The 117,881-nt window shown below is 42.1% G+C and overlaps 1 protein-coding gene across 1 annotated transcript; it reads left to right on the forward strand.

The window, feature by feature from the left end:
* The first annotated feature begins 24,318 nt into the window (after nt 1-24,318).
* On the forward strand, nt 24,319-83,472 carry LOC112260235 (collagen alpha-3(IV) chain-like). Its single transcript, XM_024435175.2, has 52 exons — nt 24,319-24,711; nt 50,165-50,218; nt 50,437-50,526; nt 50,852-50,896; nt 50,992-51,036; nt 51,119-51,181; nt 51,808-51,861; nt 51,960-51,986; nt 52,087-52,146; nt 52,578-52,640; nt 52,843-52,878; nt 52,983-53,030; nt 53,824-53,898; nt 54,541-54,585; nt 55,106-55,168; nt 55,470-55,514; nt 56,423-56,476; nt 57,801-57,842; nt 58,040-58,139; nt 58,290-58,325; nt 58,420-58,593; nt 58,761-58,853; nt 59,047-59,136; nt 59,762-59,832; nt 60,838-61,026; nt 62,533-62,707; nt 66,421-66,513; nt 66,773-66,880; nt 67,021-67,115; nt 67,285-67,435; nt 67,689-67,805; nt 70,501-70,665; nt 73,223-73,309; nt 73,473-73,607; nt 73,873-73,971; nt 76,070-76,165; nt 76,378-76,517; nt 76,707-76,833; nt 76,927-77,007; nt 77,138-77,236; nt 77,354-77,401; nt 77,592-77,765; nt 78,203-78,333; nt 78,485-78,557; nt 79,149-79,223; nt 79,426-79,551; nt 79,793-79,888; nt 79,983-80,192; nt 80,984-81,161; nt 81,388-81,502; nt 82,115-82,287; nt 82,757-83,472. The coding sequence occupies exons 1-52, from the start codon at nt 24,646-24,648 to the stop codon at nt 82,836-82,838; spliced, it is 4,977 nt and encodes a 1,658-aa protein (XP_024290943.2). The 5' UTR covers nt 24,319-24,645; the 3' UTR covers nt 82,839-83,472.
* The last annotated feature ends 34,409 nt before the right edge of the window (nt 83,473-117,881 follow it).

A 117,881-nucleotide genomic window follows, 5' to 3' on the forward strand; every position in this document is an offset into this window, starting at 1 on the left:
GCCCGCTCAGCGAGGAAGAAGCCACTGCTCCAAAACCTCCATAAAAAAGCCAGACTACGGTTTGCAACGGCACATGGGGACGAAGATCATACTTTTTGGAGAAATGTCCTCTGGTCTGGTCTGATGAAACAAAAATAGAAGTTTGGCCATAATGACCATCGTTATGTTTGGAGGAAAAAGGGGAATGCTTGCAAGCTGAAGTACACCATCCCAACCGTGAAGCACGGGGGTGGCAGCATCATGTTGTGGGGGTGCTTTGCTGCAGGAGGGGCTTGTGCACTTCACAAAATAGATGGCATCATGAGGCAGGAAAATTATGTGGATATATTGAAGCAACATCTTGGTCGCAAATGGGTCTTCCAAATGGACAATGACCCCAAGCATACTTCCAAAGTTGTGGCAAAATGGCTTAAGGACAACAAAGTGGCCATCACACAGCCCTGACCTCAATCCCATAGAAAATTTGTGGGCAGAACTGAAAAAGCGTGTGGGAGAAAGGAGGCCTGCAAACCTGACTCAGTTAAACCAGCTCTGTCAGGAGGAATGGGCCAAAATTCACCCAATTTATTGTGGGAAGCTTGTGGGAGGCTACCTGAAACATTTGACCCAAGATAAACCATTTAAAGGCAGTGCTACCAAATACTAATTGAGTGTATGTCATTTTCTGACCCACTGGGAATGTGATGAAAGAAATAAAAGCTGAAATAAATGATTCTCTCTACTTTTATTCTGTTATTTCACATTCTTAAAATAAAGTGGTGATCCTAACTGACCTAAGACAGGGAATTTTTACTCAGATTAAATGTCAGGAACTGTGGAAAAACTGAGTTTAAATGTATTTGGCAAAGTTGTATGAAAACTTCCGACTTCAACTGTGTATATATATTCTTTTAAACGTTGCATCTCTGCCCAGTCTGGCAAGAGTGGCCCGAAGGGTGTTTAGCATCCCCAGTGGCTCTGCAAGCGAGGAGAGGATATTCTCCACTGCTGGCCTGCTCTCCAGGCACCATCGTGTGAGACTGAAGCCACAGATTCTTGCCAAACTCGACTTTCTAAAAATGAATTCAAAGGCACTGTAGACTGAGCCTAATAAGTAAGCCACAGACTATATACTATAATGATTTAATACAATTAAATGTTGTTTAAATGCTGAGCACTTTATGTCCCTACCAACGTAGTGTCACACTCGCAAATGCTTCACAATGTTTTTCTTTGTAGGCTATAGCCTTGAAATAATAGAAATAAATATAGCCTAAATAATTCATTTTCTTCCCTTCTTAGGCTCCCTGTCTGGCTCCTAACCTTTTTAGAGTGTTTATATGCTGTTTAATACGACATGTATTTGAGGCGCTTCCTACATTCACCTTTTCATGTTTATTAAAATACTTTTTTATTCAAATCAGATGGTTTGGTTTCAATACTTCAAAATCAAATTATGGGTCCAGGTCGTCACAAAAACACATGGGTGTTGATTGAAATTTTGATTTTAATGAATAGAGCGAATTCGGAGCGACTGTTCTTTTTCTCCCTGTGAGCGCTGAGCAGTTTTTAGCGGAGCTGTTGGAAAGGATGTGGAGTGCCATGCTCCATGAGCCATGAGCGGGATTTCTGACCAATAAACTCCGATCACATATTCTGCTGTGCACTCTTTCTCTTACAAACAGACAGAGACAGACACACACACGCACCTGGAGGTCCATGAATGCCTTCGTATCATGAGCCTGTTGGTCTTCTAAGTATAGTCTTGATTAAAGACTAGTTGATTGGAATCAGGTGACTTTTCTGGGGGTCCTGAGTGACATCACACATTAAATCAACCATACAGGAGTTATATAGTAGCTAACATCGTGATGTATTGTTGTCTCTACCTTCTTGCCCTTTGTGCAGTCTGTGCCCAATAATTTTTGTACCATGTTTTGTGCTGCTACCATGTTGTGTTGCTACCATGCTGTGTTGTCATGTGTTGCTGCCTTGCTATGTTGTTGTCTTAAGTCTCTTTATGTAGTGTCGTGTTGTCTCTCTTGTTGTGATGTGTGTTCTGTCCTATATGTATATGCTATACATTTTTTTATTGTTTTATTTTATTTTTAATTAATTAATTATTATTTTTTTAAATCCCAGCCCCGGTCCCCGCAGGAGGTCTTTTGCCTTTTGGTAGGCCGTCATTGTAAATAAGAATTTGTTCTTAACTGACTTACCAAGTTAAATAAAGGTTGAATTCTAAAATAAAAAAATAAAAAACAACCGAACCACTTTAAAAAGCAATTCCATGTGCAACAGTATTGCTACCGTCCTTCTCCTCGCCTCGAACCAGGGACCCTCTGCACACATAAACATCTGACACCCTCGAAGCAACATTACTTATCACTCCACAAAAGCTGTGGCCCTTGCAGAGCAAGGGAAACAACTACTTCAAGGTCTCCGAGCGAGTGACGTCACTGATTGAAACACCATTAGCGCGCAACCTGCTAACTAGCTAGCCAATTTACACCAGTTATACTCACCCCCTTTTGACCTCTTCCTTTTCCGCAGCAACCAGTGACAGGGTCACGGCACCAATGTATTACTTCCGTCCCTGTCTTTGCCCCTACCTGGGCTCGAACCAGGGACCCTCAACAACTGACACCCTCAAAGCATTATTACCTATAGTTCCACAAAAGCCGCGGCTCTTGCAGAGCATTGGGAGAAAACTACTTCAAGGTGTCAGAGCGAGTGACGCCACCGACTGAAACGCTATTGGTGCGCACCCTGCTAACTAGCTAGCCATTTCACACAGGTTACACATGCAATGCTCATTTGTACACCACCGCACCAGGGAACTACACAGAGCCATTTTATATACAGTGGGGCAAGAAAGTATTCAGTCAGCCACCAATTGTGTAAGTTCTCTCACTTAAAAAGATGAGAGAGGCCTGTAATTTTCATCATAGGTACACTTCAACTATGACAGACAAAATGAGAAAAAAAATCCAGAAAATCACATTGTAGGATTTTTAATGAATTTATTTGCAAATTATGGTGGAAAATAAGGTACAGGTATAGGTATAAGTACCCATGGGATAATGGGGAAGATGGGCGACACCTGGAGGGGGTGGAGACAAGCACAAGGACATGTGAAACAGATCAGGGTGTGAAAATGCAAGGGTCAACTGCACAAATGTATACTGGTACAGAAGACAAAAGAGATATAGGTTACAATGTAATATGTAAGTTACGAGGTGGCACGTAGGTTGGGTCTTAGTACCTGTGGGAAGGTCCGCTCCACGACTACCCTTAAGGCCTTGACCTCTGAGAGGTCCTCCGGGAAGCCCTGGGGGTCCTGGATGACCTGGCGGACCTGAGGGACCAGGGAAACCTGCACACACACAAAGTTGCAACGTCATTTAATAGAAGGAGAGGCCTTCGGACTTCTCCAGTGATTCTTTGAAACTACATCTAGATGCCTTAAGAAGACATACAGTACGGGGACTGTAGGGGTCCATTACAGTGCGCCTGGAGCTCCGTAGACGCCAGGGTGTCCAAATGCTTCTGGTGGTCTTCTGGGTCACCTGGATCTCCTTGGTCCCATAGTGAGGCTATAGAGAGAAGAGGACCAATTAAAGTTGCACATTTCTATGAACTTTCCCCAAATTCCCAGGTTTTCCAGAATTTCAAAGCTGGAAGGTTTGAAGAATCAGCAGGAAATTAGAAGGAAATATGAATCCTGAACCAGGACCTCTGGGAATTTTGGGAAAGTTGCCAGAATTGTACAACCCTAGGACCAATCGCACCTGCTCACATCATCTAGAAGTGTGACTCACTCCCTCAACACAAATTTTACATTTCGGAGTGAACACATATATTTTGGATCTAGATACTATACAGCAATAATAGCCCAACTGGAGGCGGCAGCCAGAAAGACCAGGCCAAAACAGAGAGGACTTGTTTTCACCCACTTTGTCAGGAGTGGCTTACTGGAAACAGCAGCGGACTGAGAATGGTAGCGGCCTGGAACTGATCTGGAAACAGCAGCGGACTGGAAACAGTAGCGGACGGGGAGTTAAGAGTGAAGCTGGAAACAGCAGCGGACAGGAAACAACAGCGGACTGGGAGTTAAGAGCTGAGAACAGCAGTGGACTAGGAACAGCAGCATTCTGGGAAGAGCAGAGGACTGGGAACAACAGCAGACTGGGAACAAACTGGGAACAGCAGCTGACTGGGAACAGCAGCGGACTGGGAACAGAAGCGGACTGGAATCGGACTGGGAACAGCAGCGGACTGAGACTTGGAACAACAGCTGACTGGGAACAGCAGCAGACTGAGACCGAGAACCACAGCTGACTGGTAACGGACTGGGAACTGACCTAGGAAGGCGCCTCATCAATCCCTAGGACATTGTCAGCACAACATTCAGACCAGATCAATGCTCCCTCTAAGTCGTGCACCTCCTTCAGGACTTCCACTCAGAAGAAATGCCATGCAGAGACGCAAGAGATTGAACTTCACTGAGTTCGCCTCATTAATTTACACTAAAAAGATCAAGGTTTTTCCTGTGATCGAATCAACATCAACATCAGCCTATTTTCAATGCAACAAACCAAAACAAATCAAACTTTGCAAGATTGAGTCTGTGATTTTGTTGACTGAGTAGAATTATATTGGTGGGATTGCCCACCAGCAATGGGGTCTTTCAATCACTCAGAGTGAATGCGCTTTTCAGATCCATTCAGATCAGAGTGCGGAGCCGCGCATGTGCACATTTTGTTTAAATCCAATTCAATCAGTGTAGATGAAGGGGAGGAGATTGAGACATGGATTGTCTGTCTGTGCCATTCAGAGGGTGAATTTGAAAGACAAAAGATTTAAGTGCCTTTGAACGAGGTATGGTAGTAGGTGCCAGGCACAGCGGTTTGAGTGTGTCAAGAACTGCAATGCTCCTGGGTTTTTCACGCTCAACAGTTTCCCGTGTGTAATCAAGAATGATCCACCACTCAAAGGACATCCAGCCAACTTGACACAACTGTGGGAAACATTTTAGTCAACATCGGCCAGCATCCCTATGGAACGCTTTTGACACCTTGTAGAGTCCATGCCCCGACAAATTGAGGCTGTTCTGAGGGCAAAAGGGGAGGAGTGCAACTCAATATTAGGAAGTTGTTCCTAATGTTTGGTATACTCGGTGTATATCTACTATATTATATTTATTTAACAATAGAAGTGTGATTCGTTTTTTTGCCTTTTGTTATTTTAATCCTTTTTGAGTTTTTTAAAATAACATTTAGAAGGAATCATTATGATCTCTTCATTCATAATATTTGAAAGTAATATTTTAAGTTTTCCTTTTATCATTTCACCTTGAGGGGGGAAAGAACAATACTGTATTGTAGTTTTAGAAGGTAAGACTTTTTTTCTTGTTATTAAAATATCAGTTCCAGTTTTTAGGCAGAAAACATACTCATTCTGTCTATATATGCCTTTTGTTTGGGAGTGAAAATGCCTGTATCTACGAGCCATGGTAATATGCATGCGAGCAAGCATTTCATGAACACTTTATAGACAGAGGGTTTATTTCCTCAATATAGTTATTAGTGAAGTCAGTGCTTGTAGGAAAAGACAGACAATGGCAGTTTTTTTAAGAGGAACAAGTGCATTTTTGTACAAGTCTGTTTCAATTTATAAAAAAGAAAAATGTGGAATTGTTGTGTAGTTCTTTACACGGTTTCGCTGGCTTAAGAGATAACCTTTTGGTTCTAACTTAATGTACTTCATGCGCATAACCACTAGATGGCCTAATATTCCAGTATTGGTCACAATACTGGTTCTGTGAACTCTAAAATGAGTCTCTCCCTCTCCAAACCATTTGTTGATCCTTATAATCAATTGATTCTGATATGTTATATGTTACAAGCCATATAACATGATATTATACGAGCTCATAAACAGTTAGAACAAGTAATAAAGCATTATAACAGTTGGCTGTTTGATAAAGTGTTCACAGTTTCTATCACAAATAGCACAATGTATGATCGTATTGGGGGTAAAAGTAATATTGCACCATGGAGGACTAAAGCTATGGTGGTTTGGCCAAGACATACAAACGAGCACACACACACACACACACACACTCACCCTATCCCCTTCATGCCCCTCTAGCCCAGGTGGTCCCTCGTCACCCCTTCTTCCCTTCTCACCCCGTGAGGCCCTGCAAGGCCCCTATGACCTGCTTCAGCCTCCTCCCTGGTGCCCCCTGGAGAGGAAATGACAGCTAAAGTAGGAGCAATGCGATTTACACATCAAATGTGTCTGATGTAGGTGTAGTGGTCCTCGAGAACATATTAGCCTATTGAGCTAAAGCCTAGGCATGAGTTATGGGAGCTAGCATGAGTATTCAGGTCTGGAAAACATGGATATGTATGAGTTGAAAGCATGTGATGAATCGCTGCTACTGCATGGAGCACAATATGAACCCTTTTGTCATTCCACCATGTACATCTATCAATAAGTCTGCAGCTTCGGCTCAGTCTTTTTTCCAAACGTTGTGCAGACATCACTTTCTTATTAAGTTTCTTATCAAACGTATATACCAAATACATGATAAGTAACACAATCTTTAAAAAATAAAAATAAATAAAAATAAGCTATATCAAGAACCTTAAAGGGTGCTTTGGCTGTCCCAAAAAGATAACCCTTTTGGTTCCAGTTAGAACCTTTTTGTGTTCCATGTAGAACCCTCTGTAGAAAGGGTTCTCTACATGGAACCAAAAATGTATATAAAATGTTATCCTATTGGGACAGCCAAAAGCACCCTTTTGGAAACGTTTTTACTAAGAGTGCAGGATACTGTTTATGTTTGAGCACTAGCTCATGGTGGAGCTAGTGAAAAAAACAACACATACTGTATCACACACACACACAGACCAATGAGATGCTGACAGACATGAAAATCGACCACTGATGCACTGAACAGATTAGTTAGTTGGAGAAACTGTACTGTGTGAACTAGTGGTGGGCATCAATATCAATAAGATATCGATAAAAAAAGCATACATGACTATTCCTGCTGGCATAAAACCCTCTCACTGGCTCTCAACCAAGCCTACTGATTGGTAAGATGGGATTTCAAATCAAATCAAATTGTAAGTCAGTTAAGAACAAATTCTTATTTTCAATGACGGCCTAGGAACAGTGGGTTAACTGCCTGTTCAGGGGCAGAACGACAGATTTGTACCTTGTCAGCTCGGGGATTTGAACTTGCAACCTTCCGGTTACTAGTCAAACGCTCTAACCACTAGGGAACCCTGCCGCCCCATGGTGTCACCTTACAGAGAAATGCTTACTTACAAACCCTTAACCAACAATATAGTTTTAATAAAATACCTAAAAAAATTCAACACAAAAAATAAATAGAGTCAATGTGCGGGGGCAGCAGTGTCAAGGTAATTGAGGCATTATGTACATGTAGGTAGAGCTATTAAAGTGACTATGCATAGATAATAACAGAGACTAGCAGCAGCGTAGAAGGGGGGGCAATACAAATAGTCTGGGTAGCCATTTCATTAGCTGTTCAGGAGTCTTATGGCTTGGGGGTAGAAGCTGTTCAGGAGCTTCTTGGACCAAGACTTGGCGCTCCGGTAGTGCATGCCGTGCGGTAGCAGAGAGAACAGTCTATGACTAGGGTGGCTGGAGTCTTTGATGATTTTTAGGGCCTTCCTCTGACACCACCAGGTATAGATGTCCTGGATGGCAGCAAGCTTGGACCCCGTGATGTACTGGGCCATACACACTACCCACTGTAGTGCCTTGAGGTAGGAGGCCGAGCAGTTGCCATGCCAGGCAGTGATGCAACCCGTCAGGATTTTCCTGTAGTCCACAATCACCTCCTTTGTCTTGATCACGTTGAGGGAGAGGTTGTTGTCCTTGCACCACACGGTCAGGTCTCTGACCTCCCTGTAGGCTGTCTCATCGTTGTCGGTGATCAGGCCTACCACTGTTGTGTCATCACCAAACTTAATGATGACGTTGGAGTCGTGCCTGGCCGTACAGTCACTTAAACTGGTTGGGTAAGTTTAAGGCCCCCAGAACATTCACACCTGGCCTAATGGGCAACCAGTTGTCTGGACTGTAAGAGAGAAATTTAACATTGGCACAGTTTCAATATTGTTGTTATCAAACATTGCAACTGGGGTAAACTGGGGTAAAAAGTGTTTCTGATATACAGTATTCCATTATGATATCGATATCAAGTGGAAAGATTCAACAAAATCTGTGCCCATCACGAGGGTGAAATGTGAAACTTTGCATGCATGTTTTATGACAGAAGATTCTAAAGATGATGCGGAATTTCTTTGATTCCTTTTAATATTTTCAGCCGTAGTGTCAACCATAGAGTTCAAGTTGTACGGGTCCCACACAGTCGTGGTCATTACACTAGGCTGTCCGTCATAGACCCCCTTGAAAGTGTATGTGTGTTTGTGTGTGACAAATGTATTTCACAGCTTGTGCTTTTTTTAATCAACTAAAGCTATCTGTCTCCTCTCCATATCTTGTGTTGAAAGTTAGTTTCACAAACATGGAGCAACATTTACTTATGTTTCCTAAATATTTGGATATGTGGGGGATTTATTTTGTAAGACAGGATAACTCCCACTACACATCTGGCAATAAAACTGGCCTACTTTCAGTTTCCAAATGAGTTGAGTTTCCAATCCTTGTGTGAACTCTTAAACCAGACTTGCATTTAACAGTTTCTTAATGCCTTAATGATTTTATCGTAGATGTGTAGCTGTTAATATAATGTAAGCATTAATGCAAGTGCTGAGGGCGTAGGGCAATTCCATTGGGATCCTATTGCTCTAGATCACTACAAACCTTGGACAGTACCATGGGGTTTCACAATGTGTAACACTGAACATGGACACAGACAGACAAACCTAATGACACTGCATAATCAACTCTTAATGAAACAGGTGGAGTTAAGGTCAACACAGAAATTCCCCAGGTGATGGATTTAAGTTTATCCTAGCTCTAAACAACCCACATTTCACCAGTGAAGCCAAAACACATTACCGGCTAATACAGCAATAATTCCCAGAATACTATTCCTTGCCAGAAAGAGGCTCCTGCCAATGTTTACAAGCGAAGGTATGAAGGAGAGAGATGCATGTTCAACCAATAAGGTCAGGTTAGTTTAGCGAGGTTAAGCTGACACTAAATCTGTCTCTGTACGTGCAGATGCAATCTTTTGGTGTGTGTGGATCATGGCACAGAATTATGGAGGGTTAAAGGCCAATTCCAAAATGCAATGCTTGAATGCTAAATTGAAATGCTAGAATTATAAATGCAACGTTTATGCTAAATTAGAATGGCAAACTGATAAATGCAATTAAAAAAAGCTAAATTAAATGATACATGCAATGATTAAAAAGTGTTAGTTCATATGCCTTGCAACCGTGATATATAGACCTAAGGCCAAGACAATAAGAAGACAGTGGCAGAATAAATTCAACCACACCTTTGTTTCATCACAAAACCGGAACGCAATCTCTGACCGGTGAAGTCGACAAAGCATTTTGCATGTAACAAACAGTTACATGACATACAGCATGGTCAAGCAAGTTAATGTTTTTGAGATTTCGAGATTTTCGGACTCTTAAACAACTACTGATTTAGATCCACAGAGAGTTACCGCAAGTCACAAAGAAAACAGGAGCTGCCTCCAATATTCCAGCACCATTTCAACATCATCGAATCACCTATAACATCATCAAATCACCTGTATTAGACCTGCTTAGTCTAATACAGTGAAAACTAAAATACAATAAAAACAATATAGTTCAATCCTCGTCAGCTAAATATGAAGTCTGTCTTTGGTTCTGATTTTTGTGTGAGTGTGCGCGTTCGTGGAAGTAGAAAAAGCTCACCCTACTTGTAAAGAAACTTGTAGACATCCTCCTCTCTTTCATGTTGATGAAACGGTTTATGACTCTGTGATAGAGTACATGCTTTTATTTATTTTTTGTCCTAGGCTACCTGGCTAAAATGCTTGCTCGCTAGCCTAACTTCCTTTCATGGGCAACATTAGCTAGTTAACATTAGCCTTCTACATCTAGCTACATAGTGAACTTCCATCCTCTCAGTCCAAGGGCACAATGTATGAGTTCATGGTTGGATCAGAATCTCTATTATAATCATTGGCCAGTAAGGAGAATTAAGTGAAACCACTTGTCCAAATCCCTATCTCCATCCATGGCTAATTTAGGAAAGGGACAATTTTAGCTAGTTAGCTAGCCACCGGAGGACAACAACACAACAAGATGCAACAATTCAAGTTGTTTCTGTCAATGATGTATTCCTGTCAATGATGTGATAGGAGTGAAGTCAAATCCAAACTGGCTTCCCTTGATACTTTTTTTTGTGTGCACCAGGACCATTCACAGATGAGCTCACTCAGTTTAGCTCAACACTGATTGGCTATTCAAATTTGCACTTTATTCTTTTTTATCAAGTGAGGCCAAGTGCTCGCTGGCTTCCTTTGCATTCAATGCTACAGGCGGCAACAATGTCATACACCTTTTGACCAGACAGCATCAGATAGATGGCCTACACATACAGAGACAGGGGGACACTGTTTCACTCGCTTGGATGCTTTCACTGTTGAGATGCATTCAGTCTCTTGGTGATCATAACAACATAACAACATACAGGAACTCAAGTCCTTCTGTTCACCTGACTTAGAATTCCTCACAATCAAATGTCGACCGCATTATCTACCAAGGGAATTCTCTTCGATTATAATCACAGCCGTATATATTCCTCCCCAAGCAGGCACATCGATGGCCCTGAACAAACTTTATTTGACTCTATGTAAACTGGAAACCACATATCCTGAGGCTGCATTCATTGTAGCTGGGGATTTTAACAAGGCTAATCTGAAAACAAGACTCCCTAAATTCTATCAGCATATCAATTGCGCAACCAGGGCTGGTAAAACCCTGGATCATTGTTATTCTAACTTCCGCGATGCATATAAGGCCCTCCCCCGCCCTCCTTTCGGGAAAAGCTGACCATGACTCCATTTTGTTGCTTCCAGCCTACAGACAGAGACTAAAACAAGAAGCTCCCGCGCTCAGGTCAGTTCAAATCTGGTCCGACCAATCTGATTCCAAGCTTCAAGACTGCTTCGATCACGTGGACTGGGATATGTTCCGCATTGCGTCCAACAACAACATTGACGAATACGCTGATTCGGTGAGCGAGTTCATTAGAAAGTGCATTGACGATGTTATACCCACAGCAATGATTAAAACATTCCCAAACCAGAAACCGTGGATTGATTCCAGCATTCGCACGAAACTGAAAGTGCGAACCACTGTTTTTAACCAGGGCAAGGTGACCGGAAACATGACTGAATACAAACAGTGTAGCTATTCCCTCCGCAAGGCAATCAAACAAGCTAAGCGTCAGTATATAGACAAAGTAGAGTCGCAATTCAATGGCTCAGACACAAGAGGTATGTGGCAGGGTCTACAGTCAATCACGGATTACAAAAAGAAAACCAGCCCCGTCATGGACCAGGATGTCTTGCTCCCAGACAGACTAAATAACTTTTTTGCTCGCTTTGAGGACAATACAGTGCCACTGACACGGCCCACTACCAAAACCTATGGACTCTCCTTCACTGCAGCTGACGTGACTAAAACATTTAAACGTGTTAACCCTCGCAAGGCTGCCGGCCCAGACGGCATCCCCAGCCGTGTCCTCAGAGCATGCGCAGACCAGCTGGCTGGTGTGTATACGGACATATTCAATCAATCCTTATCCCAGTCTGCTGTTCCCACATGCTTCAAGAGGGCCACCATTGTTCCTGTTCCCAAGAAAGATAAGGTAACTGAGCTACACGACTACCGCCCGTAGCACTCACTTCCGTCATCATGAAGTGCTTTGAGAGACTAGTCAAGGACCATATCACCTCCTTCCTGACACCCTAGACCCACTCCAATTTGCTTACCGCCCCAATAGGTCCACAGACGACGCAATCGCACACTGCCTTAACCCATCTGAACAAGAGGAGACCCTGGGTCTCGACCCCGCTCTGTGCAACTGGGTACTGGACTTCCTGACGGGCCGCCCCCAGGTGGTGAGGGTAGGTAACAACATCTCCACCCCACTGATCCTCAACACTGGGGCCCCACAAGGGTGCGTTCTGAGCCCTCTCCTGTACAACCTGTTCACCCACGACTGCGTGGCCATGCACGCCTCCAACTCAATCATCAAGTTTGCGGACGACACTACAGTGGTAGGCTTGATCACCAAGACGGCCTACAGGGAGGAGGTGAGGGCCCTCGGAGTGTGGTGTCAGGAAAATAAACTCACCATCAACAAAACAAAGGAGATGATTGTAGACTTCAGGAAACAGCAGAGGGAGCACCCCCCTATCCACATCAACGGGACAGTAGTGGAGAGGGTAGTAAGTTTTAAGTTCCTCTGCGTACACATCACGGACAAACTGAATTTGTTCACCCACACAGACAGGCGCAGCAGCGCCTCTTCAACCTCAGGAGGCTGAAGAAATTTGGCTTGTCACCAAAAGCACTCAAACTTCTACAGATGCACAATCGAGAGCATCCTATGGGGCTGTATCACCCCCTGGTACGGCAACTGCTCCGCCCACAACCGTAAGGCTCTCCAGAGGGTAGTGAGGTCTGCACAACGCATCACCGGGGGCAAACTACCTGCCCTCCAGGACACCTACACCACCCGATGTCACAGGAAGGCCATAAAGATCATCAAGGACAACAACCACCCGAGCCACTACCTGTTCACCCCGCTATCATCCAGAAGGCGAGGTCAGTACAGGTGCATCAAAGCAGGGACCGAGAGACTGAAAAACACCTTCTATCTCAAGGCCATCAGACTGTTAAACAGCCACCACTAACATTGGGTGGCTGCTGCCAACATACTGACTCAACTCCAGCCACTTTAATAATGGAAATGGATGGAAATTGATGTAAAAATGTATCACTAGCCACTTTAACCTCTTGATGCTACCCATCCCGGATCCGGGATCGTGACTACGGCTCAAGCTCATTAGCATAACACAAAATGTGAAAAAATATTCTTAGACATATTTAACCTCCACACCTACACAAGTCCAATAGCTCAAATGAAAGATAAACACCTTGTTCATCTACCCAGCAAGTCAGATTTCTAAAATGTTTTACGGCGAAAACATAGCACACATTTATATTAGACCACCACCGAAACAAAAGGCAAACGGCGGCCATTTTGTCCCAGAAAATATAAAATTTAAAAGTAGGATTAAAAAAATAAATAATTCACTAACCTTTTGAAAATCTTCATCAGATGACAGTAATATTACATGTTACACAGTACATTTTTTTTTTTTTTCAATAATATGCCATTAATATCCATAAATCTCTGTTTACAATGACGACATTTCAAAAAATGCTACTCAAAATGTCCGGAGAAATTATGATAGCTCGGACAGATAACGTCAGATAACAAGCAATAAACATGACTAAATATACATGTTCTACATATAGTTACAAAGATACACTTCTTCTTAATACAACCGCTGTGTTACATTTATTTTTAACGTTACAGAATTCGTTCACTAGTCTATGCTATGAGTCGGCGCTCAGATATTAGCAGTGTCTCCTCTACGTTTGGAGTCCACAGAAACCCAAAATAACCACATAAATATTCCCTTACCTTTGATGTTCTTCGATCAGAAGACGTAGAAGGAGTCATACTTACCCAATACATCGTTTGGTTTCAAGTTGTGCGTCTTTGTATTAGCATATGCTAACAGCTTCAGCTGAAATGCACCCAAAATAACTTCTGCTCCTTCTGGTCCCGCACTCTTGCGCAATCAAACTTCAAAATTACATATTATATGTCGACTAAACTGGTCAAACTAAGTGCAGAATCGAGCAAAATGATGTTTTTATCATGTAAAACAATGATAATCGCAAACAAACGAACCGGCTTCAACTGGTGTCTATTGGAAAAGAACGTTCCCCAAATCGGCCGCGCGCAATAGAGTGCATGTATGTGAGAGTGAACCGGGCATTTTCGCCCGCCAAAGGATGAGGGAGCGCGAAATTCAAACAATGAACGTGCCAATTGAAAGCAGACATCGCGCTGAACAAATACATACTGTTCCCAGATCGGTAGCTGCCTGGGAAGGGTGGGGGCGATGACGTCAAAGTTGACCCAACTTTTCTCTTGACAAGAGAGAGTTTGGGAGAAAGGCTGCCCTGAGAGTTCTGCTTTACATACAGACATAATTTAAACGGTTTTAGAAACTTTAGAGTGTTTTCTATTCAATAATTATTATTATATGCATATATTAGCAATTTTGGAAAAAAATATTTTCAGTTTACTATGGGCACGCACTTCCTCCAACGGGGGCAGTATTGAGCCATAAGCTCAAGAGGTTAAACAATGCCACTTAATATAATATAATGTTTCAATACCCTACATTACTCATCTCATATGTATATGTATATACTGTACTCTGTATTATCTACTGCATCTTTATGTAATACATGTATCACTAGCCACTTTAAACTATGCCACTTTGTTTACATACCCTACATTACTCATCTTATATGTATATACTGTACTCAATACCATCTACTGCATCTTGCCTATGCCGTTCTGCACCATCACTCATTCATATATCTTTATTGTCATATTCTTTATCCCTTTTACACTTGTGTGTATAAGGTAATAGTTGTAGAATTGTTAGGTTAGATTACTCGTTGGTTATTACTGCATTGTTGGAACTAGAAGCACAAGCATTTCGCTAGACTCGCATTAACATCTGCTAACCATGTGTAGGTGACAAATAAAATTTGATTTGATTTTGTTTGAATTGAAGGACAATTATGAAAACTACAGTAGGTCTACTTACTTACAGTGGTAGCACAACACACTTCAATGCAGAAAATCACCTGTCTGTTCACCTTTTAAATTCTACAGTATGTTATAAACCGCGCTCCCAGTTTGGCCGGGTGGTCCGATATATCCTACTCCTCCTCAGAAGAGGAAGACGACAACCGTTACAGTCTTGGCTGTCTGCTTAGGGTTGTTATCTTGTTGGAAGGTGAATCTTCGCCCCAGTCTGAGGTCTTGAGCTCTCTGGAGCAGGTTTTTATCAAGGATCTCTCCGTACTTGGCTCTGTTTATCTTTGCCTCGATCCTGACTAGTCACCCAGCCCCTGCCCCTGAAAAACATCCCCACCGCATGATGCTGCCACCACCATGCTTCACCATAGGGATGGTGCCAAGTTCAATCTTGTTTTCTTCAGACTAAAGAATCTTGTTTCTCATGGTCAGCGTCCTTTAGTTGCTTTTTGGCAAACTCCAAGCGGGCTGTCATGTGCCCTTTACTGAGGAGTGGCTTCCGTCTGTCCACTCTACCATAAAGGGCTGATTGGTGGAGTTCTGCAGAGATGGTTGTCGTTCTGGAAGGTTCTTCCATCTCCACAGGGGAACTGGAGCTCTGTCAGAGTGACCATGGGGTTCTTGGTCACCTCCCCCGAATGCTCAGTTTGGCCGGGTGGCCAGCTCTAGGAATAGTCTTGGTGGTTCCAAACTTTCTTCCATTTAAGAATGATGGAGGCCACTGTGTTCTTGGGGACCTTCAATGCCGCATAAATGTTTTGGTACCCTTCCCCAGATATGTGCACCGACACAATCCTGTCTTAGAGCTCTACGGACAATTCCTTTGACCTCATGACTTGGTCTTTGCTCTGACAAGCATTTTCAATTGCGAGACCTTATGTAGACAGGTGTGTACCTTTCCAAATCATGTCCAATCAATTGAATTTACCACAGGTGGACTCCAATCAAGTTGGATAAACATCTCAAGGATGATCAAATGGAAACAGGATGTACCTGGGCTCAATTTTGGGTCTCATAGCAACATGTCTGAATACTTATGTAAATAAGATATTTTTGTTTTTTATGGGGTAGATTCAACCACAAAGACCAGGGAGGTTTTCCAATGCCTCACAAAGAAGGGCACCTAATAGTAGATGGGTAAAAATAAGACATGGAATATCCCTTTGATTCAATCTTAATCCTGTGTTGGCGCTTTGCTTGTTCGATGGTTCGTCTGAGGGCATAGCAGGATTTCTTATAAGCGTCTGGATTAGTGTCCGCCATGTTCTTCGGCGCAATCTTGACCGTGTTGCCCCCGTGATAGGTCAGAGTCACTTCAAAACACCCCACCCCTTTCAGCTAATGTTGGCAATACCTGCCAAGCACAGATAACACTGTATACAGATGAATATGAATACACACAAAAAATACAAATGTAGAGTTCACACATTTACCATTCAATAATAAGCCTACAGGTTTGAACCAGTTTTTTAAATATTGTGTCTACCCCTATGTTACAAGACGGTAGTAGGTCTATCACACTGAGCTATAATAAGTACTAGAGACAGCCTCCAAGATGGCCAACCATTGTTTTCAACGCAACCTAGTCATGGTTGCATTGGCCGATTCATGGGGGCTGACATCTTGCTAGTTCCGGCTTCAGGAGACCAGTAATACATACGCACCAGATTTTGAGCCCAGCATATACAGGAGCGTGGACAGCATTCCAGCTCGAGCTAGAGCGGGGTTGTGGACCTTGATTAGTGGGGAAGGGAAATCTGCAGGCACGAAGCACCAACACAACCACAGGAAAAATGAAGAAAATGTGTATGCAAGTAAGTTATTCAGGACTAAGAGTACTGTGCCCTAACTTTCTCTGTAAGCGCACCTCAAGAGACAGTTGTATGATATTTGCTGTACAATGCAACTGCAATAATGACTTCCAGTTCTCTGCTGCCAATGACTGGAACAAACTACAAAAATCTCTGAAACTGGAAACACTTTATCTCCCTCACTAGCTTTAAGCACCAACTGTCAGAGCAGCTCACAGATTACTGCACCAGTACATAGCCCACCTATAATTTTGCCCAAACAACTACCTCTTTACCTACTGTATTTATTTTGCTCCTTTGCACCCCATTATTTTTATTTCTACTTTGCACATTCTTCCACTGCAAATCTACCATTCCAGTGTTTTACTTGCTATATTGTATTTACTTCGCCACCCTGGCCTTTTTTTGCCTTATCTCACCTCATTTGCTCACATCGTATATAGACTTGTTTATACTGTATTATTGACTGTATGTTTGTTTTACTCCATGTGTAACTCTGTCTCGTTGTATGTGTCGAACTGCTTTGCTTTATCTTGGCCAGGTCGCAATTGTAAATGAGAACTTGTTCTCAACTTGCCTACCTGGTTAAATAAAGGTGAAATAAAATAAAGAAATTGACGTAGCCAGTAACAGCAGGTGTCCTCTGGGAACTTTAGTCCTCTTAATTCAGCACATCACAAAGGTGTTTTTGTTTCATTTTTTTGTTGTTGAACACTGATCACACCAAATGAAAAAGACAACAGTTCAGACATGTGTGTTCTACAGTACATTCTGACTTGGGTCTCCTTCCCAGTGACTCAAATTTGTTTTTAGGTCATAATACATAATTACATTGAAACTAAAGCATGTAGACAATGTATACTGGAAGAGTGTAATGATGCTGTATCTGGTGTGTGCTCACCATCCTGACCTGTCCCCACTGAGTTGACCCTGCCTCTTAAATGCTTTAAAGTGCCAGTGCATCAGTATATACATGTATACAGATGAAATGTTGCTTTTAATTTGCACTCAAAATGGTTATACAAACAATAGCATTACTTGTTGTTGTATGTGTCAAACTGCTTTGCTTTATCTTGGCCAAGTCACAATTGTAAATGATAACTTGTTCTCAACTTGCCTACCTGGTTAAATAAAGGTGAAATAAAATAAAATAAAATTTACAGATACAGTATTAACTATGGGAAACAAACAAGACATTAAATAATACATTTTCTTTCATTCACACCAACTGACATTAGTGTAACTCTTGCGATTGTTATTTACAACAGAGTTGATTGGACTTTGTTTCAATACAGCTCATGCAAACAACAACAGTAGACATTCTAAAAACAGTTTCACAAAATAAAAAACATCCATAAAAGCAATCATATTTGATCCATACTCTAGATCGAGGTACACTTTACATACTAGCATCAACTGCTAACCAGAAGAGTATTGTCCTCATTAAAGCACCTGTGTGGAAGCTACTAGAGCAGACCTGGGCAATTATTTTCTATGGAGGGCCACATTAGAATATATTTTTTGCCATCGCGGGCCAGAATTATATTACAGGATTATACATCATGTGTATGACTGTGTTAACAGGTACATCTACTGTAAATCATGTCCAAATATGCTACTAATTGTAACTTTTATTTTAACGTGCATAGAAATAAACCACACCCATGTTCTCCTTTTGGTATGTATTCTCATTATTAAACATGCATAGAACTACACAGAGGGGAAAGTACACTGTGCATTCAGCACCACGGACAGAATTCTTGTTAACGGGTATACACAAAAACACAAGAGAGAGAGAGACATTACATTTAAACTACTCAATCAGCGTGATGAGTGAAGCCTCTGATGGGCATTGACTAGAGCAGTGAAGTCAGGTATAGTTTCTGACGTCGCTATGCGCAGGATTGCTGAGAGGGGAGAGTCAGTAAGAGATGATCTGTGCCTTGACTTGTTATATTTCATCACTGAAAATGTCTGTTCACACACATAGGTTGACCCAAACAGTACAAACATCTTCTGAGCATGACTCCTAATCTTTGGAAAGTTTTGTTTATTGAGAGATGCATAGAACCTCGTCAGTGACATTGTTTTGAATAGTTCTCCAATCACTGCATCCATCAGACTGAAGATCGATAAGCTCAAGTTGCAGGTCAGTGGGAGCGTTATCCACATTGAAGGTGAAATGAGAAGAAAGCAACAGCATATCATTTTCCAACACTTTGAAATCCTCAAAACGATGAGAAAACTCACCATTCAAAGCATGCAGAAGCGATTTATACTTCTCCCTCTGGTCATCTGATAGGGAACAGAGTAGTAGTGTCAGAAGGTGGGTGAGATTGTTGGCTTCTACTTGGTGGGTCAGGAGGAGTCATTTTCCCTTGAAGGCTTTGACAAGGCTGTACATTTGATGTGCAAACAGGCCCTTCCCTTGTAGTTTGGAATTCAGTTCATTCAGTAAGGCCATGATGTCCACGGTGAAGGAAAAATCAGCCAACCATTCCTTATCTTGCATTTGAGAGAAACCACATGTTTTCCTTTCATTTGCAATAACTCAGCAATGTCTGACTTCAGGTCCCACACCCTTTGAAGCACCTTCCCTAAACTCAGCCATCTCACATTTGTGTGGTAGGGGAGATCTGCATGACCCTGCATTGCCTGTGGTTTAAAGATTTTGCTCTTATGAAGTTTACCACTTTAGTGACTGTATCCACAACATGGCTCATTTTCAGAACACATTTACAGAGCATCTCCTGGTGAATAATGCCATGCAGAAAAATAATGTTTTGATCTGGGTTGAGCCCAGCTACTTGAGCTTGTATCCTTTTCAAAAAGCCAACGTGTTTTCATTTCATGTTTGGGCACCCATCAGTGGTCAAACTGGATAACTTTTCAGAACACAGTCCCAGCATTGCCACACTCTTAACCTCCTCCAATAAATATTTCCCTGTGGTTGTGCTCTTCATTGACTGCACTGAAGCATGCTCCTCTGTAATTTCAAAGCCTGAGATTATGCCTCGTAAGTAAAAAGTACATTATTTTCTTTAGGAAAGTAGTGAAGTAAAAGTTGTAAAAAATTATAAATAATAAAGTAAAGTACAGATACCCCCAAAAACTACTTAAGTAGTACTTTCAAGGATTTTTACTTAAGTATTTTACACCACTGTCCGCGGGCGTAAATAATGACGGTTTTCGTAGTAACAGGAACTGCAAGAAGTCAGCCATCATGGCGCAGAGATCCGGGTGCTCCGCATTCAACTCCTCCTGTAACACACAGGTCAGGTCAGACACTTGGGGGTTAGGGGTTTGAAAGTTAGGGGCTAGGCCAGGGTGAGAGTAGGGGTTAAAGGAAAGGGTGTAGGGAAAAACAATGTCACCTTTCTGTCCAGGAAATTGGAGCGCATCTGCATGTCCTCCTTCAACATCAGATGCCTCAACTCAAATACTGGTTTATAATCCCTCACCTCTGACACACATAATCCTAAACATGGAAATAGGTGAACACTCCTAATAGTGTGTTTACCTGTGTATGTGTGCACCTGTGTGTATTTGGGGTGAGAACATCAAGAGCCTTATGTTGAAGGAGAGCCCACCTGCACTCAGCTGGTCAGGTGCCTAAACAGGAAAGGGATATGACATCACAAAGGGAGAAGGAGATGGCTGGAGCAGTGGTGACCTGTTTGTAAATATAATCAATGAATCGAGTGAATTGTATAAGTAAAAGTGTTGTCCTGTTACCCGTCGGTAGGAAATGGCAGTGACAAAACTGCCAAGTGGCTGGGATGTCCTCCACTGAGTCCACTGTCCTCTCCATCCCAAACATCTCCAGATTCATAGACAGGTAGGCTGTTTGAAAACTGAAACAGTACACAGACTTAGAACGTCCAACTGTCAGATTCTCCCCCATCTCAAACGTCCTCCTCCACCTGCGCCTCTCGCCTCCCTTCCCCTATCTCATCCCCTCTGTGTTACCAGTGATGGCTCCCTGTACCACATGGAGTGTTGTGATAGGTCCAAGGCTGTGTGATTGCAGCAGTATGCTCCCTGCGACTGGCCCTCTAATCTCCACAGTCACCTTGAACTCTCTCAGCTCTCCACTCCCCTCGGACACAGAAAGTCTTCAAACACACTACAGTGCTACACCACCGCGGTCACAACACAGAGCACACACACAAACACTCAATTCAAGTAGCTATCAAGCAAACACATCAGCTAGTAGCCAAGTAAATAGGCTGTGTATATATGATTAGCTAGCCATCTTTTTCACAGTGACACACAATAGCAAGTAGCAAGCCCACCGGTACAGTAACATTACAGTAGTGTTAGCTAGCTAGTCAATAGGATAAGTTAACTATCTTTTCCACAGACACAGATCTTTTTCCCTTCCTAACATTAGCTAGATAGCAAGTAGCAAGCCTACTGGTACAGTAACATTACATTAGCTAGCTACCTTCAAATGCTAGCTAGAGTATTTTGATGACTTGTATGCCCAGCCGCTAGGGTAACGCTAGCTACCATTATCAAGCCACTCAACTAGCTAGTTTGTCTAGCCACAAACAGTTGTGATCATTTGGCCATGAACACAAATTACACTCACTGTGTGAGATGAGATTACTGTGCTATAATAAGAACGAGCAGGTCCCAGACGAGAGTGTGAGTGATTTCCATAGTTTTTCCTTCTGTGTGAGCATGTAACACACTTGTCCATGTAACAACATGAATTTAAAATGTTAATAATTTCGGTCGAGTGATAGAGAAAAAAGTAATCAAATAAAAACGATTTTTTGTTTTTTACTTTGAAAGACAATTTATGTAAAATTGAAATGGATATATTTGGCACAAAGTTGATAAGTGTCTCCTTAGGAATTTTTCTGGGCTCGGCATCAATTAAACTACAGTACCGCCTGTCGGAACCCTGGTCCCTTAGTCTATGCTGCGAATCTGCATTGTAGTGGTGCATGGGTCAGCTGTTTGTTCACCAGCATCCGCTCACAATTGCTGATAGTAATGACCCATCCGCGACTGCCGGACTATATGATGCGGGAAGTACAGGTGCTGGGGGTGGTGCAGCACCCCCTGGTGGTGATGGTAAAACTGCAAGAATTTGTGCTGTTGGACTAAAAAGAAAACTTCTCAACTATTTTTATGTTGCATTTTTGATATGAAAATGGGATTGGTAGGGGAGAGAAAAATGTATATGGGCCTCATTCTACATGGAGAGCTCTCAGCCTTGTTTTGTAACTGGTGTGGTCATGATATGCTCCTATCTATCAGTTGTGGGGTGTTTGGAGTTGGACACACGCTCTGCTCTATTGATAGACAGTTTGGTTTGAGTTAAGTCACGTCTCTCTCTCTCCCCTTGTGGTGGATATCAAGTGCTCTGGAGCGTCTCTCGCAATCATTTTACACTCTTTTGTTTTGTTTACAATTCTAAACCTGGAGAAAGGGGAATGGGAACAATATCAAATAAGGAACATGGCATTCTCTCGCCCTTGGCTCGCAGGCCTGTCCTGCCCTTGTCAAACACTTAGGTGTATTAGCCAGCCCACTGTTATGTTTTTTTCCTTATATAATGACAAACTGGGGCGTGGGTTTAACTACTTTTAATGAACATATACTTCAGCAAGAAAACTCCATGTTTAGCCATGCAAGGCATTCTTCAACCATCCCGCATATCCTGCTGGGTAACGTAGTCTAAATGTTATTGACACATAACAACACACCCACTCGTAAAGCAAGCAACACAGCGCTGTGCGCGCCACAACAAGTGGTGCTACCGCCCGCTCGTGCTGGATAGAGGTGAGCGCTTTTCTCCGCGATGGATCGCATAGGAACCATCTAAGTTACAACACCCTTCTCGTTATCGCTCGCTCTCACACACGTTGTAATTATGCAGTAGACCAACAAAGAAAAGTGCGCTCTGTTCACATCGGTCTATTCCTAGGTGGCGCTAGTTTCAATTTGTGAGTTTAAAGTTTGAGGAAGCTTACAATTTATCCAAACGTTTCTACCGATCTGTGTGCCAGTTATGATTTTCATATGCGCATTTAAATAATACCGTCTCAAAATCATTGTCACGTGGTTAATACAAATCGGAATTAAAATGATAAAAAAATCTCAAAGTTAAAATGCCATTTATGCGAGAGCACCAGATTTTGCTATATGGACACTGATTGGACCGTGATCCCATTGGCGGCTAAAGAAATGAGCGCATGGAACTAAGATATAGCCTAGGCCAATGTAGCAGTAGGTCTACTAAGTCAACTAAGTAAAAAATGCATACAAATAAAATCACAAAATATCCTGATAAATACAGGTTCTTTGGTGGTGAGATAATTAAGACAATCAGACATCCCCTAATGGGCACTTTCCTAGATTTGCAGGCAGCAGGCCAAGTACTTCTATGAGTACTCAGGCGCGCAAGCGCAAATCAAATCAAATCAACATTAAGACAGAGAAACCAGCCCCATGCTCTAAACAAAACACAATGAAGAAATTGACAACTTGTAAATAACGGTACGAAATCAACCAAAACTTGTTTCTCACAAGTGTAGCAGATTGTGAACTCTGCAAACAACGTTTCTACGTCGAGAATGGGAACGGTAATGAATGACTATTGGCCTAATTAATCCATGCATTAACGTAAACAAATGACAAGGATTAACGGTAAATGTACTACTGGTTACATATGTAATAGGGAATTGATACAAACAATCAAAGGGCAAACAATTTCATTTGGCGGGAAACACACCAATATCGCCACCACACACCCCTCCCCCTCTTCTCTCAACATTTCAAATTATCTTCACATATATTTTAGATGCGTTGCTTTTCACTGACAGCCGCATCTCAATAATCAGCTAGGCCTATTGCCACGCGCGCAGCCCAAATTGCGGGCCTCATAACTAGCCTTACACGCTTGTGGTTTGAAACAATCCACAGCGGTAAAAAAGCTCAACGATTTCTTTCTTTCTTTATAGACAGAACTAATTAGACCTATATAATTTGGCAAATGTATTTAAATTCAGTACATCACTACTGCATTGACCTACGATCACCACATAGTAGCCTACAATGTCATTTTGGAGGCAGACTGCAGACAGCATCATATCACTAGAACCAACTAACTGAAGCAGAATATTTAAAAACAATTATGAAAAGGCTTATATGTTTACGTTGTCAAATGTGAAACTTCTCAAAATACACTTTCTTATAAAATAGTAGCTAATCTTACAGTTCTGGGCCCGGTTTCTCAATAGCATTGGATTTAGGTTTAGTGCTACTAGTGTTAAAATTATGCATATTTCCTTCAACTGCTGAAAATGTAACTTGACTGACTTGTTAAATATAGGTAAAATAAATAAATGAATGACAACACCTGTGGCCGAAGCAAGCTCAAAAATATGGTTCATATCATGTTTTCCCAACCCTATCCTCAAACTGGCACACCTGATACATTTCATCAACTATTCATCAAGCCTTTGACTAATTTAATCAGGTGTGCCAGTTGAGGGTTAAAACTAAAATGTGTAACTTCTGCGGGGGCCTGGGGAGAGGCTTGGGTAACACGATCCCATCTAGGATAGGCGCGCCCCTCTTCACAACCTGGGCTCTTCCACAAACTCTAAATCCGACTGCAGACTCACATAACTAACTATGGTGAAGCTTCGACATATTTGATGAACCTTTTCAAACTTTTGTCGCACGTTTAAGACGTTTATAGGCGTCGAATCACGGTGAAGGTGAGTTCGAGGGTCGTTTGGCGCCTTTGCAGAGGACAATAGATGATCTGACACCGCAGGTGACCAGCGGCACCGACGTACCTGTTGCTTGCCGCCCACATACCTTAGGTGTCGGCCCTGGCTTATTGTGTGTGGCACGAGGTAGAGGAGCGTGCGGAGTTGGTAAATCCGAGGTCAACGGGAAGATGAGGACAGCATTGCTTTGTTTCGTGTTCCTGGGAATGATGTTGCTGGGAATTGAGGCGAAGGATGTAAGCATCATACCATGTTCATGACATGCTTTTTCACTGAATATTATTGAAACAGAAAACTGTAAGGCAGAGTTTGGTCCACCCAAATATTGGTTGGACATAAGACTAAAAACATCAGCAAATCAGCTCCAAGTGATTTTTAATTTTAGAAATATGTTCCAAAGTATTCCCACTCATAATATACATATGTGATTATATACACATGTCAGCAACATTTTGAAGTGATTGTTGTAGTCAAATATTATATGCTTGGGCTTCTTGCTGTCAATTTGTAGTCTACAAATTAGACTATTTGCAATTATGTTCTGGCTCCCTGACCCTCTGCTCAAGAAAAAATCGGCCAGTGCCCCCACACATTGACTCTGTACCGGTACCCCCTGTATATAGCCTCTCTACTGTTATTTTACTCGTGCTCTTTAATAATTGTTTATTTTTTACTGATCTATTTTTACTTAACACTTATTTTTCATAAAACTGCATTGTTGGTTAAGCACTTGTATCTCACATGAATTTGGAAATACACTAATGCGTGCTAATAGTGTTTCAATCGGTGACGTCACTCGCTCTGAGACCTGAAGTAGTTGTTCCCCCTGCTTTTGCAAGGGCTGCGGCTTTTGTGGAGCGATGGTTAAAGATGCTTCGTGGGTGTCAGTTGTCTATGTGTGCAGAGGGTCCCAAAACGTCTTTTCATCATGCATTTTTAGAGAGAGAGAGAGAGAGTGTAAGTTTCACCCTTCTGTTAACTGTTGCTCAAAATTGACCCAACAATTCAGACAATGGAATATTTGAACCAGTATCATCCACAATGGGGAAAAACTAAATTCAACTAATGAGCTAAATAAAGAAATTAAAAAATAAAATTTTATTAGTCACATGCGCCAAATACAATAGGTGAAATGCTTACTTACGAGCCCCTAACCAACAATGCAGATTCCAAAAAATATGGATAAGAATAAGTGATAAAAGTAACAAGTAATTAAAGAGCAGCAGTAAAATAACAATAGCAAGACTATACACAGGTGGGTACCGATACAGAGTCAATGTGCGAGGGCACCGGTTAGTTGAGGTAGTATATACATGTAGGTAGAGTTATTAAAGTTACTATGCATAGATGACAACCGAGAGTAGCAGTGGCATAAAGAGGCGGTGTGGGGCACTGCAAATAGTCTGGGTAGCCATTTGACTAGATGTTCAGGAGTCTTATGGCTTGGGGGTTGAAGCAGTTTAGAAGCCTCTTGGACCTAGACTTGGTGCTCCGGTACTGCTTGCCGTAAGGTAGCAGAGAGAACAGTCTATGACTAGGGTGACTGGAGTCTTTGACAATTTTTAGGGCCATCCTCCGACACTGCCTGGTATAGATGTCCTGGTTGGCAGGAAGCTTGGCCCTAGTGATGTACAGGGCCATTTGCACTACCCTCTGTAGTGCCTTGCGGTCGAAGGCCGAGCAGTTGTCATACCAGGCAGTGATGCAACCAGTCATTATGCTCTGGTTGCATCACTGTAGAACCTTTTGAGGGTCTGAGGAGCCATGCCATATCTTTTCAGTCTCCTGAGGGTGAATAGGTTTTTGTCATGCCCTCTTCATCACTGTCTTGGTGTGCTTGGACCATGTTAGTTTGTTGGTGTTGTGGACACCAAGGAACTTTAAGCTCAACCTGCTCCACTGCAGCCCCGTCGATGAGAATGGGGCGTGCTCGGTCCTCTTTTTCCTGTAGTCCACAATCATGTCCTTTGTCTTGATCACGGTTAGAGAGAGAGGTTGTTGTCCTGGCACCACATGGCCAGGTCTCTGACCTCCTCCCTACAGGCTGTCTCGTCGGTGATCAGGCCTACCACTGTTGTGTCATCGGCAAATTTAATGATGGTGTTGGAGTTGTACCTGGCTGTGCAGTCATGAGGGAACAGGGAGTACAGGAGGGGACTGAGCCCTGAGGGGCCCCTGTGTTGAGGATCAGCGAGGCGGATGTGTTGTTACCTACCCTTACCATGTGGGGGTGGCCTGTCAGGAAGTCCAGGATCCAGTTGCAAACGGAGGTGTTTAGTCCCAGGGTCTTTAGCTTATTGATGAGCTTTGAGTGCACTATGGTGTTGAACGCTGAGCTGTGGTCAATGAAAAGCATTCTCACATAGGTGTTCCTTTTGTCCAGGTGGGAAAGGGCAGTATGGAGTGCAACAGAGGTTGTATCATCTGTGGATCTGTTGGGGCGGTATGCAAATTGGAGTGAATGTTGTGAATGTTTTGTGGCCTTGTGAATGTTGGCCTGTTTAAAGGTCTTACTCCAATCGGCTGCAGAGAGCGTAATCACACAGTCTTCCGGAACAGCTGGTGCTCACATGCATGTTTCAGTGTTATTTGCCTCAAAGCGAGCATCAAAGTAGTTTAGCTCGTCTGGTAGGCTTGTGTCACTGGGCAGCTCTCGGCTTTGCTTCCCTTTGTAGTCTGTAATGGTTTGCAAACCCTGCTATATCCGCCGAGCATCAGAGTTGGAGTAGTAAGACTCAATATTTGTCCTGTATTGATGCTTTTCCTGTTTTATGGTTCTTCGGAGGGCATAGCGTGATTTCTTATAAACTTCTGTTTTAGAGTCCCGCTCCTTGAAAGCAGCAGCTCTAGCATTTAGCTCAGTGTGGATGCTTATTTTTGGGATGGACGCATTAAAGTGTACCTCCTATTTTTCAAGTTGGCAAAGCAGTCAATGTCACTATTATGGCTTAATGGCCCAAGCACTTCACCCTCAGTGGACATGGCTGCAAGACTTGCAAGCCTTTTCTGACCCATTGTCTTACGCAACCAGGAATGCAGCCGGCGCTGTGCTCTTCAGAAGGAAAGGAAACATATCATCCAGGAGGTTATGCACAGCAAGCATATCTTTGGGAGGACATCCGGCCTCTCCGGGCAAGAAAGTTTCTGGCCACCAATATCTCTTCTGTTTTAACATCAATACCATGGTGCTTGGCAAACTCAGTGCTTGGCATGATGTATCTAGGAAGTTTTTGGAGTTGGGGCTGCATGCCTGTATGCCTTTGAGCAGACCTGCATCTACAGTTGAGAATCGCTGATAAAGCTCACAAACCACCTATCCAAGCAGGGGAGCAACAACTCTATTTTCATTGTTTGAGAACATGACAATTCTGTGCCTAAATCCAAGGAGGTCTTCACCATAATATCTCCCGTTTTCCTATGTTTGCGCTTTCTTGCTGCATCTGCCTCTGGAATATTGTGAATTTCACAGAGTGCTTTGGTTCCGTCATAAAGTTGTGTGGCAAATGCATCTGTGCGTTAGCCTATCAGTGTGTCACATACAGCTTGTTTGTCACGTTGGTATAAAGGGATCGGGAGACAGGCGCAGGAATGCGCAATAGGGTTTTTTATTGACCCAAATTAAAGCATGCCATGTAAAGGCACGGGGACGAAGACCAAACAAACACATACATAAAACAAAGGGTTGAAACCCAAACAAAAAATTGAGGAGTACCTAAAATAAATACCACACGCACACAGGATGAGACCCGTAATCCACAATGGCACGAAAGCCAAAACACACAGCACAGGTACTCACACGCACCAACGGACATGGGAACAATAATAGAAAGCCCAATGGAAACCAAAGGGCACACTTATACAAGTACTAATCAGTGGAAAAAGGGGACAGGTGTGCGTAATGAAAGTTCCAGAGGGATCCGTGACATTGTTTGCTGAAACAAGCTTCTGCCATGTCTACAGTCTCTTTCTGGAGGAACTTGTGTAGTCCCTCAGTTATAGAAAGAAGGGACTGATACATCAGTAGCAAATACACGGTGGAGAACTGATGACGCTTTGCTCTCAGACCAACAGCCATTGGGGATCCAATGGCAGATAGACAATCAAAAATAGCAGTTAAAGTGTCCAGGACTGTACTTATGGACCTCAGCTGGTATGCCCAGCGAGTGTTTGAGAGTTGTACAAGTTCAGCTGATGCTATTCCAAGTTTGGACTGAGCTTTTTTGAACTTATAGTGGCTAACTAGGGATGTAGTGAAAAACGAATACACGTTCTCCAAGAAACTGAAACTCAGCAGCCTCCAGAATAGCCCTGCAAGTTTGACACAACACCAAACTAAGCTCATGAGCATAGCAATGTACATAAATTGCCTACAGATGCAGTACTCTAAAATGTGCTTGCACACCTCCTTTGGACCCACTCATGACAGCTGCACCATCATTGGTCTGTGCAACGCACTTTAGGCCTGCTACCTCTCATTTGGAGCTGCTGTTGCAACTCATTTGCTATCGATTGGGCATCCAATGACTTGGTTTCTGTTAGTGATAGTAAACGCTCCTTAACTGTACCTAACACGCACATACCTAATACGCAGAGCCAACTGTTCAGACTACCCATCCCTCGCCTCATGCTCCATAATGGCATACTTTCCAGGCGTTGACATCTCAGAGACTATGGTGTCCGTAATCTCTTGAGCACAGCATTCGATCATGTCATTCTGACATTCTGGAGAGAGATCCGTCGCATTTGATGGAGTACTGTACCTCTGCAAAAAAGGGTCGAACTTCAAAAGCTCCATACATTCAAGAAAGTTCCCTCTATTTTCACTAGATTCATCATTGGCACGGAAAGAGAGTCCCTGTCTTCCTAACACTGAGGTGACCCCAACAATTCTCCTCATACTCCCCTCTCTCTGCAATATCACTAGCATGGGCAGATGTTAAAATGTTCCCATGATTTCTAGTTGCCTGGTAGCTTTGCCATGCCGCAACAATGTCTGTGTTTGTGCCATCATGTTTACTGAAGATAAACAAAGCTTTTTTTCAAAATTTTGCAGCCACTACTGACAAAATAATCAAATGTAATGTTTTTGCCAAAAATTCTACATGGAAAGCAAAAAGCTGTGTTTTTGTGGACAGAGTACTCTACCCAATTGTATTTCTCAAACCATCAATGCTAAAATGCCCTTTTCTGTGACCCATACGAAGGTTTTGGTAAACTTTTCAGCTTCACTTGTCTGGGCCCAGTGTCTTTGTCACCTAAACTGCTCTCATTTCTGGAAAGAGTTGCTGCAGCGGCTTGATTACTTTCTCTCTCTGGATCTGTTCTCTGTCCCTCTCTCTCTCTGGATCTGTTCTCTGTCCCTCTCTCTCTCTGGATCTGTTCTCTGTCCCTCTCTCTCTCTGGATCTGTTCTCTGTCCCTCTCTCTCTCTGGATCTGTTCTCTGTCTCTCTCTCTCTCTGGATCTGTTCTCTGTCCCTCTCTCTCTCTGGATCTGTTCTCTGTCCCTCTCTCTCTCTGGATCTGTTCTCTGTCCCTCTCTCTCTCTGGATCTGTTCTCTGTCCCTCTCTCTCTCTGGATCTGTTCTCTGTCCCTCTCTCTCTCTGGATCTGTTCTCTGTCCCTCTCTCTCTGGATCTGTTCTCTGTCCCTCTCTCTCTCTGGATCTGTTCTCTGTCCCTCTCTCTCTCTGGATCTGTTCTCTGTCCTCTCTCTCTGGATCTGTTCTCTGTCCCTCTCTCTCTCTGGATCTGTTCTCTGTCCCTCTCTCTCTCTGGATCTGTTCTCTGTCCCTCTCTCTCTGGATCTGTTCTCTGTCCCTCTCTCTCTCTGGATCTGTTCTCTGTCCCTCTCTCTCTCTGGATCTGTTCTCTGTCCCTCTCTCTCTCTGGATTTGTTCTCTGTCTCTCTCTGGATCTGTTCTCTGTCTCTCTGGATCTGTTCTCTGTCCCCTCTCTCTCTCTCTGGATCTGTTCTCTCTCTCTCTGGATCTGTTCTCTGTCCTCTCTCTCTCTCTGGATCTGTCCTCTCTCTCTCTCTGGATCTGTTCTCTCTCTGGATCTGTTCTCTCTCTCTCTCTCTGGATCTGTCCCCTCTCGCTCTCTGGATCTGTTCTCTGTCCCCTCTCTCTCTCTCTCTGGATCTGTTCTCTGTCCCCTCTCTCACTCTGGATCTGTTCTCTGTCCCCTCTCTCTCACTTATACAGCTCGCACGTTGATCTCTGCCTTGAACAGAAACCTCTCTTTCTGCATGACCCTTTAAAATATCATGAACATCATGTATTTATGCTTAACAAAAGTAAGACATATGCTGTACACATTTAACTGAAAGTTTAAACATCTCACTTTTTTTATCACTAACCTTCGTCAGACATGCTCCTACAGCCCTGTCAGCCTCCAGCTTCTTTCCCTCATTCTTGTCTGCTGTGTTTTGACATGAATTGTTATTAAACTCATATTTACAATAACTCAAGGCTTAATAGGTGATTAATCAGTTTAGGTTTGAATTTGTTCCCTTGAACTGGTAAAATCTTAATTTCTCAATGAATTGGCCTTCGGCAGAACTGCTGGCACTGCATCTCTTGAAGAATTTTCGTATGTCCAACTAACGTTAGTCGTTAGCTAGCCTACAGTTGAGAAATTGAGGATAATACAATGACATTGTGTTCAACACTATGTCAACTTTTCTACACATGACTAACTGATAATTGTTTTGCAATGGCCTACTGAACGAAAGCATTTGAGTATGAAAAGATATGTGCAGGATGTTACGTCATCTGTCTCATTTATAGCCTGACACGGATGGCAAAACTACATTAAATACAACGTTAATTAGATATCATCGCCACATAACTTATGCCGAATTTAAAAGACACCGTTAACGTTAGCTAGCTCGCAACATCTGTTACACTGTAGCCTACAGGCAGCCTCACATAAAAACGTATTGGTTAACAATGCTTTGATTATGACCAAAGTCTACTCTCTCTCTCTCTCTGTTCTAACTTACAACAAATTCACATCGTAGGCTATCTGCATGAATCTGTCCTGTCAGAGCCTTTTCCTGTCCGTTTACTGTTAGCTAGCAGTCTCAAGCCACAGAAGTAACTAACGTTAACCAAAAGGTTAGCTACAAGTAGGCCTAAAAGTCACTAGTGCGTGCAGCAGCCTCCCCCAGGTCCTAGTGCCCACCTGGTAAGAAGTTTAAAATGCGATGGAACGGTTGCCAGAAGAAGAAAAAAATCACAGAAAATATATTGACTGATATATTGATTTATTCAGGGAGGCTAATGAATATTTTAGGGGGGCTAGGTCTAACGACATCCCTGGTAAGCAAACAACCAAAATATCAATAGCCACTACAATGTCAAAACATGATTTGTCATTAATTCAATACCAATTGCTTGATTTTTGCAGACCCATGACTATGGTGTATCAACATTAGTTAGCCAACATTAGCATGCTAGTGACGCTAGTCAGCATAGGTTGCTACATGATAATCAGCTTGCGTTAGCTAGCGAGCTAGCCAGCCTAGCAAGCTCTAGTCTAAGCGAAACAGATGCAGCCCTGCTGGCTAACGGCTACCTAGATGACCAGTAGTGACAGTGAGGTCTCTATGAGATTCAAGGCTTTAATACGTGCCATTGTGCAGAAATAGCAAAGAAAATACTGGTTTGTGAGCTAAGTTAGCTAGCTATGACAGTTACCAGTGTGCATGCACAAATGCATGACTACACATTGCATCAAAGTCAAGAAGGCATGCAGAACGGACTGTGTCTCTTGGACTTGACTGCCCCATCTAGCTAGCTAGTAGAGGGGTACAAAGATGCTGGTGCACAGATGCATAGCTCATGCAATTTGTTCTAGTCAATTACATTACATGTTGCAAAGTAAATACCTGCATAAAATCTCCCATTGCATGCTAGTGCATACAATCTCTAGTTATATGTTTTTTGCATAGGAAAAGGGACCCACCCAACACATATTTTGAAGGGGGATACACATTAATGATTGCTTGTGACTGAGGATGAAAAACCCGGTGACCACTAGATATCCTCGTATACCCATATTTAGATCAAATGCACTTGATTTTTAAATCAGTACCGTGTGAATGACAAGACCATTCAAAATATTTTGGGGTATCTATAAGTGTTTATTTATACTCAGCAGGTATGGAAGCCCTGAAGCCCAAGACATACACTCTTGCAATTACCTAGTTTGAACAGTTGTTCAAGCAAGATACAATCTGTGCACAAGAGGCGAGACCCAAATGCAGACACAAGAGGCAGATGGTTGGAGTCTTTCAATGTTTATTAATCCAAAGGGATAGGCAAGAGAATGGTCGTAGACGGGCAAAAAGGTCAAAACCAGATCAGAGTCCACGAGGTACAGAGTGGCCAACAGGCTCGTGGTCAAGGCAGGCAGAATGGTCAGGCAGGCGGGTACAAAGTCCAGACACAGGAAAGGGTCAAAACCGGCAGGACTAGAAAAAGGTGAATGCAAAAAGCAGGAGAACGGGAAAACCGCTGGTTGAATTGGAAACATACAAGACTAACTGGCACAGAGAGAGGAAACACAGAGATAAATACACTGGGGAAAGTAAGCGACACCTGGAGGGGGTGGAGACAATCACAAGGACAGGTGAAACAGATCAGGGCGTGACAGATACTTAGTTGTTTGAACCAGTTATCTTGTTTGAACAACTTAAATGTTATTTTGTCTTATTAGTCCTAATTTGTTATGTAGCTTGTCAGACCTGTAGTGCTGGCTTGCTGCAGCCATTCATTCACTGATTCCATGCATTGACATGATTATTCATTCACAGTTCTTTGATAGCCTAAAGCAGGGCTGCTTTTGAGCATGTTAGTGGGCGAGTGTGGAGCGAGGAGTAGAGCGTAGTTGAGCAGATAAAAAAAAATGGTGTCTGCATTGTCTTTTCGCTCTATTACTGCTTAGCCACATGGTCTGTGCATGCTCTGCCTTGCATTTTCCATTTCATTTACCACTATTTTAATTAGGCCTATTTGGTTATAATAATTTAGCCTACCCCACTCACAGTAGCCTATATCAAGTTTATATTCTACTTTCTAACATTAGGAAATGTTTCTATTTTAGCTTAATTAAATGTATTTATATTATGGCAATTGTATTCCCAGTCCATCAAAATAGAAACTACTATACTAATGTTAGAAAGTAGAATATAAACTAGATATAGGCTACTGGGTGGGGTAGGCTAAGTGATTACAACCGACCAGGCCTAGTTAAAAATAATAGTGATAAAGTGAATGAAAAATGCTAGGCAGAGCATGCCCAGAGCTTGTGGCTGAACAGTACCAGAACAAAATTGGAGTGGGAGAGAAGGCTGAGGTCATTTGTTAAATGTGCTTGAATTATGCTCTGCTTGCTCCTGGCTCCAAACTTACATTTACATGCTCTGGCATTCAAAAGCAGCCCTGCTTTAGGTGATCGAAGGACTGCCAATGAATAATCATATCAATGGATGGAATCAGTTAATGAATGGCTGCAAAAAGCCAGCAACCATTACAGGTCTGACAAGCTGCATAACAAATTAGGACTAATTATACAAAAGAACAATTCAGTTGTTCGAACAACAACTTGTTCTAACGTCTTAGTATCTCGGCGAACGGATGATCCCTGCATGTGTGGTACCCACCGTAAAGCATGGAGGAGGTGGTGTGGGGGTGTTTTGCTGGTGACACTGTCAGTGATTTAATTAGATTCAATGCACACTTAACCAGCATGGCTACCACAGCATTCTGCAGCGATACACCATCCCATCTGGTTTGCTCTTAGTGGGACTGTCATTTGGTTTTCAACAGGACAATGACCCAAAACACACCTCCAGGCTGTGTAAGGGCTATTTGTAGCCCCCACAAATAGGACCGCTATAAGCCCTTGACAGTCCGCTTTTGGATCTCTGGCATTTAGCCTCCACTCAGAGGACTGCGATAAACCCTAAGCAAGCCATCTAGCCACGAGTTAATTTGAAAGACAATAGCAAGGAATTTATCTCATCTCAAATTCAGCCTGCCACCTTCCAGCTAACCACAGGCAGCCAGAGGCTGCAAGCTTTTTGTTGTTGTTTCTATAAATACCATACATTTGTTGTGATTTTAATTTGATTAGATTTATTTGCCAATTTTAAAACACAATACAACCACACATGCGGACATAATGCATTTAAAATCATCGAGGATGACACCAAAAGCGAAAACCTAATAATTTACAGTTTTAAGTAGATTACTGCTATGTGACTTGTTTCAGGAAACTAGGCGTATGTCGCGCGTCACTACTTCACAGGAGCGCCATTTGAACGTGAACTTTAAAAAAAAATCTATATGCGTTTTTTTGGCAGAAATGCCTTCTGGAACATGTGAACTTTCATGTGCCTTAATAAGAAACTTGTATGCAATCTGTAAATACGAATACATTTTAAAAATTACGAGCCCAGTCGGTTTAGCTACAGAAAACGTCAGCAACCTACCCGCTAGCCATGATTGGCTGAGATAATGAGTGGTCTGGACATGCTGAGAGATGAGTTCAGATTGGTCTGCCATGTAGTACGCTTCTGTCTGTAACATGAGATGGTCAGTATGTGTAGGTAATGCTGCTTTTTTTGAAAGATGTCACATAGTAGAACTGCATAAGTGTTGCTCTACACTCTCTGGAGGATCAAGTTTTGAAATCAGTGAAATTAGAGTATGATAGCTAAGGAGATGGAGAAAATTCTGGTGTTTGATTGCAAATATGCAGACGGAGTCAAAAAAAAGACAAACAGAAGGCTGTTGTAATCCGGAGACAGGTGTTTTATATATCTTCAAATAAGGTCAACCATGGCATCTGTGACAGAGGAAGAAGCATCCATCCATGTATAAGAGTCTAGCTAGCTACATTTTCAGATATTACATGTTTCTAATTTTGTCAAAAAGTCAGTGTATTGTTAGCTGGATGGCTGTTTGAAATATTATTTGTATCATTTGCATTGATACATTTGCATTTGCATTGCTAGTTATAACCTAATGTTAGCTAGCTGACATTGAATCTGCTTGGTTAGCTAACTGCAGATTTATACAGGGTAGTAACATTATGATTTGGGATTGTGGTTCATTGTTTAGCTAGCTAGCTATATGTCTAAATAAAAGACTCCACTATGCAAGTAACTATTTCAATAAAATGCTTGTCACTGCGACAACTGTCGATAGACGTAGCTGGTAAATTCACGCAGAATAACTGCCGAATTTACGACTGCTGAACACCTGTTGAATATGGTCGGTGTCAGTAAACGTTGGCAGAAGTGTAATTAAATTGTTGCCAGCAGTACAGTTAGTCACCAACGCTCTGAATAACAGAAAAACAGCCTAACCAGCTCTGCTAGGGCGACTAAAATGGTCAGAGTGAGCTGTTCTCTCATTTGTGTCTGGAAGTAGCTAGTAAGCTAGCCATCGTTAGCCAGTTAGCTTGGGCGCTTGACTGCTGTTAGGCAGAATGCTCGGATCAACCCTACTCCTCGGCCAGAGCGTTCAGTGTGCGCTCTGAACACTCCGAGACCAAAACGCTCTAAATTTACAAATGGACAATCTGACAACGCTCTCAGTGTATGAACACCCATAGCACACTCTAGCACTCCAGATTAAATTACGAACACACCCGTAATATAAACCAGCCTTTAGTCTTGAAATATTTGGTTGTTTAGTACATAGTCTCATTGAATCCTCAGAGATGGGTGTGGTCTAAAGCTTAAGAGGGTGTGAACAATGCTGAATGGGTGTAGACAAAGAAGAGCTCTCCAGTAGGTACCAAAAATTCAAGGGCCATTTTCGCCAAAATTTGGTTACAAGGTTATCAATTTTCAAAGCAGAATTACTTTCCCATTGTTCCTTAACTGTAGTGTATGATAATTTTCTAGCTCTGAGTCTCTACTTTTATCCAATGTAAAAAATACAATTTCAAATTTTGCAACCTAAGATCGAGTCAGTCGGTCACGTACAGTATATTGATTATGCCCAAAAATAGCCTACATTTTTGCCATTGATGTAATATACTATATTTTCGAGGCGATACAAATGGTTCCTTTCCAGCAATAAATGTCACTCCCTAAACCGCCTGACACACTTGAATAAAAGTGTTGATCACTACATACAGCAGAATCCGAAAAGCCTTCAACAGGAAGTTATCTTTGTGACCATTCTCAGTTGAGTTTTCAAGCCAGTCTTTGATACTTGATAGCTTTTGGAAAATAAAATTACACAGGCTTTTTAACTGAAGAACAATTTAATTGTTTGTATTTATCACCATCAAACGGTTTGAAATACTGAACAATAATACAGTTGATATTGATAAATGTAGCACCAATTCAGTAGTTTGGATTTTGAATCATGTATGGCGAGACTGGATCGTTCGCAGGAGACAATAGAACTTGTTGGCTACCTAGCTAGCTTTAGTGATGGGAAACCAAGGCTTTCTGAAGCCTTTGGGGCTTTCACCAAATCATGCAGAAAAACAGTTAATTATTCAGAGCATTTAACACAATCTGCTGGTCAGCAATGAAAAGCAGCGGTTAATGTTTATATACGTTTTTTCACACTATTCATCAAATCTCTATGGCACAGCGGTTATTTGAAGTCTTCGTAGCCTACAATAATTTACCATTGCACGTTTGCACTTTCCTTAATGCTTCCCTTTTTTTCCGTGTATATTTTTTTTGTTGCTGTGTCACATAAAACTATTTTCAAAATAATATTCCCTTCGCTGGGATTCGACCCTGTCGTCTGAGTGTTCTGGTCCCCGAGACCCCAACTCTACCTGCATCTACATGAAACAATCCTAACTACATTGTAAGTAAGTTGTCCAGTAGAGGCTGGTGTTTCAAGGCAGCTTGGTATCAAAGAATTGCACCGGAACTACAGTGAAATCAGTAGGATCTCGCATTTTGCAACACATGGTTTGAAAATGCAAAGTTTGTTTGCTCAAGTAAGTAACGTTACTGCTTTCCTTAATTTGTGTGTGTAGTTTTGCATGTGTAATGTTAACATCAATGAGGACAATAACGCAAGCTACTGTAGCTAGCCAAGCTAGTTAACATTACTTGTCTAGCTTGCTAACATTAGATGGCTTGGTAACATTAGCTAGCTAGCTAAAAACACAAACTTGGCTGTTGCTTGCTAGCTAGCTAGTTAAATGATGATACTGTAAATGTTAAGTTGGCGAGTTTGTTATCTGATTATGACCTTGCTAGCCAAGTTACTTAGCTAGCTAGCTTGCTGACGTTCAATGGTTTGTTAACGGCTAGCTAGCTAGCTAACAACATTAATGTTGTATGAACATTCAGATGAGAAAAAATACCCTGTTTATTAATGTAACTAATCTGGTGTGTCTTTCAATTAGGGCAATGGCCAGCCCCAGTATTGTATTCCCCACAACACCATGTGGATTATGTCTCAAACTGAAGGTGGCATTCTGCCTTTTCCCTACAGTTCAGCGGTTAGCTGACCATGTGTTTTAACATTTTAGAAATGTCAATAATCATCGCTTGCGATATGGCTCTTGAAACATATGGCCCTTTTTATCAGCGAGAAAGTATCCTTCAAATAAAAAGATACACTTACTGTAGCAGTTTTGCACAGATCCATACAGCTATGGGTGCCTCCATCCGACAAAACTACACTTCCGCTACACTTCCCGAGTTACGCTTACACACAGGTGTTCAGCGCACGCTAGATAGCTAATTAGCACCGGTGGTTGCCTCTGTTTTCCCTAAACAAGCACTGTAACATGGCGATATGGCCGTCCGGAAACACTAACCTTATAAAAGTGTGTATAAATTATTAATTCTTGCTGCTGATATGAAAGATAAGGTCCTTATGATTCCAAAACCGTACCACAAGTGATGTGTTAAATGTTCAGACCGCGCGTCGAGGCTCTTAACAAAACTCCCCCATACATACTGTAAGATGCCTTCATCAAATTGTTTTGGTCATATACACATGTTTATTAGATGTTATTGGGGGGGTAGCGAAATTCTAATGACTCTCGTGTAATGTAATGGAACTGTAATTAGACTTTGTTCATTATTGCCCAGATTAGACTCATTCTTGCACAGTATATACTTCATTTCAATGTAAATTTGTTTGAAACAGGGCCGAGGATGGCAAGTTTTGGCTGTAGACATGAAGGTAAGAGCAGACCTGCTTAAATGTAAATATTTATTGGAAATATCTGTCTTTACAGACTGTATGTGTATATACAGTATATGGGGTGGGGGAAGCAAACATGTTATCATAGTGTCATTTCTAGTACTTCTCTTGTATTTTGGTTTTTGGCTGTAATGCCAAGGACCTGAAGTCGACAGTTTGCTACCTTACATTCTGTCAAACTGTCTTGCCATCGCCACAACCTGGACTGGGGCAGGTTATAAGGCCTGTTTTCAGGGACTTGTATCTGAAGGCCATTCTTCACAGTAAGTTTTGAAGGATACTTTATTAAATGTGTTTTCTTTCATTTTAAGTAAATTCTTAAACTCATGTGTGATTCAAATGTAACAATTCTCTTTTGTGTATAGGACCCATTTGGAAGAACCCTGCAACCCGGGATGCCAAAGATGAGGGGATCCAGATTCAGGTCACCAATTACCTGAAAGGGGCCTCCAATTTTGAAGGCGGGAGGTGGCAGCGCACAGGGTAGATAGATCCTAATAATCCCCTTAGCCCTCCCCCTCATTTTCGAGTGTCCCTCTGTGGGGGAGTGGCACTCAAACTAGTGCTAAGGTGAGCTCAATTAGTTCTAGGGAATGGGACATCACCACATCACTTGCGGACATCAGAAACTACCAATGGATACAATACAATTCATTAACGATGAGCCTTGTGTTTTTCACTATGTCTGTACTGGCGGCAGTAATAGCTTTCCATATATTTGTCATGCAACAAATACGTTGTTGTGGAAATTCTTACACAGGGAAACTCAGAGTCAATCATAAATTAATCATTGTTTATTGTCAGCGCGCTGAAGAGGTTCTAACAAACTTGCTGCACCATAGTCAATATCTGTCAGGAGCTCTAACGGGGCAGTCCCGTTTAGTTCCCTTTATATACTGCAGACAAGTCATATTTGCATGATTTAGCTTATTCAGAATTAATTAATCATTAACGTTTGCTTCATTCATGTAACCGACCAATACTGGGTCATGGATGTGACAGATAAATACCTCACAAGGCGTGTTCTCTCTAAGCTGAGATCTTGAAATTGAAAGGTTCTGGGCATACTCCTAAATTGCAGACACTGATAGTGAGGATTCGTTCAATTAGTCACTTGCATGAACACAGAAATTGGTTTATAGAAAAGCACAAACAGTGAACAAAAACATTTATAAATAGAATATCACCAACATAAAATGTTCCATCACAACATAATTACCATATGAGAAGGACTAGCTCACTAAACTAGCACACAGTGCCTCAGTTGACAGGCAGGGGCGAAGGATACTCTACCGGTGTGTACTAACAACCATTGTCAAAAACAGAGGGAGAGGGCTAAAGGCATCTGTATACATATGTTTGGTTTCCTCCCAGCAGAACTCGGCTAGGTGACGTGAACGTCTGCGCCCACATACTCCATTAAAATAACTTTACTTGAAAAACATGAAAAAAGGTATTGGTCCTTATTGAGATGCCGTACGCAACAACATACAGTAACACTTCCTCAAAATAGTCAGAATCAATCTAAGATAATTCATGAAATCTGTCATTCATTTTTACGTTTTTGCCAAGGAGGTCTTAGTCGCTCAATTGTACATCTAACTAAGATGTTTGGTACAGTATTTCTCAAGTGAAAAAATGTGCATGAAAACTAGTCTGTCTTTGAATGACAACACACCCTTCATTGAAAAATCCCTACTGTTGACCAATCACACACAAAGGTGCTTAGACTTCGGATACCAAGTTTCGACTTGCCTCAAGAAAATGTTTTGTGTACTCAAACACCTGCAAAAATACCTGCCGAACACCAAAACAAAGAAAAAAAAACATCACAAAAGTTTGGTAAACTTTAGGGGGAGGGCTAAGGGGGTATTGGAATTTAAGTCTCGGACCACCTGTCTCAAAGCCAGCCTTTACCGCCAAGCCACAAGACGGTTTCAACAGCTGAACCATGGGCTGACTACTGCACCATAACTTTTATTTCTATTCTGTACACACTGAACTTTTGTCTACCAGACCAATGTGTCACGACTTCCGCCGAAGTCGGCTCTTCTCCTTGTTCGGGCGGGGTTCGGCGATCGACGTCACCGGCTTTCTAGCCATCGCCACTCCATTTCTCATATGTCCATTTGTTTTGTCTTGTTTCATACACACCTGGTTTTCATATTTAGTCCTCTGTTTCCCCATCATGTCTTTGTGTGTAATTGTTTATTGTTATGTGGATTTGTGCAGGCGCTATACTTTTGTTATGTTCCGTGTTTTTTGGGTACGTTTATGTTTTATGTGCTGTCATTTTGGACTGGAATTGAAGTGCGCCTGTACTCACACCTAACACAATGCAATAGTTACAGTGCCTTGCGAAAGTATTCGGCCCCCTTGAACTTTGCGACCTTTTGCCACATTTCAGGCTTCAAACATAAAGATATAAAACTGTATTTTTTTGTGAAGAATCAACAAGTGGGACACAATCATGAAGTGGAACAACATTTATTGGATATTTCAAACATTTTTAACAAATCAAAAACTGAAAAATTGGGCGTGCAAAATTATTCAGCCCCTTTACTTTCAGTTCAGCAAACCCCTCTCCAGAAGTTCAGTGAGGATCTCTGAATGATCCAATGTTGACCTAAATGACTAATGATGATAAATACAATCCACCTGTGTGTAATCAAGTCTCCGTATAAATGCACCTGCACTGTGATAGTCTCAGAGGTCCGTTAAAAGCGCAGAGAGCATCATGAAGAACAAGGAACACACCAGGCAGGTCCGAGATACTGTTGTGAAGAAGTTTAAAGCTGGATTTGGATACACCAAAGATTTCCCAAGCTTTAAACATCCCAAGGAGCACTGTGCAAGCGGTAATATTGAAATGGAAGGAGTATCAGACCACTGCAAATCTACCAAGACCTGGCCGTCCCTCTAAACTTTCAGCTCATACAAGGAGAAGACTGATCAGAGATGCAGCCAAGAGGCCCATGATCACTCTGGATGAACTGCAGAGATCTACAGCTGAGGTGGGAGACTCTGTCCATAGGACAACAATCAGTCGTATATTGCACAAATCTGGCCTTTATGGAAGAGTGGCAAGAAGAAAACCATTTCTTAAAGATATCCATAAAAAGTGTCGTTTAAAGTTTGCCACAAGCCACCTGGGAGACACACCAAACATGTGGAAGATGGTGCTCTGGTCAGATGAAACCAAAATTGAACTTTTTGGCAACAATGCAAAACGTTATGTTTGGCGTAAAAGCAACACAGCTCATCACCCTGAACACACCATCCCCACTGTCAAACATGGTGGTGGCAGCATCATGGTTTGGGCCTGCTTTTCTTCAGCAGGGACAGGGAAGATGGTTAAAATTGATGGGAAGATGGATGGAGCCAAATACAGGACCATTCTGGAAGAAAACCTGATGGAGTCTGCAAAAGACCTGAGACTGGGACGGAGATTTGTCTTCCAACAAGACAATGATCCAAAACATAAAGCAAAATCTACAATGGAATGGTTCAAAAATAAACATATCCAGGTGTTAGAATGGCCAAGTCAAACTCCAGACCTGAATCCAATCGAGAATCTGTGGAAAGAACTGAAAACTGCTGTTCACAAATGCTCTCCATCCAACCTCACTGAGCTCGAGCTGTTTTGCAAGGAGGAATGGGAAAAAATTTCAGTCTCTCGATGTGCAAAACTGATAGAGACATACCCCAAGCGACTTACAGTTTTATATCTTTATGTTTGAAGCCTGAAATGTGGCAAAAGGTCGCAAAGTTCAAGGGGGCCGAATACTTTCGCAAGGCACTGTATGTCACCTCACTGCACTACTAATGTACACTGCTCAAAAAAATAAAGGGAACACTTAAACAACACAATGTAACTCCAAGTCAATCACACCTCATTCCAATTGAAAATCTGTGGTATGACCTGAAAATTGCTGTATACCAGCAGAACCCATCCAAATCAAAGGAGCTGGAGCAGTTTTGCCTAAAAGATATCGGCAAAAGTGGCAAGATGTGCTAAGCTTATAGAGACATACCCCAAGAGACTTACAACTGTAATTGCTCCAAAAGGTGGCTCTACAAAGTATTGACTTTGGGGGGGATGGATAGTTATGCACTCTCAAGTTTTCTGTTTTATTTCTTGTTTGTTTCGCAATAAAAAATATTTTGTATCTTCAGAGTGGTAGGCATGTTGTGTAAATCAAATGATACAAACCCCCCCCAAAAAATCAATGGATCCAGATCTAATTTCAAATGCTCAAGCAAACGTTTTCACATTCGCTCGAACAAATAATATCTTATTACCATCGCGGTGTTATACAGCGTTGACAGTGATCGTAATGGTGGCGCTTGGCGCGTGCAAATTCAGCACCCTCAACATTCTGTAATTGAATTGTGTTATTTGACGTGGCAAATGAAAAGCTTATTTGATGCGTCAAATAGGGTTATTTGACAAACAAACAGCGTTCCATATCCACAAGCTTAAGAGTAGTGGCTGCTGAAATCTGATAGATGGTGTCCAGAACTGGCAGGAAAGTATTCAGGTGTTTGTCAATCAATTGCTGTCATTCTTATTTGTGGATAGTACAACTCCTTCCAACAAAGTCAAATGATTTAGTGATAGATTTGAAATATACATTTTACCATAGCTCTAGAAAAACATTTGCCAGCCTCTATACTGTAATGTTTGGACTGGATGTCTGATAACTGACTTTGCTTTACTCCGTAAATGTCCTTTCATGTAAAGTAAGTCTGTCTCACAAACATGCAAGCTACTCTATAAGGCTATTAAAGATGAACACACTGTACTTGTCTTAATCTGGCCTACTTTGGTGGGGTTGGGGGGGTGGGGGGGGTTGATACACCGGCGGTTCAGTGTTTGCATTGATTTGCAAACAGCATCAATCATGTGGATGGGCCAGTAAACAGACGTGTGCGAGTCCCAATGTGTTTGTTTGTGGTGCCACAAGTGCATTAGGACTTGAGGGTTTACACCTTTCCGTACTAACTCAAGTTTGAGGGGGTCGACGAGTGCATTTTGGGGATGGAGGATGGTATGTGTGCGTGTGTGTTTAGTCTGAGTATAGGGACACTTGGGTTGTCAATTCCAAGGGATCAGGGAAACTCAGGACAGGAAAATAGGAGAGGAAATGAGTGAGGACAGCAAGTATAAGCTTAGTTGATGCACAATGCTGTGTCACTACCACACTGTAAAAAAAAAAAATCCTGTAATTGTCTCGCAAAATTACTGTATAATCAACAGTCACATACTGTGTAAACCTAATACAGTTGATTACCATAAATGACATTGCATTGTGGGAAAACATTGAACAGTCGGGAAATATTAGATGTATTTTAGACATTAAATGCTATGTAAAACACAGTAGCAGTTAACTTATTGCATTTGTAAATATTCAAAATGATTGATTAATATTATACTACACAAAGATAAATAACATGTTTCTAAACTAATCCAATCAGTTAGATTATGATAATTTTTTTTCACCCGACACTGAAATGGTTGTTCCAGTTTAAATGGCTTAGGGAGTCACCTCACAAAGTGCCTGACCCTGGCAGTCATTCTGACTACAGGTTACAGGTGAATACATTCCAACTTTTGGATATCCTAACTCTGACTGGTTTCCAATAGTAATTACACATCACTTTGCAAGCCAGCATGATGTGATTTAAAGGTAGGATTGCAAAATTGTGGTACCTTTCCCAAAATTCCCATGTTTTCCAGAAATTCCAGTTGGAAGATTCCGCCAGGATTTCTGGGAATTTTGAGAAAGTTACCAGAATTTTGCAATCCTATTTGCAGGCCAGAAGTGGCCTGGAAATTATGATTTTTAGGCCACTGTGTAAGAGTAAAACTAGGCCCTCAAAATAAGGCCTTATGAATACATATTGTGTTGTAAAATAAACATTTTATGATAACATATTTGCTTAGGATCTCACTTGTTGAAGGCTACAGGACAGAACATGGATGAATACAACAACATCTCTCTTTCACTAACAAATACAGTCATGGGTGGTACTACTATTCATTCGAAAGGAAAGGCACTCTGGGAAATATGCAAATAAAGCCTTACAGTAAGCGTACAGTGGCTTGCGAAAGTATTCACCCCCTTGACATTTCCTATTTTGTTGCCTTACAACCTGGAATTAAAATAGATTTTCTGGGGGGTTGTATCATTTGATTTACACAACATGCCTACCACTTTGAAGATGCACACTATTTTTATTGAGAAACAAAGTAATAAAAAAAAAGCTAAAAAAAGCCAAAAAGCTCAATTTTAGTCATCTGACCAGAGTACCACATGTCTTTTGGATCATTTTTTTCTTTGAGCAATGGCTTTTTCTGGACACTCTTCCATAAAGCCCAGCTCTGGGAGTGTACGGCTTAAAGTAGTCCTATGAACAGATACTCCAATCTCCACTGTGGAGATTCAGGGTTATCTTTGATCTCTTTGTTGCCTTTCTGATTAATGCGCTCCTTGTCTGGTCTGTGAGTTTTGGTGGGCTGCCCTCTCTTGGCAGGTTTGTTGTGGTGCCATATTCTTTCCATTTTCTAATAATGGATTTAATGGCGCTCCTTGGGATGTTCAAAGTTTCTGATCTTATTTTATAACCCAACCCTGATCTGTATTTCTCCACAACTTTGTCCCTGAACTGTTTGTAGAGCTCCTTGGTCTTCATGGGGCCACTTGCTTGGTGGTGCCACTTGCTTGGTGGTGGTACTGTAATTTCAGATTCCACACACCAATTTGGACTTTTTTGTGTATGTCCATTACATGAAATCCAAATAAAAATCAATTGAAATTACAGGTTGTAATACAATAAAATAGGAAAAATGCCAAGGGGGATGAATACTTTTGCAAGGCACTGTATGTTGCTGTAAAATGTCTACAGTATAATTATTGGCACTGTAAATCAATTTCAGTAGCAACAGTATTAGATAACTTAAAATATGGAATGGTAACATACTGTTCCTTTTTTACAGTAAAAACAAGAGGATTTGTTTTAGTGTTGTGGTTTGGTTACACACAACCATGGCCTCATAAACTAAGCACAATTGTTGCTGTTTAGCAGCTGGGCCATTCCACCTAAAAAATAAAACAAACAAGGGGATTTTGAGACCCTCCATCTCATATGGTTCTGAAATGATTTATGTTAGAAATTGATAAGATTAGCATTCCATCAACATTATTTTGTTGAAATATAATTTGATCTGAGAAATAAGCTAATTGACTACACCTAAATTGGCAAATTGTAACTTTATTGATTTATTTTTCTCACTTTGGTACTTTTTTCACAAGTGTATGTCGTGAATTTTCAAAACTTTTAATACAAAACTCCAAGCTGGTATCGCAGCCGGTCTTACATTCAAAACCTTTCATTGTACATTCATTTTGTTTGTAGACCTCTTCCACCACGCAACCATTGATCCAAAATAAGTTCTGTGAAATGATTACATTGGTTTACAGTTTTTTCAACTGCTTACACACTTTTTCAAAACTGTCTCCTTTTTTCAAAACTCTACACACAATTCCCAAAACTGCACACACAAAATGCAAAATGCCTCACATCTCCTTCAAAATGTAACACTGCATTCAAAATGCCATAAACACATGTCAGAATGAAGCATTTGCATCAAATGGCAAACACTGCTTTCATAATAGTACATTTTTGGATATACCATGTAAACACTATTCTAAATCTAAAGCTCTTTCGTAGGCTTATAACTACATTTCAATACAATGTTCTACAGTGAAATTAATCTGCTGAGAGGGGTAACACGTACACTGTAAGCACCAATGCAATGTAGAAACAGAAAATATTTATTAGGCCAAACATTACTGTTTTATACAGTAGCATACAACAAAACCATAAACATATGTAAACCAAAAGTATATTCTTTAGAATACAGTAACGAACACAATTGTGTGTGGGGTCCCGGGGGGGCAGTCCAGGAAATGGTACGGGGGGCAGTCACCAGTGCTAAGCTACGCTTCATCTCTTCTCCGGCCTGGGTCTGGCCACAATACTTCGTCCACATCACAAGGTACGTTTTCTCTTGCCAAACATCGAGGGAAGTATCTCCTAGCATGGCGTATCCAACCTTGGACAGAGGCAACCCTTTATGTCCCCACATGCGTCCTCCATTGCCTGGAGAAGCGGCATGTGGGCATAAGATTGGCGATCATTCATACACTTTCCAGCTCCAGGCTGAGAAGAATTCCTCTATGGGATTTAGAAAAGGTGAATATGGGGGTAGGTACAAAACTACAAATTGTGGATGGATGGCAAACCAGTTTTGGACCAGAACAGCCCGGTGAAAACTAACATTGTCCCATAAAACCACAAATCTAGCAGGCTCCTGATCTGGATCAGAGACAAGCATTGTGTAAATTGCATCCAGAAAAGTGAGCATATGGCCGGTGTTGTACGGACCCAGTGTGGCATTGTGATGGAGGACCCCGTTTTGAGTGATGTCAGCACACATTACCCCCACGCTGTCCAGGGACATTGGTAATTGCCCTCTGTCCTATTACATTTCTTCCGCGGCGCCTGGTTTTGGTGAGGTTGAAGCCAACCTCATCCACATAAATAAATTAATGGTGAATTTCATGGGCATCCAGCTCCAATACTCTCTGTAACAGACAAAAGGATATACAGATGAGTAAATATGGTATGTCTGAAGTACTAGAAGTAGTGTTGCATACATACCTCTACAAAGTCATGTCGCATATTCTTGACTCTGTCAGAGTTTCTCTCAAATGGCACCTTGTAAAGTTGTTTCATCGTCACTCGGTGCTGTTGGAGGATGCGTTGTATGGTCGACAGGCTTACAGCATTGATGTTGTTAAATATGGTGTCATTATTTAAGATATGCTCTCTTATCTCTCGAATCCTAATTGCATTGTTGGCCAAAACCATATTTATAATTGCAGTCTCTTGTACATCTGTAAACAAGCCTCCCTGTCCTCCATGATGTATTTGCCTTTCCACTCTGTACAGAATTCAAACACAGTATGTGTTCAGCATAGGAACTGTAAACAATGTACAAAAAAAGGTAGTACGGCATGATAACCAACCTCATTCATTCAATGCAGTGCAGTAAGTGGATGGCTTAGAGTTACAAATGTTTATGCAATACTATGCAGTCATACGTATTTTACGGTACATTACTGTAATGCTAAAATTTGTCATTAGATAGTTGCATACCTGTTCTCATTTCTGAAGGTTCGAATTATGGACGCCACTGTAAATCGACTCAAGTTGGGCTGGACTCTCAGTCCACTTAAAAAAAAAACTCTCAGTCCACAAGTTGGGCTGGACTCTCACTTAAAAATAATTACAACTTAATAGCAAGTAAGAACCTGATGATATCAGGATGTAAGATGGGATGGAAACATCACCAAATTCACTGAGAATACATATTATCACATTAATTTACTGTTTTCATTCTCAGAGATAATTTGAAGAGCTAACAAACAACTACATTGATGAGTAAAGGTTTTGGTTTATTGAATTCCATTTAAGAGTTTTCTGCTATTTTAAATGAGCACTCCATGTGTTCATGCGCCTGGTTTCTCTGTTCTGTTGCCTCAGCGCGAATAGAAATACGTGGCATGCGTGTGCCACGATTGGGAGTCAGTAAGCTTCTATGAGTTGGAAGAACATTTTGTAATGTGTTCAATTTAAGAACTGTAAATAAATATTGTGATTAGGTCTGCTTTAGATGAATGTAGGCTACCAATGTAGAAATGTACAGTGAACAAAAATATGAACGCAACATGCATCAATTTCTAAGATTTTAGTGAGTTACAGTTCATATAAGGAAATCAGTCAATTTAAACAAATGAATTAGGCCCTAATCTATGGATTTGACATGACTGAGAATACCGAAATGCATCTGCTGGTCACAGATACCTTAAAAAAAAAGGTAGTGGCGTGGATCAGAAAACCAGTCTGTATCGTGGCCTGTGGAATGTCGTCAATGGCTGTGTGAAGATTCTGTATATTGGTGGGAACTGGAACACCCTGTCATACACATCGATCCAGAGCATCCTAAACGTGCTCAATGGATGACATGTCTGGTGAGTATTCAGGCCATGGAAGAACTGGGACATTTTCAGCTTCCAGGAATTGTGCACAAATCCTTGCGATATGGGGCCATGCATTATCATGCTGAAACATAAGATGATTGCGGCGGTATCTCTATGCATTCAAATTGCCATCGATAAAATGCTATTGTGTTCATTGTCCGTAGCTTATTGCCTGCCCATACATAACTCCACCACCACCATAGGGCACTCTGTTGACAACGTTAACATCAGCAATCCGCTCACCCACATGACGTCATACTGCCCGGTACAGTTGAAACCGGGATTCATCCATGAAGAGCACACTTCTCCAGCGTGCCAGTGGCCATCGAAGGTGAGCATTTACCCACTGAAGTCGGTTACGACGCCAAACTGCAGTCAGGTCAAGACCCTGGTGAGGACGACGAGCTTGCAAATGAGCTTCCCTGAGATGGTTTCTGACAGTTTGTGCAGAAGTTCTTCGGTTGTACAAACCCACAGTTTCATCAGCTGTCTGGGTGGCTGGTCTCAGATGACCCCGCAGGTGAAGAAGCCGGATGTGGAGGTCCTGGGCTGGCGTGGTTACACGTGGTCTGTGGTTGGGAGGCCAGTTGGACGTACTGCCAAATTCTCTAAAATTACGTTGGAGGCGGCTTATGGTAGTGAAATTAACAGTCAGTTCTATGGCAACCACTCGGTGGACATTCCTGTAGTCAATTGCCAATTGCACACTCCCTCAAAACTTGAGAAATCTGTGGCATTTGTGTTGTGTGACAAAACTGCACGTTTTAGAGTTTTTTTTGTCCCCAGCAAAGGTGCACATGTGTAATGATCATGCTGTTTAATCAGCAACACCTGTCAGTTTGATGGATTATCTTGGTATAGGAAAACATGCGAACTAACAGGGATGTAAACAAATTTGAGAGAAATAAGCTTTTTGTGCGTGTGGAACATTTCTGGTATCTTTTATTACAGCTCATGAAACATGTGACCTGACGCTTTACATGTTGCTTATATATTTTTGTTTAATATATATGGACATTTCCTGATTCAGAAGCTTTTCTTTTAGCTGTTGCCAGTGTATTGCTAGTCTACTACACTTATTTGATATTTGTAGCTATATTATGTCTCACCGTTGGATCACCAAGAACTGTAAATATACACATTGAGCGCTTCGACCTACTTCATTTCCGCTGATTTCTAGCCTCTACGACCACTACAAGGCCCCTAGGCTATTTTACATCAAAACTTGAGAAAAAACATACCAACCGAACCTTAACTTGACATTGTAGGTTACAGAAACGTATTACATATACAATAAATTGACTACAGTGTCTCTGTGCTGGGCAACAAAATAAAAAGCCAGCTATAATGAGTGTGTGCTGTTTTTGTTCTAGTGTGCGTGTACTGGGAAGTCGAGGTGTCACTGTGAAGGAGTCAAAGGTAATAAGGTAAGCAGACCACCAGCCAGGGCAAGCACCCTTGGGAGTAACTGTTGCAATATTTTTGTTCTCATCACACTATTCAATATTCTCTGTTTCTGTTTTTCTCTCCATCTCTCTTGCTCTCTTTCACACACACACACACACACACACACACACACACACACACACACACACACACACACACACACACACACACACACACACACACACACACACACACACAGGGAGAAAAGGGTTACTCAGGAGAGACTGGTCTACCTGGGTCGGTTGGCTATCCGGGCTCAGAGGGTCACCCTGGATCAGTGGGACCAAAGGTACTTTCCTTACCTTCACTACAGTATGCTCCACATAAAAATTGCCATTAAATGGAAATATTATACATGGCCCGTATTCATAAATCGTCTAAAATGAGTGCTGATCTAGGTTTAGTTTGGCCTTTTATAAACTATTATATGGACAGAGGGAACCTGATCTTAGATTAGCACAGTTAGCTATTTAAACTCTTAAGTTAACACATGACTGCATTGTCCAAGGTTTTGGTACAGTTAGCAGTGTACTAGCCTTGAGAACCTAAGGTTGTACGTTTTTATACCTGCGAAAAGAAGCATACCTGAATCATGTCTTGATTGTCTTTCCCAGGGGGACGTGGGCTCTCATGGACCTCCAGGACAATATGGCAATCGGGTAACTTTCCACAATAAATGTCAGTTTTTTTTGGTTGCTGTATATTTTATATAATCTTGCAGTTCCTAAGACTACAATCCTTTCTATTTCTTCAGGGACCTGAGGGTAGAGAAGGATTTGCTGGGACATCAGGTCTACCAGTAAGTGTGTGTGTGTGTGTGTGTGTGTGTGTGTGTGTGTGTGTGTTCATCCAGTGTAATATTTGCCAAATTGTTACTCTAGGGCATCCCAGGCCTTCAAGGACCAATGGGCCAACAAGGTGCCTCAGGATGCAATGGAACAGAGGTGCAGTAACAGTGCAGTAACAGTGGCTATTGTCACCATATTCTCTCTCTGACAAAAGGTAGCACACCAAGCTAGATATGTATGCTCTCTTTCAATGCAGATGTGGACAGATTCACAATTATAGTCACACACTGTAACTACTGTAGACAGCAGTATTAGTAGTGTGTATCACTACTGTTTATCATCATATAGTAGCACAATCATGACCTATAATGAGACATCCAAAATGTGTTTCAAATGGCACCCTATTCACTAAATAGTGCACTACATTTAACCAGAGCCTTGGGTTTCCTGGTCAGAAGCAGTGCAATAAATAGGGAATAGTGTGCCATTTTGGATGCAGTGCCACAGTCATTTTGCATGGCTACCTAGGCTCCTTGATGCAGTCAAACTGGGGCGGTTTGACAATGTGTCATTAGCTTTGATACTGTAATTGGTTAGATACCATCCAATCGCTGATAACTCTGTTTTGAACAATGTGTCTCGTGCCCCTCGTCACCACAAACAACTTCAATTATGGCTCTCTCAGACTAAAGTATGTAGCGAATGACAGAGCAGCAGAATAATAAGAGTGTGAGTCGTCAGGCTGACAGTCTTTCTAACGGGTGCCAACAATGTCTTTGCAGGGGAAGAGGGGTTCAACTGGTCCACCTGGTCTCCACAGCAGTGATGGATTAAGAGTAAAATGGATACATGCACATCTTTACTTGTGTGTTTCACTACTGTCTGTCAAAATACGCTTTTACCGTAATGTTGATAGTTGTCTTTTATTTGACAGGGTTCACCTGGAGCACCTGGACCAAAGGTAGTCCCTCTTCCTCCTCCTCCTGCTCATACCTTCATCATCGCCATCCTTCTAATAATCAGCAGAATTCAAAATGTTGTGTGTGTGTGCGCATGTGCAGGGTGAACCTCAAACAATTGGAAGTGGGCCACCTGGACCTAGAGGAAGAGACGGTGACCAGGTAACCAGCAGCATCCCATAATGTTGCATCACTCTCGTTGTTCTCCCTTCTCTCTGTCCCTCCTCAAACTCCAGTTCCGTACCCTACTTCTCTTTCACCCTCCATCTCCTCTCTATATCCTCTATATGTCTTCTTCTTCTTCAGTATCTATTCATCATTTTCCTTCGTCCGAAATGGACCCCTAATTATGCGCTTGAGCCGGATCAAGTGAGAAGTGGTATTCGCCAAGCAAGCAGTGTGTTGTCCTTTCAATTAGCAATATGGATCCCCTTGCCTACTGATAGGCTATGTTTGCCATGCTTACACTAATCAAATCCTCTGTCATCCACTAGTGCATATGGGTTATGGGCTTGTGGCATTTGGGACTGGGCATGTGTCTCTTCTCTTTATCAGAGATAGACATTAACCCAACTCTCTGTGGTGTCTTACAGGGTGTCTCTGGGTCACCAGGACCGACTGGACCACCAGGGGAAGCTGGACTTCGTGGGGTTGAGGTAAGTTAATTGTTTTGCCTGGACTGAGCTTGGCTATGCTATATAAATGTAGCAAAATACTTGTATTCTTTATTAGGTTTTTCACAGAAATGCCATTGGTTTGTATAATATTGAGGTGCAATAGATAATACTTGTGTAAGGGTTGTAACATACTGTGTATAGTTATGTCTTATTGTGCATTATTGTTACTCTCTCTATCAAGGGATTGATAGGCCTACATGGAGCACCAGGATTAAAGGTAATAGGTGTGTGTGTGTGTGTGTGTTAACAGTAGGACATTGGGATATTTGAGGTCAATAGAAGGTGGCTCAGTTGTGCTGTAACTGTTGACCTTTACTGTAGGGTCAAGAGGGACGCAGCTCTAGTATCCCTGGCCCTCGTGGTCTAAAGGTAAAGACATTGTAACTCATTATTTTTGCTTTATTCATGTATAACTCGCCTAAATCTCCTAGTCCTCAGATCTCTGAATCTCTCAAATGGAATACTTGAAATCATGCTTACGTTTAATGCTTGATTATATCTCACCTTTGTTTCTCTTATGCTAAAACTCATAACCATATATATCATTTGTACGTATACAGAATCCAATTACTTCAGTACCTTATAAATGGTGACATTGAATGCCTTTTAGAGTAGGCTATGTTTTGTAGTTATTAAGACATGGCCTTCTTTGCACTGCCACTGTGTGGCCAGTCTGCGGAGCTGCACTTGAAATATGAAGGCGAGAGCTCTCTGTGTTTTCTTGTTTGTGTTACATGTATACCATAATGTAAATGTGTGTTAATGCTTGTGATTACCGGTATCTGTTATACTAATGCTGCTGTCCTCTTGGACCAGGTTTCTCTCAATGACTAGCTCATCCTAGCGTCCTAACATCATAATTTGCATGTATATGTAGCACATGGGGATGTGTGAAACTACTCCTCAGCCTTAAGTGTCAAGCTTGCGTCGCCTCATTAGCTAGCTTTTGAGGTGGCGCGATCAGCTAAGATGCTTTAGGGAGCACGGTCACGTGTGTTTGTAAGGCAGAGGTCCAGAGTTCGTGCCAGGTATGGGCTGAATCGGGAGGAGGTGGTACTTGCTAAGCAAGCAGTGTGATGTACTTTACACATACAGGTGGATGAAATATGAATTCCATCCAATGTACAGGATATATGTGTGACTGGTTCCATTTCTCTTCTAGGGACACCAAGGGCCCCCTGGAGTCCCGGGACCGAAAGGGATCAAGCTATACGCCCACGCTCCCTTCGATATGAAGGTATAGTCAAGCCATGTCAGACCTGGGTTCAAACACAATTTGAAATCTTTAAACTACTTTGATCATTTGCTTTAGCCTGCCTGGAGTGCGAAGTGGGTGTTTTTAAAATGATTTTCTATTGGTTTCATTGCAACAGGCAAGTTCAATAGAGCACAGCTGATGTTTTACCGTAATTTCGGTTAACCCAGATCTAAAGTGTTCCGTAATAGGTCAGATGCTCCATTAAATTCTGGGTCCATACGTGTTAAGAGAAGAGATCAAAAACGAGGATCAGAGCTGTAACAAAGAGCTCCACCCTCTCTCTTTGCAAGTTACGGGCAAATGTCCCCTCCCCTTCAGAATTTCAAAAGATGCTAACTCCTGCAAAATTGTGATTTGTCCAACCCCCGGACAGATCTACAGTACCATTTATGTTTACGTAGTCTGTCCACGAGAGATTACCAATACCACTTTTAGTGCCCGCAATTGTGACCTGATAATAATATTTTTAGTGATTAAGATTATCATTACTGTGATTAATCAATAAATACTGTGATGTGTGTGGAGTAATATCTACCCTTTAAGAAATCTGTATGACAAATCAGAAAACCTCACTGATTGGTGTGATGGAGGTCAGCTGACCCTCGTCTTTTCTCTCTGCAGGGAGAGATGGGTGAACTGGGTGAGAAGGGCTGTAAGGGTTCACTAGTAAGTCATCTCCTTGTTTCTCACTCCTCATGCATATCTAGCTTTTAATCAACCACAGTCTGTTTTATGGGCAGAATCATCCAGTTACATTTTATTTGACAGGGTCGTGTGTGTGTGTGTGTGTGTGTGTGTGTGTGTGTGTGTGTGTGTGTGTGTGTGTGTGTGTGTGTGTGTGTGTGTGTGTGTGTGTGTGTGTATGTGTGTGACAGTGTTGTTTCACTATGACATTTTAGTCCACCATATGACTCCCCTGGTATAGGGAGGTTTCTGTCCATGGGTGTTATGTCACTAGAGTTGTAATGCAAACCGCTACCTCTGTCGTGACAATGGTCATCTGACATGAGCGGTCGTAAATGGACATACGTTACAACGCCATCATGTTCATGTCATAGCGGTGCTATCATGTAGTGTCTCCTGGAATCCTAGCTTTAGATTCAGAAGTTTAACAGTCAATTAGATGAACTGTCCTGTCTTGACTTGTCTGTTTGTTTGTTCAATCAACCTCTCTGTCTGCCCTCAGGGTTATGCTGGCCACATCCATTTTAAAGGAGCAAAAGGGGACCAAGGGGACGTTGGTACTGAGGTATAACACTGACTCCACAGAGGGTATAAATGTAATATGAGCATTATGCCATTACACTGTATAGATGACTGACCTACGGAATGACAGGCGATACATGATGTTATGACTGATGTGGTTATGATGATGAGAGTGATGGGAGGATTTCATGCCTCTGAGCAGTGTGATAGAATGAGCATGTGATGCAATGTAATAATGTGGTGTTGGTTTCAATGATTAGCTGTGAAACAGTACTAAGTGATAAGAGGACTGAGAGATATGCCTTCTCCTTTTGGAGGACTGACTGTCATGAATTCCCTTTTAGGGAAGGCCAGGGAAGGATGGGAATCGAGGACCCGCTGGATATAAGGTAGCTGTCTCTTCAACTGACCAGGAAACCCAGGTGTTGTAGTAATATCCTCGTGGATACCGGACGTCCTCACAAGTAAAACAAGGAATACTTCCCTTGTGGCGACATTTCCCAGGTCCCCATGAGGACAAAGGCTATTTTAAGTTTAGGGGTTGGGTTTAGAGTTAGGATTAGAATTAGGAGATAAGCTTTAGCGTTAGGGGTTAAGGTTTAGGTTAGGATTTTGAATGGAAATCAATTTTAAGTCCCTACAAGGATAATAAAACTGTGTGTGTGTGTGTGTGTGTGTGTGTGTGTGTGTTGTGTGACTGTACATACAACTATGTTGATTATATGCTATTTTATTATTTTAATGTATGATTTTTTAAATTTATTGGCCCATCCTCTTCAGAGGACAGAGATAACTTACACTTTTTGCTGTTACATGTACATTCTACACACATTTTACATACTTTTTTTTACACAGTAAAAAAGAAAAGTGAAGACTAAGGGGGATACCTAGTCAGTTGCACAACTGAATGCATTCAAACAAAATGTGTCTTCTGCATTTAACCCATCAGTCATTTGACATACATTACATCTGGATAGATGGTATTTAAACATATCCGGTATACATCTATTGATTTATAAATATATAATAGATAATGAGCTTTTAATTTCACCTCTCAGCCCATCCCACCTATCTCCATAAGCCTCCCTCTTATGATTTCCATGTGCCATATATTTTTCAACTGTGCTGGGATGTGTTAAATAAATTCTGAACCTTTCTAATCACGTAGTATCTACAGATTGTTAAAGATTCATATTTTTAGTAATGACTATACTGTTGATTGATTGACTATGGCTTTCCACATCTCACAACAGTGCTATTTGTAAGGTTAGAATAATTATACAGTCTTGCCCTTCAGGGGAGAAATGGGAATCACGGTTCAGCAGGTCCTGATGGAATCCCTGGACCATGGGTCAGTCATTACCGCAATTATTTTCATGTTTATAGTGTGTGTGTGTGTGCATGTGCGTGTGCGTGTGTGTGTGTGTGTGGGTGTGTGTGTGTGTACAGTGCATTCAGAAAGTATTCCACATTTTGTTACTTTACAGCCCTATTCTAAAATAGATTTTTCTTAAAAATCCCCTCATCAATCTATCGTTGTCCTGTTGGAAGGTGAATCTTTGCCCCAGTCTGAGGTCCTGAGTGCTCCGAAGCAGGTTTTCATCAAGGATCTCTCTGTACTTTGCTCCGTTCATCTTTCCCTCGATCCTGACTAGTCTCCCAGTCCCTGCTGCTGAAAAGCATCCCCACAGCATGATGCTGCCACCACCATGCTTCACCATAGGGATGGTGCCAGGTTTCCTCCAGACGCTTGGCATTCAGGCCAAAGAGTTCAATCTTGGTTTCATCAGACCAGAGAATCTTGTTTCCCATGGTCAGTGTCCTTTAGGTGCCTTTTGGAAAACTCCAAGTGGGCTGTCATGTGCCTTTTACTGAGTTGTGGCTTCCGTCTTGCCACTCTACCATAAAGGCCTGTTTGGTGGAGTGCTGCAGAGATGGTTGTCCTTCTGGAAGGTTCTCCCATCTCCACAGAGGAACTCTGGAGCTCTGTCAGAGTGACCATCGCGTTCCTGATCACATCCCTGACCAAGGCCCTTCTCCCCTGATTGCTCAGTTTGGCTGGGCGGCCAGCTCTAGGTAGAGTCTTGGTGGTTCAAAACTTCTTTCATTGAAGAATGATGGAGACCACTATGTTCTTGGGGACCTTCAATGCTTCAGAAATGTTTTATACCCTTCCCCAGATCTGTGCCTCGACACAATCCTGTCTCTGCGCTCTACAGACAATTCTTTAAACCTAATGCCTTGGTTTTTGATCTGACATGCACTGTCAACTGTCTGACCTTATATAAACAGGTGTGTGCCTTTCCAAATCATGTTCAATCAATTGAATTTACCACAGGTGGAATCCAATCAAGTTGTAAAAACATCTCAAGGATGATCAATGGAAACAGGATGCACCTGAGCTCAATTTCGAGTCTCATAGCAAATGGTCTGAATACTTATGTAAATAAGATAATTCTGTTTTTTAAATGTGCCTACATTTCTAAAAAACCTGTTTTCACTTCGTCATTGTGGGGTATTGCATTTAGATTGATGAGGAAAATATTTATTTAATCAGAATAAGGCTGTAACTTAACAAAATGTGGACAAAGGGAAGTGGTCTGAATACTTTCCGACTGCATTGTACGTGTGCGTGCGTGTCTGGCAATGATAGATTTTTGTTTACGTGTCTACAGGGACAGAAAGGTGGTCAGGGTCAAGATGGTGACCCCGGGGAGGTGAGTCAATGTGCCTGAGATTTTGCCTGATAATGTCAGTATCAATATAGGTAGAGAAGTATCTCAGAGAGTGCTGATCTAGGATCAGTTTAGCGTTTTAGATCATAGTGATAGGATTAGAATGACTAAGATTACATGAACTCCTACTCTGAGACGCTTTATGAACACATGCCCTGGTCTCTCTGGCCTCCCCATAGGTGACCATGATTGGCGAGGCCGTGTTTGGCTCCGGGGGTGCCAAAGGACAACAAGGGTTGGCTGGCCCTCCAGGTCCCACTGGAGTTACTGGTCCCCCAGGTACTCTACGCATATCTAGCATACACACCCTCATTGATATTCACCCTCCTATCCAATCAGACGTTGAGTAGCACTGTATAATCCCGCCTCATTCACCAACTTGACCAATAAGTGTGTCTGTATAGCTAAACATATCAACCTGTTTTCCAGGTAGCACCGGTTTCCAGGGGCCTCCTGGATCTCCAGGTAAGTGCTGATCCTCACTCATTCATTCACTCACTCACTCATTCTCCATCATCGCAATCAAGTGTGTACAGGGGCTCTATCTTCTCCTTCACAGCTCCTAACTATGGAGATGATCCCTACAATCGTGGAGCGAAGGGTCGCAGTGGACCTAAAGGGGATAAAGGAGACCAAGGACCCATCATCGACGGCAAGCCAGGCAGAGAGGGCTTTCCAGGAACAACTGGGGAAAGTGGAGACCCTGGACCCCCAGGACCATCTGGAGACTCAGGTAGACTTACTCTCCAGAAATAATGTAATGTTCACAGCTCTGATATTGTTAAATCAACCTGATCTCACAAGCTCACATTTACTTTTCACATGAGAAATGAAACAAATCTATAAATTACTCCCATTGAGATGATTAAAAATAAGGTACTTGTTTTTTTCTTATTGTAGGAAATCTTAAGGGCTTTATAGGACCTCCAGGGGAAAAGGGAGCCAAGGGCTTGACAGGCGAACAAGGGTACAGTGGCCAATATGGTTTAAAAGGTGAGCTCCCTCTGATTCTTCATGGTTTCTGATTGGATGGACATTCTGGGTCATCACTGCTTGTTGATGGGGCTGTCCACAAACCCTTCTGTCTCATTGGTGGAATTCCACCGACATTGGCATTGTGGTGTGTCACTTGGTATCAAGTGTTTGTGTCACTTTGTGTCATTGTGTCACTCTTTCTCCACTACAGGTCAGAAAGGAGAGGTCTGTATGTTGTGTACAGGAAAAGGGTCTGGAGAGCCGGGACCCCCAGGACCCCCCGGTCAGCCTGGATTCCCAGGTAACAACACTTGCAGCATAAAAAAATGTTCACATAGAAATGTATTGTGTAAGGGCGTCCCGAGTGGCGCAGCGGTCTAAGGCACTGCATCGCAGTGCTAGAGGCGACACTACATATCCGGCTTGGATCACGGGCTGTACCACAACCGGCTGTGATCGGGAGTCCCATAGGGCGGCGCACAATTGGCCCAGCGTTGTCTGAGTTGGGGGATGGTTTAACCGGGGGTACTTTACTTGGCTCATCACGCTCTAGTGACTCCTTGTGGCAGGCCGGGTGCATGCAGGCTGACCTCGGTCGTCAGGCGAAAGTGTTTCCTCCAACACATTGGTGCAATTGGCTTCCTGGTTAAGCAGGCGGGTGTAAAGAGGCGCAGTTTGGCGAGTCATGTTTCGCAGGATGCATGACTCAACCCACCCCCTTCCGAGTCCGAGCCCGTTGGGGAGTTGCAGCGATGAGACGAGATTGAAATTGAGGAAAAAAAGGGGTAAAATACATACCCAAAACATTTTTATTGTGTAGAACAAAACTGATTGTCTGTCACATAGAACGGGGGATCGTGTCAGCTCTTCATTATAGTTCTACCTGGAACAATCAGAGTCCATTTGAATGCACCCTCGTCTCACAGGCTTTAATGCAGGACCAGGGCCCAAAGGAGAGCCAGGATTCAAAGGCCCATCAGGACCACCTGGTCAACCGGTAAGACTACCTACATGATTACTCCACTATACAGATACTGAATGCTATTATATTTTACCTTGCAATGTCACTGTGACACTGCCTGGGGTTTTTGCAGTTATATTATTTCCATAGTGACACCTCTTCCTTTGTAGCGTTGCTTAGATCAGTGGTTCCCAAACTTTTTTGAACTGTTACACTTCCCCATAAATGTATATATTGCCCGCCATCTCATTGGATCTAATACTGCAAATCATCTATTTTCTGTGACAAACATTTTTAATAGATGAAATAGGGTTTCTTTGAAATATAGTTTGCATAGTTTCTTACTCAAGATTATTCCTTTTTTGTGTACCCCTTATAAGAGCGTCCCGCAATCCTCGCCAGAAAGAAAGAAGCTCCAGTAAAATAGGTCTTTAGTTTTGAAAGGTTTGAGCTAGAGACCAGTGGTTTTATGCGTTGTAAAGGTGCAACCATGGGCTCAAAGCCAAATACTCCGGTTTTTTTGGTAGCAAATCTGTGCTGTGGTACAACTAAGCCTAGTTAGACTTGCCTGTGGTAATGATTCTCACAAGCAAAAAATTATACAAATGACTTTTCTCGTGATGTGCGCCCCTCAAATGATACAAATGTAACAGCCTGAGCGAATTGGACTTGAAACAACGATACAGGTGTAACCATGTGCCATTCAATTTATTGTCTGAGCAGCACTGGTGCTCCCAATTCAAAATGCCATGTGAATTCCACAGGTCCCTTTTCTAAGTGTTCAAAAAAATGATCAAGATTAGGAAATGTTTTGCAGCACACCTGAGCTCCTCAAGCACACAAAACCACTGGTTCAGATCTTGTATCCATGTTGTTGGTAGGATACCATATCATTGGTGTTGCTTGGGTACTGTATCCATGGTGCTGCTGGTATACAGTATCCATGGTGTTGCTAGGATACTGTATCTATGGTATTGCTGCAATAATTTATTGAAGGCTTCTGGGTTACCGTATCCATGACAACTCCTGTCTGCCTTACAGGGTCCCCATGGCCCCTCAGGTGTTCCAGGGCCCCTGGGGATGAAGGGAAATCCAGGTTCCCACAACCACCGCGGGATAAAGGGAGAGAAAGGATCCCCAGGACTAGCTGGCAGATCGGGGAAGGATGGAAATCACGGGAACACTGGCTTCCCTGGACGCAAGGGCCAACGAGGCCCCAAGGGTGATCCGGTGAGGATTTTCAATAGCTACTTTTTTCTGAAATGCAAATGATTTGAGTGCATTTTTAAGTTCTTTAAACTGAAGTAAATTTGTAATTTGGGAGTACTGTCCCTTTAAAGGGGGGCTGAGCTTTTGAAGTTTTGAAGTTGAAGACTTCTCCTGTCGTGGAATATTCTAATCAAGTGAGAGAGACTTTCTCATTTCTTCAAACAATCATCTTTATTTAATATTGATTAATTATTGCAACGATGCTGGTCGACCGCACACTCTTAAGTGTGTTGCAGAGAGTTTAACCTCACCGACAATCCTGGTTCTTATATAAACGTCCTCTCACTATCAACTGTGTTCATTTTCAGCAAACTTAACATGTGTGAATATTTTTATGAACCTAGCAAGATTCAACAACTGAGACATAAACTGAACAAATTCCACAGACATATGACTAACAGGAATTGAATAATGTGTCCCTGAACAAAGGGGGGTCAAAATCAAAAGTAACAGTCAGTATCTGGTGTGGCCACCAGCTGCATTAAGTACTGCAGTGCTCATGGACTGCACCAGATTTGCTGTGAGATGTTACCCCACTCTTCCACCAAGTCACCTGCAAGTTCCTGGACATATCTGGGGGAATGGCCCTAGTCCTCACCCTCCGATCCAACAGGTCCCAGACGTGCTCAATGGGATTGAGATCCGGGCTCTTCGGTGCCTAGATTATTATATATGTGTGTGTGTAATTATATATGCTTTATAAAGAGAATAGATTCAGGCCGGTGACACCGTTACTATGAAACTGCCAGCTGTGTACGTTGCTGAATTCTTGCTAACAAGTTTTGTTATTTTCTACCAGAGCCATATTATATATTTTTGATTGATGTATTTTTTAACTAGACAAGTCAGTTGAGAAAAAATATGATTATTTACAATGACAGCCTAGGAACAGTGGGTTTACTGCCTTGTTCAGGGGTAGATCGACATACTTTTACCTTGTCAGCTCAGGGATTCGATCTAGAAACCTTTCGGTTTCTGGCCCAACGCTCTAACCACTAGGCTCCCTGCCGTTCCTTAGCTAGCTACAGTATCAGTATCAAATAATTTATCAAACTAAATATAAATGTTGATATTAGTTAGCAGGGGTCTTTACTTCAACATTATTGTGTTTTGATGGATTTCCAATAGGGTTAGGGTTAGACCTCTGGTAGACCCCTTTTCCATTTGTTTGACTTGAAATCAAAGCCTTTGCTAATGCCCGATTTTTTTTCGGGGGAATATGGTTGAAAAATGTATCTATGCCTTAATTTCCCAAAAATATAGTCTCTTAGCTTTCATTTGTAGCCCAATTTGACATTTTCCAATTAACTTTACATTTTGGTGCTAATGGGTCCTTTTACGTGGAAATTACACTTTCTGAATGTTCAACATTTGTTACTGTGAAGCAGTAATGTTATGCCAACTAATGTTTTGTGAAGAACTGATGTTTCATGACGGACTGAGGTTATAGCCTGTCCCCTCTGCCAGTACTATGGGCCGACGGGTCTGAAGGGAGATGTTGGTGTCCCAGGCCCTCCCGGACCACAGGGATACCAAGGACCAGATGGGTTGCCAGGTCCAGTAGGCATAGGACCTCTTGGCCACCCAGGATCTAAAGGCAATAGTGGGGTACCAGGTCTATCTGGCATAGCTGGCTACCCAGGTAAAGCAAAACACATACTTGCATGCACACACCACCTCTCATTGAAGCCATGAAGTACCCCGGCAGACCGGGGTACTGCAAGCTGTTGTTTTTTCGAAAGCAGAATCCTCCCCTATAGTCAATGTGAAAATTGCAATCTTCTTGGGCAATATTTGTGTAAATAAACAACAAATGTGAAGACAATCATGGAAACAATAATTACTTCTATTACACCAGAACAGTCAGAAGTTTACATACACTTAGGGTGGAGTCATTAAAACTCGTTTTTCAACCACTCCACAAATTTCTTGTTAACAAACTATAGTTTTTACAAGTCAGTTAGGACATCTACTTTGTGCATGACACAAGTAATTTGTCCAATAATTGTTTACAGACAGATTATTTAACTTTAACTGTATCACTATTCCAGTGGGTCAGAAGTTTACATACATTTAGAACACATTTAGAAGCTTCTAATTGACATCATTTGAGTCAATTGGAGGTTTATCTGTGGATGTATTTCAGGGCCTAGCTTCAATCTCATCATGGGAAAATCAAAAGAAATCAGCCAAGACCACAAGTCTGGTTCATCCTTGTGAGCAATTTCCAAACGCCTGTTGGTACCACGTTCATCAATAACAAACAATAGCACGCAAGTATAAACACCATGGGACCACGCAGCCGTCATACCGCTCAGGAAAGAGATGCGTTCTGTCTTCTAGAGATGAACATACTTTGGGGCGAAAAGTGCAAATCAATCCCAAATCAACAGCAAAGGACCTTGTGAAGATGCTGGAGGAAACAGGTACAAAAGTGTCTATATTCACAGTAAAACGAGTCCTATATCGACATAACCTGAAAGGCCGCTCAGCAAGGAAGAAGCCACACTCCAAACCCGCCATAAAAAATCCAGATTACGATTTGCAACTGCACATGGGGACAAAGATCATACTTTTGGAGAAATGTCCTCTAGTCTGATGAAACAAAAATAGAACTGTTTGGCCATCATGACAATCGTTATGTCTGGAGGAAAAAGGGGGAGCCTTGCAAGCCGAAAAACACCATCCCAACCTTGAAGCACGGGGTGGCAGCATCATGTTGTGGGGGTGCTTTGCTGCAGGAAGGACTGGTGAACTTCACTAAATAGATGGCATCATGAGGACGGGAAATTATGTATATATATTGAAGCAACATCTCAAGACATCAGTCAGGAAGTTAAAGCTTTAAAGCTTGGTCGCAAATGGGTCTTCCAAATGGACAATGACCCCAAGCATACTTTCAAAGTTGTGGCAAAATGTCTTAACCTCTCTGGGATATTCTGGACGCGGGAGCGTCCCACCTCAACAACAGCCTGTGAAAGTGCAGGGCGCCAAATTCAAAACAACAGAAATCTCATAATTAAAATTCCTCAAGCATACAGCTATGCTCATCGCTACAACTCCCGTACGGGCTCGGGAGAGACGAAGGTTGAAAGTCATGCGTCCTCCGATACACAACCCAACCAAGCTGCACTGCTTCTTAACACAGCGCCATCCAACCCGGAAGCCAGCCGCACCAATGTGTCGGAGGAAACACCGTGCACCTGGCAACCTTGGTTAGAGCACACTGCGCCCAGCCCGCCACAGGAGTTGCTGGTGCGCGATGAGACAAGGATTTCCCTACTGGCCAAACCCTCCCTAACCCGGGCGATGCTAGGCCAATTGTGCATCGCCCCACGGATCTCCCGGTCGCGGCCGGTTACGACAGAGCCTGGGCGCGAACCCAGAGTCTCTGGTAGCACAGCTGGCACTGCATTACAGCGCCCTTAACCACTGCGCCACCCGGGAGGCGGAGAGCCACATCAATTTACAGAAATACTCATCATAAAGGCTGATGACAATACAATTGTTATACATGGAACTTTAGATAAACTTCTCCTTAATGCAACCGCTGTGTCAGATTTCAAAAAAGCTTTACCGAAAAGGCACACCATGAAATAATCATAATCAATAATAAGTACAGTGCTCAGACAACAAAACAGCCAAACAGAAATCCGCCATGTTGTGCAGTCAACAGAAGTCAGAAATAGCATTATAAATATTCACTTACCTTTGATGATCATCAGAATGCACTCCCAGGAATCCCAGTTCCATGGTAAATGTTTGATTTGTTCGATAAAGTCCATCATTTATGTCCAAATACCTCCTTTTTTTGGCGCATTTAGTACACAATCCAAACTCACGACGCGCAGGCAAGTCCAAGTGAAAGTTCAGACGAAAGTTATATTACAGTTCGTAGAAACATGTCAAACGAAGTATAGAATCAATCTTTAGGATGTTTTTATTATAAATCTTCAATAATGTTCCAGCCGGAGAATTCCTTTGTCTGTAGAACTGCAATGGAACGCAAGCTAACTCTCACATGAACGCGAGTGGTCAGCTCATGGCACTCTGCCAGACCTCTGACTCATTCAGCTCCCATTCCCCCTCCTTCACAGTAGAAGCCTCAAACAAGGTTCTAAAGACTGTTGACATCTAGTGGAAGCCGTAGGAAGTGCAATATGACCCCATATACACTGTATATTCGATAGGCAATGACTTGAAAAACTACAAACCTCAGATTTCCCACTTCCTGGTTGGATTATTTTCTCAGGTTTTTGCCTGCCAAATGAGTTATGTTGTACTCACAGACATCATTCAAACAGTTTTAGAGACTTCAGAGTGTTTTCTATCCAAATGTACTAATTATATGCATATTCTAGCTTTTATGGCTGAGTAGCAGGCAGTTTACTCTGGGCACCTTTTTATCCAAGCTACCCAATACTGCCCCCAGTTACAAAGAAGTTAAGGACAGCAAAGTCAAGGTATTGGAGTGGCCATCACAAAGCCCTGACCTCAATCCCATAGAAAATCTGTGGGCAGAACTGAAAAAGTGTGTGCGAGCAAGGAGGCCTACAAACCTGACTCAGTTACACCAGATCTGTCAGTAGGAATGGGCCAAAATTCACCCAACTTATTGTGGGAAGCTTGTGGAAGTCTACCCGAAACAAATCATTTAAAGGCAATGCTACCATATACTAATTGAGTGTATGTAAACGTCTGACTTACTGGGAATGTGATGAAAGAAATACAAGCTGAAATAAATCATTCTCTCTACTATTATTCTGACATTTCACATTCTTAAAAATAAAGTGGTGATCCTAACAGGCCTAAGATTTAACAAAGATTAAATGTCAGAAATTGTGGAAAAACTAAGTTTAAATATATTTGACTAAGATGTATGTAAATTTCCAACTTCAACTGTATGCCCTTCAAAAAAAAAATTTTTTAATTGCAGGATAATTTAGTGGCTAATAGCAGCATCTTGCAGTACCCAGGTCGACCAACTTGAGATACTCAATGAGGGGGCAACATAGTGCTAGCCTGCAAAGTCGCTTCCTGGAGTAGCTCAAACGCATGTTATGTCTTGAAAATCTCCCCCATGAGACGCCATCTTAGTCACTAAAATCGACTTACTTGGCTTCAAATGCGCTATTGAGTCTTTGCATAGGAATGAATGGTGTCACGTGATCTATGGTTTTGACCATTCATATACAGTCCATGGCTCACACATACACTTGTACCAAATTTGAGCCTCCTTTGTGTATATTATACTCTTTAATTGTGTGTGTGTCTATGATGACTGTCTTCCTGATAATTGCCCCTATTTATGCTGATGGTCTGACCCAATGTTCTCCCCCCCTCTATCCCCACCAGGTCAGAAAGGTGAGCCCAGCAAAAGAGTGGCTTACCAGGGAGTCCCAGGCCCACCAGGACAGCTGGGTCTGCCTGGGTTACAGGGCCCCCCAGGTGAGCAACCAAAATGGGGCCCTAACCACAGCATGAGAGGGGTGGCTGGAGGTCTATACTACGCTGAGCTTGGTGGCATTTCCAAACCGATATGCTTTGTTACAACGGTTAAACGGAGCAAATCATCTTTGGTTCTTGGCCACTCCGACCCAAATTGAAGTTTTGCTTTTAGTAGCTTTACTGCCATTAGCACCTGACAAAGACCTTTGTGGTCAAAACATGATAGGAAATAATCATTGAGTTGAGTTTGTCCACACAGGTCCTCGTGGTAATGTTGGTTTACATGGACTACATGGTTACCAGGGGGAGAAAGGAGACAGTGGTGGATTCTCCACCCTGGGAGGACGAGGACCCACTGGAACGAAAGGTGAGTCATGCCTACATCTCTTTTAAATATACATTTTACATTGTATTCAAGTTTTTTCCAAAATGTTACATCCAGTTACTTGTGAATGTATGTGTGTGTGCATTTTGATAGTAGGACTTGTGTTGCTGTCTGTCTCCTAGGTGACAAAGGGCACCCGGGACCCCCAGGTACCTCTGGAAGCGGCTACCCTGGACGACCCGGCACACTGGGAATCCCTGGGGTTCCAGGGTCAAAGGTCAGTACTGAACACCAAATCTGCCATGTTTGTCTGTCGATCTATGTCTGTCATTACCCATCCATCCACCCACCCACCATTCCATCCTTTCATCCATCTAGCCTTCAAAATTCCCTCAGTCGTTCCATCCATCCCGCTAACCATTATGCATCCTTCCATCTACTTTCAGGGTGATGTTGGGTTTGGGGCCCCAGCTCCAGTCGGCCCTAAAGGTTTCCAAGGTGGTGTTGGGGCCCGGGGACCTCCAGGAGACCCAGGGCTACTGGGACGACCAGGGAATCCAGGACCAATAGGCCTCAATGGGTCACCAGGCCCCAAAGGTACTTACTGTACACACAGATGGACACAGAGATAGGACAGGGCAAACAAGACTCAGACACGGGATGGGCATGGGACACACACACATACAAATACAGACGTGGGACACACCCACATTTTGCAAACTCCATTTCTATCACACACTTCACTTAAGCTCTCTGAACGATTTCATCCACACTCAACAGCATACACACAGATGCATTTACATCCTGGTGCATATACTCCCAAAGCAGTTATGGCCTTGTCTGTTTGTAGGAAGTAAAGGTGGGGTAGGTTCCCAAGGACCACCTGGTTACGCACATACTGACTGTACAGGAGCCACAACCGGACCACCTGGTCCGCCAGGACCAGCAGGCAGACCCGGACCTCCAGGTGAGCCCGTGGAGCCTGCTAATGTCCTCACACCATGTCAGAAAATACATCTTTCTTCAAGGCATTTCACTCAGTTTCTTTCATTCTTGATTATTCTTATGTGGCTTCTTCCCGTTGTCTTCTCTCTTCCTTCTCTTTCACCACTGCGTGCACCATGTGATTTCAACATGGATAATTGGGTAATATTTGGTTGAGACATTGATCAATCAGATTACAATCTATATTCACCCACTCAAAAAGACAGCCACAAGATAGTTGAATTTCCACTGTGTTATGCTTTCAAACATCTAAAAGCACCACCAAATTCCAATAGGGAAACAATGTCAGATTTTTCGTAAAATTGTCACCCAAATGTCTATCACTGCGATTTCAACCATTTTAAAAGCCCAGCAAAGTTCAAATGGGAATACATTGTCAGATACTTTCATTATTTATATGACAGATTGTGTTGTCGCTGTGCTTAATCTAATAGCAGAACCAAATGACTTCGATTACAGTTGAGATTACATTAAAAGTACATGGTGCAAGTGATCAGATTATTACAGCAAGTGTGAAGATCTTGAGCTGGAATTTTTTTATGTCTGTGCTTTTCTAATAACTCATTTCCGTGTCCTATTCATGTGCTTTTCTATTAACTGTTTTCTGTGATCATGCAAGTGACTGACTGTACCAATCCTCACTATCAGTAGCTGGCAGTACGCCCAGACCTTTGTTTTAAGAACAAAATATATCTCAGTGTCAAGGTCTCAGCTTAGAGAGAAGAAGACTCGGGAGGTATTGGTCTGTCACATGTTATGAAACAAAATAGTAATGATGACTTAATTATGCTAAATCATGTGAATATAACTTGTCTGTGTATAGCTGTATATAAGACAACTGCTGGGACTGCCCCAGCAGAGCTCCTGATTGACGTGTACTATGGTGCATTGAGTTGGTTGGAACCTCTCCAGTGCGCTGATAATAAAGGATGATTCATTTAAGATTGACTTCGAGTGTCCCTGGTGGTAATTTCCACGACATGGTGTTGAATTTCCAAAACGATCTCCACAGACCTGCGATGACCTATGCATGCTATTTTGAACATGCAAACTTTATATGATTACATCAGAAGAAATGTATAGCTAGTGACCTTAAAATGAGTAACACATCCATGGTCACATTTTAAGGTTTAATGTTACATTAGTGTGTTTGTAAGATAGCCTTAACTTTAGGCTGGTCACTATACTAGTAATATTGAATTGTGTTTGGTTGACAAACGCAACTAAATATAATTATTTAACGGAGATTTATCTACTGCTTGGATAGTTCCACCTGTGCCACTGACTAATTAATTCCAGTGTCTCTACAAATGAATAATTGATATGTTGGATTCACGTTTACATCTCAACCAAAACTGTTAAAAAAATAGGATCAAATCAAATTTTAAATGCACTTTAAAAAGGTTCATTGTATTTAGTCCTATACTATAACTTAGATTTTTGGTTGAGAGGGAGACATGTATCCAACATCATTTATTCATTGTAGACAAAATGGAATTAAAGTCAGACTAAATCAGTGGCACAGATGAAACTATCCAAGCAGAAGAAACATCTCCTTCAAATGTTGATATCTGGTTGTATTTACAACCAAATGTAATTCTATCATGAATCAAAGTAAGACCCAGATGCAGACTGTCGAAATAACAATATTTAATGTTCCAACAGGGACAAGCAGAAGACAGGTCAAGGCAGGCAGAGGTCGGTAATCCAGAGGAAGGCAGAGGTACAGGTCGCCGGGCAGGTTCAGGGTCAGGGGCAGGCAGAGTGGTCAGGCAGGCGGGCACAGAGACCAGAAAACATGCAAGGGTCAAAACCAGGAGGACTAGCAAAGAGAAATAGAAAGCAGGAGCAAGGGAAAACCGCTGGTAGACTTGAGAACATACAAGACGAACTGGCCCAGAGAGACAGGAAACACAGTGATGAATACACTGGGGAAAACAAGCGACACCAGGAGGGGGTGGAGACAATAACAAGACAGGTGAAACAGATAAGGGCGTGACAAATTCAACATCACTACATTTAAAATCAACCAGAGCTTGACATCCTAGTCCTATTGTATTGTCTATTTGTAGTTGAATTGAAACAATAGCTGTTGATGACTGCAAATGCTATATAGTATCAAATGCTATATAGCTAAATAGCATCATTGATGAAAAGAGTGATCATGTATGGTTACATTTAATTTGCTCTGTTAAAGCTACCCTTTGGAATTACTTCAATAGCAACAGTAAATCTGTTTAGTTTTTAAATTGCGATCTCACAACAATCATTCTCACAATAGAACATTGGTAATAGTCATTGACAAATATCATAATTTAGCAGGGCTAGACTGGATTAAAAACCTGGATAGGAGACCAAAGGGTGCCCAGACTATATTTGTTTTAATTATTTTTTTATAGTGGATATAACGTTGAAGATCTGACATTGTTTTAAAAGTACAAATTCAACATATTTTATTTAAGGTTTTTCTATGCTTAAATTTGGTTAGCATGATGACAAGCCTGTGGTTGAAATTTCACCCTCAAAACAGCAGTTTATGTTGATTACTTTTTAAAATCCACTGTCTATTCCATGTAGATTCCACGTCACAATACGTTGTCAAATTACATTGTTTGGCTCTCATCCACTAATCGACCACTGTCCCTCCCCTCACCCAGGTTTAAATGGACCGACGGGTGCGCTTGGGGCCCCTGGCGCTCCAGGTTTTGGACGTTCAGGCCCGGCTGGTGACCCTGGGCCCCCTGGGGTCTCCGGACCCGGAGTGCAGGGACTAGATGGACAGAAGGGAGGCAGAGGGAGAGATGGGTTAACAGGCACACTAGGTACATTAACAGAACGGACACATTCAACACATTGGTAACACTTCAAAGCTAACAGATATAATGTGCTATGATATGTTATAAGCATGTATGAGCGTTTATATTATACTGTCTTATTATATGGATGAGCAAAGTTACAGTGGTCTCAAATGAAAGAATGTTCTTGTCTATGTATTGTCTGTCCCTGTTTGTTGTATGTGTCTGATGCATCCCCATAGCCCTAATAGGAAATGCACCTAGGGGACAAATGTGTCTGGTTACAGGATCCTAGGCCTGTTGTAATTTTTTGACAAAAACTGTTCTTTACATTTTAGAAAAGTACAGTCGGAGCTTCAAAATGGTATATCATACACTGCAATTTGAGAAAGTAATGGGAAAGTAATGCTGCTTTGAAAATGTAAAAACAGGTTTACCAACTTTTGAGATCAAATGTTTTATAAACTGAACAAAAATATAAACGCAACATGAAATAATTTCAAAGATTTTACGGAGTTACAGTTCATGTAAGGAAATCAGTCAATTGAAATAAATTCCTTAGGCCCTAGTCTATGGATTTCACATGACTGGGAATATATGCATCTGTTGGCTCACAAATATTTTTTTTAAAGGTAGGGGCGTGGATCAGAAAACCAGTCAGTATCTGGTGTGATCACCATTTGCCTCATACAGCTCGGCACATCTCCTTTGCATAGGGTTTATCAGGCTGCTGATTTGTGGCCTGTGGAATGTTGTCCCAATCCTCTTCAATGGCTGTGTAAAATTGCTGGATGTTGGTGGGAACTGGAACACGCTGTCGTACAGCATCCTAAACATGCTCAATGGGTGACATGTCTGTTGAGGCTGTAGGCCAGGGAAGAACTGGGAAATGTTCAGCTACCAAGAAATGTGTACAGATCCTTGCGAAATGGGGCTGTGCATTATCATACTGAAACACGAGGTGATGGCGGCAGATGAACAGCACGACAATGGGCCTCAGGATCTCATCACGTTATCTCTGTGCATTCTAATTGACATCAATAAAATGCAATTGTGTTCATTGTCCGTAGCTTATGCCTTCCCATGCATAACCCCACCACCATGGGGCAATCTGTTCACAAGGTTGGCATCAGCCAACCCCTCGCCCACACGATGCCATACACGCTGTCTGCCATCTGCCCGGTACAGTTGAAACCGGGATTCATCCGTGAAGAGCACACTTCTCCAGTGTGCCAGCGGCCGTCGAAGGTGAGCATTTGCCCACTGAAAGTCCTGAGGTGGTCCTGAGCTAGCGTGGTTACACGTGTTCTGCGGATGTGGGCCGGTTTGACGTACTGCCAAATTCTTTAAAACTACATTGGAGGCGGTTTATGGCAGTGAAATGAACATGACATTTTCTGGTAACAGCTCTGGTGGACATTCCTGCAGTCAGCATGCCAATTGCGTGCTCCCTCAAAACTTGAGAAATCTGTGGCATTGTGTTGTGTGGCAAAACTTCTAGTTTTAGAGTGGCCCTTTATTGTCCCCAGCACAAGGGCTCATGAGTGGCTTAGTGGTCTAAGGCACTGCATCTCAGTGCTAGAGGCGTAACTACAGACACCCTTGTTCGAATTCAGGCTGTATCACATCCGGCCGTGATTGGGCGGCGCACAATTGACCCAGCATCGTCTGGGTTGGCTGGTGTTGGCCGTCATTGTAAATAAGTATTTGTTCTTGCCTAGTTAAAGGTTCAATTTAGAAAAATCCACACCTTCACATTTAGCTTGGCAAAGGAGAAGTGGTCACTAACAGGGATGTAAACTAAATTGGAGAGAAATAATATTTTCGTGCACATGGAACATTTCTGGGATCTTTTATTTCGGCTCATGAAACATGGGACCAACAGTGTTGCGTTTAGATTGTTGCTCTGTGTATGAGGCGACAATACAGAATGTCACCTTTTCATTTAAGGGTATTTTCATATGTATATCTGTTTTACCTTTTAGAAATGAAAGCATTTTATGTATCTAGTACCCCTATTTGAAGGTGTGAAATTCACTTATAGTGTATTAAAGCAGTCAAAAGTTTAGTATTTGGTCCCGTATTCCTAGCACGCAATGATTACATCAAGCTTGTGACTCTTCAAACTTGTTGGATTCATTTGTAGTTTGTTTTGGTTGTTTCAGATTATGTTGTGTTGGCGAATAGAAATGAATGGTAAATCATTTATTGTATATGACTTTTATTGTAAATAAGTATAGAATATGTTTCTGAGTGCTTCTACATTAATATGGATGCCACCATGATTAAGGATAATCATGGATTAATTGTGAATAATGAGGGACAAAGTTAGAGGCATAAATATCAATCCCCAAAAAGCATTTAAAAAAAGAAATCAAACAGCCCTCCTGTGAAGTATTATCTAGTGTCAAACGCATAGAATTATGTTTCCAGTCACAAATAAAGTTTGATTAAATGTAATCTGCAAAGACATTGAGTGTTCCAGTGTCATTACATTTAGTTAGTCTAATGCCTCACAGGAACCTAAAAAAATTAATTGTTTTACTACTAAAGTAGCTGATGCAGTGTATGTTACCTACCACAGGTCCTCGAGGTGATCCTGGGCTGGATGGAAGATCTGGATCGGGCCCTGACGGATTCCCTGGATCTGGAGGACAACCCGGCCCCAGAGGTCACACATATGTACAGACAAGCCTTACACAATGGGCGTGCACTCACACAGACACACACACTCACAAGTACCATATATACTGTAAAACACAATGATGATAAAGGTGATGATGATGATACTGATATACAGTATAAGGATTATTATGCTGTGTGTTTCTGGGCAGGGTCGGATGGCCGTGATGGGGATAAAGGCCATAGAGGTGTACCAGGCCCTGTGGGGGACAAAGGAATCACAGGCCCTTCTGGACCAGCACCTATCACAGACTTATATGGGCTCCCAGGGGACGCTGGAAAGCTTGGTGAGCACCATAGAGACTCTGCGATCAATTCAATCAAACTACAATTCAGTATTTATGCAGTTTGTGTAAAAAGCTACTACTACTACTACTATAACGTATACTCAGCTCACCGGTACAGTGGACAGATGTTTCCAGTTGTCAGAGTGCAAATACACAAGGACACTGTGCAAAAAATACAGGTTCCATTTGAATCACGGACCAAAAAATGTAATCAAACATTGTGAGTAATATGGTCATTTAATGTGGATTATCTGTTGTACAATAGGTCTGCTTGGTTTTCCTGGTGCAAGAGGAGACCCTGGATATCCTGGACCAAAAGGCATTGATGGGAGGGATGGTGACCCAGGACAACATGGGCCTATAGGTGTGTGTGTGTGTGTGCGCATGTACGAAAAGGACATTTCCTGCTTTGTGGTGGTGACTGTTTTGGTTGGGTTATTTTGCCTAAAAACCATTAGGTCTACCTATATATACACTACCATTCAAAAGTTTGGGGTCACTTAGAAATGTCCTTGTTTTTGAAAGAAAACCAATATTTTTTGTCCATTAAATAACATCAAATTGATCAGAAATACAGTGTAGACATTGTTATTATGGAATATCTACATAGGCGTACAGAGACCCATTATCAGCAACCATCACTCCTGTGTTCCAATGGCACGTTGTGTTAGCTAATACAAGTTTATCATTTTTAGGCAGAGTTCCTCTGTTCAGTGTCTATGTTATTTTGCCCATCTTTATATTTTCTTTTCATTCACCAGTCTGAGATATGGCTTTTCTTTGCAGCTCTGCCTAGAAGGCCAGCATCCCGGAGTTGCCTTTTCACTGTTGACATTGAGACTGGTGTTTTACAGGTGCTATTTAATGAAGCTGCCAGTTGAGGACTTGTGAGGCATCTGTTTCTCAAACTAGACACTAATGTAGTTGTCTTATTGCTCAGTTGTGCACCGGGGCCTCCCTCTCCTCTTTTTATTCTGGTTAGAGCCCGTTTGTGCTGTTCTTTGAAGGGAGTAGTACACTGTGTTGTACGAGATCTTCAGTTTCTTAGCAATTTCTCGCATGGAATAGTCTTCATTTCTCAGATCAAGAATAGACTGACGAGTTTCAGAAGTTATTTATTTCTAGACGTTTTGAGCCTGTAATCGAACCCACAAATGCTGATGCTCCAGATACTCAACTAGTCTAAAGAAGGCCAGTTGTATTGCTTCTTTAATCAGACAACAGTTTTCAGCTGTGCTAACATAATTGCAAATGGGTTTTCTAATGATCAATTAGCCTTTTAAAATTATAAACTTGGATTAGCTAACACAATGTTAGCACAATGTTAGCTAAAAAAGTCTGAAGGCTTATTTCCATTGTGATCCTCTTTGGCAAACAAGATGGCAGTTGGGCAAGATTGACATTGCACACACTGTTCACAGAATGTAATAAAAAAAGCACTAAATTAAAAATATTTATAACATAATCAATAGTACAGCGGTGCCCAGAGGTAAAGCAAAGTTCAGTGTTACAGACACACACTCAACCTCCTGTATGTAGACTCAGCACAAGAAGCGGTACGCTATCAATCAAGGTAGTCACTATCGATCAAGGATAAAGTGGGAGTGGTAATTGTCCGGAACCTGATTTTCAGAAGACAGAACCATCAACAAGAGTTCACACAGAGTTCAGCTGTACTATAATAGCTGAACTAATGCTAATGAACACACCGGAACCCTAAAGTACATGAACCGAGTTTAACCGGATACATTTCAGGGTTACATTTTTTTTTTTTTATAATAATTTAAAATTAGCTTAATAATCTTAAGAATGACTTAAGACGAATAAATCACACTGCCGATACCGGTGGTAAAACATATTGACGATAACAAATTCATAATAAATCCTATTCCAATCTGATAAGGCCATTATGCAGATGGTGCACTTTTTATGCTTTCTAGCAAAGCATTCCTCAATGTTAGGAGCCCTGCAGAAGCCCTACCAGCCATGGGCTATTAGGAACCACTGATACAGGGCAGCTTTCCAACCCTGTGGAGGTGGAGGATGGGCTGAACAATGCCAGTGACACCACACGCCTGTGTTGTCATTGTAACCAAATGCAGCTCATCCTAAGGATCATGGACATGCAAAAAAAATTGAAGGATGACTGTGCAATGTGCACTTAACCCGTTATTTACCTTTCTCCGGAAAAAAATTTTTTAAAAGGACATTCTCTAAATAAAATGTGTGTGCTTGCTTGTCTTGGAATATTGTTTTACTTGTGAAATAAATGTCAGTGGGGTTAAACAACATGTGCAGTGGAAGTGGTAATGACTGCAGTAGTCATTCAATTGGTAGTGACTTCAGCAGGAGTAGTAATAGTAGTAACTGTTTTAGTATGCTTTATAGCAAGAGTATGTCAGATTTCTAGAGTTCAAAAACACATTTTTATAACAAGGACACTAATGACATGTGTATGTTAGGTCCCCCAGGTGATCGTGGAGCCGATGACCTATATTCAGTAGGAGGACCAGGCCCATCTGGACCCAGGGGAGATATTGGGAGCATGGGTTTACCAGGTAACTAACACACATGCACACAATGACACACACTCTCAGATGTGAACGCACACACACACTCCCTCACACACACAATCACAACAAAAAGTATTCTTGTATGCTTGGCATACTGCATCGCATACCAGCTTATGTTATCATACTGAAAATGGTTCAAATTAATTAAAAGCCAATTGATTATGTTCTTATTGAGTTGTGTCGATGTAATCTCTTAGGTCCCCATGGAATAAAGGGAGTTCTGGGTTACCATGGAGGCCTGGGACAAGACGGCAGACCCGGTCCATACGGGCCTAAAGGAACTAAAGGAGAGCCCAGTTATGCTCAACCAGGCCGCATAGGACCACCTGGACAAAAGGTGTGTTCAACAAACAGAACCACAGTCTATTACCAGCAATTGAAATCACTGCCACTGTGCAACACAACACTGTAAAACTACAGATACCATTTAAACAACAAGGTGACTGTTACCTGGCTCTGATAACACCCTTCTCTCTCTCTGTCTCTTTTTCTCTTTCTCTCTCCCTTCCCTCCGCCTTCTCTTTAGGGCGAGCCAGCCTTGTGTAACAGCCATGGTTCCAAGGGAGAGAGAGGCTCTCCTGGTTGCGCAGGTCGTCCAGGCTCCCAAGGGCCCACTGGAGCCAAAGGAGACCCAGGACATCATGGACATCATGGTTACTACCACTGAAATAGTAGTAATGATAGTTATGATAGATGATTATGAGGATAATGTTTTCTTTCTTTCCATCTTTCTTTCTGTGATCCAGGACCCCTAGGTCCTGCAGGGCCACCAGGTACCGATGGTCCTCCAGGCCCCCCAGGACCCACTCCGTCATATGGAGCTCCAGGTCAGAACATCACTAAGGTTTATTCAGGAAATACTGTATATCAATGAAAATACAGTATGTGTATGTTTTTGTGTCTCTATGACTTGTGTGTATATGTTTTTGAGGTGTCTGACCATATCCTCTTTCATAGGACAACCAGGGTTACCTGGCCCTCCTGGTCTCTGTGGTCCTAAAGGTAACCAGGGTCGCGATGGCATTCCTGGACCTGCTGGTCAGAAGGGAGAGACATGTAAGACAGACTCCTTGACTTCTACTTGCATTGTGTTTATATCTATACTTCTTGCCCCATGCATATGTAATAATTTTACATTTTGTGGATATAATATATCTTCTCTGCTCTCTCTAGTGATTGTGGGGTCGACTCCTGGCCTACGTGGAGAGAATGGACAGCCAGGTGAGTCTCAGACTGATGACATCATTCCTATACCTTCAGACATGTACCACTGGCTCAACATTGGATTTGTTATTGGTGTTATTAATTAGAATTGGTTCTGTAATAAACTTGATTTAAGTTATTATCGGCTCCGTTCATGGCTAAAATTGATGTAATTGGCTAAAATGGTTTGTTTTCTGTTTCCCTATAGGTCCAAAGGGAGATGTAGGTTTTCCTGGCCCCACTGTTTTGGGGCCCCCAGGGGTTACTGGAGACCAAGGCATTGAAGGACCCCAAGGTCCTCGTGGTGAGCCAGGGCACCGAGCCGTTTGTCTCAAAGGGCTGAAAGGAGACACTGGTCCTCATGGCAGACCTGGAAGCCCTGGTGAGGACGCACTGTTCTTTGTGGCTTTGAACACCAACTCTGTCACTGATTAGCTCTATACCTGAATCTAATTGAAACTGTGTCAGTTGTGCTGACACGAACTCTACCCTTGAATCAAATTCAATCTCTATCCTTGACTCTGTAGGCCAGTACAGAGAATGAAGTGCTTCTTAGTCAATTACTAGGTTCAGACTCATTATGAACAACTGTCCCTGATTCACTCACACTATTGGTTAGTTTTAACTCACTCATTCAACCTCTTCAAACTCTTATTCCTCCTGACTAACCAAAAACGCAATAGTTATGACTTGGTAAGTCAAACTCTATCTCTGACTCTAATTCAACCTCTCCCTTATTCCCACCGGCCCTGAATGCTGCTCTACCAAAACATGCCTCTGACTGAAATGATGACACATTTAGGGTCTTTCTGTCTGCAGGGCGACGGGGTCCACGGGGACAGCCAGGGTCTGGAGGTTATGGATATAATGGGGACAGGGGAGACACGGGCTCTCCAGGGGGCCGAGGCTTCGACGGGCCCAGAGGGGACCCAGGGCTTCCAGGGCCATTGGTGAGTCACTCCATTGAAGAGTACAATACCAACTAAATGTTGTTTAGGTTTTGGAATATCCCTTGAACGCTGGAAAATATAGGTGTTATAAGTAATTATATGTATAATTTGAAGTATTGAATTATTGCTTGAATTGCTTTCTACCCCCTAGGGACCAAGAGCCATCCCTGGACCTCCAGGACCAATAGGTGACCCAGGTCACCCTGGACCCCCAGGATTCCCCGGTAATCTTATTGCATCGACAACAATCCTCTGCATTGTCATTTTTTATTTACAAAAAAACAAATCTGTCATTACACCATAGTATTGAGTGTGGCCAGGAGTTTATCCTGACCATGAAGAACTCTGGGTTCTAGTTCTAGGGCAAAGAGTTTTCCCTAGTAAGGTCACATGCTCTGGAAAAACTCCTGTGCCTCCTGTTAATGTGTGACATGTGTTGTAGCCATCAAAATGTCATCCCTAGGTTTTTTAGTTATGACATGCTAGATAGTGTGTGATGTGTGTGTGTGTAGGAAATGTGTTTGGTTTGTTTCAATTGAGATATTTTGACCACAAGTCTGATACCACTATGATGACACCAAATGTGTTTGATGGATCGTTTTGGCCTTCTTCTAATGCCTCTTAAGGGGAAAGTAATCCAAAAAGGAATTTGATTAAGTTACTGTGTTTGGGTAATCCAAACATTAAATGACTGATTACAATTTTGGACATGTGCTTGTAAGTGTAAAGTATTACATTTCGAAAGTAACCTTACCCAACTGTGTGTGTGGTGCAGTTGGTGATTCAGTCTATCTTGATGAACTGTGTTGTTTTAGGTGAGACGGGTGATCATAGTTATAACCCCGGCACGAAAGGACCAAACGGGGCCAAAGGCCGGCCAGGACCACCAGGTCAATATTTAACACTCAACATTAAACACAAACAACTCAACAATTAACACTGAAATCTGTACATTTAACACAGAAAACCATTGGGTCAATATTCAATTCGTCAATGCATCCTAACTCTAAACGGAATCTTGAGCAGAATTTATTCTAAAGTAGTTAGTCAAAACGAATCTCGAATCACAAATTTTTTCATGCACATCTACAGGTCGTCCAGGGCTTGACGTGTCTGGACAAGTGAGATTCTATCAAGGGGATCCAGGCCCACTTGGTCACCCCGGGAACCAAGGACTTCCAGGTCCAAGTGGGCTGCCAGGACGGCCAGGATTTGCAGGTTCACTATCCTTTTATCATCTGCAACTACAAGCCACATGGTCAGGCCAACTGTGGTTCACTTCAACCAAATGTCAAATTCTTTCTTATGAATGAAATAGTCTATGGGGAAGGAGTGAATTCAACCTATGCCATGTCTTAGCCTGTGGTGACCGGCATGCCAACATTAGCACAATAGCTCCTACTTTAGCTTTGGCTAACTAAATTGCTTGCCAAAATCAAGTTTTCCCTCTCACTGCCAGGCCCCACGGGCCCGAAGGGTCAGCATGGACACAGCCCTCCAGGCCTGCCTGGGTTCCCTGGACGCAAGGGGGACAAGGGATCACCGGGACGGACAGGTATTTATATACATGTGTGTGGCAGTGATCCTGTTGAACATGAGGCGAACAGTTGTGTTTTATGTATTTTATCTAAGTGTTTTTGCTCTGGCAGGGCCGGTGGGCTACCAGGGGTCTCCGGGACAGAAGGGTTCTCGTGGCCCGTGGGGCTCTAGCACGGCAGGCCTGGCTGACAGTTTCCTGCTTGCCCGACACAGCCAGACGATCAGAGTGCCTGACTGCCCCAGAGGTACCACCCTCATCTACTCTGGATACTCTCTGCTCTTCATCAATGGCAATGAAAGAGCCCACGGACAAGACCTAGGTAAACAGCATGGAGACACACATTAATACTAATGAGGCACACACACACACTGCTCAACACAACAACAAAAAACTCACCAAACGCAGAGCGGTTGTATTCATAGGTTGCACCTCCGTCACTCGGGCGCGTCATGCCATTGGTCTGAACGTTCTCAAGCTGGCCTCTACCAGCGGCACAACAGTGGTGCTCTAAAGTCATGATAAGCCCAGTCATTCTGGGCAGAGTGTCTAAATTACACTATAGTGCCTGGAAGTACAATGGCATTGCTAAAGTAGTATTTAGTAGGAAGCAGCATTATCATGTTATCAAATTTACTTTAGACAGATGACAATGTTGTCATTAGCTAGCAAAGTTTGTAAAAAAAAACATTTAAAAAGGCTGCTAGGGATGACAAAAGGTTTTCCTACTCATTTTTTTGCCTCCTTTTGAATGTCATCGTATTTCCAAGCAAAGATTTTGATGAGATCTTCATTAGCGATCATAGACGATGCATTGAGTAGAATCCATCAGTCCAAAATTAAAGTTCAAAACAATATTGTGATGAAACATGCAACCCATGAATAGGTGTAAGTTAGCAATATGGTGAAATTCTTACAAAGCATATCAAAAGGCAGTGTGGGGTTAATACCATATTGGTTAATACCTAACGTATCCAATCATCTCAGATCTAGAGGGTACAGTTCGATTTGGGATTGAGCAAATTAGTTTCTAAAATTGTTAACTCGCCACTGTTACTTTTCCTGTTAATTTGACATTGTCTGTCTTTGATGACCTCACCACTGCCCCCCCAGGCTCCATGGGCAGCTGCCTACCACGTTTCTCCACCATGCCCTTCTTGTTCTGTGACACGGACAACACCTGTCGCTACGCCGCCCGCAACGACTACTCCTATTGGCTGTCGACGGAGAAGCCCATGCCGCGCAGCATGGACCTAATCCGAGGAGATGAGATAGGGAGCTACATCAGCAGGTACACAGCCCTGGGAGGAGGGACAGACACACACACACACATGCACGCACGCACGCAAGCAGTCACACGTGCGCAGTCACACATGCACGCTTACACACACACACACATACTTGCAGGCTAATAAAATACAGGGTCTCTACAGTTTGCACTCTTTATTTTGGAACACATTTTAACGTGTTGCACAGAAGTGACACTACGCTACACTTGTTGGTGGTGTGTGATTTAGGTGTTCAGTGTGTGAGGGCAGCTCCAATGCCATCGCCATCCACAGCCAGACCACCCAGACCCCAGACTGTCCTCGTGACTGGGAATCCCTCTGGCCTGGATACTCCTTTGTCATGGTAATGACCTGCTCCGTATATTATATCGATATACTATTTAATATCTGTACCTGCAGTGCCTTCAGAAAGTATCCACACCACTTGACGTGTTCAACATTTTTGTTGTGCTTCAGCCTGAATTCAAAACAGATTCAATCATTATTTATCTCTCACCCTTCTACACACTCACCCATAACACTCACCCATAATGACAAAGGGAAATCATTTTTTTTTGCACATTTATTGAAAATGAAATACATCAATATACATTTGCAGAAATATTCACACCCCTGAGTCAATACTTTGTAGAAGCACCTTTGACGGCGATTACAGCTTCGAGTTGCCTTGGGTATCAGCTTTGCACATCTGTATTTGTGGTTGAATGATAATGATACGAATGATAATGCTGCAAATTAAACATCATAGTATGAGCATAATGTTGCGTACTCCATTGTGACAATTCAAAACTCAATGTAGCTCACTCTACCTTCTCTATACTTCTCTCCTCCTCACTTCTTCTGTCCTTCACCGTGTCATCTCTTTCCTCTGTCGCTTTCTCCTCATCTCTGCTTGTTTTCTATACTCCTCTCCTCCTTTCCATACCCCATTGCTCTTCATCTCTCTTCCTCCCAGCAAACGGGTGCGGGTGCTGAGGGGTCGGGGCAGCCGCTAGTCTCCCCAGGCTCGTGCCTGGAACACTTCCGCCAGGTCCCCTTCATCGAGTGCCACGGCCGGGGAACCTGCAACTACTTCCCAGACTCCTACAGCTACTGGCTGGCCTCGCTCGACCCGAATCGCATGTTCAGGTTAGAATCATCACCTCAGAGATCGATTCAGTGTCTATACAATACGATCAGCGTACAAAATGCGTAGAAGATGTAGGGAGCGTTACTTTATTCACCGCGAACTGTGATTTTTTATCCTCTTATGTTTGTTGTGTAGTAAATATTTCTGTTTTTATTTTCATTGTTTTCATTCGTTTTTTCCTGTGAAGCAGATTGTGTTGCATTCCAGAGATATGAGATATGAGAGATATGCTGTATAAATAAAGCTTGATTTGAATGATCAATATTTATGGCCACATACAGGGATGTTTTCTTTTCAATGCCTGTACAGCATTGTCTTTTTATCAACTAGTTATTTATGTTTTGTGCCAGTGTTTAGTATCATTCTAATACTTTTAGGGTAGTTTAGGTAATTCTGCTTCTACAGATTCTGTCTGGCCTTACCTATACACCACACTAAACTCCTCTTCTTTGATCTCCTCCCCTGCAGTAAGCCTGTGCCCCAGACTGTGAAGGGACGTCTTCTAGAGAATGTCATCAGTCGCTGCCGCGTCTGCAGGAAACCCTATTGAACATTGCCAGGGGCCGGAACAAGAGTTGGGTACATTACCATCGGGAGGAGTGGCTAAGGAGATTGACTGACAGGTAGTGTAGATCAGTGGTCAGTAGCACTTTATTTTATGGTACTGTTTCCACTATTATTTAATAGAGGTTTATTTGCTTCAAGAATTCAATAATGGTATTTTCTTCAAGAATTCACCACACTTTTGAATGGTGCTTAGTAGTGCTTGTTTTAATGGGGGGATTTTTTTTTTTTTTAAATCAATAAACGAACAACGAAATGTGACTACGTGGTGCGCATGCACAAACACAAAACAATATCCCACAAACACAGGTGGGAAAAATAGCTACTTAAATATGATCCCCAATTAGAGACAACGATTACCAGCTGCCTCTAATTGGGAATCATACAAGACACCAACATAGAAAAATTAAACTAGAACACAACATAGAAATATTAAACTAGAATAGCCCCTAGTCACCTACTACACCATAGAGAAACAAGGGCTCTCTATGGTCAGGGCATGACAGCCATGCATATGTTATTAATGTGAAATCACCATAACAATACCTTGTTATTTTCTGTACTGTAAAATAAAGTGCTACCCTCACTCCGGGTCTTGAAGGGTACAGATGTGGAACGGTTTTAATCGTTTTTGTGCGTGATCACCTTGTCCTCAGCCATCAGCCATGTTTCTAAGGAACTGTGTGGTTAGAGTATGTCTGAAATAACACCCCATTATAAAGACATTGCAATATGATTATTATCCCATCATTGTTAAAGTCCCATCAAAGTAACGGTTCATTTTACACTGACTGAGGCTGTATGCAGGGTAATACACTACCACCACAGGTCACCACATGGTGTCCAACAAACTTTGGTTCAAATGGCATTGGTTTTCTTTGAAAATACTTTAGCTGAGAGTGGTAGAGCCTGCCTGGACTGCCAGATGGCAGGGATTGCACTTTTGGGACTATTCCATTAGTTCGATTTTACCAGACAAGCTCAATTGAGTGTTTTGAAGCTGTCTAATACTATTTTAACCCATGTCTGGTACCAAGTCCAACATACATGGCTGACCAGAGAGACTACTCATGACCTCCATACAGGGGTATTCAGACAGTAGCTTGGTTGGTGTGGTTAATGACACAGGAAATATACTTGCCTTCATAACACTGTCATTCAGACTGACATAAAATATGTAATTCAGACTGACATAGTTACAGTATGTCGTTAAAGCTAGAATCCTTAATTGAAACCATAACAAAGCGGTCACCCCAGTTCTGTTTTGGTGAGCTGAGGGATGGGCATGGATAAATGTAACCACTCTCAAATGAATAGACAGAGCTATGGATGCATCATTGATATCAAAATTCTACTTTTAGCCATATTTTGACGCTATACACATTTCCACACTGTTGGAACCTTTCCAGTTCAAAAAGGTTCCTTAAGGAACCCCCGTGTACCTTTTCAAACCGAAACCTTTTTGTGATGGAGGGGTTCCATTTTTTCCCCTTTTTAATAACATACTGTAGAGGTGGTAGCCCATCAGAACATTGAAGCCGTGGCTTATTTGAAGTGTGGCTTTCAGGTAGTTCTTTCAGACCACCGGTTAGAGTAAATGTAATTCCCTTTCATGTTAAGTTTGTACACTGCAACAAAAAAGTCCTTGAATATTTATGCATATTACATATTCTAATAATAATAACATTGCTTATTTAGTATAGTAATAAAGTGGTAACTAACCCGCAGCTTGTGTTGGGTTTTGGCGTCTTTTTATTGTTTTCATGTGATGTTTTATCAACTGCACTCGATCGTCAGTGTTTAATCATAGCAATTTAGTTGTGGAACTTTTAAGTATATTTGCAAGCACACATAGACTCAGCTTTGACAATGCAAACAAGGGAAATGCGGTGGGATGCAGTGGTGATTGAGGAAAAAACTTCCCTTGCCGACTACTCTGCCAATCAATGCCCAATCCTTGAAGGGGAAAGTGGACGAGCTGACGGCTAACCTGCGCTACCTGCATGACTACCGGGACACCTACATCCTGGCAATCACAAAGAGCTGGCTGTATGATCGGGTGAATAACAGCGAAGTGGAACCAGCTGGTTTCACTATGATCAGACAGGAGCGAGACCCTGCTACTATTGGGAAACATCACTGTGGTGGTGTCTGTTTACTTATCAGGGACCAGACGTTGAACTGCTATCGCTGTCCCTACAATCCCATTTACCTGCCCTGTGAGTACCCACAATTGCTTTGCAACTATAGATGTCTGGACTAGGCCTATATTTTCATTGAGGGACGAAATGAGTAGCCTATGAATACATCAAAATAACGTATTTTATTTCATTGGTAACCTGTTGTAGAAAAGCAATTGTACACTCGAGGTTGTGCTGATCTACTGTACTCTGCTCCTCCTCGTACTCTACCTATGACCGCTTCACAGACATGCTAAAAAAAGTTGTTTAACAAGCCCTCTCGTGTACAATTGCTTTACTACATACCGTACATCCTAAAGCAAACACAGCCAAAGCTTCAAATATAAAGGATGGTTTATTGTACACGGAACTGTTACGCTTGAAAGTTAACAAAACACTTTGTTTAGGATATCTACATAAGTTCAGCAATTGCACTGAAGTAGTTTGTGACGATCGTTGTTTGAAGGATGGTCGGACCAAGATGCAGCGTGGGGTAGGTTAATCATTTTTATTTATGATAACCGGCACAAAACAAGAAAGAGTAACAAACGAAATGTACAGCTTTGTAGGGCTAAAAAGCAACGATACAAAAACAAGATCCCACAAACAAGGTGGGAAAAGGCTGCCTAAATATTTTTTTTATTTATTTCACCTTTATTTAACCAGGTAGGCTAGTTGAGAACAAGTTCTCATTTACAACTGCGACCTGGCCAAGATAAAGCATAGCAGTGTGAACAGACAGCAACACAGGTTACACATGGAGTAAACAATAAAGAAGTCAATAACACCGTAGAAAAAAAAGAAAAAAATAGTCTATATACATTGTGTGCAAAAGGCATGAGGAGGTAGACGAATAATTGATAAAGTGATAAATGATCAGATGGTCATGTGCAGGTAGAGATACTGGTGTGCAAAAGAGCAGAAAAGTAAATCAATAAAAACAGTATGGGGATGAGGTAGGTAAATTGGGTGGGTTATTTACCGATGGACTATGTACATCTGCAGCGATCGGTTAGCTGTTCAGAAAGCAGATGTTTAAAGTTGGTGAGGGAGATAAAAGTCTCCAACTTCAGTGATTTTTGCAATTCGTTCCAGTCACAGGCAGCAGAGAACTGGAAGGAAAGGCGGCCAAATGAGGTGTTGGCTTTAGGGATGATCAGTGAGATACACCTGCTGGAGCGCGTGCTACGGGTGGGTGTTGCCAACGTGACCAGTGAACTGAGATAAGGCGGAGCTTTACCTAGCATGTACTTGTAGATGAACTGGAGCCAGTGGGTCTGGCGACGAATATGTAGCGAGGGCCGACTAGAGCATACAGGTCTCAGTGGTGGGTGGTATAAGGTGCTTTAGTAACAAAACGGATGGCACTGTGATAAACTGCATCCAGTTTGCTGAGTAGAGTATTGGAAGCTATTTTGTAGATGACATCGCCGAAGTCGAGGATCGGTAGGATAGTCAGTTTTACTAGGGTAAGTTTGGCGGCGTGAGTGAAGGAGGCTTTGTTGTGGAATAGAAAGCCGACTCTTGATTTGATTTTAGATTGGAGATGTTTGATATGAGTCTGGAAGGAGAGTTTACAGTCTAGTCAGACACCTAGGTACTTATAGATGTCCACATATTCTAGGTCAGAACCATCCAGGGTGGTGATGCTAGTCGGGCATGCGGGTGCAGGCAGCGAGCGGTTGAAAAGCATGCATTTGGTTTTACTTGCGTTCAAGAGCAGTTGGAGGCCACGCAAAGAGTGTTGTATGGCATTGAAGCTCGTTTGGAGGTTAGATATGATCCCCAATCAAAAATGATCAAATATGATCCCCAATCAGTGACAACGATAGACAGCTGCCTCTGATTGGGAACTGTACCTGGCCAACATAGAAACGAAAAACTAGAATGCCCAACCTAATCACACCCTGACCTAACCAAATAGAGAAATGAAAGGATCTCTAAGGTCAGGGCGTGACATAGATATTCTAAACAAAGTATTTTCATCTAAAAGGATTTTCATTGGTGTATGATATTGGTTGCGTTGAAGACATGGGCCATTTGTTTTAGTGATCTCAGTATGTCAATGTCAGAGTGGCTTGTCATTTGTATGGTATAAAAAAAATATTATTGTTTCCAGTCATGTAAAATGACATAGAATTGCAGGAAATTCTTTTAGAAAAGGCTATTTTTTTCTTGGACCCGCAAACCCCTCAGCCCTTGGTCTTCAGGACTGAGCCTGAGTGTTATGAAACTGTATTGTGTGTGTATATAGCATACTTTGTGTTTGGTTAGTTTAAATTGAAATGTATATGTTTTTCAGGTCTTTTGCCATTTCACCAAGTATGTTTGATAATGTGTCTTAGTTATGCGCTTCAACAAAGGTGCTCTCACAAAAAACAATGTGATTTTTGCATTTACACTATTTTTTATTACACTGGTTGCATGATGCCAAATAAACATTCACTTGGAGATAGATTTCTGTACATTTCCTGGATTTAGGTCTTTGGTCTAAATGCAATACAAATATAAGCCCTAACCCATCTCTGCTTACTTGATGTTGTTGTGTAACATCTCTCCTTGTAATGTCTTTTCTCTCCTTGTCATGCTGTCAGGGTACAGTAGTATTTATGAGTAGGTCAATAGGCCCCCAAGGCTCACTGAAGCCCATTCACCCTTGTGGAATGACTTTGATCCGAGGCTGCAGGATCATCTTCAATAATCTTTATGGCCAATCACAACAGTTGCCAATAATAATTCCATTAATTTGAAAAGCACTTTTATCACACCCAAGGCACTCAATATATAATTTTGAGTGCCTTGGGTGTGATAAAAAAAACACAAATCTGTGTTTTTGATTTGTTTGAATTATTATTCATTATTATAAAATATATAAAATATATAAAAAAATATATATATATAAGTAGCACAAATCTGTGTTTTTGATTTGTTTGAATTATTATTCATTATTATAAAATATAGAGTTTGTTGCTAGGATTTCAGTTTATTGTTCTGTATCTATGGATGTGACCCAGTAGTTAATTCTAAATGTTACATTGCCATAAAGGCTATATATGCATTTGCATTTGCCGAGGAACGGGCAGAGTCCGGGACAAACATATATATATATATATTGAGTTCCCATTCTTGGACCCTGGGTGGTAGGAGATGGTAAAGTTGAACCGAGTGAATAGCAGGGCTCATTGAGCTTTCCTAGAGTTGAGGCGCTTGGCGGTGCAGAGATATTCCAGGTTCTTGTGATCAGTCCACATTATGAATGGATGTTCCTCCCCCTCTAAACAGTTCCTCCACTCCTCCAACACCATCTTCACTATGAGGAGTTTTAGATTTTCCACATCGTAGTTCCTCTCAGCGGGGTTAAGACGATGGGAAAGCAAAGCACAGGGATGCAGCTTTTGGTCCTGGGCAGAACGCTGGGACAGGATGGCCCCCACTTTAATGTCTGGGTCCGGATGGATTAAGATGGGAGCTGTAGTGAACCGATGCTTGAGGTCTGTGAACACCCGGTCAGCTGCTGGAGACCATGTGAACAAAACCTTGGGGGAGGTGAGTGCTGAGAAGGGGAAAGCCAGGGTGCTGTAAACCCGGACGAAGCGGCGGTAGATATGAGCAAACCCCAGGAAACGTTGCAGCTGCATACTGGATGTGGATTGAGGCCAATCCACCACTGCTCTCACCTTGTCAGAGTCCATCTGAATATTTCCAGCAGCAATGACGTACCCTAGGAAGGAGATGGTGGAGCAATGGAATTCACACTTTTCTGCTTTTTTCACAAAAAGCTGGTTCTCCAGAATACGCTGAAGGACCTGTTATACGTGAATGACGTGTTCTTGAGCTGAACGGGGAAAAACGAAGATGTCGTCAAGGTAGACAAACACGAACCGGTTCAACATGTCATGGCACCGAGCACGTCGTTGACCAAGGCCTGGAACACTGAGGGCGTGTTGATCAGTCCAAGTGGCATAACAAGGTACTCGTATTTGTATTTTTTATGGCACCCCATACTCTTTCTGGGGTCCGGCAAAATTAAGGCAGTTATACAAATTTAAAAACAATACAATACATTCATTACAAACATCACAACACACTAAGTGTGTGCCCTCAGGCCTATACTCCACTACCACATATCTAAAATGAAAAATCCATGTGTACGTGTGTGTATAGTGTGTATGTTATATGTGTGTAGTGCCCGCTAGCCATGTTTAAAGCTATCTTCCATTCGTCTCCTTCCTGTATCTGAACCAGATGTTAGGCATTGCGAAGGTCCAACTTGGAGAAGATCATTGCCCCCTGGAGAGGCTTGAAAGCCGAGGAGATGAGTGGTACAGGGTAACGGTTTTTAACCATGATGTCATTAAGGCCCCTGTAGTCGATATACGATCAGGAGAGGCAGATTGACGAATATTCCCTGCAGCAAGAGAGTCCTCAATGTACCTTTCAATGTTCTTGATCTCCGGACCCGACAGGGAATAAAGCCGCCCCCCGGGAGAAGGTCATTAACACAGTCGTAGGGTTAATGTGGAGGGAGAGATGTAGCGCGGGCCTTGTTGAAACCTCCCGGTGGTCCTGGTGGTCCATGGTAATGGTGGAGAAATTGGTGGCTTCTCCTAAGCTCACAAGAAGACGTCCTGGGGCAGGTTGTGCCGACTTCAGGCAATGAGCGTTGCAGAACGGGCTCCAACCCATGATAGAACCAGTAGCCAAATCGATCAGGGGATTGTGCCTCTGGAGCCATGAAACCCCCAAAACCACGGGTGCATGAGGGGATTCAATGAGCAGGAATGGCTCATTACCTGATACTCTCAGGTTAATGGGAAACATATTGTGGGTGACTCTGCCAATAGAGCGCCCATCCAGCGCTTTGATGTCCATAGGAATGGAGAGGGTTTGTGTGGGGATTCCCAGCTACGACACCAAGGTAGCGTCCATCAAGCTCTCATCGGCACCCAGAGAGATTTGGACTGGTCACTCCACAACAGGATGGCATGGAGATGGGCACAAGTAATGGGGGGCTCACCAGCATACTCGTACCTACTTGATAAGCCTGGTCTTTTAATTGACAGGTAGATATGTAATGTCCTGATGTTCCACAATACTGACAGCTCTTGGTGCTCAGTCTGCATAAGTGTTGAGCAGGAGACAATCTGGCCCTGCCCAGTTGCATGGGCTACGGAGGAAGCGAGTCGACAGCCTTCGGTAATTCTCGAGGGAACTCAGGTGACATCGGCTTCTCCCGGGACTTCCGGAAATCCTCCAAGGCGAGGTGGACACCGTGGTCGAGCGAGTCTGACCGGGAGCAGACCTCCTCTCCCTCCTACGTTTCTGTAGCCTCTCATTGATCGGAATGGTAAAGACTATGGGAGAGTCGAGATCCATGGGAAGCTCCTGGGCTGCGAGCTTAACCACCTCCGATAATCCAGGCAGAAACATGTCAAACAGAGCACCAGGGTTCGAGTTAAATCTACTCTGTCACACTACGGAAGTCTTGACATAGTTGCAGTAGCTTACGAGCAGCCTCTCTCCTGGACAACGGAGAATCGAACACCTTTCTTACCTCCACCACAAACTCCTCCAGACTGAGTGACCCTGCAGGATCCTGGATCTCCAGCTTACCGCTCCGGAGGAGGTAAGCGGCTTTCTCTGGAAACCAGGTAGCAGGGTAACTGACAGTCTGGGGGGTTACTGTTGTGGCTTGCTGCTTAGTAGATAACTCACGGAATTGCTCCAGCAACGCAGTGAAAGCATGGTCATCGCATTCCTCTGGAGTCTTTCCATAAGACTCCTTGGATGGAGACAGCGTTGCGGAGCTGGTCCGAGTCTCCTGGGTCAGTCATGGCCAGTTCGTACTATCACGACTCAGGATATGACCTAGATGCAGACCCAGCAGGCAGATGGTTCAATTCTCAGAATGTATTATGACATGGGGGCAGGCAAAGGGCAGGTCGAGGGCAGGCAGAGTTTCGTAACCAGGTCAGAATCAGGTAGGTACAGAATGGCATGCAGGCTCAGATTCAGGGCAAACAGAAAGGTCAGAACCGGAAAGGCTAGAAACAGAAACTAGAGAGCAGGGAAAAACGTGAAATACACTGGGACGACCTGACAAAATAAGACGAACTGGCAACAGGCCAACAGGAATCTAAGGTATGAGTACACAGGGGAAAATGGGGGAAAATTGGATACATCTGGTGGGGGGTGAAGACAAGCACAAGACAAGTGCAACAGATCAGGGTGTGACAGACGTTGATTCTAAGCAATGTTGTGCTGCTCTTTTTATTGACTTGGCAAAAGCTTTTGATACCATAGACCATTCCATTCTTGTGGGTTGGCTAAGGAGTACAGGTGTCTGAGGGGTGTTTGGCCTGGTTTGCAAACTACCTCTCTCAAGTGCAGTGTATAAAGTCAGAACATCTGCTGTCTCAGCCACATCTTGTCACCTAGGGTGTACCACATGGCTCGATCCTAGGCCCCATGCTCTTCTCAATTTACATCAACAGCATAGCTCAGGCAGTAGGAAGCTGTCTCATCCATTTATATGCAGATGATACAGTCTTATACTCAGCTGCCCCTCCCCGGATTTTCTGTTAAATCCTCTACAGCAAAGCTATCTTAGTATCCAAAAAGCTTTCTCTGCCCTTAACCTTGTTCTGAACACATCCAAAACAAAGGTCATGTGGTTCGGTTACTACCATTACTACTTTTGAGGGTTTAGAGATTGTCGTAGTCACCTCATACAAGTACTTGGGAGTATGACTAGACGGTACACTGTCCTTTTCTCAGCACATATCCAAGCTGCAAGCTAAGGTTAAATATAGACTTGGTTTCCTGTATCGTAATCACTCCTCTTTCTCCCCAGTTGCCAAACTAACGCTGATTCAGATGACCACCATTGTTAGATAATGGAGAGGTAATTTATAGATCGGCAGGTAAGGGTGCTCTTGAGCAACTAGATGTTCTTACCATTCAGCCATCAGATTTGGCCCAAATGCTCCTTATAGGACATATCACTGCACTCTATACTTCTCTGTAAACTGGCCATCTCTGTATACCCGGCGCAAGACCCACTGGTTGATGCTTATTTATAAAACCCTCTTTGGCCTCACTCCCACCTATCTGCGATAACTACTGCAACCCTCATTCTCCACATACAACACCCGTTCTGCCAGTCACAGACGACGACCACCGAGTGCCATCCAAACGGGAAGGGGAGCCACCTTCGGTGATATTCGTGACAGAAACCACCTTTATAGCTTACTATGAGAACAGAAGGGTATCCTATGAAGCAGGTTTGAGGAGTTAGCGAGGTAACTTTGGTCAGCTCTAAGTTCAACTTGGGTTAACTGGTCATACGAGAGTGGCTCACCTTTTAGCCAGGTCAATTTTTATGGAAAGGAATCCTTCAGAACTAACCTGCTCCAGGGAAAGCTCTCACGGCTTACTCCACTCACCCTGAATGAAATGACTGAGCCATGAGTTGAGGACCAAGGAAATCTGATTCCCTCCATCTTGCAAAGATTGTGTCATCATCATCAAGACAAGTGATTAAATATTTTATGAATCATTATTTTTTGTGTAAAAAATAGTCATTGAAAATATTACATTACACATTTAGTAATGATAGAATGCATTTTAAACTTCATGCGCACTAAAGTAACACTTTTGTATGACTTTATTATTTTATCGATAGGAGTGGGGGAAAAGGTGCTTGTGGTTGTACATTGATAAGCACACCAAAGCACAACAAAGTCGGCATTCAAAATAATTAAAAATAAAGACTGCACTTTTAAAACACTATTTCACACCATCGCCTGCTGAATTTGCTAAATAACTTTTTTCATTTTGATTTAGGCACAAATAGAAATGTGGCACTGACTCACCCATGAGATTGATGTTTCAGCATTGTCTCAAAGAAAAGTTTGGCGTTCCACTAGCCATGTGCGACATGCACGAGCAGTTACAAGCCTGCTAGAGTTAGCGGCAGGTGGACGAGCAATATCCACCATTGTAGAACAGATGAAGCCTGAGCTGCAATGTAAATCTAACTGAATAAAATAAAATCTAGTTGTATTGGTCACATACACATATTTAGCTGATGTTATTGCGGCTGAAGCGAAATGCTTGTGTTCCTAGCTCCAACAGTGCAGTAGGTATCTAACAATTCACAACAATGCGCACAAATCTCAAAGTAAAATAATGGAATTATGAAATATATAAATATTAGGACAAGCATGTCGGAGTGGCATTGACTAGAACAGTATGTAAACATGATTATAGTGACCAGTGTTCTACTATTAAAGTGACCAGTGATTCCATGTCTATGTACTGTACATAGGGCAGCAGCCTCTAACATGCAGGGCTGAGTAACCGGGTATAGACAGTCAAGCTGGATAGCTATTAAAAACCCTGAGTAGATCTAGCTTGCTTCGTAGAATACCCCTCAGGTCTTGACAGGACATAGGAGCAATTTGTAAATAACAAATGATGTTGTGAATTTGTGCACTGTTGAATGCAGACTGTAGCCGGTACTGGGAAAATACACATGCTACTGTACGTCTGTCTACATGAACTCCTATATTGTTTTGTTTTTACACACTTGAATTATACTCCACGGTTTTATGGTGCGTAACATACTAAAATGACCACTTATTGTAGACCAAACTGCCGGCATCCTGTTCCTGAAATATCCTGTTGTGACATTATTGGTTTGTTAAATTCCACAGCCAGAATCCTTAGAACAAGTATCCCTTCATTTCCTCATTAACAAGACAAGCAACATACTGTAGCTGTCCAAAGAGCTGAAGGCCAATAGAAAGGTGTAGGCATGCGCCTGTGTGTGAGTGCAGTATGTCTGTGTGTCTGTATTTATGCGTGTGAATGCCAGCTGGGTAGCTGCACATTTTAAACAGCTAATTCCACAGCCTACCTGAACCAATGGTGCATGGTAGGAAAAAATAGAATGTTGTATTATGTGCCACTTTTCATCCTATCAACTTCTAGTGTGTTGAATTGTCTGCGACGATTCCATCGTCTCTTTTCTCCTTTATTCAGTAGAAAAGAAGTCATTAGGTCACACTATCATCAGAAGAGCAGTATTGGCCCCCTATGGTAGCACACTTCAACTCACTCAACCATTGCAATGGCTGTGGTCAATAGCTTGAAAATCCCTATATCACAGTGGATAACAAAGCCCCAGCATATTTAACACACACTGCTTTAAAGAAGCTATTTGCAATACTTTTGCATTGTAATTTCAGAAATTGTCCTTAATACATCTACAGGTATGGTGGAATAATGGTGTTTGACAATATTTTCCCCACAAAATGTTAATGGTGTTAAGAATTAACAAAAATTCAGGAGAGGGGACCAGACATAAACGCAACACTAACTATTAGTTGCCTTGAACACAGCTCCTCAACAAGCATCAGCTATAACTCATTGCTAATCAATTTTTTTTAAATGTGTCACACGCTTAGTAAATAACAGGTAGACTAACAGTGAAACTCTTACTTGCATGCCCTTCCCAAACAATGCAGAAAAATATAGAAATAATAATCAGCCTCCCCACGTATCCTTAATAGCCTTAATCACCACTGCCATCCTACGGCAGGTAGCCTAGTGGTTCGAGTGTTGGGCCAGTAACCGAAAGGTTGCTGGATCGAATCCCCGAGCTGATAAGGTAAAAAATCTGTCATTCTGCCCCTGAGCAAGGCAGTTAACGCACTGTTCCCCAGGTGCTGAAGACGTGGATGTTGATTAAGGCAGCCCCTGCACCTCTCTGATTCAGACAACATATTAGTTGAATGCATTCAGTTGTACAACTGACTAGGTCGTACAAACCTGACCATTCTTGTTCTGCAGTGTTGCATGACAATGTGTGTTACTAGCCATATCAAGTTTTGCATCCCACCTTCTATCTTGTATATCTTACGTTCTTCCAAGGATGTCCTTGGGGGATTGCCATCACCACAGCAGCCTAACTACCACGGCCTGATGATGATATCTGCCTGAGACAGAGTCCACACCCCCAAATCCATTCATCTGCAGCCCTCTGCTTCATTCGGTCCATTCTCATTCCCCTCATGAATCCTCATTCTCACATCCATTCCATTTCCTCAATAAATATTGGAAACCCATTTTACTGTCTGGTCCTTAAACTCGTGAATTGGGCCCACACAAAATTACATTCTAATGTTGTAGCCTTCTTATTGGTCAACAAAAGAAGGACCAGGGTCTTGTTGTCAAATAGTCTGTGGTCAGCAAATGTAATATTAATTTGAACCTTTATTTAACTAGGCAAGTCAGATAAGAACAGATTCTTATTTACAATGCCGGTCTACCCCTGCCAAACCTTCCCCTAACACGGACGACGCTGGGCCAATTGTGCTCCACCCTATGTGAATCCCAATCACAGCTGTGATACAGGCTGAGATTGAACCAGGGTATGTAGTGACACCTCTAGCGCTGCGATACAGTGCCTTAGACCGCTGCGTCACTCGGGAGCAAATATCTTGTTGTCAAGTCAACAACCGACCAGTCAATTTTACAGCAACAGATTTGCTGTCCACAGTCAATTTGACAACAAGTGATTTGCTGGCCCCCGTCAACTTTACAGCAAGAGATTGTTGAATTGTTACATGTAGTACTTTTAACGTAAGGAAATTACAGACATAAGTGACATACAACTTCAATGGTTAAATTTAACTATTTTTTACATATTCTAATGAGGCCCTGTTGCAGAGCATAGGAAGCTCAATGAAGGTACTATACTACCAAAGCCTAGAAAGACACTTTGTCATTTGCACCCTAACACTGCTTTGACCGAAGGCACCATAAGAAGCCATACACTCTTAGAAAAAAAAGGTGCTAAGTACACCTATATAGGCTTTTTAGGTTTGTACCCTTTTTAGTGCTAGGTAGAAACAGAGCCATATTCATTATAAGATTGTTTTTAACATTTGTTTTAGGACTGATGTCCAGCTGAGCGTTCTACTAAATTCGGTCTCAATAGGTATTGATTAAGATTTAGTCTAAAGTGCTTTACTTTGGCTTGGAAACCTGGTGACAAAAGAAGGCAAATAATTAGTAGGGCAAACTTTTGTCATTATTGTGATGTCGCCAGATTGACTTTAGATGCAGTAGAACTTTAGCTAGCTAGCTAGCTAGCTAAGATTGAGGGGAGGGCACCAGAATTTGAGGTTGCTAACTTTAGCATTGCTAGCTATTGCTGATTCACTTTTGAGTATATTGGCAACATTGCCATCTCGCTAAAGCTAACTTGACGAAATCATAATGATGGCAAATCTGTTTTCTACTAATTATTTGTCTACTTTAGCAATGTCATTATATTTCCAAGCCACTATAGTGTAATGTTCATGAAACAGTCATTAGCCCGCGTTCAGAAAGACTGTTTAACCATCAGTCGGACATCAATATGCTGCGGCATCTTTAGAACGTTAATAAAAATGGCAATGACGTGACCAAGTGACGGAGGTGCAACCCATGAATAGAGAGTTGGGCCAATGCGGTTTCTGTGTGAATATTCTGAGAGTGCCAATTTCTCCTAACTAGCCATTGCTAAGTAATAACACTTCCAGATTGTGTTGTTTATTTTTTATAGTTTTCTGAACCTATTTAGATCTCCAGTGAAAGCAGATATGCAATTTGTTGACACCTCAACACAGTACAGATTTGGATACATATTATCCCGAATGCTAATCAATAAATAGTCGGTAAAATAGAGCTCTGTTTTGCCAGCGAGCGGGTCATTTCGTGGGAAATTGTCAGAGGCGCTCTAGTATTGTTACATCACCAAAATTTGGAGACCAAGAAGCCTTTTATATTTGAAGTGTTCCTCCTAGAACCCTCTATAAACAGTTCCACCAGCCATATTAGCCTCATATGAACTATTTATGACAATACATTACATATATGACAGTACATTACATATACAGTGCCTTGCAAAAGTATTCGGCCCCCTTGAACTTTGCGACCTTTTGCCACATTTCAGGCTTCAAACATAAAGATATAAAACTGTATTTTTTGTGAAGAATCAACAACAAGTGGGACACAATCATGAAGTGGAACGACATTTATTGGATATTTCAAACTTTTTGAACAAATCGAAAACTGAAAAATTGGGCGTGCAAAATTATTCAGCCCCCTTAAATTAATACTTTGTAGCGCCACCTTTTGCTGCGATTACAGCTGTAAGTCGCTTGGGGTATGTCTCTATCAGTTTTGCACATCGAGAGACTGAAATTTTTTCCCATTCCTCCTTGCAAAACAGCTCGAGCTCAGTGAGGTTGGATGGAGAGCATTTGTGAACAGCAGTTTTCAGTTCTTTCCACAGATTCTCGATTGGATTCAGGTCTGGACTTTGACTTGGCCATTCTAACAACTGGATATGTTTATTTTTGAACCATTCCATTGTAGATTTTGCTTTATGTTTTGGATCATTGTCTTGTTGGAAGACAAATCTCTGTCCCAGTCTCAGGTCTTTTGCAGACTCCATCAGGTTTTCATCCAGAATGGTCCTGTATTTGGCTCCATCCATCTTCCCATCAATTTTAACCATCTTCCCTGTCCCTGCTGAAGAAAAGCAGGCCCAAACCATGATGCTGCCACCACCATGTTTGACAGTGGGGATGTTGTGTTCAGGGTGATGAGCTGTGTTGCTTTTACACCAAACATAACGTTTTGCATTGTTGCCAAAAAGTTCAATTTTGGTTTCATCTGACCAGAGCACCTTCTTCCACATGTTTGGTGTGTCTCCCAGGTGGCTTGTGGCAAACTTTAAACAACACTTTTTATGGATATCTTTAAGAAATGGCTTTCTTCTTGCCACTCTTCCATAAAGGCCAGATTTGTGCAATATACGACTGATTGTTGTCCTATGGACAGAGTCTCCCACCTCAGCTGTAGATCTCTGCAGTTCATCCAGAGTGATCATGGGCCTCTTGGCTGCATCTCTGATCAGTCTTCTCCTTGTATGAGCTGAAAGTTTAGAGGGACGGCCAGGTCTTGGTAGATTTGCAGTGGTCTGATACTCCTTCCATTTCAATATTATCGCTTGCACAGTGCTCCTTGGGATGTTTAAAGCTTGGGAAATCTTTTTGTATCCAAATCCAGCTTTAAACTTCTTCACAACAGTATCTCGGACCTGCCTGGTGTGTTCCTTGTTCTTCATGATGCTCTCTGCGCTTTTAACGGACCTCTGAGACTATCACAGTGCAGGTGCATTTATACGGAGACTTGATTACACACAGGTGGATTGTATTTATCATCATTAGTCATTTAGGTCAACATTGGATCATTCAGAGATCCTCACTGAACTTCTGGAGAGAATTTGCTGCACTGAAAGTAAAGGGGCTGAATAATTTTGCACGCCCAATTTTTCAGTTTTGGATTTGTTAAAAAAGTTTGAAATATCCAATAAATGTCGTTCCACATCATGATTGTGTCCCACTTGTTGTTGATTCTTCACAAAAAAATACAGTTTTATATATTTATGTTTGAAGCCTGAAATGTGGCAAAAGGTCGCAAAGTTCAAGGGGGGCGAATACTTTCGCAAGGCACTGTACTTTCATACATTTTTTAAACTGGTACCGGGCTACCTTCAGATGAGTCTTGTGAGGCTTATGGGCGTCCTAGAGCAAAATGAGATATTCGTGAGAGTCTCACCTTTCAATGGTGGAGTCATAATAGTGTGTACACAGTAAAGTTGCAACACCTATGGAGTCAAATGTAACAATTTTGTGGGGTTTATATGGTCCCACCCCCATTTTATGTTAAAACTACTCTGGTCATGGTGTTGATATTTTTGGAGTTAAAATGACACAAAATATAGTAAATATACAACTCTCAAAGAGTTGCTATTTTACTCATTTTCAGTGTTGTTTTGAATTGACAATCAACTCCAGCAGAGTACATGTATTTTTCAGTTTACTTTCTTTTAATTATACAGGTGTAAAGCCTTTAAAAATATTTCTTAATTTGTCACATTATGGTGGTTTGCAATGTGATATCCAAAAGGGTCTATCAGAGTACCAAATGTGCACATGTATGCACAGCAGAGTCCTAGAATATTGGACCGTTGGCTTTCATGCTCTTCGAATTCTTAGGGCAGCTCAAGCAATTTCTCTAACTGTTAACACATTCAAATAGAGGACGCGTACTGGAGATTTGTTGGTTGGGAATTGTGGGGTCGTGCGGGCTGTCCGTCCCCCATGGATGGTGGTCTCAGAGCCACATTGCTATGTCGCAATGGGAGGCCGAACTGTCGCGTCTCAGCGTCTGTGGGCTATGATTTATGCTTTACAATAAACCCTTCTCTTCCAAAATGGGTTCTTCAGAAGAAAACAGTTCTTGGTAGAACCCTATCCCTCTGCAAAAACCTTAGAAACCTTTTTTCTAAGAGTGTGCACGGCACTAGTAGCAAACCATTCATGTACTGTAAACTCGCACGATCAGGCGGCTCGCGAGGTTACGGCACTACCTCTTCTAATCTTAAAATACCTTCAGTATAAAGACATTTTGTAATTTGCGCCTTATAGTAGTCTTCATTGGACCTTGTCGACACCATGCACGGTGCCATGAACTTGTTAGGGAAGTGCACTACTACCTTCTGCACTAATAGGATTAATCCACTCAGTCGAAGAGGTAGTACTTACTAATGGCAGGGTCGCTACACTGGGCTCCAACAGTATCTAATCATATAAAGTCGTGTGCTATCCCCTTACCGGCCTGCCTCCTTCCCTTTCAAGGTGAACTTCAATAAGAGGAGCCACATTATTTTGTCTTGGGCTTGCCAAGCATGACTTTCTAGGTATAGGAATTCTGAATGCATTTTCATTAAACATAATCTAAGTGACTGGTCAGTTATGGTCAGTTATGGGCTGTGGGGAGAATTCAGACCTGAGTTACTCGCACGTAAATGGAATTTAGCTCACTTTTTATGCACTTTTCCCTCTATGCGTGAGGAAACCATGAATAAGGTTCAGCGTACCTGTCGGTTCCAAGTGGAAGAACATTTTCTTCATTTTTTCCTGATAGAAATAACAGCATTAACCATATACTGTAATTTATAAATTGACCATAGCTATTGATACGAGCTATGTAAACGAGTAATCCGTTTGGATAAGGGGAATGTAAATATAGGCCAAATTTGTTTTAGATCTACACTATTTTGTCTTATGATCGCTGGAGATGAATGTGAAACCAGTCATGTGGCAGGAAACTGAGAATCATATCAAAATGACAGATATGTATGCCCCTTTCCCACAGTGAAATATGAAATGCTGTGTCATTATGCAGAATTTGAATTGTATGGCCTTATAACTTAAATTTACATTTGGAGACCCAAACCAATGGGATGACAATGCAAAGAGTTGCGCCAAGTTGAACCCTGTGCTGTCTAGAACGTTTGAATCATATGCCCTGACTCTTCCTGTTTCTTTCCATCTGTAGGCTATACAGCATGTTAAATATTCTTAGCCACTATCAGTAGCAACCGTAAGTAATAACTACGTATACTCTATTTAACTGACAATTTACTGTACGTTCCCTTCAGTTGGTAGGCCCTACCCTAAATTCGTATCCTTCCATTACATCGTTCGATTTAGCCTAGCTGTATGTGTTTCCTCTGTAAATGCTGTCAATTTGTTGTGGTTGTTGCCCAGGGTCAAGTAATAGTGGATAGAAATTGTAGTAGAAATAAATCAGGACTTGTACCTTCTAATTTGAATTTGACTGGCAGAAGGCAACAATTGTAGACTATGGAGAATTTTAACTTGGCACTTGTCCTCAAACAGTTCCATGATCAGTGCAGGGAGTCAGAGTTGTAATTATTATCTGTGCGCACACGACGAAGAGGACGTGCACCTGCTAATTTTGCTTTCCTATTGAACATACTTCTTTCCGTATGAAAAATTATAGTTTAATTACATTTTAGGGTACCTGAGGATTTAATAGAAACGTATTTTGACTTGTTTTAACAAAGTTTAGCGTTAGCTTTTTGGATTCCTTTCCCTACATGTTGAACGAGTGGATTACTCAAATCGATGACACCAACTAAACTGACCTTTTGGGATATAAAGTAGGATTTTATCTAACAAAACGACCATGCATGTTGTAGCTGGGAACCTATGGATTGCAAATCAGAAAGTAAGGGAATATTTAATCGCTATTTGGGATTTTATTTGGGATTTGGGAAGCCTGTGCTGGTTGCAAAATATTTTGATGTGGGGCGCGGGTTCCTCAAACAATCGCATGGCATGCTTTCGTTGTAAAGCCTATTGTAAATCGGACAATGCAGTTACATGAATAAGACTTTAAGCTTTTAACCGATATAAGACACTTGCATATACCTAAATGTTTAATATCCATCATTTTTATGATTATTTATTTGAATTGTGCGCCTTCCAATTTCACCGAAAGTTGTCAAGGTGTCCCGCCTAGCCCTAAGAAGGTTTTAGGCGATATTTATTATATTATACTGTTGTGTACTATTCTCCATATTATAATAATATTGTATACTACTTTCAACATTGCCATTGATTCACTGAACGTGACAACCTTCAGAATGAATCAAACCACCCTATTTTTCCATGAAGTAGGATTCATGATGATTCCCTAAACATAAATAATGTGTCAAATCTGTGTTTTTAAATGTACCATGGGTTCTGAAACGGAGACAAATATGTATATGTTTGCATTGCTACCTATCCATATTCTGAAAGCATTCTCCATAGTCTACATTGTAGTCTTCTGCCAATCAAATTCAAATTAAAGGTACACAGTATCTAAAGGGTTTGCTTGAGATAAATGAGCAGAAAAAGTAATTGAACAAAACCTCCCTGATCAAATTAGTAGGCGACACAGTGGGTGTGTTTTCTTGGGTTGATTAACACACAAGATATTTACTATAAATAACAATAATAATAATATCGATAACAGCAATAATATTGAAGTGGCAGCAGCCTATCAGAAGATTGGAGGCGTGGTTTTTTGGAGACGTGGATTTCAGATAGTTACTTTTGGCCAACCGTGAGAGTAAGGGCTAAAGTTCAGCGCTATAGCGTGATTGGAATTCAAAGGTAATTTCTGAATGAGCCAACACATGCAGCATTTTCAGTGCTACGGATTGAATTGAACCCTTAATGGCATGCCTGTTGTTCAGCTGTGTTTTCATTGGGGTTAGGTGATTTAAGGCAGATTCTTATGGTGACTATTTGACCTTTTGGTATATCACATGTATTTATATAAGCCTTTAACAATGCTTCAGAACGAGCTATGTACAAGTTCAACCTATAATGATAATACAGCAGAACAGATTAACAGGCATGACATTTACTCTCACAGGTGGCCATAATATATATCTGAATGCCACACCCTCCTATAAGCCACACCTCCAATCTTCTGACCTCCAATCTGGCTGATGTACCTACAAAATCAGCATATAGATTGTGCAACCAGGGGTGGAAAGACCTTGGATCATTGTTACTCTAACTTCCGCGACGCATATAAGGCCCTGACCCGCCCCCCTTTCGGAAAAGCTGACCACGACTCCATTTTGTTGATCCCTGCCTACAGACAGAAACTAAAACAAGAGGCTTCCACGCTGAGGTCTGTCCAACGCTGGTCCGACCAAGCTGACTCCACACTCCAAGACTGCTTCCATCACGTGGACTGGGACATGTTTCGTATTGCGTCAGATAACAATATTGACGAATACGCTGATTCGGTGTGCGAGTTCATTAGAACATGCGTTGAAGATGTCGTTCCCATAGCAACGATTAAAACATTCCCTAACCAGAAACCGTGGATTGATGGCAGCATTCGTGTGAAACTGAAGGCACGAACCACTGCTTTTAATCAGGGCAAGGTGTCTGGTAACATGACCGAATACAAACACTGCAGCTATTTCCTCCGCAAGGCTATCAAACAAGCTAAGCGTCAGTACAGAGACAAAGTAGAATCTCAATTCAACGGCTCAGACACAAGAGGCATGTGGCAGGGTCTACAGTCAATCACGGACTACAGGAAGAAATCCAGCCCAGTCACGGACCAGGATGTCTTGCTCCCAGGCAGACTAAATAACTTTTTTGCCCGCTTTGAGGACAATACAGTGCCACTGACACGGCCTGCAACGGAAACATGCAGTCTCTCCTTCACTGCAGCCGAGGTGAGTAAGACATTTAAATGTGTTAACCCTCGCAAGGCTGCAGGCCCAGACGGCATCCCCAGCCGCGCCCTCAGAGCATGCGCAGACCAGCTGGCCGGTGTGTTTACGGACATATTCAATCAATCCCTATACCAGTCTGCTGTTCCCACATGCTTCAAGAGGTCCACCATTGTTCCTGTTCCCAAGAAAGCTAAGGTAACTGAGCTAAACGACTACCGCCCGTAGCACTCACATCCGTCATCATGAAGTGCTTTGAGAGACTAGTCAAGGACCATATCACCTCCACCCTACCTGACACCCTAGACCCACTCCAATTTGCTTACCGCCCAAATAGGTCCACAGACGATGCAATCTCAACCACACTGCACACTGCCCTAACCCATCTGGACAAGAGGAATACCTATGTGAGAATGCTGTTCATCGACTACAGCTCGGCATTCAACACCATAGTACCCTCCAAGCTCGTCATCAAGCTCGAGACCCTGGGTCTCGACCCCGCCCTGTGCAACTGGGTACTGGACTTCCTGACGGGCCGCCCCCAGGTGGTGAGGGTAGGCAACAACATCTCCTCCCCGCTGATCCTCAACACTGGGGCCCCACAAGGGTGCGTTCTGAGCCCTCTCCTGTACTCCCTGTTCACCCACGACTGCGTGGCCACGCACGCCTCCAACTCAATCATTAAGTTTGCGGACGACACAACAGTGGTAGGCTTGATTACCAACAACGACGAGACGGCCTACAGAGAGGAGGTGAGGGCCCTCGGAGTGTGGTGTCAGGAAAATAACCTCACACTCAACGTCAACAAAACTAAGGAGATGATTGTGGACTTCAGGAAACAGCAGAGGGAACACCCCCCTATCCACATCGATGGAACAGTAGTGGAGAGGGTAGCAAGTTTTAAGTTCCTCGGCATACACATCACAGACAAACTGAATTGGTCCACCCACACAGACAGCATCGTGAAGAAGGCGCAGCAGCACCTCTTCAACCTCAGGAGGCTGAAGAAATTCGGCTTGTCACCAAAAGCACTCACAAACTTCTACAGATGCACAATCGAGAGCATCCTGGCGGGCTGTATCACCGCCTGGTACGGCAACTGCTCCGCCCTCAACCGTAAGGCTCTCCAGAGGGTAGTGAGGTCTGCACAACGCATCACCGGGGGCAAACTACCTGCCCTCCAGGACACCTACACCACCCGATGTTACAGGAAGGCCATAAAGATCATCAAGGACATCAACCACCCGAGCCACTGCCTGTTCACCCTGCTATCATCCAGAAGGCGAGGTCAGTACAGGTGCATCAAAGCTGGGACCGAGAGACTGAAAAACAGCTTCTATCTCAAGGCCATCAGACTGTTAAACAGCCACCACTAACATTGAGTGGCTGCTGCCAACACACTGACAATGACACTGACTCAACTCCAGCCACTTTAATAATGGGAATTGATGGGAAATGATGTAAATATATCACTAGCCACTTTAAACAATGCTACCTTATATAATGTTACTTACCCTACATTATTCATCTCATATGCATACGTATACACTGTACTCTATATCATCGACTGCATCCTTATGTAATACATGTATCACTAGCCACTTTAACTATGCCACTTTGTTTACATACTCATCTCATATGTATATACTGTACTCGATATCATCTACTGTATCTTGCCTATGCTGCTCTGTACCATCACTCATTCATATATCCTTATGTACATATTCTTTATCCCCTTACACTGTGTATAAGACAGTAGTTTTGGAATTGTTAGTTAGATTACTTGTTGGTTATTACTGCATTGTCGGAACTAGAAGCACAAGCATTTCGCTACACTCGCATTAACATCTGCTAACCATGTGTATGTGACAAATAAAATTTGATTTGATTTGATTTTGAAGGTAAATAATTGAACCTTCCATCACAAAAAAGTTTCTGTTTGAACCTTTACAAAGGGGTTTCTCAAGTAACCTTTTCAGAGTGGTTCCTCGAAGAACCTTTGAACTGAAAAGGTTCCCCCATTATGAACCCAAAGGTTTCTTTGAGGCTCCATTACTTCTTAGAGTGTTGTCCGTCAGTCCTCTCTCTGGTAGTCCGTCAGTTTCGATGACGACTCGTGCATGTCACTTCGATTAATTGTGGGTTCTTGAGTGGCTCAGGCGTCCAAGTTTTGAAGCATAGACTGCGGCATGAGGGACAGACATGTGCTTTCACTGGTCTTGTTGGTCCGGTTGTGCGTGAAGGAAGCTTTGCTCTGGCTGCAGTAAGACAGTTTTTCTGACCCTCTTAAGGTTGTCTACTACTGTGAGGGTTTTGGCGTGCCAGGTGGATCGGGTAGAGACGATGTCTGTGAGTTGGCTGGGCTGGATGTAGTGGAACTTGAGGCTGTGTTTAAGGTTGTCTTTGAAGCGTTTTTTGGGTCAGCCTGTCTTCCGGTGCCTCTGTTGCAGCTCGCCGACGAAGATCCATCTTGGGAGACAGTGTTGGGGAATCTTGATGGTGTGGCCGGTCCATCGAAGCTGATGTTAGCCTCAATGCTAGTGCTGTTAGCTTGCTGCGTTTACCTCCCAGTTGGAGACCTTTTCTTGCCACCGGATACCCATAATAGATCTCAGAGATCGTCCATGGAATGTCTCCAGCTGTGTAGGTTACAACTGTAATTAGAGAGGTGGGAGAGGTGGGACAACGATGAATGTCAAACAGAGCGTAAATCTCATTAATGGGCTAGGCAAAGGGAACATGCCGCGATGGTTATTGACTTCCATGACCTCTGGATTCCCTAATGTGCTCCAGTCGAGTGGACATCCGTTGCCTCAACTTTATGGAGTGGAAAGCTGGTTAATGAGATCACTGTTGTGCTGTGTTGGTGTCATTAATGTTTTATTTCATGTGAACGGACATGGCAGGGTCCTGCGGGGTCCAAGTCCTGGCACCTATGATCCAAATTAAAGCCAGGCAGATGCTAAGACATGGTACCTTTTGGTTATTTGAATTTATATCAAATGAAAAATTGTTATCTCCATAGTAGAATAGTTACCTATTCAATTGTTGATCATGGAGTTGCGGGGGCATCCCAAGATGTGCAGCGGTCTAAGGCACCGCATCGCAGTGTTGAGGCGTCACTACAGATCCGGGTTCGATCCCAGGCTGTGTCACAGCCGACCGTGACCGGGAGACCTATGAGGCAGTGCACAATTGGCCCAGCGTAGTCCGGGTTAGGGGAGGGTTTGGCCAGCAGGGATTTCCTTGTCGCATCGCGTTCTAGGAACTCCTTGTTGATGGGCCGGGCGCCTCCAAGCTGACTTCAGTCGCCAGCTGGACAGTGTTTCGTCCGACACATTGGCGTGGCTGGCTTCTGGGTTAAGCGAGCCTTGTGTCAAGAAGCAGTGCGGCTTGGCAGGGTCGTGTTTCAGGGGACGGATGGCTCTCGACCTTCGACTCTCCCGAGTCCGTACGGGAGTTGCAGCGATGGGACAAGACTGTAACTACCAAATGGATATCATGAAAAATGGGTAAAAAAAAATCATGATAATAAAAAATGTAAAACATAATGCAGTTGTGGGAAAACACCTTGAAAGAGGTGTTGGTGGCCATTGTTAAAAAAGGAGGATCTTTGAGCTTTCTAGTGTTACTAGGCTACACTTTATTTGTCAAATAAATTGGTCAAATGCACCATTTTAGAACTGGAGTTTTTAGCATGGTTTATGTGCGTCAGTGCTTGCCAATGCCGTTGAATTCATCGGGAAGACCAGGGCTAAATGTAGCATGGGTTAGGTGTAACAGGTAGGTTACAATGATTTGCTCAATGGGGTAAATGCATATGGGCAACCCTCAGCCTATGTATTTATCACCATTATGCTCCATCAGGTGCTCCATCAGGTGATAATGCTTATTGCTAAATAGCACACCTGCCTTATAATATGGACCAATATGTTATTGGAGGGGTGAATTATATTTTAGATTTCAGCATGATTTTTTTTTCATTCATTTTGGAGTAGAATGTTCTTTTAAAAGGTTACCAGAACTGTCTTTCTCAGTCATTCTCCCACCAAAAATTGTACGTCCCTCTGCGACTTTTAGTATTCTGTGAATTGTGATGTACTTTTGTTTAGGCTAGTATATTATATTATATTACACATACACACACACACACACACACACACACACACACACAGTCTTGTATAACTAACCTTGTGGGCACACATAATTCAGTCCCATTCAAAATCCTATTTTCCCTAACCCCTAACCCTACACACACACAAACACACGTTAATTAAAGGCTATAGGCCTTTAATTAGCTGTAACGTTTTTAATTATGGTCCAACATGTTAACTTCTTGTAGAATAGTCAGTATTGCAAATAATATAACAACACGAGTTGCGTTTAGCTTCACCCGTTATATTTTGACCCTTTAATGACTGTTGTAAATTATCTGTCACGTGCTTTAGTGCATCACTAAGGACAAATACAATTTGAGAACTATCTTCATTACCTCACCCTCATCTTACGCAATACATCGGTTTAAAAAGACCGGGTACCTAGGTAGCTGGAATTTAGTCACAGTATCCTTCCTTATTCAATCTTGGGACATCTCACTTACTAGCTGAAGAGAAATACCAGATGGCCCTCACCAGAGTCTTGTGTGCATTTGCCTTTGTATGTGTCACGCTGTGTCAGGCAGGGAAGATTGACTCTGTCGGAGGTTTGTCGGATCGCAATCTCAACCACCAAGATAAACTAACGTGGCTCGGAACATTACAGGAGAAAAGGGTAAGGAGTATGGTGTTCTGTTCCCCCTTTGTGAACGTTAGGCGATATAAAGTTTACTTTGTGGAACATGTTTGCATTGAATTAAATGAGTGGATCTGTCCATGGTGCTGAAATTGCTTATTGGTAGTAAACACACAAAATGATATGCTGCTTCACTTTAGATGTTTTCATTTAGTAGGCTAGCCTACCTATGCTAGGCTATAGACTAATTTAATTAACAAGGAATGCATTTAACATCTTATATTTAGCCTGTATTCTACACATCAAATATTGCTAACAAGGAATGCATTTAACATCTTATATTTAGCCTATATTCTACACATCAAATATTGCTAACACTGTCCTCTGTCCATTTTTGCAAACTTAACTTACTTTACAGGATATGACAATAAGCTATAAGAACATGTCTTTTTCCTTTCACAGGTGACCACCGACGACAAATACCACCTCGCCTGGCTGCTATACAAGCTTTTAAAGTCACACAGCGACCAGTTCAAATCCAACTTTCTCCCTCCTGGACCAGAGAGTGGCGGGATACAGGAGAGTAGGCGCGAGACTACGCCACAGAAGGACAAGCGCATTCGCAAAGCCGGATGCAGAATGTTCTTTTGGAAGTCATGGACTGCATGCTGACAGACTTGTCTACTTTTTACTCCAAAATGCAGATGGTTTTCGAATCGAGAGCCTTCATTCCAAATCAGCTTACCAAAGTTTTTCTGCAATTATTAATGTAACTTATTATTTTTATGAATGGTAACTTATCAACTTATTGACGTGGTTGTGAGGCTACGAATGTCAAGTTGTAATAAAATGTGAGTTATTTATTTATTGTTTGTATCCAGAATATTTGTTTTCCCTCTCTCTCTCTCACAGAACAGAATGTTATCATACAGATTGGACTGCACTTTAAAGGACCAATCTGCAAATTTATATATACTTTTTAAAACTTAAATTTTAATGATGTATAGGCTACCGATTGATTCTTGAAGAATATAACAAATAACCACCTCACGAGCTAAGTTCAACTGTTACTCCATAGTTTGTATACAATGTAATTGTAAACAAACACTGTATATGCCTCAAATCGTGGTTCAAACTATAATTGTAATATCATGGATGGTCAAGCCTTGTATCCATAGCTCTGTCTATGAATTTCAGAGTGGTTACATTACTCCAGCTCCACCCCTCAGCTGTTTACCGAAACAGTGGTGGTGTTGGAGCCATTTATGAAAAAGCTGATGTTTATAATTTTGAGCGAAAAATAATATCCATAGGAAAATATTTACCTTTATGTTTGAAGAAAATCTTGTTTATATGTAGGAAATATCTACTTACCCGAAATGCCAAATAGGCTTTGATATCCCTGTGAAGTAGCCTACCCATTCTATAAAAAGAGCGATGGGGTAGCCTACCCAGTCTATAAGAAGAGTGATGGGGTAGCCTACCCATTCTATAAGAAGAGTGATGGGGTAGTCTACCCATTCTATAAGAAGAGTGATGGGGTAGCCTACCCATTCTATAAGAAGAGTGATGGGGTAGCCTACCCATTCTATAATAAGAGTGATGGGGTAGCCTACCCATTCTATAAGAAGAGTGATGGGGTAGCCTACTTCGTGGGCGGGATTGTTATTCCGGGGGAAGAGACAGTTTTGTTTGATTTCGAATCATGCTTTTCATTTCAGGCTTTTATGATTCATGTTTAATATAAGGCATCATGTATGAGGACTTTATATGATTTTAGTTTGTATGAGCTATACCCCCGCTATCAACCACCTGTTGGACCCGACGCAATCATCACTAAACAGTGAGTAGGCCTAGCCTAAGGTGAATAGAAATAGTGATTTTCGAATAAGGAACTATTTTCTTTGGAACACACGAGGTTACTCCTGTCCCCGGTCGGCCGTGGCTATAGAACGTTTGATTTGGATACGAAGTCACTACAGGTGGGGCGGCCACTTTTTTTAGTGTTCGAACTGCAGATTGCCCCTTTATCATTGATTCAAATCGAGGAGGGTTTATTCCTCGTTTTATTTTTTGATAGCTGGTGTGTCATGCGCTATAGCACTTCATCATCAACAGGGGGGGCTCTTTGCCTGGTGTTTCAATGAATCTACCTGAAATCCATCAAATGTCTGCAGTACCCCAGATTTACTTCAATGATCTATGCACTACAGTAGTAAATATAAACACCCATCGTTCTATATGGATATTCAGTTGCCCGTGCACTATATGACATTAACTGGATTATATATTTTTTATATTTTTTATTCACCTTTATTAAACCAGGTAGGCCAGTTGAGAACAAGTTCTCATTTACAACTGCGACCTGGCCAAGATAAAGCAAAGCAGTGCGACAAAAATCAACAGTCAATAACACAATAGAACAATCTGTATACAGTGTGTGCAAATGAAGTAAGGAGGTAAGACAATAAATAGGCCAATAGTGGCGAAGTAATTACAATTTAGCAATTTACACTTGAGAGATATATGTGCAGATGAGGATGTGCAAGTAGAAATAGTGGTGTGCAAAAGAGCAGAAAAACAAAAACAAATATAGAGATGAGGTAGGTAGTTGGTTGTATGGACTATTTACAGATGGGCTGGGTAAGCTGCTCTGACAACTTCCTTTGCTAACTGCTGGGTAGTCTGTGTTTCTGACTATACTTGATACATGTATGTGGAGGCTGCTGAGGGGAGGATGGCTCATAATAATGTCTAGGAAAGAGTGAATGGAATGTACTGTATTTTATATTGTTCCGCCTATTACGCTCCAGCCATTACCACGAGCCTGTCCTCCTCAATTAAGGTGCCACCAACCTCCTGTGGTGCGTGAGTGTATTGCGTGTGTGTGCAAACACCACTGTGTATGCATGAGTGAGCGTGCATACATGTATGTACTGTATGTAGGGAGCTATGTACTTTACTCCAGTATGCATGCACGTAAAACATATGTGTATATCTCAAGAATGCATATACAATAATTCACACCCCTTGATTTTGTTTAGTTACAGCCTTATTCTAAAATTGATTAAATAAAACAAATCATAATCAGTCTAAACACAATACCCCATAATGAAAAACAGGTTTTTAGAAATGTCTGCAAAATTATTACAAATAAAAGCAGAAATACCTTATTTACATAAGCATTCAGACCCTTTGCTATGAGATTTGAAATTGAGCTCAAGGTGCATCCTGTTTCCATTGATCATGCTTGTGATGTTTCAACAACTTGACAAGAGTCCACCTGTGGTAAATTCAATTGAATGGACATGATTTGGAAAGACACACATCTGTCTATGTAAGGTCTCACAGTTGACAGTGCATGTCAGAGCAACAACCAAGCCATGAGGTCAAAGGAATTGTCCGTAGAGCTCTGAGACAGGATTGTGTCGAGGCACAGATCTGGGGAAGTGTACCAAACAAATCTGCAGCATTGAAGATCCCCAAGAACACAGTGGACTCCATCATTCAGTGGAAGAAGTTTGGAACCACCAACTCTTCCTAGAGCTAGCCGCCCAGCCAAACTGAGCAATCAGGGGAGAAGGGCCTTGGTCAGGGTGGTGACCAAGAACCTGATGGTCATTCTGACAGAGCTCTAGAGTTCCTCTGTGGAGATGGGAGAACCGTCCAGAAGGACAACCATCACTGCAGCACAGGCCGTTATGGTAGAGTGGTAGAGTGGTAGAGTTCCGAATGCACTGTATTTTATGTATTTAATACTGCACGGGCTTAAAATTAAGCCCCAGAGAAATAAATATGCATTAATTAATATCAAATTGGGCTGAAAGAGAAAGTAGCCAGAAAGTCGCAAGAGAGTGTGAGACTAGAGAGATAAGAGACACAGCAAGAGAAAGAGAGATGGAGAGCACATGAGAGAGAAAAGAGGAGAGGGGGAGAGAGGCAAGAAATGTAGAAAGAACAATTTTAGTGAATAGAGGAGCGAAAGAGAGAGAAGGAGTAAGATGGAGGGAGTGTGTGAATCATTAAAGCAGCAGTGTAGCAGAGTTTACGCCAGAGCTTGTCTTAGTGTCTGTTCTGTCCCTGGGCTACTGGGATTGAGCAGAACAGCATCGCAATGTAACAGGAAACAGCAGAATTACATGATCATACTGCAGAGCTTGTTGTGTGTGTGTGTGTGTGTGTGTACAAGCATATGTGTGTTGGAATGTACACACACCTTCGATAACATAAGCCTGACTGATGTAATCCTCAACTATGTGGGACCGCCGTGTGTGAACATGGGTGTCTCTGTTGAAGTGTACGTATATTAGAATGTATTTGTGTCTATGCGGCGTGTGTATGTGCCTGTATCACATCCGGCCGCGATTGGGAGTCCCATAGGGCGAAGCACAGTTGGCCCAGTGTCATCCGGGTTTGGCCGGGGTAGGACATCATTGTAAATAAGAATTTGTTCAGACTTGCCTAGTTAAATGACGGTAAATAGAATAAAAGTGTGTTTTTTTAGATGTGTGTTTTGGATGAAATAATTCAGTATTTGTGTGGGTGCTTCATGAGTCTGTGTGTGTGTCTTTGGGTGAATACTACAACACACGAAGGAGAAAATGCTTCATACCATATAAAGGACGAAATTCTCTGTTTTCTCTGTGGTAACATCTGTCTTTTCTGACTTACACAAAACGTCCAAGACTTCTGTGCAGTCTCTTCCACTTGTATAACTCCATTCATTTACAGCCAACTTGCTTTTCTCCCTTGCTCCAGGAAATAGAAGAATTAAAGCCTATTATCCAATACTTTCTTAACTTCTGAACAGTAGATTTGGATGAAAAGACATGAGAAACACCTGCTAGCTCATTTAGATCAAAGGCAGACCGCTGAAGTCTTAATTGAATGGAGACCAATTATTTTTAATGAGGATGTTTGTTCTACTTCAGAGCTAGGAATTCCCCTTTCTGTCTGGAGAGGGGAGGAGAAGAAAACAAGGATGGTTCCCAAGGCTCCAACCCATATCTAAACAACAAGGAGGATGTGTCTCAAATTGCACCCTATTTCCTTTATACTGCCCATAGGGCTCTGGTCAAAAGTAGTGCCCTATATAGAGAATAGGGTGCCCTATATAGGGAATAGAGAGAAAAAGAAAAGAAAGATGAGGCAAACAAAGAGAGACATGTAGAAATTTGATATTTATAAGGCTTTGATGATTTTCTGAAGATGACTCACTCTGGTATCAACTCAAATTGGGTGTAATTCATTAAATGTATTCAGAAAATCAACGGAGGACAGAAACTTGCTGTCGATCCAGTGTTTCCTCAGGATCACGCAGTAGAGACGAGGTGCGAGGCAGGGCTGCAGTCTGATAACTTGCATTGTTCCATGTTTACATGTCAGAGGGTGCAGAGTTGGGCAGAGTGCAGCCCTTGACCTCACTCACCTCGGGTGCCAAGGGAGTCTAAACAGCTGACCCTGTTTTCTACTTACAGAGGAAAGGTTTTCTGTGAGCAGTTTTCTTCCTATTAAAAAAGTGTATCAGTAGGCAAACTGAAAAGGGCAACATAGATTCCTATAAGGCCATAGAGATCTTGTATTTCTGTGAATCATAATATTAAAAGGCACAATTCACGTAACTATGTTTGTCAGTTACTTTCAGACAGCTTTCTCAAGAGGGGTCAAATGTCGAGATGGGTCCCACGATTGTCACGTTCGTCGTAACGAGGAGACCAAGGCGCAGCGTGATCGGAATACATTCTCCTTTTATTAAAACAAAGAACACTTTAACAAACAAAATGACTGTGACACTATAAACAACTAGTGCTGACATGCAACTACACATAGACAGTAACCCACAAAACCAAAATGGAAAATGGCAACCTAAATAGGATCCCCAGTCAGAGACAACGATAAACAGCTGTCTCTGATTGGGAACCAATTCAGGCCACCATAGACCTACATATACCTAGACATACCAGAACCCCATAGATACACAAAAAACCTAGACAAGACAAAAAACACACATACCACCCTCGTCACACCCTGACCTAACCAAAATAATAAAGAAAACAAAGATAACTAAGGTCAGGGCGTGACAACGATATTATTTTGCACCCCATAATTTCTATCTCTACTTTGCACATTCTTCCACTGCAAATCAACCATTCCAATGTTTTACTTGCTATATTGTATTTATTTCGCCACCATGGCCTTTTTTTGCCTTTACCTCCCTTATCTCACCTCACTTGCACACATTGTATATAGACTTATTTTTCTACTGTATTTTTGACTGAATGTTTGTTTTACTCCATGTGTCGTTGTATGTGTCGAACTGCTTTGCTTTATCTTGGCCAGGTCGCAATTGTAAATGAGAACTTGCTCTCAACTTGCCTACCTTGTTAAATAAAGGTGAAATAAAAACAATTATGCTCTATGCCAAATAAACTTGAGCCTTTATATTTTAATTTTTACCTTTATTTAACTAGGCAAGTCAGTTAAGAACAAATTCTTATTTTCAAGGACAGCCTAGGAACAGTGGGTTAACTGCTTTGTTCAGGGGCAGAACGACAGATTGGGGATTCGAACTTGCAACCTTTCAGCTGCTAGTCCAACACTCTAACCACTAGGCTACCCTGCCTAGAGGTCAACTGATTATGATTTTTCAACACCGATACCTTGTCAGCGTGGGGATTCGAACTTGCAACCTTTCGGCTGCTAGTCCAACACTCTAACCACTAGGCTACCCTGCCTAGAGGTCAACTGATTATGATTTTTCAACACCGATACCGATTATTGGAGGACCAAAAAAGCCGATTAATATTGGTATTTATTTATTTGTAATAATGACAAGTTCAACAATACTGAATGAACACTTTTATTTTAACTTAATATAATACATCAATAAAATCAATTTAGCTCAAATAAATAATGAAACCTGTTAAATTTGGTTTAAATAAGCCAAAAACAAAGTGGTGGAGAAGAAAGTAAAAGTACAATAAGTGCAAAATGTTCCCAGGTAAGATGTTTTAGGTTGTAGTTATTATAGGACTATTTCTCTCTATACCATTTGTATTTCATATACCTTTGACTATTGGATGTTCTTATAGAAACAAAGAACACTTTAACATGTTACATTGCCAGTGTAACAGTAAAGCTTCCGTCCCTCTCCTCGCCCCTACCCAGGCTCGAGCCAGGGACACATCGACAACAGCCACCCTCGAAGCATCGTTACCCATTGCTCCACAAAAGCCGCGGCCCTTGCAGAGCAAGAGGAACAACTACTTCAAGGTCTCAGGGCGAGTGACATCACCGATTGAAACGCAGTCTCCTCGTGGAGTGCAATGTAATCGCTCACAATCGGTGTCCAAAAATGCAGATTACCGATTGTTAAGAAAACTTGAAATCGGCCCTAATTAATCGGCCATTTCGATTAATCGGTCGACCTCTAATATCAACTGTCCCCAAACTAGGCGTCGCCATCCAATATGGGGAAACCAGGCCTGGTATTCATAGCTGACTTTGAAAAGGCTTTTGATAAAGTATGACTGGAATTTATATATAAATGCCTGGAATATTTCAATTTTAGATGCGATGGGTTAAAGTTATGTATTGTTAACCTTAGGTGTAAAATAGTAAATAATGGCTACTTCTCAGAAAGTATTAAACTGTCAAGAGGAGTGAAACAAGGTTGTCCACTATCATCATATCTATTTATTATGGCCATCGAAATGTTAGCTATTAAAATCAGATCCAACAATAATATCAAGGGCCTAGAAATCCAGGGCTTACAAACAAAGGTGACATTGTACGCTGATAATTCATTCTTTTAAATCCACAATTTGGATCCCTCCACAGCCTCATAGCGGATCTAAATAATTTATCTAACCTCTCTGGATTACAACCAAATTATGATAAGTGTACTATATTACGTATTGGATAACTAAAAAACACAACTTTTACATTACCGTGTAGTTTACTAATAAAATGGTCTGACCGTGAAGTGGACATGAAACAATTCATATCCCGAAAGAAAGAAATTATCTCACTACAATATATTTTTGGAAATTTAGCAAACATAGATAAGATCTTGCTACCATGGAAAGGAAAATACCTGTCTATTTGTGTAAAAATCACCCTGATTAACTCTTTAGTCATATCCCAGTTTACCTATTTCCGTATGGCCTTGCCTACAGCTAAGCGACCAGTTTTTAAAAATTATATGAGCAAAATGTATTCCATTTTATTTGGAACGGCAACCCAGACAAAATTAAACGGGCCTATTTATATAATTAATATGAATTCGGAGTGCAGAAATGATGAAATATTAAAGCATTAGTCATACAAAAGTTATACTTCAATCCGAACTGGTTCTCTAGCAGATTAGTAAGAATGTCTCACCCCATGTTCAAGAATGGCCTTTATACCTTTATTCATGATTACAACATCTCACTTTCGGTTATTTGAAAATGAAATAATCCCCAAACTGTCGCTATTTTTAAAACAAGCCATAGAAAGTTGGTTGCAATTTCAGTTTAACCACCAGAAAAGTCTAAATGTTTAAAACGTTTAAAAACTGTATAATCTTTGTAAATTATATCATGAATATGACTGGTGGAGTTATGCCACACATGCAGCTACAGTAACAAATATATATGGAAATGTCGGCTCTCCTCAAAATTACAACCAACTAATTTAATCATTACCGCAAAAATGGAAGAGGCAAGTGGAAGGGGGGAAAAGTAAGGAACTTGTCTGTTGGCACTGCATTAAAGAACAAAATTGGTTAAAGAATATTGTGATAAATAAAAAAGTATACCAGTTTCATTTGAGGACCAAAAAATTTACAGCTGTGCCATAAAAATTGCAAAATAGTTGGGAAGACTTTTGATGTACCGATTCCATGGCACATGGTTTATGAACTGATACACAAACCGATGCTGGATTCCAGAGTTTTCCCATTTACATTATTATACAAAATTCTTACAACTTTATATATATGGGGGATACAACCATCCCAGCTCTGCAGATTTTGCTGCGAAGAGACAGAATCATCAGATCATTTGTTTTGTTGCAGTTTCATATGTAGCTTGTTTTTGGTCGCAGATTCAGGAATGGCTGAAGAATTACAACATTTACCTGGAGCTAACTCTGCAAATAGCACTTACAAAGTCATAGTCAATCAATAAATTACATAATAAATGTTCTCTCTTTAATTTGCAATCTGTAGAAACTATGAGAATAGAAAGGTTCAGAACTTTTGTGAAACATCACAGCCCAGTTGAAAAATAGAATGCAAATAGAAATCAAAACTGGGTGGTGTTCAGCAATAGATGGGAGGGGTTGAGGGTAGCTAAAGGACGGGACTAGAAACAAGCAAAATATAATTATTGTAAAATAATCGGTGTGTGTCAAATGTACAGTATATTGTGTGTATAAGCTGGAAGTAGAAGCCTAAATGTTGTCCATTAGTTTACTCCAATTTGGTGAGGGGTGGAGGGTTAGGGGAAAATAATAAAGGAAAATATATTTAAAAATATATATATGGGGGATTGGAAATGGTGCAGAAAATTGATGGAAGCTACAATCTATCTGCAATACTAAAGCTGATCTATCCCTAAAAATAAAATGCTCACCTCCAACGCTTGGAAGGGCACTTTGGAACCTACTTTCCAATCCGTTTGACTGTGATCCTGGCTCAGTTGACATGCCGGGAGGTCAACGCATCCACAGGTTACTACGGAGGAGTTTTGGTTCCCGACTATAATATCCAGGGAATAGTATCCTGCCGTCTCCCTCTGGGCATTAAGGCCACGTTCAAAACAACTGGGAACACGGAACTGGGAACTCAGAAATCTCAGACTTCCGACTTAAGTGCGTTCAAGGCAACTGGGAACTCGGAAAGAAAAAAGCTCAGACTGGGAAAAATAGTTTTGAAAGGTCACCCAACTCGGAATTCCAA

This window comes from Oncorhynchus tshawytscha, linkage group LG10, assembly GCF_018296145.1.
Source record: "Oncorhynchus tshawytscha isolate Ot180627B linkage group LG10, Otsh_v2.0, whole genome shotgun sequence".
NCBI classification, from domain to species: domain Eukaryota; kingdom Metazoa; phylum Chordata; class Actinopteri; order Salmoniformes; family Salmonidae; genus Oncorhynchus; species Oncorhynchus tshawytscha.

Bases quoted from the DNA above. Each gene is read 5' to 3' on its own strand.
- LOC112260235 (XM_024435175.2), top strand. From the start codon at position 24,646: ATGAGGACAGCATTGCTTTGTTTCGTGTTCCTGGGAATGATGTTGCTG. The intron at 24,712-50,164 runs GTAAGCATCATA...TTTTTGTTCTAG, and splicing joins TGGGAATTGAGGCGAAGGAT to TGTGCGTGTACTGGGAAGTC. The intron at 76,166-76,377 runs GTAACTAACACA...GTAATCTCTTAG, and splicing joins TGGGAGCATGGGTTTACCAG to GTCCCCATGGAATAAAGGGA.